The 128,029-nt window shown below is 36.0% G+C and overlaps 2 protein-coding genes and 1 long non-coding RNA gene across 13 annotated transcripts; 1 reads left to right on the forward strand and 2 right to left on the reverse strand.

Moving 5' to 3' along the window:
* Nucleotides 1-17,499: 17,499 nt before the first annotated feature.
* Nucleotides 17,500-21,139, reverse strand: LOC139076571 (uncharacterized). Its single transcript, XR_011528312.1, has 3 exons — nucleotides 20,968-21,139; nucleotides 19,885-20,011; nucleotides 17,500-19,777 (listed from the first exon to the last, which is right to left on the reverse strand). It is a non-coding gene; the product is annotated as an uncharacterized lncRNA (long non-coding RNA).
* Nucleotides 21,140-21,162: 23 nt separating this feature from the next.
* MNS1 (meiosis specific nuclear structural 1) lies at nucleotides 21,163-79,163 on the forward strand. Of its 3 annotated transcripts, none has more exons than XM_070579388.1 (11): nucleotides 21,163-21,328; nucleotides 22,098-22,319; nucleotides 38,053-38,180; nucleotides 45,984-46,086; nucleotides 48,597-48,826; nucleotides 49,626-49,842; nucleotides 49,958-50,065; nucleotides 59,608-59,865; nucleotides 61,687-61,812; nucleotides 63,339-63,446; nucleotides 79,017-79,163. In XM_070579388.1, the coding sequence occupies exons 1-10, from the start codon at nucleotides 21,164-21,166 to the stop codon at nucleotides 63,429-63,431; spliced, it is 1,650 nt and encodes a 549-aa protein (XP_070435489.1). In that variant the 5' UTR covers nucleotide 21,163; the 3' UTR covers nucleotides 63,432-63,446; nucleotides 79,017-79,163. The 3 variants fall into 3 exon arrangements, with proteins under 3 accessions (XP_070435489.1, XP_070435482.1, XP_008514498.2); XM_070579381.1 differs by lacking the exon at nucleotides 79,017-79,163 and adding an exon at nucleotides 65,166-65,323; XM_008516276.2 differs by lacking the exon at nucleotides 79,017-79,163 and having other exon boundaries at nucleotides 63,339-65,323.
* Nucleotides 64,109-114,825, reverse strand: TEX9 (testis expressed 9). Of its 9 annotated transcripts, none has more exons than XM_008516274.2 (12): nucleotides 114,664-114,825; nucleotides 114,482-114,573; nucleotides 108,155-108,218; nucleotides 106,211-106,290; nucleotides 99,120-99,168; nucleotides 98,271-98,353; nucleotides 96,432-96,610; nucleotides 93,447-93,529; nucleotides 92,850-93,023; nucleotides 78,960-79,094; nucleotides 65,088-65,222; nucleotides 64,109-64,383 (listed from the first exon to the last, which is right to left on the reverse strand). In XM_008516274.2, exons 1-12 carry the CDS (start codon nucleotides 114,688-114,690, stop codon nucleotides 64,306-64,308), a joined length of 1,179 nt encoding a protein of 392 aa, XP_008514496.1. In that variant the 5' UTR covers nucleotides 114,691-114,825; the 3' UTR covers nucleotides 64,109-64,305. The 9 variants fall into 9 exon arrangements, with proteins under 9 accessions (XP_008514496.1, XP_070435547.1, XP_070435537.1 ...); XM_070579446.1 differs by having other exon boundaries at nucleotides 106,211-106,941; nucleotides 114,664-114,720; XM_070579436.1 differs by lacking the exon at nucleotides 98,271-98,353 and having other exon boundaries at nucleotides 114,664-114,723.
* Between the last annotated feature and the right edge of the window lie 13,204 nt (nucleotides 114,826-128,029).

Here is a 128,029-nt window from a genome sequence, read left to right on the forward strand (position 1 = left end):
CGGAAGAACTAATTATTCAGGCTTCCCATTATAGTTTTGTCTAAGTAAGCATGGCAGACTGGGGCCCTGAGTGAGCATAATTGAAAATTAATGCGTTCTCTGGCTCGGAGGTGGGAAATAACTGACAGCCCACAGGAGGGGAAAAAAATGATTCTTATCGTGTAAGTGGGGCAATAAGGACCCATGATTGTGGGCTTTATTGCTCAGGCCGGCCAGTGGACAAAAACAAAAGGATCTTCTTTCTACTATGGTTTTTCATCCTGGCAAATTTAATCTCTGAAAAAAGTGACTCACGTATCACATTGCTTTTTCTAGTTGAACATGCTCCATATTTATTCATTCAACAAGTATTTATTGAATGCCCACTATGAATCAATTATTTAGTAGGTGGGTGTTCTGAGTAGAGGTAAAAGGAGGATGATAAAAAAAAAGATTAATAGGTAAATATCTTTTAAAAATCTATCAGATATATGTATTTTTTTTATACCTTGCTTTCATGAGTCTGAATGAACACAACTCTATGCTTCCTTAGAGTTGAGACCACATGTCTATGGTGTTTTGGCAAAATTTCCATTATCACTGACATGGTATCATGCATCTACTTGACACATTTGTGAATTGATGCTAAAAGATTATTGTAGTCAGTAGTGGACACAGTGACTCCAAGGGCAACGTGATTACCAGGAATATAGTTTCTCTTATTTGAAGAAAGTTAGTTACAGCTGTAAACTCAGCCTGAATAAATGATACAATTTGTGGATCTTTTTCCAGACCTCAAGCTTTAAGAAAGTTTGAGGAGTTGAGCTTTATTTCTTTAAAGTGAAACACAAAGTCAAGATTCAAAAAAAGGAAAGAAAATCAGATAAAAAGGAAAGGGGAATAGTCAGAAAGAAAAGGGAAGTCAACACAAAAATTATTACCTCTCTCTGAAGTTACAGCTGTGTTGATAAGTGCTTTGATATCTTGCCTACTGCAGGTGGGAATAATTTCTAAAATATAAAGGATTTTACTGAAGGCATCAGGAAAGATTAGCATCCAGTAGAAATTGAAAATAATCGAGGTTTAGTTAGGTATTTTATTTATTTACATTTCATCTCTATTGCTTCTTCCAGCCTACTTTCTCTTACTCAAGGGAATCTTGAATAATTTATTTTGGCTTTTACTGTGAAGCTGTGAAAAATGCCAGGGCTCTACCCTTGACGTCCTGAATCAGACTACCTAGTGAGTGGGGTTCATGCATCTTTTTTAAAATGTGGTAAAATAAACATAACATGAAACTTATCATCTTAACCGTTTTTAAGTGTACAGTTCAGTGACCTTAAGTATTTTAACATTATTGTACAGCCATCACCACCATCCATCTCCAGAACTCTTTTCATCATGTAAAACTGAAAGTCTGTGCCCGTAAACAATAACTCCCAACTCCCCTTGCTCCCCCTTGCCTCTGGCAACCACCATTCTACTTTCTGTTTGTATCAATTTGACTACTTTAGGTACCTTATATAAGTGGAATCATACAGTGTTTGTCTTTTTGTGACTTGCTTATTTCACTTAGCATAATGTCCTCAAGGTTCATCCATGTTGTAGCATGTGTCAAAATGTCCTTCCATTTTAAGTCTGAATAATACTCCGTTGTATGTATATACTACATTTTTAAAATTCATCCATCCATTGATGGATCCTTGGATTGCTTCCACCTTCTGGCTGTTGTGAATAGTACTGCTATGAATTTGGGTGTACAAGTATCTCTTCAAGACCTTGCTTTCAATTATTTGGGGTGTATACCCAGAAGTGGGATTGCCGGATCTTATGGTAATTCTATTTTTAATGTTTTAAGGAAGCACCAAACTGTTTCCCGTATCAGCTGCACCATTTTACATTCCCACCAGCAGTGCAGAAGGGTTCTGATTTCTGCATATCATTACTGACAATTGTTGTTTTCTATTGGTTTTTGTAAAAAAATAGTATCTATCCTAATGGGTATGAGGTGATATCTCATTGTGGTTTTGATTTGCATTTCCCTAATGATTAGTGATGTTGTCTTTTCATGTGCTCGTTGGGCATTTGTATCTCTTCTTGGAAAAAATATCTATTCAAATCCTTTGCCCATTTTTTAAATTGGTTGGATGTTTTGTTGATGAATTGTTGGAATTCTTTAGATATTCTGGATATTAACCCATTACCAGATATATGATTCACAAATATTTTCTCCCATTTTGTAAATTGCCTTTTCACTCTGTTGATTATATCCTTTTATGAACAGAAGTTTTGTTTTTTTTTTTTAAAGATTTTATTTTTTCCTTTTTCTCCCCAAAGCCCCCCGGTACATAGTTGTGTATTCTTCGTTGTGGGTTCTTCTAGTTGTGACATGTGGGACGCTGCCTCAGCGTGGTTTGATGAGCAGTGCCATGTCCGCGCCCAGGATTCGAACCAACGAAACACTGGGCCGCCTGCTGCGGAGCGCGCGAACTTAACCAGTCGGCCACGGGGCCAGCCCCTATGAACAGAAGTTTTTTCATTTTGATATAATCAAATTTATCTATTTTTTTCCTTTTGTTGCCTGGGCTTTTTGTTATCATATCCAGAAAAACCATTGTCAATCCAGTGTCATGAAATTTTCCACTATGTTTTCTTCTAAGAGTTTTACAGTTTTAGCTCTTAGGTTTAGTCTTTGACTCATTTTGGATTAATTTTCCTATATGGTGCAGGGTAAGAGTCCAACTTTATTCTTTTGCATGTGGCAGCTGCATTTTTACCTAAAATTCCACAGATGTTTCTGTTGTTTGCGAACCACTGTGTTATGCCAGTGATATCCAGCCAATCCTCCTGTCCTCCAGATATCAGATGACCTGTTTGTGGCAAGAATGGTAAAAGAGCCAAGCATAGAGACAAATATTTGTACAAAATTTTCATATGCTTACTATTTGATGGTAATTAAAAATGTGAAATAACTGTTACCCACGGTGATGATATTTCCATATTTTCTCTGCTTTTTTCACATCTACTAATTGTCCCAGATACCTCAAACCAAAAAAACAGATCAAGTCTAGAAATAAGTACTTAAAAAGTGGCTCAGGGTTAGTTACATAGCTGCATTCCTGGGACAAAAATAAACCCTCCTGTTGGCGGACATATCTGCGATGTAGGCCTCACAGTGTTCCCACAAATAAAGCTTCTCTAAAGACGAGCTCATGATCCAAAATTATAAATATCCAGCGAAATAATCACCAAGTGTGAGGGTCAGCAGAAAAATCTAACAGCAAAATTAGATCCCCAAGAACTTTATATAACAAAATTATCAAATCAATAAAATTTATTTAAACTTATTAAAGAAAGAAAAGATGAAATAAAAATCATAAGAAAAATAAGATGAAGGTATGTTCTACTTTAACACAGTATATTTTGGAATCAATGTACCCAAGGCTAACTGAACTAGAAATCTTTCCATCCAGATTACAAGCCCACCCCACACCTACTCCCACAAAAAAACCAATAAGAATATTATTAGAATTATTCTGCTGGACATTAACTGATTAAGGAGGAAACACTATCATTCTCTGAATGTGGAAATAAATCAATAAAATCGAATTCCCAGTCAGGAAGAAAGATCTTCACAAACAAAAGACTAAAATATCTACAATGTGAAGAGCAGTTTACAGTATGTAACCTTTATGCTACAGCATATACAGTTTAATCTCCTTCTGTTAAAATTCTATAAATATATATGTGAATAGTTCTCTAAGATATTAATAATCGTAATCTCTGGGTGACAGAAATATAGTTTTCTTACATTTACTTATCCCTATTTTTTTACTTTCTACAATGTACATATACTGCTTGTGCAATAATAAAAGCAAAAAGAAAAGTCTACAGCAAACGTCATACTTAGAGGTGAGATGTCACACATATAAATCAAGGATGCCCCTATTAGTTCCTCTATTTATCATTTTATTGTAGGTTCCAGCCAGTTCAATAAGGGAAAAATTTTTTTAAAGATATAAGGAAGGGAAAGAGAAGAAAAAAATATTTATGAGCCTAGAAAACTCAAAAGAATCCACACATAAATGATGTGAATTTAAAATGAAATTCAATAAGACTAGTGGACATAAAGTCAATATACAGAAATCATTTGCATTCCTATATAACAGCAACAAACAGAAATTAACTTTGAGAAAGGTACAGTGCTGGGCATCCATTTGCTGCCCCGCATTGACTCTTCACCCTTCTCCCACTGGTAGTGCCTCGGGCTACGGACCTGCGATAACAGGCTCCCCTGTTCTCTGGCTTCCCGTTAGGTTCAGCCAGTGGTAGCAGCAGCACGAGAGTGGAGGGAGGAGAAAAGAGGGTGGGACTATGTTACCTCACTTCCCTCCTTGTGGGGTTGTTCCTGGCTGGCTGTATCCCTTGACCAAAGATCATAGGTCCCATCAGAGGACTCTCTCCATACAGCTGTTTCTATCTTTCGATTCTGGAAAATTGCATCCCCTCCTTGCCCTTAGGTTGGAGTGGTAATGGTTCTCCAAAGTTACTGGCCCCTAGGTACTGTGCAATCCCTGATGATTTCCTTAAACTCTGCCTACATCTTTGTAATTGACTCTATATGATGGTGCTGTTTCCTACTTGGACCTTCAATGATATAGATACTATTTATGATATCAAAAAAAGAATTTAAAGTAACTAGGAATAAACCTAACAAAAAGAGGCAAGAGATATTTATAGAGAAAATTATAAAACTTAAAAGGCATTTTTAAAAAGACATTATAGAGATGTACCACGTACATGGATGGGAGGACATACTATCATAAAGACATCAGTTTTTCTCCAAACTGATGCATAGTTTCAATGAAAGTTCCAATCAAATTACCAAGAGTTTTTTTCTCACGGAACTTGGCAAGGAAATCTAAATTTATATAGAAGAACAGAGGGCAAAGAATAGCCAAGAAAAATTTGAAAAATGGTAAGTCAGATAAGGCCTTGCTCTACCAGATAGCAAGAATTATTAAAATGTATAGTAACTAAAACTGTGAAATTGGTGTATTGCAGATCAACAGGGAAAGATAATGGTGCTGAGACACTGGTTATCCATATGGACAAAAGAATAAAATTGTACACCTACCTCACATTATTTAAAAGTATATAAATCCCAGTGAATTATAGATGGAACATGAAAAGCTTTATGATCCCACATTATTAAAGGATTGTTTAAGGCAAAAAGATCCACACGAGACATAAAGGAAGTAATTGATAAATTTTACTCCATTGGATTTTAAATTTCTCTGCATTAAAAGGCATTATAGAGAAAATAAAAATATAAGCCATAGCTTGGAGAAAACAAAGTATATGTACATGTAATACCATGGAATAGTCTCATAATCATAATGTGGAACTGAAAACAATTTGTAGAAGGGTGACTCAGTCTTATCCTTAAAGCATGCAAAATAATATCACATTTTTTAGAGGTTGATTCATGGTATTTAAAGTGTAAAGACATGCATGGGAATGACAAATGCTATTAAATACAGAATAGTGTTATTTCTAGGGGAAAGAAATGAGAGGAAGATGTATACCAGTGCACAGAAACAGCTCCCACAGTTTTTCTCATGTCGGGTTATGGAGACACGGGTGTTCATATTATTCTCCAAACCTTTCTGTATGTCGGAAATATTACCAACACAAATGGACGCGACACAAAAGTAGAAACTAGATACCAGAAAGCAAAGTTCCACAAACTAAAAGTTGTGGGATTTAATTTTTAAACTCTAAACTAAATATGAACTATAATACTTAAAGAAAAAATAGGAAAATATCAGCATTGTTTAAATGAATAGGCATTAAAAGGAAGATAAACTACTTCCTTATTAACTAGAATCAAAAATGATTTTTTTTTTTTGCTAGAAAATTAACCAACATGTTTTTCTGTGAATAATTCAATGTTGACCCAAGGTAGAGCAAGGTAAGGAAATGCAGAAGCCAAGAAGAATAAGAAAAACCTAATGGAATAAATGCACTAGGTGTGGGCAGAACTGAAGTCCTTGATCACAGATATCCTTGAGCACTTCAGAAATTGGTGAAGAATTTCACAAAACTGCTGTTTTTATAAAACTCTGACGGAGTGCCTGCTGAGGTTCTGAATTCAGAAGAAAGGTCAGCACAATGACTATTTTTTAAACGGCAAAGAATGGCCTTTGTCTTATAATATGTCTGTCAGGCCCAATTCTTTGCCCAGAAAGCTGTTGAACCTTTTGTGAAAGCATTAATTTGCAAATCTTAAAAAATAATGTTGGACCTAAAATCAACATGAGTTGGTGAAGATTAAACTCTCAGTTGAATCTAATTTTCTTCTGTGATGGGTCTGTTAAAGGGCAGCGACAGTGTAATTAATTGCTCCAGGCTCAGAAACCCAATTAATCTCCAAGTTGACTTTTATTTCATAGAATGTTAGTGCTAGAAGAAGCCTCAGGATTATCTAGTCCACCCTCCTCATTTCATAGAGGAGGAAACAGATGTCAGAGAGGTTAAATGACTTGTTCAAGGTCAAAGATACTGTCTGTCTTCGCCACTGCATCCCGTAAATAGGTTCAGTACTGCATCCTTAAAGATTTTGAGTTTCTTTATATTTAACCATGAAACATCATTTGAAAACAAGTTTTTCTTATTTTACAACCTTTCATAAAATATCTGGGAATTCATCTCACGAATGTCTCATTGCAAGGGTTTCCAAGCCTCAGTTTTTAAAATTTGAAGCTTGTTCCATAATGTTTATGTAGCAAAGGGGGAGTGGGGAGGGACAGGGACACACTCAACAGGGGAACTCTGGAGACAGAAGCAGCCCTGTATGGACTTAGGGAAAAACAGGGGTCCCAGTTTGACAGTGTGAGTGACACCTGATCCTGGCGGTATCTTGCAGTCAAGTCATCCCTTAAGGACTCTATGTGCCTGATGCCAAGATGCAAGTAGAAAAAGCCGGCATGCAGAGTATTTTTAGAGAAGACATTGTGGGGCGACAAAGATGACATCTGAGACGATCAGAGGAAATGAGTCAGCCACTGTAATTGTGGGAACCATGGTGGCGTGCCACGTGTCGATGTGGCAGCCATGGAGATGCTCTGCTCAAATCTCTCTTTAAGGGAACCTGCTGCGAGGAAAGTGGTTGAGAACTTGCAGTTGCTGCACACTGGGATCTACTGCAGCGTTCATGCTGAGGCCACACTCTCTGGAAGCGGCTCCCAGCCGATGCTTGAGCACACCCAGGGTATTAGAGCCAGGTCTTTTTGGCCCAATGTGGGACATCTCTAATGGGAGCTCTTTGCTTGGGGACTTTCCATTGGCCTGGCAGAGACTTTCTCAGTTGTGCTGCAGTTTGAAGCTCCTCTTCTCTCTTTTCCTGTCTCCTTTTACAGGTGTCAGACCTGTATCAGTTCTGAAGGCTCTCTCTGCCCACCTCAACTTCCCCCTTCCCCCTTTGTCCTTTATAGGCCTTTCCCAAAATAAACCTCTTGACAGGCCAGTTCTGTCTTGGCATCTGCATCTCAGAAGACACTGGCTGATGCAGAGTATAGCAATTGCCCTGGTTGATGCCCAGGAGGGATGAAAAAATAACTTGAGAAAGAATTAGAATCCTACTCTGCTGGTGGGGGCTTCATAGTAATGGTTTCTGTTTGGTTGCTGTAGTTGCCATTATTACAATTCCTTAACTGTGCTCCTTCATGATGGCATGGCCTTAGGATATATATATTGTAGTAAAATTTACTTCTAGTGAAAAAAATCCATGTTTCATATATTTTTTGTGTGTGTTTTAACCTTTCTGAAATTGGGATGGGTCTTTTTGTTTTGTTTTTTTTTTTTTTGAGGAAGATTAGCCCTGAGCTAACATCTGCTGCCAATCCTCCTCTTTTCGCTGAGGAAGACTGGCCCTGAGCTAACATCCATGCCCATCTTCCTCTACTTTATATGTGGGACGCCTACCACAGCATGGCTTGATGAGCGGTGCCATGTCCGCAACCGGGATCCGAACTGGTGAACCTGGCCACTGAAGCAGAATATGTGAACTTAACCGCTGTGTCACCAGGCCAGGCCCTGGGATGGGTCTTAAAATAGGTGATGTGAGAATTTAATTGGCAGGAGATTTTCTTCTTTACTGATGAATAAAATAACGGTGCATCCTACCAGTGATGGTGTCATAGATTCCATAAAATACATTAACTCAATCCAGGTCACCAGATGTCAGGTGCTATAATAGATTCTAAAGAACTAAGGGGCTAGGGCCGCCTGGTGGCACAGTGGTTTAAGTGCGCATGTTCTGCTTTGGCAGCCTGGGGTTTGCCGGTTTGGATCCCGGGTGCGGACATAGCACCGCTCATCAAGCCACTCTGTGGTAGGCGTCCCACATATTAAAGTAGAGGAAGATGGGCACGGATGTTAGCTCAGGGCCAGTCTTCCTCAGCAAAAAGAGGATTGGCAGATGTTAGCTCAGGGCCGATCCTCCTCCTCCTCAAAAAGAAAAAAAGAACTAAGGGGCTAGATTAGACTTTGTGGGTTACAATTTGGCTGTTTCTTAGGTGTTTCTACTAGGAAAGGAAAGGAAAACTCTAAGGAGCAGAATTGTATGATGGAGAGGTGTACAATGGATAACTATTGCTATGGATATATTTGTATAGAAGTAACTGGAGATCTAACAAAGCACTGAAAAATCATGGGAAGCCAGAAAATATGCTCTTTCACTTCTGGCTCTGTTCACTCTTTTACTCTTCCCCTTTTTTGCTACTTTTATGACTGATGTTTCCTAATAGGCCATAGTCGCCTTGTTGTTCTGGTTAGCCTGTCATTCTTCCAGCAGTATCTTGTGTAACGAGACCTATGATAACAAAGGTTTTCACTCTGTGATGAACCCCATGTTGATATGTGGTCAGAAGTATGGTGTGGAGAACCAAGCAAATTCAGTAAGCTTACCAACGTTCTCCAAGGAGATGGGTTGGATGGAAGGACCTGTTGCCTGGATTCCCCATAAATGTATCTGCTTTTCTAAAACTGGATTCCTTGGCACTGACTGCTTCTAAAATTAGGATTGAAACCATTGTTTCCTTTCTCTCCAGACACAGCCTTTATGCCTGGATCGTATTTCCAAAACGGGGAAGTCTCTATCTCTGAAAAAACATAATTGTTATTCCTTATCTGGACACAAATCAACCAGTATTGGATACTCAATAAAGTTACTATTATTGTTCTATAAATACTATGTAGAACATACATTGTATAATGTATCTACCATTAGCATACTATATTGTGTAAAAATTGGAAGTGTGTCATATAATCTATGATACATTGTTAACATATAATACATTTTGTTATAGTCATTAATTATATTTTAACAAAACCGAAAGTTGGGTTTGCCTAGAAAAGAATAAATGGGGATCACTTTGATATAATACTCCATAATCATTGTAAGGATTGGTATCGTTTGTGGAAAATATTTCAAACATGTCTGATTCAGTGATTATCTGAAAGAAAATTATTTTGTGTGGAGCGATGCTTTAGACATTGTAGAAAACATTCCATAAAATGAGAAATTTGCTATAATTCAGAAGTTACTTATATATTTACCCAACCTAAATTTGCTATAATTCAGAAGTTAATTATATAATTACCCAACCTAAGATTGGGTAAGAGAGGCAATGTGCTCCAATTCAGTAGTTTTCAAACATTTTTGACTTTGACTTATAGTAGGAAACAATATTTCTTCCCCCTTCCTGCCTGCCTGCCTTCCTGCCTCCCTTCCTACCTACCTATCACTAAAAAGTTTCACAAAACAATAGCTAGCTTACTAGATTCGATGTATTCTAATATTTTCTGGGCTATTCTATTACTGTTTGTGAGCCACAGTTTCGAAAATACTGGACTCATGAAAAAAGCATGAACTGAGGAGACAGACTTGATACAAAACTCTGTCCCACTACTGGCACTTTCTGTGAACTTGGCGAATTCTTTTGAATTTTGTTTACATCATACGTAAAACGAACTGGGTTGTTCGGATGATTACAGACAATTATACATGGTGTGAGTGGCGTGTAGTAGGTGTTCAATAAATGACAAGTAGCAGGATAAGACTTTCTAATATTAACTGAATGTTTCCCACTGCATTTACTTGTACACATTGTGATCTATTACCTCAAGGTAAGGTTGTTACAGAATTTCTGGGCCCGTCTGTTAGCTCTATCAGTTAGTTAGCTCTATCAGTTAATTGATTCAACGTCTCTCGCTCTCTCTCTTCCTCCTCCCACCTCCTCCCTTCCTCCGTTCCCTTCACCCCTCCGTACAGCCTTGCTCCAAATACCTGCAGCCAACTTGTGCTCTTTGACTCTCCCTGCTTGGCAGCTGTGTCCTCCATCTGCTATTCTTATGTAGGGTTATTGTGTCCCTCTTTCTCCCCAGGACCTTAGAGTTGGGGCTCAGGTTCTGAGTGCCCAGTCACTCTCATTCAATGAGAGACCACCGTGGAGAAAAACTCTTGCTTGTAGCGCCCCACAAATCACCTCTCCCTGGCCCTTCAGACACACCCACATTTCTTGAGGTACATAGCTGATGTGCTATCATTTAACCATTCTCTTACCGTCGCATCTTTGGGTTGCCCTCGTTTTTTTTCTAAATTAGAAGATTCTACAATGAATAAAATAATGCATTTGGTGATTTAAAATTTTTAGCCTGGTTAATTTTTCATTAGAAAAAATTGCCTTAAATGTAACAAATTTGATCAAATTAGGCACTTTTTCTAAAGTTCAGAAATGAAAAATATAACACTTTTCTAAAGGTAGTTTCCATATATGTATGTGTATATTAATATGTATACATTTTTTTACATCAATAAGAGCTTAATAATTCAGAAGGGCACTCTGCTCTTCACAGTGAATTAAATGTGGTCATCTTTGCTTCACCACTAACCAAATTACAGCCTCTGTGCACCACATGACAAATCCCTAAGCAACTGTTCTCTGACAGCCCAAGTTCCGTATGGTGTCTACGTGTACATGACATATACATGCCAATCCCCTATTTTACTCCGAATTTACATTGCTTTTCATTCAATTCTGTGCCTATATCTGTTGTGTCTCCACTGTTTTTTTCCTATGCTTAGATTGAGACTCAAAGCACAAAAATGGACAACTGAGGCAGTTATCTGGGTGAAGGTAATTTTTTTTCAATTATATGGTATTTTGAATAAAAGGGGCTTTTCACAAAATTAGCCAGATAAAATTTTATTCATATATGCAATGAATAAGCATTCTTTCTATGTAGTGTTCCCCAACCCTGTAAATGAGTGTGTAACAATGCTGTAGTTATTTTCTGATTTTATTTTAGAGTTCATGAAGTCAGCAGTTTCCTATTTCCTACAGACTTGGTAAGGATACAAGAGCAAGAGTGAACGTGAGAGAGCAGGAAAGGAAGCAACCCACTACCCTAGGTTAACATGGGGTGACAAATAAGCCATTTAATAGTCTCCTTTTTCCCCCCACACAATTATTTAGCACTCGATCACATCATCACATAGTCAATGTGATTCCCAGGTTAGGGTGGCCAAAATATCAGAAACAGATTTTATTTTCTTAATGAAACAATCAGACTCAACACATGGAAGCTGGCCTATTCTGAATCCACCAGAAAGTAGTCACCTCGTAACTGCATATAACAGAGAGAAAAAGTAGCAAGTTATGTACAATGAAACCATTAAATGAAGATTTGCCACAAGGCAAGATGGTAATGCTTGAACATTATGAAGTGCAAAAACGGCACAAACACATTATATTTTAAACACTTCATCTATTTAACAAACTATGTACCCTCTTCAGCTAAATAAGATGAATTGAGATTCAAGAGGCAGCACCGTACTGGCAAATCTCATCCTAAAGGCATCCATTAATATAAATCAACAGTAGCAATTTGGTTTGATCATTTATTTGCAAGAATCATTAAGGCTTATTAGCATAATTATTCCCTGTGGGATTTCATGTCGAGGAAATGAAAAATGGCATTATCAATATTTAAAAGATAAGTATGTAATGTTCAGAGTACTTAAATAGGCATCTGCAGGTGGTGTCCAGCTGCAGCAAATTAGATTAGATTTGGGCATTTTTTTGAACAAAAGAAAAATTGTTTTGTTCTAATTGCTTCATTTTATAAAGCAATACAATTTTGTAAATAATTTCTCTTGTATAGTTAGGACTTACAGTGCGTACCTATTAGCATTCCTTATTTCAGATCAGCAACTAGGATACTCTGATATGTTCAACCCTGCTATGTTGTAACTATTGGGAAACATTAATCAGTATAATCCATCATTTGTTATTAGGGAAAGCTCTTTACCTTCAGTAATCTAGACCTTTAGACCTGTAAGTGAAAAGCTATATTCCAAAGGGAAATGAACCAGAAGATTTCTCCTTAATGCTGGGAGGGCATAAATCCTTCCTTAGCAATGAATATCATTTATGATAGTAGTCATATATCATGAGAAATGCTTTTAAATGTAATAATTGCTTTTTAAAAGCTATATAATAGAATATTATTCAGTGATAAAAATAAATGAGATATCAAGTCATGAAAAAACATGGAGGAACCTTAAATGCATATTGCTAAGCGAAAAGAGGTCAGTCTGAAAATGCTACATACTGTGAGATTCCAACTATATGACAGTCTAGAAAAGGGAAAACTAAAGAGACAGTAGAAGGATTAGTGGTTTCCAGGGGTTTGGGGGGAAGGAGGGAGGGATAAATAGGTGGACCACAGGAGATTTTTAGAGCAGTGAAACTTTTCTGTATGATACTGTAATAGTGGATACATGACATTAAGAATTTGTTGAAACCCATAGACTTATACAAAACAGAATGAACCCTAATGTAAACTATAGACTTCACTTAATAATGTATCAATATTGGTTCATCAATTGTAACAAACGTACCACACTACATATGATGCTAATGATAGTGGAAACTGTATGGGTGTGCAGGGGAAAAGGGACATTTGGGAACTCTCTATTTTATCAATTTTTCTGTAAACCTAAAACTGCACTAAAAAAGCAAAGTCTGTTAATTAAAAAAAAAATTTAGGCTAATTTTTTTTCAAGTAAAGTCAACTAATTGTTGCAATTGATTAAATTTGTCTTTGGTTTAGATGAACATTCAGGCCAAAAATCCTTTTCTCTGGCGGACCACCTATTAAATTACATAAATTATTGTAGAATCTGCAATACCCATGGATACACGGGAAACAAGGAGCTGTAAGTAAAATTCCCATTAGAACCAAAAATCCTCAGAGAAGCAAAAAATAATGAAAAGCATACGTTTGCTAAAATTCTTTGCAATGTTGCATCACATTTCGCTGTTAGGAATTAACAAGTTCTACTCTGTTGCACCTGTTATACGGTATTTTCCCCTGACCCCGTCCCCATCTCCTACCCGCCCCACAGGCAGCCTAGCCCTTTGGGCAGGTGGTTATACTGAGAAATCTGCATCAAGCTGACTGCTTTGCTTCATCTCAGGCCAGTTTACACAGAATACCAAGAGGGCAAGCGCGTGCCTTCTCTCTGTTCCTCTCGGACAGTATTGCCAATGAGTAAAGCAGTAGAGGTGATGTTGATATGCAACTGTGTGATCAGCGACCCAAGGACAGAGAGGAGAGCAAATGGTTTGCAGCTCCCCAAAACTCTTTCAAGGCTCAAGTTAAGCTTTTTGTTTGTGCGTCATATTCTTTTCCTCAGGGTCTCAGTCTTTGCCACCTATCTACCTTTCTCACACTCCTCACCAGAATTCCCTTCAACATGAATGTTGCATATTTAACTGGATTATGTATGACCCTACCTTTAATCACTGTTTTCTTCATTAGTACATATTGTTCTTATTATAATGCCATTACTGTAAGGTGGGGGTCTCTTTGCCAAGGACAACTCAGAGTGCAAGGTGAATACCTTTTGACCAAGAACTTGAATTCTCCTTGGTCAGAGTCGTTTTGGTTTTTCAGCTCCCCTCACTTTTGTGATTAAAACCATACCAGTCATTTCACAAAATTCTTCTTTTGTCTCTCTTGTCTCATAATTTCTGATGACTTACATGGTTTCCCCTTAGTTTATTTCTACTGACTAAATGCAATGCTTTTCCTTTCTCCTACACAATACCCATCTAAACTATCCTTTCGATCATCCTAAAACTAAAATTATTGCATTCTGAATATATTGTCAATCCTTCAGTGTGTGTTTATTAAGCTATACTATGTTCAGGGCTCTGTGCTAGGCACATTTTTGGTAAACTTAGACAATTACTAATGCATTCAAACTATTGCTTATTGTGTGTGGTGTTCTCAAATATTACTTGCGTTTTGTTTTTTTTTTTTTTGAGGAAGATTAGTCCTGAGCTAACTACTGCCAATCTCCCTCTTTTTGCTGAGGAGGACTGGCCCTGAGCTAACATCCATGCCCATCGTCCTCTACTTTAAATGTGGGATGCCTACCACAACATGGCTTTTGCCAAGTGGTGCCATGTCTGCACCCAGGATCCGAACTAGCTAACCCCGGGCTGCTGAGAAGCAGAACATGCGGACTTAACCACTGCGCCACTGGCCCGGCCCCCGACTTGCCTGTTTTAAGAAGCAAATGATAGTGATATATTTAACTGCCTGACTAAATGGATAATCTATATACTGATAAGTGAAATACTTTGCGTATTTGATTAATGAGAGGTAATCTCTAGATTACAAAGATTTCCTTGCAAAAACTAATATATTAGCATGATTTAGAAGTTTGTTGTACACGATAGAGTTTACCTTTATCAAGTAACTAAACATTCAATGATAAGACTTTTACTCCATTCATGTTTTAAAGACATTTACATTTATTGATCTGTGAGCATCTCAGATAAATAACGTTGACCTGAATCTATCTAAGCAACCAAAATATTTGTCATTTGGTTGCCAAGCAATCAATTGACTTGTGTTAGGCAGATAAGGAAATGAAGAAATCACAATGTATCTAGATCTTAGAGAAGCCTTTTTGGAGAATTCTCCCAGTCAATGCTTATAGAAAGGCATAGAAATATTGGTAGTATGTTAGCAAAGTTGGTGCATTGGTAACTAGTTGAATGATCAGACTCAGAGGTTGCTGATCTGGCTCCACTTGGATAGACATTCTAGTGATGTATGTCAGGGCTCTGTGTTCTCTCAGTCTTATTCTACATTTTCATCTATAAGTATTTGAAAATATAAAAGACATGCTTATCCAATTTGTAAATGACATGACTCTGGGAGTTATCAAATCACTAGACAAATGTTGCATGGATATTTTGGAAAATAAAATCAAGAAACAAAAGTTGTGATCAAGACTCCAAGAGCACAGGGATTAGGGAAGGGAACCAGCTAGTAGCTTCCAAAATATACAGAAGAGAGAGGAAAATGTGAGAAAGGAAATCAAAGGTTTTCTGCTATACCTACTAATAATCTGTAATATTAAACATTGATTTTAAAAGGCAATTAATCCTGCAAAAAGTTTTGTTTTTCTTAATCACTTTCATCCCTGAGATTGAACAGAGATAGTGGTTGTGTCAGTTAGGATTGCAGTTGGCTAACAGTAATAGAGTCCTGGGTGAAGAAGAGGACACAGAGGCTTAGATAAATTTATTTTTCTTTCATATAGCATGAGGTCATGAGTTAGGCAGCCCAGAGCTGGTGTTGTAGCTCTGTAGTCATAAAGAACCAAGGCTCCTTCTATTTTTCTGCTCTGCTATCCAGAGCATGTATTATTTCACCCACACGATGGCTGGTGAAATTTCAGTCATTGTACACTCTTACTAAGGGCAGAGACCCACACATACAAAGGCCCTCTGACAGGAAGGAGCTCAAAGAAGTCCATTTTGGCTAAAGTTTGAGGAAGAAACCTGAAGGGGTAGACACATAAACCTCTACAGGCCAGGTTAAGGGTTTTGGACTTTCTTTAAAGGAGATAAGAAAACAGTGAATACTTACCATTAAGGAAAGTTTCTGGTCTATGAGACCCCTATACCAGAGACCAGGTGTGCCAGGATCTGCCTAAAATGCTGAGACTGGACCAGGATAACTGAAAATTCCCCTCCTCCCACCACCTGGCCAGCAAGCATGAGCAACAAAGAACAGGGATCTACTGCTAGGGGGAGGAGCCAGAGTGTGGAGAGAGACACTCTCTGACACGCAGGAACACAGGGAGGGCCTAAAGCTAGGGGTGGGACAGGAACATTGAGAGAAGCCTTCTGGAAAACCTGCTCCCAACGTAATCAAAGATAACACTGGAGAAATTTGAAGATAGTGGTGAACCGAAGATAACCATAGTGACACAAAGTTCAAATGCAGCTCAACTCCTGACAATATAGACTCAACCTCTTACATTAATGTTCTAGCAGAAGAATAGGTGTGCTTATTTCCAGGCATACATATGATTTACCTCAGTCTTACACATGATGCCTGGCATTCAATCAGAAATTATGAGACCTGTAAAAAAAACAAGAAAAAACATTGTATAACCTGTATAAAGATGAAGAAATGAACAGAACAAAACTCATGTATGACCCAGATGGTGAAACTATCAGACAGAAAATTTTAAATACTATGATTAATATATTAAAGACTCTAATGGAAAAGGTAGACAAGATATGTGAAAAGATGGGTAATTTTAGCTGAGAAGATGGAAACTATAAAAAAAGTTAAATGGAAATGTTAGGTAAAAATCAACAGTAGTGAACACGAAGAATGCCTTTGACAGGCTCATCAAAAGACTTGACACAGCTGAGGCAAAGAGCCAGTGAATTTGAAGATATATCCCTAAAAACTACTTAAACTGAAACACAAAGAGAAAAAGATTGGAGAAGAAAAAAAACCAGAGCCTTTGAGAGCTTTGAGACAATATCAAACAATCTAACATATGTGGAAACCTATGTGTTGTGGATTTATATATGTAAAAGTAAAATGTATGATAACAGTAGCACAAAAGATGGGATGGAGGATTGTAATTATACTGTTGTAAGGTTTACACACAATAAATGAGGCAGAATTATAGTATTTGAATATTTAAATATATATATTATAAATCTTAGGACAATCACTAAAAACGACATAAATTATAAGCTGATAGTGAAAATAAAATGGAATAAAAAATAATCAAAAAGAAGACAGAAAAAGAAAAGGAGTAAAGAACAGATGCAATAAATATTTAAAAATTAGCAAAATTGTTGATTTTAATCCACACATATCAGTAATGATACGTAAATGTAAATGGCATAAACACACCAATTAAAGGTGGAGATTGCCAGATTGAATTAAAAAGCAACACCCAACTCTATGCTATCTACAGGAAAGCCATTTTAAATATAAAGACACAGATAAATTAAAAGCATGGAGAAAGATATATCATGTAAACATTAGTTAAAAGAAAGCTAGAGTGGCTACATTAGTATCAAATAGACTTCAGAACAAAGAATATTACCAGGGAAAAAGAAGGTCATTTCAAAATGTTAATGTATTGTCAGGACATAATAAGCCTAAAGGTGTATACACCTAACAAAAGAACTTTAAACACATGCAGCAAAATAAGAACTGAAAAGAGAAATAAGCAAATCCACAATTATACTTGATGACCTCAACACTCCTTTCAGCAATTGATAAAGCAAGTAGATAGAGATACTGTAAGGATATAGAATACCCGAACAGCCTTCTCAACCAGCTTGACCTTATTGATGTTTATAGAACACCTCACTCCAAACACTGGAATACATATTCTTTTCAAGTGCACATGAAACATTCACCAGGACAGACTATATTCTGTAGAATAAAACAAACCTCAAGGAATTTAAAAGATTTGAAGTCATACAGAGTATATTCTCTGATTATAACGGAATTAAACTAGAAATCAATAACAAAAAGAAAACTGGACAATCTGAAATATTTGGAAAGCTAACAAAACATTTCTAAATAATTCATGGATCAAAGAAGTCTTTAAATATTTTTAATTGAGTGAATGAAAAAGCACAACATATTAAAATCTGAGGGGCAGCTAAAGCAAGAGCATAGAGGAAAATTTGTATATATTTATACATTGTATACATTTATATTTGAAAAGAATGGTCTTCAATAAAGATTTAAGCTTCCACCTTATGAAACTATAAAAAGAAGAGCAAATTAAACCCACAGCAAGCAGAGAAGGAAATAATGATGGTAAGAGAAGGAAAAAATGGACTTGGAAATAGAGAAACAAAAGAAAAAAATTAACAAAGCCATAAGTTGGCTTTTTGAAAATATAAATAGATAAAACTCTGATGAAGAACCATATTTCTTCCAAGTTATTTCTGAGTAGAGCTTTCTCCTATGTTCATAACAGTAATATAGTTTCAATCATTTGTTCATTTCACAAATCTTTATCACCTATTGTATGCCAGGCACTATTCTAAATGCTTGGGATGCATCCGTGTTCAAAACAAAAATTTCTGGTGACGGCCCAGCCAACAAGGTTTAATTAGAGGCTACTTTATGAGAAGCTATACATAAGCCATGTTTTTTTGTAAAAAGTTCTTGTGGAAGTTGCTAGACTAATGGGATTAAATGAACATAACGGTTGCATCCTGCTTTCAAAATATTCTTGCAGTGTACACACCCTGTAGTCAGTTTTACTTTTGTGGTAATTGGGTTTATAATAAGACCCCCCAAAAACTGAAAACATTGACAATACCACCTGCCACCCCCCACCACCCACAAGTCCTCTTCTAATGTAGGAGAACAATTTGAGTCTAAGGTGAGGTCTGAAAATCCCGGTAGGGTTATCTATTTGCTGTTAACCTCTTTGCATTTCAGTTTGGGAAGTTTCTATTGACACATCTTCAGGCTCACTGGTTCTCTCCTCAGTGGTGTCCAGTCTACTGATGAGCCTATCAAAGGCATTCTTCATTTGTTAGTGTCTTTGATTTCTAGAATTTCCTTTGGATTCTTTCTTAGAGTCTCCATTTCTCTGCTCACGTAACCCATCTGTTCCTGTATGTTGTCCACATTTTCCATCAGATCCCTTAGTATATTAATCATAGTTATCTTCAATTCCTGTTTAATAATCCCCAAATCTGTGTCATAGCTGAGTCCAATTCTGATGCTGTTTTTACTTGCCTTTTATCAACTTGCCTTTAGCCTTGTAGTTTTTTGTTGAAAACTAGATGTGATATATTGGGTAACAGGAACTGAGGTAAATAGAGCTTTAGTGTGAGGTTTTTTATTATGTGGCCGGGACTTGGGTTGTATTTAATGTTTGCTGTAGCTGTAGGTTCCGGAGCTTCAAATTCCTCTAGCGTTTTTTTGATCTCCTGTTGTCTTTGGATTTCCCTAAAAGTTCCTTGTTAGACAGAGTGTTTTGCAGCACTTCCATCTGTAATCATCTGTTATTATACCAGAGTGCTGTTGACATGGTGGTAAAGTGTTGGAAAGGGAAAGCGTTCTACAATTTTATGATTAAATCTCTTTTAGTAGGGCTGTGTCCCTGGGCTGTGACCTATACAAGTGTTTCTTAGCTCCCCTTTCTGCGCTTAGGAGAGACAGGAAGGGTGGACGAGACTGTAGTCAGAGGAATGTCCTTGCCCCTGGTGGGATAAGGATCTGGTAAAATCTTTTCCTTTGGAAAGTAGGCCTTTATTATTGAGAAGGTTCTGGGCATATTGCACAATGATTATTCTTCTCATCCCTCTGCCAGAGCCACAGGAGATCTTTCTTGGTTCTTCTTTGTGAGAACCTGCTGGGCTTCCTGGAGGAAAAACCCACAGAAGTGTCAGGGATGCTCTAAATCTGCAGCCTCCAGTAGTTTCACTCATGCTATTCCACGCTCAGTCTCCAGCAATTCATCAAAATTACCATGTAAGTGTTCCTAGTTTATGGCTTCAGTGGCTTCTGCCCCAGGTAAGTAGGTCTTGGCCATGGCTCCCTGGATTTACCTCGATCTCCAGATTTCAGGGTGGTGAGTTGCCCTGTGACCTCGGTTCTAGGACAAGTCCAAGAAAAGTCATTAATTTTCAGTTTGTTCAGCTTTTTCTGGTAGTAAGGATGAAAGTGATAACTTCCAAGCTTTTTATATTTTGGAGCTGAAACTGGAAGTTCTATTCTTTATTAATCTTTAAGCAGAAATATTGCTACACAAGATGGACTTCAAATTAGATAACACAAACTAAGCCAAGTCCTCACACTACCTTAAATTTTTTAAAATTTTTGATGAGATTTTTTCTAAATATATATATATATATATTTTAAAGATTGGCACCTGGGCTAACAACTGTTGCCAATCTTCCTTTTTAAAAAAATTTTTTTTTTAAGGATTGGCACCTGGGCTAACAACTGTTGCCAATCTTTTTTTTTTTTTTTTTTCTCTGCTTTATCAACGTGGCCTGACGAGCAGTGCCATGTCCGCACCCAGGATCCGAACCCGGGGCCGCCGCAGCGGAGCACTCGAACTTAACCATTCGGCCACGGAGCCGGCCCCAAAATATGTGATCTTTAAAATCAACATATTTGACTAATTTCTCTGACCCATTCCTGTTCTTAAATTCTTCCTCATAAATGGACTTTAGTGTCTAATGTGCTGATAAACTAAAGCAGACCACATCCTGCCATCATCTAAGTGCTCTCTCATTTGTACCTGGGCCACGTATTACATAGCAGAATAAGATCCACGTGGCCCACACATTTTATTCCCAAAGTTTACCAACAGCTTCTGTGGGAGGTGAGGCAAAGGTTTCTGGAAGCCCGCGCTACCCACAGAGCCTCCCAGTCCCCCAGCGATGGGGACGGTGACCGTGCCTCCCACTGCTGAGGATGAAAGCCGTCATCAACCCTGACAGAACAGGCGTTGAGGGCGCACGATGTTCTGTGAGTGGAAAGTGCCTTTGGCCCCATGTTCTAGACAGGAGTTGGCGTATTTCTCTGTAAACAGTTTCTACAGACCTCAGCTTGGCTCCCAACCCCATGAAACCACAGAATTAGCCGCTTGAGGGAAATCTGGAGCTCCCTGACGGACCGCAAAGCGCTGGCGTCAGGACACAAGATCTGAACTTCCCGCCAGTCAGCTGTAGGCCTATAGGAGTAGCCGCCCTGCCAGCGTCTCAAGAAGCTCAATGCCGATTGGGTCTTGCTGCGTCCAATGGGCGGCCGCGCCCTGTGCGGGTGGGCCCTGCACGGCAGGAGGCGCCGCGGCGGCCGTTGCCCGGAAACCGCGCAAACACTAGGGAGCTCAGCCCGCCGCTGCAGTTGCGGCGGGAGGTGGTGGCCGCGGGAGCCGGAGCGAGGCTGTTCTTCTGCCAAGATGGTGAGCCGGTCGGGGGTCTGGAAACTACGTGTTTATCTATTGATATAAGTGTAGTTTAGAGCCAGCCTCCTTCTAGAAAACGGTTTCAAGTACCTAACCTGAGACTTAAGTGGGAAACTCGTATTTGCTTTCCGGGGCTGCAGGTGCTGTTGTTTAAGCAACGCTTGCGCTGGCTTCCAGGTTTTTTGCATTTTCCCTACACTGTATTACATCTGCCCGGTAAAAATCTTGTTTCCCGTATTTCTGGAAATTTGCGGAAAGATTAAGAACCGTTGGACAAATTAGGGGAAATAAAAGTCCAGGAGAGAGTGAATTTATGAATAAGTAGCAGCGGGTTATATAGGAGGAAAACCTGACCCGCTTCTGAACAGCGCTTATGGGGAAGGGGTTGGGGGAGGAATGCGGAGAGGAATTCCCTGCGGAGTGGTCAAGAGCTGCGTCTACGGGGCTCGAGCGCCTGTCTTTGCATCCGAGTGCTGCTGTTGATTAGCTGTGGAACCTTGGGTAAAGTTGCTTTTACTTTTCATACCCCATCTGTAGGATGGGGAATAGTAATAGTAGCTACTTCACTGATAGATCAATATATTAATCTACCACGTTTACTCTTTTATTATGGTATATTTCTCTGAATTTACGAAGGAAGCCAAAGGCCCTTCGTTTATCACTGTTAACTCTTTTTGTATCATTTGTTACTGGGGCTTACATCGATATATTTTTAAAAATTAGATTTTGGAATACCGAAGTATGCCTCTTTTTTTTTGCATTATAGGCTTCCAAAAGGAGAACTTTGAGCTGCAGTGAAGGGCATCAGAAATTAGTAGATATAAACTACTGCAAAAAATTACATGTTGAGGCACTAAAAAAGATAGAGAATCAAATCAGGGACCGAATGGTGCAGAATCAAATTGCTGACCGTGTCGAGCGCCAGAGATTCCTCAGATTACTACAGAATGAACAATTTGAGTTGGATATGGAAGAGGCCATTCAAAAAGTAAGTTTTACTGTTCATTCTTACATCATTTCTTTCTTCATTGTCTCCTTGGAGACAATGAAGACCAACTGCTAATACTAGAATTGAGTAGACAGACGACAGCATCAGGCAAAGGATGCCTCAACGTCGGTCAGTCCAGTGTAGTGGTCAAGAGCTGGGTTTTTGGAGCTAGACTGTATGTTTTTGAATCCTAGGACTGCTATACGTTAGCCGTGGAACCTTGGTTAAGTTGCTTTTATTTTTTGTGCCTCATCTATAAAATGGGAATAATAGTAGTACCCACTTCATAGGATTGTTTTAATAATTAATGAGTTCATGCATGCAAAGCCCTTGGAATAGTGCCTGGAACAGAGTAAGCACTCAGGTTTTTTTTTTTTTTTTTTTTTTTTACAAGTATGAAATCCATAGTTACTAACTTCCACATTTTGTTCATGTAGGTACAATTCTGTTGCTGTCCATAAAATTCTAACGACAAAAATTTAAGTATATCTTTTTTGAATTTACTGAGATTAAACATGTGTATTATTAAGTGGTAGAAAATGAACACATGTTATTAGGCATGAATTTATTAATGTTTTTGATTTTTGAAATACTGCTCTGAAGAATTCTGGCACACTATATGTGTATATAACTCCTAAAATATGTAGATAATTTTTCAATGGAAATTACTAAATATTTTAAGGGATGAGGGTGGTAGAAAAAGGGGAACCGACAGGAAATGAGTTCTCATAAATGTGAAAAAGGTGTTCTGATATTTCAGTATTTTTTGAGTGCCTCCTCTGTGTTCAACATTTTGTAGGATGTTGTGGGGAATGTCAAAGCAAGTTTTAAAAGTTGTATCCATCCCTCTGAGTTCCAAATTCCAGAAGTTTAGACATGATTTTTTAAGCCTGAGCAAGAAGATCCTAGGAATTAGAACTTTTTCCCTATGGGTTTTATTCTTATATTTTCTTTAATTTTAAAGAGAATCTCGGCTAGCATATCAACTCTCTCCTGCATACTTCAGTATGCATCCTACAAAATATGGCTATTTTCTTACATAGTAGTAGCGTAATGCCACTGTCTCACATAATAGAATTATCAATAAATTCTAGGTATCATTTAATATCATTCCATAATTAAATTTCTGTGATTGTGTCAAAAATCTTCTTTTACAATTGGTTTGTTTTAATCAGGATCCAAATGAGGTTTATATGGTGTATTTGGTTGTTAAGTCTGTTAGGTCCCTCTTAATCTAAAACAGCCCCTCCCTCATTCTTTATTTGTTTTAACTTCTTGTTTTTAACTTGTTAAGGAAACTAGGCCAGTTGTTTTATAGGATATCCCATGTTCTGAATTTATCTGTTTACTTTCTCATTCATTCTTTTAATTTGTTCCCCTTTTATACAGTTCCTCTAAGTGGAAGTTAACCCTACAGGCATGATTAGGTTTAGATGCAGCTTTTCTGGCGTAGATGATGCTGTTCTTCATATTGTATCGCATCGGCAGGCACATGATGTCTGGCTGTTCCACTTGTAGTGGTGCTAATTTTCATCAGCAGGCTTAGTGAGACAGCCTGGCTCCTCCATTAGAAAGATCCCCATCAAACGTTCATCTGTGGTTTCACCAATGAATTGTTTCTTTCATTAGGAGTTGCAAAACACTGATTTTCTAATTTTATTATTCCTTTCACATTTAATTAGCTGAAATTCCTCTGAAAAGAACTTTCCCTCATCAACTAGGGTTATTTGGTACCTTGTAATACAGTTCTTACTGGAAAGGGAGATAAATAGTTAATTTTCAGAGTAAAGAATTGGTGCCCTAGTCACTTCCATTGGTGTTTGCCTATGTTGTTTTCCTTAGTTTTTGACTTTTTAAAAAAGTATCTTTATTGACTCATGGGTCTTTATACACTTGAATTAATTGCATTTATTATTCTTCTTGATGCTCAGCTTGTTCCGTCTTTGGTCAGCGGATGCACTTTTATTGCTTCTGTGACCATTTGACAAGTCTCTCTTAATCTGTGGTAGCTTCCTTGCTTGCTTTCTGAAAAAAATGTTCCAGGCTAGTGATGGTTAATTTTATTTGTCAACTTGACTGGGCCATGAGGTGCTGGATATTTGGTCAAACATTATCCTGGGTGTTTTGGGATGAGATTAGCATTGAAATTGGTAGACTAAGTCGGATTGCCCTCCCTAATGTGAGTGGCCCACACCCAATTAGTTGAAGGCCTGAATAGAACAAAAAGGCTGAGTAAGAGGAAACTGCTCCTTCCTGACTGCCTTTCCAACTGAAACATCACCTCTTCCGGAGTCTCAAGCCTGCCAACCTTCCCTGAAAGGAGCTACACCATCAGTTCTCCTGGTTCTCAGGCCTTCAGACTTCGACTGGAACTAAACCGTTGGCTCTGCTGGGTCTCCTTCAGATCTTGGGACTTGCCTGCCTTCTTGATCGCTTAAGCCAATTCCTTATCCTACTGGTTCTGTTTCTCTGGAAAACCCTGACTAATACAAGGCTCATCTTGTAAATTTCTTGCTTCACACATGAATCAGCCATTGTACCAAGGAACTCTATTATCATTTAGTGGAAATAATATTTGAGACAATTTGGATCCTAGATGTGCTTTTTATTCTTGGGTTATCATTGATTCCAGGTCTTTTCAGTGTACAGAACTTGGAAATATGCATATTTTTAACTTTTTTTGAGATAAACTTAGATATATAGAAGAGTTGCAAAAATATTATAGAGAATCTGTATACCCTTCGTCTGACTTCTTTTTATATTAGCATCTTACATAATCGTAGAACAATGGTCAAAACAAAGAAATTAGCTTGATACAATATTGTTAATTAAACTACAGGATTTATTCAGATTTCATCAGTTTTTCCACTAACGTCTTTTACCTGTTCCATGATCACTTACTGGAAAGGGAGATAAATAGTTAATTTTCAGAGTAAAGAATTGGTGCCCTAGTCACTTCCATTGGTGTTTGCCTATGTTGTTTTCCTTAGTTTTTGACTTTTTAAAAAAGTATCTTTATTGACTCATGGGTCTTTATACACTTGAATTACTTGCATTTAGTTGTCCATGTCTCCTTAGTCTCCTCCAATCTTAGTCTCCCCCAGTCTGTGAGAGTTCCTCACTTTTTCCATCCTTCATGACCTAGACACTTGTAAAGACGATGGTTCATTTGTTCTATTAGTTTTCTGTTGCTGTGTAACAAATTGTCACAAATTTTGGGACTTAAAACAAGAGCCATTTATTACCTCACACTTTCTGTAGATCAGAAATCCAGGTGTGGTATAGCTGTCTTATCTGCTTGGGCTCACAGGCTGAAATCAAGGTGTTGTCTGAAATGTATTCTCATCTGGATCTTGGGGCCCTCTTCTAAGCTCATTTAAGTTGTTGGCAGAATTTATGTTCCTGTAGTTGTAAGACTGAGACCCCCATATCCCAGGGGTTGCTGACATTGCCTGCCCTGTGACCCTCTCCACAACTTGGCAGTTTGCTTCCCTAAAGTCCACAGGGAAGTGACTTTAGCTACTTCTTGTCATGTTTATGTCCCACTTGATTAGGTCAGGTCCACGCAGGAGAATCTCCCTTCTGATTAACTCAAAGCCAACTTATTGGGACCTTAATGCCCTTTTCATGTGTTTATTGGGGGTACATGATGTTGATATGTATTATTCTTGATAATTAACCTTGATCACTTGATTAAGGTGGTATCTACCAGGATTCTCCTCTGTAAAGTTTTACACTTTAGAATTATTTTGCACTTTGTAAATACTAAATATTTTGAGACTATGCAAATATCCTGTTTCTGTGTTAATGTTTGCCCACTAATGTTAGCCTTCATTGGTGAATCTTGCCTTCGGCAATTGTTACTTTCTGGTTCTAATGGTAATTTTCTATTTGCCTTATTCCTTCTTCATTTATTAATTGGAATTTTTCTATAAGAAAGAGTTGACCCTTCTCCTCATATATTTATTTAGTTACTATTTATTTATATCACTGTGGAGTCATTGGCATATTTTTTTTTTGTTATTTTTGTTATTTTGTTGTTCCAGTTCCAATTTTGGCTTTTGGAAACTATTCAGATTGTCTTCTGTGCCCTTCTGACATCTTGTGCCACTTTTTTTTTTAGCGTTTACTTGCTTTCTGGCACTGCAGGATGTTCCAGGCTTAGCTAACTTATACTTTTCTTGCCTTGGAATCAACCATTTCTCTAAGGAGGCTTGGTCCCTTTTATTGGAGAATGGTATTTAGAAACTAAGATCTGAATGATAATAGGTTCATTGTTACTGGGGTTTTATTGCTCTACTCCCTCTAGGTGGAAAGAACTAGAAAGTAAATATACCAATGCATACACACACATCTATGTTTATTTTTGTGTCTATCTGCATATATTTATTAATAAAAAACCATGAGTCTACATTGGTACTGCTAACTCCAGTCTGGCACCACAGGGGTCATTTTAGCCTTTTCCCCTTCCTTATTTGTAGCTGCTGTCTCCAACAAAAAGAAAGCTGCCTCTCATTATCTACCATATGTTTACTTATTCTTCCAACTCTAGCATACAAATAAAATAGTTCCAGAATTGCTAACCTGCGCCCCTGTGAACAACAAATTTACTTACTACAGTACAGAGTTGGGTACAGTTCTTTTTGTCTTTAGTCTTACAATATCTAGTCAAACACTATTTTCAGAGTTACTCATATCCACTCCTACTGGTCTCCTTCACTGTGGTTATCTGATTGATTTTAATATAGTTAATTTGTCTTTGTCTGCATTCCATTATCCCCGCCACATCTTTTTTCTTTTTTTTTTTTGAAGAAGATTAGCCCTGAGCTAACTACTGCTAATCTCCCTCTTTTTGCTGAGGAAGACTGGCCCTGAGCTAACATCCATGCCCATCTTCCTCTATTTTATACATGGGACGCCTACCACAGCATGGCTTTTGCCAAGCGGTGCCATGTCTGCACCCGGGATCCAAACCAGCGAACCCCAGGCCGCCAAGAAGCAGAATGTGCGTACTTAACCACTGTGCCACTGGGCCAGCCCCCCTCCACATATTTTTTAAAAAAATTTTTTATGTTGAAATAATTACAGGTACTTGGGAAGTTGCAAACGTAGTACAGAGAGGTCCACTGTGCCCTTGGCCAGTTTCCCCCAGTGGTCACATCTTACATAACTGTAGTACAGTATCAAACACTGAAAAATGATATTGATACAATATGCATATATACTTCTATGTCATTTTATCACGTGTAGATTTGTGTAACCACCACCTCATGCAAAATACAGAACTATTTCGTCACTGCCAAGACCTCATTCACGCCACCACATTATAGTCACACACTCCCTTCAACCTCCACTATGCCTGGCAACCATTAATTTGTTCTCCATCTCTGTAATTTTGTCATTTCAAAAATAGTATATAAATGTATTCATGTGTGTGATTCCATACATATCATATGTCTGTGACCTTTTGAGTAGACTTTTTAACTCAGCATAATGCTCTTGAGATTCATGTAAGTTGTTGGATGTATCAATAATTAATTCCTTTTATTATTGAGTAGTAGTCCATGGTAGAGATGTACTAGTTGGTTTCTTTTTTTTATCGAGCTCATAATAGTTTATAACATTGTGAAATTTCAGTTGTACATTATTATTTCTCAGTCACCATATATATGTACCCCTTTACTTCTTATGCCTTCCCCCAACCCTTTTCCTCTCTGGTAACCACTAATCTGTTCTCTTTGTCCATGTGTTTCTCTTCCACATATGAGTGAGATCATACGGTGTTTGTCTTTCTTTGTCTGGCTTATTTCACTTAACATAATACCCTCAAGGGCCATCCATGTTGTTGTAAATGGGATGATTTTGTGTTGTTATATGGCTGAGTAGTATTCCATTGTACATATATACTACATCTTCTTTATCCATTCATCAATTGATGGGCACTTGAGTTGCTTCCCCATCTTGGCTATTGTGAATAATGCTACAATGCACATAGGGGTATATAAGTCTCCTTGAATTGTTGATTTCAAGTTCTTTGGATAAATACCCAGTAGTGGGATAGCTGAGTCATATGGTATTTCTATTTTTAATTTTTTTAGAAATTTCCATACTCTTTTCTGTAGTGGCTGCACCAGTTTGCATTCCCACCAACAGTGTATGAGAGGTCTCTTTTTCTCCACATACTTTCCAACATTTGTTATTTTTAGACTTAGTGATTATAGCCATTCTAACAGGTGTAAGGTGATATCTCATTGTAGTTTTGATTTGCATTTCCTTGATGATTAGTGATGTTGAACATTTTTTCATGTGCCTGTTGGCCATCTGTATATTTTCTTTGGAAAAATGTCTGTTCATATCCTCTGCCCATTTTTTTGATTGGGTTGTTTGGGTTTTTTTTGTTGTTGAATTGTGTGTGTTCTTTATATATTTTGGAGATAATCCCTTGTTGGATATATGATTTGCAAATATTTTCTCCCAGTTAGTGGGTTGTCTTTTCATTTTGTTCATGGTTTCCTTTGCCTTGCAGAAGCTGTTTGGTCTGATGTAGTCCCATTTGTTTATATTTTCTTTTGTTTCCCTTGCCTGAATAGACATGCTATTTGAAAAGATCCTTCTAAGACTGTTATCTAAGAGTGTACTACCTATGTTTTCTTCTAGGAGTTTTGTGGTTTCACATCTTACCTTCAAGTCTGTAATCCATTTTGAGTTAATTTTTGTGCGTGGCAAAAGATAATGGTCTACTTTCATTCTTTTGCATGTGGCTGTCCAGTTTTCCCAACACCATTTATTGAAGAGGCTTTCCTTTCTCTGTTGTATATTCTTGGCTCCTTTGTTGAAGATTAGCTGTCCATTGGTGTGTGGTTTTATTTCTGGGCTTTCAATTCTGTTCCTTTGATCTGTGTGTGTGTTTTTGTATCAGTACCATGCTCTTTTGATTACTATAGCTTTGTAGTATATTTTGAAGTCAGGGATTGTGATACCTCCAGCTTTGTTCTTGTTTCTCAGGATTGCTTTGGCTATTCTGGGTCTTTTGTTGCCCCACATGAATTTTAGGATTCTTTGGTCTATTTCTGTGAAGAATGTCATTGTGATTCTGATTGGAATTACATTGAATCTTTTGATTGCTTTAGGTAGCATGGACATTTTAACTATGTTCATTATTTCAACCCATAAGCATGGAATATCTTTCCATATCTTTATGCCATCATCAATTTCTTTCAATAATGTCTTGTAGTTTTCATTGTATAGGTCTTTTGCCTCCTTGGTTAAATTTATTCTTAGATATTTTATTCTTTTTATTGCGATTGTAAATGGGATTGTATTCTTGAGTTCTCTTTCTGTTAGTTTTTTATTCGCATATAGAAATGCAACTGATTTTTGTAAGTTGCTTTTGCAACCTGCCACTTTACTGTAGTTGTTGATTATTTTTAATAGTTTTCTGATAGATTCTTTAGAGTTTTCCTATATAAAATCATGTCATTTGCAAACAGCGAGAGTTTCACATCTTCCTTGCCAATTTGGATCACTTTTATTTCTTTTTCTTGCCTAGTTGCTCTGTCCAAGTCCTCCAGTACTTTGTTGAATAAGAGTAGCAAGAATGGGCACCCTTTTCTTGTTCTTGTTCTCAGATGGATGGCTTTCAGTTTTTCCCCAGTGAGTATGTTGGCTGTGGGTTTGTCATATATGGCCTTTATTGCTGAGGTATTTCCTTCTATACCCATTGTATTGAGAGTTTTTATCATCAGTGATGTTGAATCTTGTCAGATGCTTTCTTAGTGTCTACTGAGATGATTGTGTGCTTTTTATTCCTCATTTTGTTAATGTGGTGTATCACATTGATTGATTTGTGGATGTTGAACCATCCCTTAGTCCCTGGTATAAATCCCACTTGATCATGGTGTATGATTCTTTCGATGTATTGCTGTTTTTGGTTTGCCAATATTTTGTTGAGGTTTTTTGCATCTATGTTCATCAGCGCTATTGGCCCGTAATTTTCCTTCTTTGTGTTGTCGTTGTCTGACTTTGAGATCAAGGTGATGTTGGCCTCATAAAATCTGTTAGAAAGAGTTCTGTCTTCAATTTTTTTGACTAGTTTGAGAAGGATAGGTATTAAATCTTCTTGAATGTTTGGTAGAATTCTCCTGAGAAGCCATCTGGTCCTGGACTTTTATTTTTTGGGAGGTTTTTGATTACTGTTTCAATCTCTTTTCTTGTGATTGGTCTGTTGAGATTGTCTGTTGCTTCTTGATTCAGTTTTGCTGTGTTGTGTGTGTCTAGGAATTTATGCATTTCTTCTAGATTGTCCAATTTGGCATATAGTTTTTCATAGTATTCTCTTTTAATCTTTTGTATGTCTGGGGTATCTGTTGTAATTTCTCCTCTTTCATTTCTAATTTTATTTATTTGAGGCTTCTCTCCTTTTTTCTTAGTGAGTCTGGCTAAGGTTTGTCAATTTTGTTTATCTTCTCAAAGAACTAGTTCTTAGTTTCATTGATCCTTTCATCTGTTTTTCTCATTTTAATTTCATTTACTTCTGCTCTGATTTTTATTATTTCCCTCCTTCTGCTGACTTTGGGCTTTGTTTGGTCTTCTTTTTCTAATTCTGTTAGGTGTAGTTTAAGATTTCTCATTTGAGATTTTTCTTGTTTGTTAAGGTGGGCATGTATTGCTATGAATTTCCCTCTTAGGACCACTTTTGCTGCATCCTATATGAGTTGGTATGGTGTATTTTCATTTTCATTTGTCTCCTGATACTTTTTTATTTCTCCTTTAATTTCTTCAGTATCTATTGGTTGTTCAGTAGCATGTTTCATCTCCACGTATTTGTTGCTTTCCCAGCTTTTTTCTTATAGTTTATTTCTAGTTTCTTAGCATTATGGTCAGAAAAGATACTGATATTATTTCAGTCTTCTTAAATTTAGTGAGGCTTGCCTTATTTCCCATCATATGGTCTGTCTTTGAGAATGTTCCAGGTGTATTTGAGAGGGATGTGTATTAAGTCCATCTGGTCTAGTTTTTTGTTTAATTCCATTAGTTTCTTGTGGACCTTCTGTCTGGATGATCTATCCACTGATGTAAGTACGGTGTTAATATCCCCTGCTATTACTGTGTTGCTGTTAATGTCTCCTTTTAGGTCTTTAATAGTTGCTGTATGTACTTTTCTGTTCCTATGTTGGGTGCATATATATTTATAAGTGTTATGTCCTCTTGATGGAGTGTCTCTTTTATCGTTATATACTGCTCTTCTTTGTCTCTCATTGCCTGTTTTATCTTGAAGTCTACCTTGTCTTCTGTAAGTATGGCAACATCTGGTTTCTTTTGTTTGCCATTAGTTTGGACTATGGTCTTCTATCCCTTCACCCTGAGCCTGTGTTTGTCTTTTGAACTGAGATCTGTTTTGTGGAGGCAGTATGTTGTTGGGTCCTGTTTTTTAATCTGTCCAGCCAGTCTGTGTCTTTTGATTAGAGAATTCAATCCATTTACATTTCAAGTGTTTATTGATATATGTGGGCCTAATGCTGCCATTTTATCGCTCGTTTTCTGATTGTTCTGTATTTTCCTTGTTTCTCGTCCTATGTATTTTGGACTGCCAGTTCAATTTGATGTTTCTCTATGATGGTTTTCTCAGTTTTCTCTTTATTTATCATTTGTGTCTCTGTTCTGATTTTTTGTTTAGTGGTTACTGTGAGGTTTGTATAAAAGATCTCGTAGATGAGATAGTTCATTTTCTGATAGCCTCTTATTTTCTTAATCTAAGGAGGTTCCATCCCAATCCTCTTCCCCATCTAAGTTATTGTTGTCACAACTTACTCCATTTTGTGTTGTGAGTTTGTGTTAAAATGAAGTGACTGTAGTTCTTTTTGATGTTTTCCTTCCCCTCTTTAATGTCGTAATTAAGTGTTTGCTAACCTGTTCTGATTGAGAGCTGCAATTTTCTGATTTTATCTATTTATCTGCTTGCTGGAAGCTTTGTAAACCCCCCTCCCCCTTTTTTTTTCCAGGTATGAGGGCCTTCTTGATCATTTCTTCTAGGGGGCATCTTGTGGCAGTGAACTCCCTCAGTTTTTGTTTATCTGGGAAAGTTTATTTCTCCATCATATCTGAAGGATATTTTCACTGGATAGAGTATTCTTGGCTGAAAGTTTTTGTCTTTCAAAATTTTGAATATATCATTCTACTCTCTCCTAGCCTGTAAGGTTTCTGCTGAGAAATCTGAAAGCCTGATAGGGCTTCCTTTGTATGTTATTTTCTTTTGCCTTACTGCCCTTAATGTTTTTCCTTTGTCATTGACTTTTGCCAGTTTTGCTAATATATGCCTTGGAGAAGGTCTTTTTACATTTATATAATTAGGAGTTATTTTAGCTTCTTTTACTTGTAGTTCCAGCTCCTTCCCCAGGTTTGGGAAGTTCTCAGCTATTATTTCTTTGAAAAAACTCTCTGCTCCCGTTTCTCTCTCTTCTCCCTCTGGAATACCTATAGTTCTTATGTTGCATTTCCTAATTGAGTCATATATTTCTTGGAGAATTCCCTCATTTCTTTTTAGTCTTAGTTCTCTCTCCTCCATCTGAATCATTTCTATATTTCTGTCCTCTAAATGGCTCATTCTCTCCTCTATGTTATCAGCTCTGTTACCTAAGGACTTCAGATTTTTCTTTATCTCGTTCATTGTGTTTTTCATCTCCAACATTTCTGATTGGTTTTTCTTTATGGTTTCAATCTCTTTTGTGAATAATTCCCTCTGTTCATTAATTTTATTCCTAATTTCATTGAACTGTCTTTCTGAGTTTTCTTATAACTTGTTGAGTTTTTTTATGAAAGCTAATTTGAATTCTCTGTCATTTAGTTTGTAAATTTCTGTGTCTTCGAGATTGATTTCTGGGTGACCGTCATTTCCCTTCTGGTCTGGAGTATTAATATACCTCTTCAGGGGATGGCCCGGTGGTGCAGCAGTTAAGTTCACACATTCCACAACAGCAGCCTGGGGTTCACTGGTTCGGACCCTGGGTGTGGACATGGCACCACTTGGCAAGCCATGCTGTGGCAGGCGTCCCACATATAAAGTAGAGGAAGATGGGCATGGATGTTAGCTCAGGGCCAGTCTTCCTCAGCAAAAAGAGGAAGATTGGCCGCAGATGTTAGCGCAGGGCTAATCTTCCTCAAAAAAAACCTCTTCATACTGTGTGATGGCATGGATTTGTGCCTTTGCATAGTGAGTACCTAGTCACCAATTCCACCTGCCACCGCTGCAGGGGGGGGGGGCAGGAGCTGTGTATTCTGAGCCCACTGTGACCCTGGCAGCTGTGCCTGTCCTTTGGAAGCTATGCTGACGGGGCTTGTGTGCGTTTGCATGCTCACCACTGCTTCTTTACACATGTATGCACTGGCTCTCTGGCGAGGTTCCCTTGCTTCGGCCAACTGGCTGAGCTGGTGCACCAGGTGAGGGTGGCACTTTCTTTCGTCTGTGTTCTCCCGGGGGCACTCCTGCTCTGCCCTCCTGGGCTGTTCTGCTTGGTGAGTAAGCCCCCATGATTACTTGGCCTCTTCCGTGTGGAGCTTTCCCACAGACTTGGAGGCAACTCAGAGAGCAAAGGTGTTCCTATGGAAGACTGCCCTCTCCCTCCCTCCTCTCAGAGCCGGGTGTTGTCCTGGGCCCTATGTTGCTGCCATTAGGGGAAGGTGAGGAGATCTCCTTGCCTCTTTCCACTGCCTCCGGGGAGTTTCAGCACCTCCACCTTCAGACTTATGGCTGCTTGGGTCTCTCAGATGTCTATTGTGTTTGTGAATATCCTCTGTTGGTTTATGAGTGTCCTTTTCATTGTATCTTAGGGGAGAGAGTCTAAGAGAAGATTTCACTCTGCAATGATGCTGACATCACTCTAGTTTATTTCTTTTTGAATTTGCATATTATAAAACTCATTCTTTGTGATGTACCGTTCTATGGATTTTGACAAATGCATAGATTTTTCTACCATCACAATGTCATGCAAAACAATTCCATCACACTGAAAGTCCCCTCATGTTGCCCCTTTGTAGTCAACCACTCACCCCTGAAAACCACTAATTTCTTTTTTGTCCCAATAGGTTCGTCTTTTCTATAATATCAGATAAATGGAATTATACAATATGTCATCTTTGAGGTCTGACTTCTTTCACTTAGCAAAACAAATTTAAGATTCCATGTTTTTGCATGAATCATTCCTTTAATTGCTAAATTTTATGTACCAGTTTGTTTTAGCCATTCACAGGTTGAAGGAAATCTTAATTGTTTCCCGTTTTTGACAATTGTGAGTAAAGCTGCTATAAACATTTGATTACAAACTTTTGTGTGAACATAAATTTTCGTTTCTCTTAGGTATCTATCTAGGAGTGGGATGGTTGGGTCATTAGGTATGTGTATGTTTCATTTTATAAGGAACTGCCAAACTGTTTTCCAGAGCTGCTGTACTATTTTGGATCTCCTCAAGTAATATCTAAGAATTCCAGTTGCTTTTTGCCCTCACCATTACTTACTGTTGCTTTTTGTTAATTGAAATTTTTATTAAGATAATTGTGGATTCCTATGCAGTTTTAAGAAATAATAGAGACAGATCCTGTATCCCCTGTACTTAATTTCTCCCAGTGGTACATTAGGCAAAATTATAGTACAATATCACAGACAAGATATCAACAATAATAACAGTCTACTAGACTTGTTCAGATTTACCCAGTTTTACTTGCTCTGTGTGTGTGTGTATTGTGTGTGTGTGTATTTAGTTCTATATAGTTTATCATGTGTGTAGGTTTGTATATCCAACACCACAGTCAAGATCCAGCAGAGTTCCATGATCGCAAGGATTGCTCAGTTGGTCCTTATAAGCATACTCTTCTCTTTCTTGTCTGCCCCTACCTCATCCCTACCTTTGGCAACCATTGGTATGTTCTCCATTTCTGTAATTTTGTCATTTCAAGAAAGTTGTATATACAACTCAACAATAAAAAGATAATTTTTTAATGGGCAAAGCATTTTAGTAGTCATTTCTCCAAAGAAGATATGCAAACGATCAGTTAGCACAAAAAATATGCTCAACATCATTAGTCGTTAGGGAGATGCAAATCAAAACCACAATGAGATACCACTCAGACCCATGAGGATTTTTTTTTTAATTAAAAAAAAAAAGGAAAGTAAGTGTTGGCAAAGATACAGACAACTTGGAACCCTTGTACATTGCTGGTGGAAATGTAAAGTGATGTAGTGGCTGTGGAAAACAGTTTGGTAGTTCCTCAAAAAGTTAAACATAGTTACTATATTACCCAGCAATTCCACTCCTAAGCGTATACCCAAGATAATGACAAACATATGTCTACACAAAAACTTGTATGTGAATGTTCACAGCAGCATTATTCATGATAGCCAAAAAGTGGAAACAACACAAATGTCCATCAGCTGAAAAATGCATAAACGAAATGTGTATCTATACAATGAAATATTATACAGCCATACAAAGGAATGAATTACTGATACATGCTGCACCATAAATGAACCTTGAAAATATGCTAAATGAAAGAAGCCAAGCACAAAAAGGCTACATATTGTATGATTTCATTTAAATAAAATATCTAGAATATGCTAACCCATAGAGATAGAAAGTAGATTAGTGATTGCCAGGGGCTGGGGGTAAGGGGCTGCTATAAGGTATGGGGTTTCTTTTTGGAATGATGAAAATGTTCTGTAATGTTGAAAACTTAAGTACACACAATATGTGCACATGGATGTTTATAGCAGCTTTATTCATAATTGCCAAAACTTGTAAGCAACCAAGATATCCTTCAATAGATGAATGGTAAATAATCCAGACAACAGAATGTTATTCATCACTAAAAGTAATGAGCTATCAAGGCATGAAGTGACATGGAGAAACCTTAAATGCATGTTACTAAGTGAAAGGCCAATCAGAAAAGGCTACATACTGTATGATTCCAACTACATGACATTTTGGAAAAGGCAAGACTATGGAGACAGTAAAAAGATCAGTGGTTGCCAGGGATTTGGGGAAGAGAGGGATGAATAGGTGGAACACAGAGGATTTTTAGGGCAGTGAAATAATGGTAGATATGTGTCATTATGCATTTGTCAAAGCGCACAGAATGTGCAATACCAAGAGTGAACTCTCAACAGTGGACTTTGGGTGATAATGACGTGTCAGTGTAGGTTTATTGATTGTTACAAATGTACCACTCTGGTGCGGGATGTTGGTAGTGAGAGAGGCCGTGCATGTGTATGGGCAGAGGGTATATGGGGACTCTGTTCTTTCTGCAAAATTTTGCTGTGAACCCAAAACTCCTTCAAAAGATAGTCTATTTTTTTTTTTTTTTAAAGTCCTGGAACTAGATAGCGGTAATGGTTGCACAACGTTGTGAATACTGTGCTAACAAACCACTGAGTTTGAGATTGGATTTTTTGACTTGGCATAATTCCTAGAGATTCACCCAGGTTGTTGCTTGTATCAGTACTTCATTCCTGTTTGTTGCTAAGTAGCAGTCCATGGTGTGGGAGTACTACAGTTTATTTGACCATTCATTTGCTGAAGGATGTCTGGGTATTTCCAGTATTGGCAATTTGAATAAATCTGCTGTGAAAAATGGGGTACAGATTTTTAAATAAACGTAAGTTTACATTTCTCTGGGTTAAATGCTTAAGAGTACGATTGTTGAGTTGTATGGTAATTGCATGTTAGCTTTATAACAAACTATCAAATTATTTTCCAGAGTGGCTGCATCATTTTACATTCCCACCCAGCAATGTGTGAATAATGTAGTTTCTCACCAGTGTTTGGTTTTGCTGTTATTTTTTGTTTTAGCCATTCTAATAGGTATTTAGTGATATATTATTGTAGTTTAACTTGCATTATCTCATGGCTGATGATATAGTTTTACCATGTGCATATTCTTTCCTAAATACAGAATTTAATCAAGCCTTTAGATTTTTCTACCATTTTATAGGAAATACAAAAGAGAAATTAAATGATATCCTGGGGAAGCACTTATTAAATTCAGAATGTGAGACATTTTATAGGACGTATGTCCTAATTTCTACAACAAATCAGTGGCTTGGGGGAAAAAAAAGTGTGCGTGTGAGGTGACCATTACACAATGAAGGAGACTTAAGAGAAATAATAACTAGATGCAATATGTGGACCTTGCTTGGATTTCAATTTGAACAAACCAAAAATGAAAAAAAGCGTCTTTGAGACAATTGGAGAAACCTGAATATGGACAAGGTATTGGATCTTACTAAGGAGTTGTTGATTTATTTAGACATGTTAACGGCGTGGTTGTTATCTACCTGATAAGAATTTCTACCTTATCAATATTGAATTATTTAGGTGGTTAATGAGATATCCAGGATTTGTTTTTAAAATACTCTAGCAAAAAAAAAAAAAAGAACAAAAAAGAGTGGAGTAGAAGACTAGAGGCAATGATTGGCAAAATATTGATAATTGTTGGAGGTGAGTGATGGCTGAGTGTGTATTTTAATATTATACTTCCTACTGTTGGTGATGTTTGAAATTTTCCATGATAAAATGTGCAGAAAAGTGTTTATTGAAATAGCATTTTGTATTTTAAAATAAAACAAATAGTTGATTGTTACTCTGAAGGCACTTGCAGTATTCTGTTATAAAACAGATTAAAACTTGATGGAAAAAAAATCTAATTCTGGAGGACAAATAACTGAAATTATTATTTTTTTATTCAGGCAGAAGAAAACAAAAGGTTGAGGGAACTCCAGCTTGAACAAGAAGAAAAATTGGCTGTAGAATTGGCAAAACTAAAAAATGAAAGTCTAAAAGATGAGAAGATGAGGCAACAAGTAAGAGAAAACAGGTATCTTGGTTTCTATAAATTTGATTTATTTAGTCTTTATCTTCAAATTTTTACCTGAGAGTGGAATTGCCTTATATCATTGCACTCAGTTAATATTTTGCCTGGAAATACTTAGTGCTTTAAATCCTACATGTATTTATTTGAGAAAATGAGTTGTATTCGTAGAAGTAAAGTATTAATATTTAAGGTGAAAATAAATGTCAATTCCCTCTACTCTTTCCTCCAAACATAATTTTTTAAATGACCTCTTATAAAAAATAGACTCATGAGTCCTAGTCCTAAGAGAAACATTAGGTGACATCTAATTTAATTTTATAACCCTATGTAAATTTCCTGCAGTATTTCTGGAGAGTGGCTGGTCAAGCTGTGGTTCAACACCTTTAGTGAATGCAATAGGAACTTTCTTTCTCATTCAGCCCTAACTTCGAATAATCTTTTTTCTCCTACTGTTTCAAAATTAATATCTCTGTGCCTTCCATAGATTTATCTCAGTTCTGCTATCTGATAATAAATACGTAAATAAATTTAGTGCTTCTTTAGGACATCTTTTCATATTTATGAATCCACTATATGTTTTTTTCTGTAAGTTAAATATCCCACATTTGTTCGTTTGTTCTTTATATAACCTGGTTTCAAGCTTCTTTTCCATCCTGGTTCCCTTTGTAGAGGTAATTTAGATTATTGGTGTTTCTTAACAAAATATTACCCCCACAAGTATGGATAATACTTCAGGGTACTACTTAGTACCCCTAATAGTGGGACTGTTAACCCCACTGTTCTAGAATATGTTTCTTATGTTCTTGGAAGATCAAGTTACTTTTTAGGGGCTGCTGTGTCACACCATTGATTAAAACTCAGGGCTAACTAAATGCCCACCCCATACTTATGTAGTTGAATATATTGGAAATTTACTTGGATAGTTATTACATTTTATCTTAACTGAGCAAGGCTTATGTAGAATATTATATAACTCATGGATGAGCTTTAGGGGTTTTGAGCCTCATTAAAGTATATTTATGGGTTTGGCAAATGTACCCATATGTATTTTTCGGGGCCCAGAACTTTTATCAAATTCTGTAAGGGATTTCTAATTTTTAGAAAAAGATTTAGAATTACTGCTAATATGTTCATATTGTTCTAGTCTTAAACTCTCTTTTGGACCTTAATTCTCCAATCATTGTTAGCTATCAGTCATAGTTTTATATTATTATCATGTTTTTGTCTAATTCACTGATACAAGAATTAAATAGAAAAGCTTTCCACTTCTAGCAATTGCAGACTAGGTGATTCAGATAAACGCTCCCTTTGAGAACAGAATATCTGAGAAAGTATAAAAATAAGATCAGGGAGAGGAAGGAAACCACAATGATGAGCCTGGCATTTGTATCTGCATTTCTTCTGGAAGTTTCTGCTGATTCCAAGAGTACGGCTTAGAATTGAGAACTGAAGCAGAGCTTGGCCGATAAGCGTATGGCAAGGTGTTCAACATCATTCTATGAACTGTACACTTAAGATTAGTGCACTTCAGTGTATGTTTTACTTCAATAATACAGAGTTTAATTAGATTTTATTGGATAGAAACAGATGAAGAGGTAATGTGTGAGCAGGTTAATGGAAAACATCTAGAATAAAGCACAGAGAAACACAAGGAGGGATAAATATAGAAGAGAACTTAAAAGAGGCATGGGCTATGGTGTAAAGTTCTAACAGATGCATAATTTTAGTCTTGGTAGTGGAAATGAAAGAGGATGATGCAGAAGCAGTGGTTGAAGAGATATTGGCCAAGAATTTCCAAAAATGATAAAAGACATAAAGCCACAGGTTAAAACACAATGAAGAATGAAAAGCACCCCTATGCTCAACCTAGTCAAACTTTTGAAATCCAATAATAGAGAAAATCATAAAAACCACAAAAGTATCCACACACAAAGGACTATTACCTTCAAAGGAACAACAATAAGAAATACGACTGAATTTTGAGCAGCGACAGTGGAGACTAGAAGACAGTGGATTTAAAGGGCTGAAAGAAAGTAATAGCCCATCTAGAATTCTATACCTTGGGAAAATTTTCTTCAAACTTAAGGCAGAAGTCATTCAGTTGAGTACTCTTTCAAACAGAGTATGTTCCCTCTCAGCAGTGTCAAAACTGCTAAGAGTTTTTTTTATTTTGTGCATCAGCTGTAGTAAAATTTTAACTAACATGCAGAAATGGACCATTTTTTGGTCAGTGTATTTGTCTGCAAATTGGCAGGTCTAAATTCAAGGAAATGTTTGCTGTGGTACTTAATATGTATCCTAAGTAATTCAAAATCACCTATGTTAAGATTAGGCTCTTTAAATGTAAAAGAAATTCATTTTAAAACCCAGGGTAAATTTTTAACAATCATTTAAATTTATTTTGAAAATAATTGTTTGAGTTCAGAAGTCATGAGACTCTTTTGTTATTTGATTTTGAACATGTGATTTTTTTTTAACCCAAGAACATTTTTAAAAGGCAATTTAATTTTATCACTGCTTTTAACTAGAGATGGGAAACTCACTGCCTATTTTTAGAAATCCTATCTTAATTATTAGCACTAATCAATTAATAATTATAATTAATTGTATAACTAATTATTTATAATTAATTGTAAATTATACAATTTGTAATTATTACATAATTAGCAACTATATATTTATTACATAGTTAATACATATCTTTATGAAAGCAAGAACAAGCACTTATTATATAATTTGTATTTAACTTCAGCACAAACTAGCTCAAAGAAGAGACAGAGAGATTTCTTCCCTTATTAGATATATAACCAGTTCCTTGCTGATGCCAGTACACTTATATTCCAGACTGATAATCAAGATGTTAATTATTAAAATAAAGTAGATGAAATGAATTAAAAAATAACGTTTTCAGACAAACAAAAACAGATTGATCACCAATAACCCTGCATTAAAGGAAATACTGGCAGTTATTCTTCAGGTAGAAGAATGAAAATGATCCTAACATGAATTTCAGAACTTCAGGAAGGTAAATGTGTAGTAAATCTAGGTGAAATTTGAATGTGTGAATCATTTATTGTAATGTCTTTTGGGATTTAAAATATATAAAGGGTTAGAAATAGAAACTATAACAAAAGTGAGATAGGAATTAATTGGAGTAAAGTGGTCAAGAATCTTTAGTAAAAAAATGGTCAAATTTTATTAGACTCGAAACAAACATGTTGTAATCTCTGTAACAAAAAGTTTGGAAAAGAATATACAATTAACAAATAGAGGAGAAAATGTGATAATAAGAAATGATGAATCTAAAAAGGGGCTGTGCAGAAAAGAGTTAACATAGCAGGCCTGAGACTGATATCCTTAGAAAGTCCTGCTGGCAAGTTTGGTCCTTGGCTGGCATCTGGAAACTTGGATTTTGAGAAAGTTCCCATTTCTCTATGATAACAGTGCCTAAACTATTTGGAAAAACAGTTTCTTTTCTGCTGAACTCCTGTTTTCCTTCTGGGAGTCTGGACTTCTGGTATGCACTAGGCAGAGGGTACCCTCATGACCAGCCCCTAGTAAAAACCCTGGGCCCTAAGTCTCTAGTGAGCTTTCCTGGTAGACATTTCACACATGTGGTCACAAGTCATTGCTGGGGAGTTAAGTGTGTCCTGTGTGCCCCCACTGGGAGAGGACTTTTGGAAACTTGCAACTGATTTCTTCAGGACTTCGCCCCAGGTGCCTTTTTTCTGTTGCCCATTTTGGTCTGCATTTTACTGTAGTAAATCATAGCCGTGAGTGTGACTATATGCTGAGTCTTGTGAGTCCTCCCGCTGAATGACTGAATCTGAGGAGGTGGTTTTGGAGACTCCCAACATAGAGGCAAAAGAAGAGAAAAGAGAACATAGGGTAGGTAGGACAAATAGAAAGAAAATACTAAGATTATAAATTTAAACTCAACTATATTAATAGTTACAGTAAACATATTTGAACCATTTACTGAACAAATGGTTATGCCAGAACAAATCAGCTTTTCAAAGCATTTAATTCATACATAGTATGTTCTCTGACCGCAGTGGAATTAAAGTAGATATGGTAACGAGATAACTAGGCAATCTTTGTATGTTTAGATATTTTGAAATGTACTTCTGAATAACCCCTAGGCCAAAGAAGTAACCAAAATTGAAGTTAGAAAGTATTTTTAACTGAGTGACAATGAAAATACCACATAGTAAAAGTTGTAAGAGTGGAGTGACATAAGCAAAATGGTGGGGTAGGCAGCCCTACGCTCCTGCCCCTGTCAATCAAAACACAAGTAGAAACGGTTAGAACCAAGTCTGTAAGAACTCTGAACAACAGTCAAAGGTTTACAGCAACCCACTGACTGCTGAAACAAGAAAAAGACAACTTAGAAACAGTAGCAAAATCTGTGGTGTTTTTACTTGTCCTTCCCTCACCCCTTCCAGCTCTGAGGCACAAAAAAAAAAAGGATAAATGCTTCTGCTTATATGAAATATTTAGAACAGGCAAATTTATAGAGACAGAAAGTAAATTAGAGGTTACCAGGGGCTAGGGAAAGGGGAGAATAGTGAGTTATTGCTTAGGTGGGTACAACATTTCTGTTTGGAGGATTCCATCTGGAATTGTTAGAAAACAAACAGAAAATTTCCATCTGGAATGTAAACAATGTAGGAGGAGGGCAGTAATAAAGATAAGAACAGAAATGAGTGAAGTAGAATGTAAACATAAAGTAGAATCAGCAACGCCAAGAATTTTACCTTTAAAAAGGTAAAATTGATAACCCCTGGCAAGAATGATAAAATGCACAAATAGAATACACAAATACGATTTTAGGAATGGATAATGGGATATCACTGTAGATGGTACATATATTTACTAGCTCATAGGATATTGTGAACAGTTTTATGTAAATAAATTTGAAAATTTAGATAAATTACTAAATAGCACATTTTACCAAACTGACGCTAGTAGAAATAGAAACCTGAATGTTCCTATAACTTTTAAAGATATTGCATCTATAATTAACCTTGTCCACAAAGAAACCTACATGGCTAGGTGGTTGATTAGTGAATTTTACCAAACATTCAAGGAAGAAGTAACACGAATTTTACATAGTTTTGCAGAGTGGCAAAAGAGGGAACTTTTCCCGATTTATTTTAATCAGATCAGTACCTGAATGGGACAAGAAAATTATAGACTAATCTTTCTCATGAATTTAGCTGCTGTAATCTGAAATATATTAGTCAATATCAAATCCAGTGGTATGTAAGAAAGATAATACATCTGACCAAATTTAATTTATTCCAAGGGTGCAAAGTTGGTTTAACATTAGAAAATCAATAAATATAATTCATCCTACTGACCGAATATAATAGAAAAACCATGTGAGCAGGAAAAGCCAGTTGATATAAATCAATATCAATCTATGATTAAAAAAAGATTATCAAACTAGGAATAAAAGGGAATTTATAGTAACATCATACTTAATGGCCAGTGTTAAACACTTTCTCTCTGACGTTAAGAAGAAGACCAGCTCCATGACATAGTGGTTAAGTTTGGTGCACTCTGCTTTGGCGGCCCGGGTTTCCACCCCAGGAGCAAACCTACACCACTTGTCAGCCATGCTGTGGCGGTGACCCACATATATAAAATGGAAGAAGATTGGCATGGATGTTAGCTCAGGGCTAATCTTCCTCAGCAAAAAAAAAAGAAAGAAAAACAGGGATGCCTGCTATAACAGCTTCTATTGGTCATTGTATTGGACACACTAACCAGTGCAATGAGGTGAGAAGAGTAAATGAAAGATGTTAGGATTGGCAGTAAAGAAATAAAGCTTTCATTATTCACAGATCATATGATTATGTATGTAGACAATCCAAAAGAATTTACATATAAATTATAAAAATAAGTTTAGCAGTGTTGTTGAATATGAAGTCAATATATAAACATTAATTGTATTTCTGTAAATCAACAATTAGAGAATGAAATTTTTTTAATGATTTGTATAAGAGCATAAAAAATATCTAATGAAAGAGGTATAAAACTTCAATAACAAAACAGAAACAAAAATAAACCATTATTGATAGACTTTTTAGAAACCTAAATAATTGGAAGGATCTACCAAGTTTGTTGACTTGAAGACTCAGTATTGCAAACCTGTCAATAACTCTCCAAATTGATTTATAAATTCAGTACAGTCCTAATCAGAATCCCAGCCAGTTTTGTTTCTTGTGAAGTTTGGCAAGCTGACTCAAAAATGTGTATGGAAATGCAAAGTACCAAGAATGGCTAGGACAGTCTTTAAGAAGACAAAAATTTGAGACGACTTCTCCAGGATATGAATATTTGTTATAAAGCCACAGTAATTAAGGTAGTGTGGTTTTAGCACAAGATAAACAAATGGATCAATGGAGTAGAAGAGAGCAGTTCTTCTCAACCAGAAATTTAAGCCGTAATGCTTTAAGGCATTCATTGTATGTAATGAATTAGTTTACCTCCTATAGGTCTAACATAATACCAGCTATATACCATCTTTGAGAAAATTAAAAATATAGTCACTTAATTTTCTACGAGGCTTAATTCTCTTATGGAATGCCGGTTGAGGAAGGATGGGATAGAAAATCTAAAAACAGGCTCATGGATATATGCACACTTTATGACAAAACTGGCACTGCTGAGCATCAGAAATGGGCTTTTTTTAAATGGTACCAGATCAATTAGATATGCATATGGAAGAGAATGAACTTGATTTCTACCTCACACCACACACAAAATCAATTCCTGAAGGACTGTAGTCTAAAAGTGAATGGTAAAACAACAAAACTTTGAGAGAGTAATGTAAGAAAAAATCTTTATGTGTGTGGGGGGGGCAACATGTCTTAAAACATGACACAAAAGTCATTGACAATGAAGAAAAAGATTGGTGAATTAGAATACATCACTTCATCTAAAGAAATCACTTTGAGAGTAACCACAGACTGGAAGGAGATAATTGCAATGCACGTAACCAACAAAAGACTTGTATCCAGAATATATAAAGAATATTTATGCAATAATAATAAGTAGATAGTCCAGTATAAAAATAGGCAAAAAAGTATATTGAACAAGAACTTCACAAAAGATGTATAAATGACTCAAACATATGAAAAAGTCTCAATTCTATTAGTAATAGGGAAATGTAAATTAAAACCCCAATGATATATTACAGAGATTATCTGAGGCCAGCCCCCATTTTTTAACAGATAAGTAAAAAGCCCAAGGAGTGAAGCAGACTTGCCCATGGTCACTCCCTCTTCAGCAGCATCGTCATGAAATAGTTACCATTTGTAGAATGTTTACTGTGTAACAGGTACTTTTCCAAGCTCTTTATACACGTTCGTTTGATTCCCACAACTCCCCCTTTCACAGGTAGCAAAACTGAGGTACAAAATTTAAGTAACTTGCTTAGGTTTAAACACCTCCACTATAGCTCTTTTCACTTGATAGTGTTAGTAGCTGGACAGAAATTTTAACCAAATTGGTAAAGCACCTTTTCTGAGCCAGGCACTGACAGAAAGATTTTTAGTGATGATTATTGAAAATAAAAGAGTTACTTTGTCTAAAAATGTGATTACAGTGTTCCCTTTCATATGCATTCTGATTTTTCTTTGGATGAAAGAGAAAAGGATATTTTTTTTTCAAAATATTTAAATAATAAATATCTTTTACACATTTCGAAAAAAATTCTTTAAATTTCAGATATGTATTATTTTTAAAATAGAGAAATACAGTCTTCAAATTTAAATTTGTCTTTTTTTTTTTAAACAGTATTGAGCTCAGAGAATTGGAGAAGAAATTAAAAGCAGCTTACATGAATAAAGAAAGGGCAGCTCAGATTGCTGAAAAGGATGCCATTAAATACGAGCAAATGGTAATCATGTTGTGTTCATTATGTTTTTCTATTTTTAGCTTCATTTAGAAAATCAAAAATAGACCAATGTTTTGAAAATTGTTACATACTATAAAGAATTTACACTGCTAGATTTCTCAAATACTTTTATGCTTTTCAGATCCTTAAGGTATAGGAATCATGGCTTATTTAATATTTAGTCTTGTTTAATTTAATATTTGAGCCTTTCCGATACAAAGAATTAGGTTGCTGCTGAGAATGAACAGCTGTATTCAGTAACTCCCAGCATTCTTTATGGTCTCTAACTGATTATTCTTTGACAAACCAATTCAGTACAAATTGTTAGCATGATCAATATATTTTAGAATGTTATTAATTTTTTTATTTTTAGTTATTTAAAAACATAAACAATTTTTAATTTTAGGTGGGAAACTTTCCTGTTTTATAAACAGCAGTCTCTTCTTGTGATGTTTCCCTCTATTTTTATCGCTTTTTCTAACTTGTTACATACTGCCAAGGTTAGGGCAAGAGTTACTCTTGGGCAAAGGAGTTTCAGAGACACTCACCAGTAGTGTTATACAGTGTAATATAAAAGAGAGTTTATTGAGTTAACACTTAAAAGCAGGGTGCACATCATCACTTGAGCTCTCATTGTCACGCAGAAAGACTAGACATGGATGAACAGATCTGAGTGCAACCGTACACAGTCTTTTAAGTTCCGTCTCCCATTTCTCCGTTATTGCGTAGAGCATTTTGGTGGTAGAGTTCTCTGTCTCCTGGATCCCTTTCAAAGATAGTATACAGCCATGAAAGAGAAAGAGGTAGAGGTAAATGTTCTGGTCTTTAAAGTTGGCCAGGATATATTATAAGTTAGGAAAAAAGCAAGTTGAGGAAAAATCAAGTTGGAGAATAATACATATCACAGACCATTTTTATTTTTTAAAACTTGTGCATATATGTCTGTATATCAACATATAACATATATGTTATATATAACAACTCACACACATATTAACACACACACAGTTAGAGGGGTGATATCAAAATACTCAACGAGTGCCGTGCAATGTTGGCATCAACTAGGAATAGATGCTGTCTACAGTGACACGTGTGTGTGTGTGCTTGTGTGTTAGAACAGAGACAGGCTAGAGGGCTATACCGCATGCTGTTAACTGTGACAGCCTTTGCTGTGGCAGGTGGTAGGAGAGGGTGAGGAGACTTCATTTCCTAAGCCGTATAGGTCTCTTCTACCTTTCAAAAATGAAGTAGAACATAAACAATGTACTATTTGACCAGTAGTTTGCAGTTTTAATTATCCTGATAATTGAGGTTATTCAAGGCAATTGAAGACATTTTAATCTGACTCCTGAAAGAATTGCTGCTATTTTCTAAATAAAATTGATCCACAAAAATTGAAGTCAAATACTCCTAGGACTTGACTAGGTGTCAGGATATCTAGGTGCTAGTTTCTCTCTGTCTCTCCAGCTTTAGTTTTCTTACCTGTGAAAGGAGAACACTGTACTTCTTTAAGTGTACGGTAATCTGTATATATGTGGTTTTCTCATTTCATATTTTTTCTAAAGAACCTAGCACAATATGTACTAAGAAAACAAAAGCAAAGAAAGAATTTTGGTCAAGTCATATTAACAGTTTGGTCAAGTATATGTTAAAGGCATCACCTTTAAGACCAGGGATGGCATTTAGCACTCCTATTTAATCTGCTGCTCCTTTTATGCTTGATGCTGCTAATTGTTCTAGCATTTGGGATGTGATTATAATGGTAAGGGGAAATTTTTTAAATTGCCCCAATATATTTATTTTACAACTCATTTTGTTAAATGATTTCAAAATGGTCAAAATAAATAAGGGGTTTAACCCATTCAAGAAGCAAGACTGTAACTCAGAAGGCATGGGCTTGAATGAGTGAATTAAAAGCTGTAGAAGACTTTGGCACAGTGACATATGTGACCCTTTTAAGTTACAGTGATTACAAAGGGCCTTTAGTAAATGAGGAACGGGAGACTTCAAAGGCCAGTGGCAGGAAGGAAAGTTTAGACTGGAAGAAACTTAAAGAGTTGCTCAGAGCTGTTTAACAGCAGACTGTGTGGAAAAGATGCACCATCCTTACTCTAAGTAGCAGCTGATACACAATGGAGCTAAAAATTGTGAAAATTGCCTATGTCAACTTTTAAATAGAAGATGAAGATGACTACTGCTTTGGCAGTTAACGTCGTTAGGTTATTAATAAAGTACTTCTAACTTTACTCACTGTTTTTCAAATGTGGAGTTATTAATTATCCTTTCATGTATTGCCCTGGGAGAGCTATTTGAAGGCATAAAAAAGCCTCTTTAGGGTCTGGCTCATCATCCACACCCTTCAGTTGATAGCGACCTACCTTTTCTTTTTACCTAGAGAGATGAAAATATTTTATGTAACAGGCTTTATAATATTCAGTTGCATCTGTTTAAAATGTTCTATCATACTATGTTCAAATTTGAAAACGGAAAGATGAATTTTCTTTCAATAACAGAAACGTGATGCTGAAATAGCCAAAACCATGATGGAAGAACATGAGAGAGTAAAAAAGGAAGAGAATGCTGCAGAGGACAAACGAAATAAAGTAAAAGCACAGTACTATCTTGACTTAGAGAAACAGCTTGAAGAACAAGAAAAAAAGAAGCAGGAAGCTTATGAGCAGTTGCTAAAAGAGAAACTCATGGTTGATGAAATTGTTAGGAAAATCTATGAAGAAGATCAATTGTAAGTTTATCCCAACTTTCTTACGTGCCTAAACGTTTGCATTAGGTTGATCCCGGGCTTGTTGTGAAAAGCTAGAGCACCTAGATGGCGCCCCTCCTACAGAGTAAGTCCTCAGTAAGTGTTGTGGTCACATACGCTGAGACCAGATCTTACTGTCTCTGTTAGTGTGACAGTTAATTATCTGATAACTGATAAATGCTTATTAAATGACAATGACTAAACCTTTGTTTTTCTTAAATGTGCCCATAACACATGACAGAGGACTTGTTTTCCAACGAATTTCCTTGGTAGACAGCTGAAGTATAGAGTGCTGTGAGGCTTGTGTAAACAGGTTGTGGCCTTTCTGAAATGAGATGCATACAACTTCATTAATAGGTTAGAGAAGAGGCGTAGTGGTATTTTACTCAGAAAATTCATACCTGTCATATTTAGTCCCACGTAGTAGACACTCAGAGGTTTGTTACATGAATGAATGAACAAACTGTAAATAGGAAAGCCATTTTTATCCACATTATTAACTGAAGGAACTGACAGTTATATTTTTTGATATCATTTCTATTGCTATAAAGCTGCATGGGGGCCAGCCCCGGGGCCGAGTGGTTGAGTTCGTGCACTCCACTGTGGCAGCCCAGGGTTCAGATCCTGGGTGCAGACATGGCACCGCTCATTAGGCCATGTTGAGGCAGCGTCCCACATCCCACAACTAGAGGGACCCACAATAGAATATACAACTATGTACTGGGGGGATTTGGGGAGAAAAAAGCAGGAAAAAAAAACTGCACTTACTATTGCTTTTTAGAGAAAGACAACAAAAGTTAGAAAAAATGAATGCAACTCGAAGGTATATAGAAGAGTTTCAGAAAGAGCAGGCTCTCTGGAGAAAAAAGAAGCGTGAGGAGATGGAAGAAGAAAATAGAAAAATCACAGAGTTTGCCAACATGCAGCAACAAAGAGAAGAAGATCGGATGGCAAAAGTTCAAGAAAGTGAAGAAAAAAGGCTACAGCTTCAGAATATGGTATTAAATAATCAGTTTAACATTGGAGAAATTCTGAAATATTTTTTTCCTGAAATATTTATTACAGAATTTGATTCCTAAAAATGTTTGTGTGTTTTTTTAAAAACTTTAATAGCTGACTCAGAAACTGGAAGAAATGCTGAGGCAACGTGAAGATTTGGAACAAGTGCGACAAGAATTATACCAGGAAGAACAAGCTGAAATGCATAAGAGGAAACTAAAAGTAAGTTTTGGAAATTGACAGAATGATTAACATAGAGAATAATATCACTTTTAAGATGAAGCAGTAGAAAGATAATAGATTTAAACCCAACCATATTGATAATTACATTATATGTAAATGGTATAAACACTACAGTTAAAAGAGAAATTGTCAGGCTGTGTTAAAAAAGCTAGACCCGGGCAGCAGTTCACAAACTGCATAAAAAGCAGGATACAATTAAGTTTTCTTCAAGAAACACGATTTAAATATGAAGACACATACAGTTTAAAAGCAAAAGGATGGAGAAAGATATGTACCATACAAACACTAATCAAAAGCAAGTTGGAGTAGAAATCATGATGTTAATAGAGTAAATTCATGTGGAGGATTAATGGTCCTAAAGGTATATGAACCTAAAAAATCTTCAAAATACATGAAGCAAAACTGAAAGGAGAAATAGACAAACCCATAATTATAGTTGAAGATTTCATTGCTCTTTCTCATTAATATGTAGAATAGTCAGAAAACCACAGGATATGGCATTAAACAGCTATATCAACAAGTTTGAGCTCAAGTCAGGATGATTTGCTGGTTTTCTAATTGGGTTGCTTCTTCACTTATTGTAAAATTTTGAGAGTTCTTTATGTATTCTAGATACTTGTGCTTTGTCAGGTGTGTGGTTTACGAATATTTTCTCCTAGTCTGTAGCTTGTCTTTTCATCCTCTTAACAGGGTCTTTTTCCAAGCAAATGTTTTCAATTTCTATGCAGTCCAGTTTATCAATTTCTGTTTTTATGGATCATACTTTTGGTGTCACCTCTAGGAAGTCTTTGCCTAGATCGTGAAGAATTTCTCCTTTATTTTTCTAAAAGTTTTTCACTTTTAAATCTGTGATCCATTTTCAGTTAATTTTTTGTATAAGATATGAGACTTAGATCAAAGTTCAGTTTTTGCTTTTGGATGTCCAGTTGCTCCACACCATTTGTTGGAAAGGTTCTCTCTCCTACACTGAATTGCTTTTGCACCTGTGTTAAAACACAGTAGAGCGTATTTGTATGGGTCTGTTCCTGGGATCTCTATTTTGTCTGTTGATCTATCTGTCCATCCTTCCATCAGTACCACACAGTCTTGATTACTGTAGCTGTATAATAAGTCTTCAGAACTGTTTTAGCTATTCTAGTTCCTTTGCCTTTCCATATGAATTTTAGAATAATTTTGTCTCTAGAAGTAGTCTTTTGGGATTTTGATAGGAATTGCATTAAATCTGAATATCAATTTGGGGAGAGTTGACATGTTCACTATGTTGAGTCTTCCAGTCCATGAACATAGTATGACTCTCCATTTATTTAGATCATCTTTGAATTTTTCCATCACTGTTTTTTAGTTTTCAGCATGCAAATCTTGTATATGTTCTGTTAGATTTACATCTAAGTATTTCTCTCTTTTTTTGGCAATTGTAAATGGGATTTTAGTTTTAATTTCAGTGTCCATGTACTCATTGCTAGTGAATTGACTTTTTTATATTTATCTTGTATCTCATGACCTTGCTGAATTACTTAGTAGCTCTAAGAGTTGTTTTCTTTTTTGCTACGTAGTATATGGTATCTTCTGTATATAGGAACAGTTTTATTCCTTGCTCTTCTCTGTATACTTTTTATTTCCTTTTTTTGCGTTATTGCACTGGGTAAAACTTCTAGCGTTGGCTACCACTATCCCGAGTGAAAATGATGAGAGTGGACATCAACTTTCTTTGTTACATTCCTTAGGGGGAAAGCATTCTGTTAGTTGTAGGTTTTTTGTTCATGCTGTTTATTAAGTTGAGGGAGTTCTCTTCTATCCCTATTTTTCAGAAGGTTTTTATCATGAAGGGGTGTTAAATTTCCTCAAATGCTTTTGCTGTGTCTGTTGGTATGATCATGTGCTTTTTCTTCCTTAGCCTGGTGGATTACTTTGGTTGATTTTTTGAGTACCGTACTGAACCACCTTGCGTCACAAGAATAAACCCTACTTGGTCATGATTTCTTTTAATATATGGGGCTGGATTCTATTTTCTAGTATTGTGTTAAGGATTTTTGCATCCATATTTATGAGGAATATCAGTTTTTAGTTTCCTTTTTTAATGCTGGTGTCAGGGTAATACTATCTTCCTAAAATGAATGGGGAAGTGTTCCCTCCTCTTCTATTTTCTGGAAGAGATTGTGTAAAATTGGTGTTAATTCTTCTTTAAACGTTTGGTGGAATTTTCCAGTGAAGCCATCTGGGCTTAGAGTTTTATTTTTTGAGAGTTTTAAATTATTAATTCAATACCCTTAATAGTTATAGAGCTATTCAAATCATCTTATTTCATATTCAATGAGTTTTGGTGTCTTGTGTTTCCCAAGGAAGTGATCCATTTTGTCTAAGTGGTCAAACCTATGCATGTAGAATTGTTTATTCTCCTGTTATCCTTTTGATGTCTCTGGAATCTCTAGGGCTATCCCATGTTTCATTCCTAGTATTGGTAATTGGTTTCTTCATTTATTTGGTCCACTCTTGCTTTGGGTTTTTCAATTTTACTGATTTTTTTCAATTTCAGCTTTCTTGAAATATAAATGACATATAAAATTGTAAGATATTTAAAGTGTACATCCTGGTGATTTACTATATGTTTACCTTGTGAAAGAATTCCCCCGTCTGGTTAATTAACACATCTGTCACCTCACATATTTATCTTTTTTTTTTTCCTTTGGTGAGAACATTTAAGTTCTACTCTTAGCAAATTTCAATTATACAATTCAGTGTTATTGACTAGTCACCATGTTTTACATTAGATCCTCAGACCTTGTTCATCTTATAGCTGAAATTATTTTCCCTTTTACCAACCTCTCCCTGTTTCCTCCACACCTCCCTGCTCCCTACCCCAACGCCGTGCTCCCAGCTCAGCCTCTGGCAACCGCTTTTCTACTCTGTTTCTATGAGTTTGACATTTTTTTTTTATATTCCACATATAAGTGTTACCATGTAATATTTGTCTTTCTCTGTCTGGCTTATTTCACTTAGCATCCATGTTGTTGCAGATGGCAGGATTTCCTTCTTTTTATGGCTGAATAATATCCATTTTATGTATATATCACATTTTCTTTATCCCTTGACAGACACTTAGGTTGTTTCCATGTCTTGGCTATTGTGAATAATGCTGCAGTGAACATGGGAGTGCAGATATCTCTTTGATATCCTGTTTTCATTTCCTTTGGATAGATACCCAGAAGTGAGACTGCCGAATCATATGGTAGTTCTATTTTTAATTTTTTGAGGAACCTCCGTACTGTTTTTCATAGTGGCTGCACCAATTTACCTTCCTACCGACAGTGCACAAGGGTCTTCTTTTTTCCACATCCTTACCAACACTTGTGATCTCTTGTCTTTTTTATTTATTTATTTTTTAGACCTGAATCTTTTTAAAAACATTATTTTAGTGAGGTCATATTGGTTTATAACATTGTGTAATTTGTAACAGATGTGAGGTGATATCTCATTGTGGTTTTGATTTGCATTTCCCTGATGATTAATGTCAAGCACATTTTCATGTACCTGCTGGCTAATTGTATAGCTTCTTTGGTAAAATGTCTATTCAGATCCTCTGCCCATTTTTTAAATCAGATTTCTTGTTCTTTTTTATTGAGTTGTATGAGTTTTTATATATTTTGGATATTAACCCCTTATCAGATATATGATTTGCAAATATTTTCTCCCATTCCGTAGATTGCCTTTTCATTTTGTTGATGGTTTCCTTTGCTGTGCAGAAGCTTGTTAATTTGATGTAGTCCTACCTGTTTGTTTTTGCTTTTGTTGCCTTTGCTTTTGGCATCTAATCCAAAAAATCATTACTGAGACTGGTTTTGAAGAGTTTACCCTGTATGTTTTCTTCTAGGAGTTTTGTAGTTTCAGTTTCACTGATTTCTTTTTAAAGAATCAGTCTTTTGTTTCATTGATATTGTCTATTGGTTTTCTGTGATCAATTCCATTGGTATCTGCTCTATTATTTCCTTCCTTCTGCTTGTTTTGAGTTTACTTCTCTTTTTATAGGTTTTGGGGTAGGCACTTAGATCATTGATTTGAGACATTTCCTAGGCATGCACTTAGTGCTATACATGCATTTTCCGAAACATATGCATTTAGTGCTGTAAATTTCCCTCAAAATTGTTTTAGTTGCATCTCACAAGTTTTGATATGTCTTATTTTCATTAACTCCATTGTACTTATTTTCCCTGAGACTTCCTCTTTGATCCATGAATTATTTAAAAGTGTGTTGCAGGTGTCCCCAGATGTCCAGAAATGTTCATTTTTTTTTATTATTTTTAGTTTGATTCCATTGTGGTCAGAGAATACATTCAGTATGATTTCATTTCCTTTAAATTTCTTCTGTGGGCACTTGAAAAGAAAAATGCTCTATAAATGTCCATTAGATCCTACTGGTTGATGATATTGTTGGGTTCTTCTAAATCCTTGCCGATTTTCTGTCTAATTGTTCTATCAGTTGTTGAGAGAAGGTTATTGAAGTCTGTAACTATAATTGTGGATGTGAATATTTCTCCTTTTACAAAGTGTTTTCTAATTGAGGTAAAATTTACATTGCATAAAATTAACTACTTTGTTTTAAAATATACAGTTCAGGAGCATTTAGTACATTCATAGTGTTGTGCAGCCATCATCTCTGTCTAGTTGCAAGACATTTTTGTTACCCCGAAAGGATACCTTGCACCACTTAAGCTGTCACTCTACATTCCGTATTTCCCTAGCTGCTGGCAACTACTAAGTGGCTTTCTGTCTTTATGGATTTTGCTATTCTGGATATTTCATATAAATGGGGTCGTACAATATGTGACCTTTTGTGTTTGGCGTTTTTCCCTTAGGATAATGTTTTTGAGGATTATCTATTTTATAGCTTGTGTTAGTAATTCATTTCTTCTTTTGGCTGAATAACATTCCATTGTATGGCTATACCACATTTTGTTTATCCATTCAACAGTTTATGGATATTTGATTTGTTTCCACCTTTTGACTATTGTGACTGTTGCTGCTATGAACATTTGTTTTTGTTTGAATATCTTTTAAAAATTATTTTGGGTATATACCTAAGAGTGGAATTGCTGGGTCATATGGTAATTTTGTGTTTAACTTTTTGAGGAACTGCCCAACTGTTTTCCACAAAGGCTGCACCATTTTACATTCCTACTGTCAGTGTATGAAGGTTCCATTTTCTCTACATCCTTTCCAACACTTGTTATTTTCTGTCATATTATACACAAAAACGATCTCAAAATGAGTAAGATATAAACAAAAAGAAGCTGAAACTACAAAACTTCTGGAAGAAAACATAGGAGAAATTCTTTATAAACTTGAGAATGGCTAAAGGATAAAAATAAGATAAAAAAGTCATGAACTATAAAAGAAAAAGTGTATAAATTGGGTTTCATCAAAATTAATAATTTCCTGAGCCAGTCCTGATTGCCTAGTGGTTAAAGTTCCACACGCCCTGCATTGGTGGCCCAGGTTCCGTTCCCAGGTGTGGAACCATACCACTCATCTGTCAGGAGCCATGCTGTGGCAGCGGCTCACATAGAAGAACCAGAAGGACTTAGAACAAGAATATACAACTATGTAGTGGGGCAGGGGAAAAAAAGAGAGGAAGACTGGCAACAAATGTTAGCTCAGGCCAAATATTTCCTAGCCAAAAAAGAAAAGGGAGATTACTAAGTATTGGTATAAAAGGCATGTTAGCACCAAAGAAAGAAGTTAATAATTTCTTAACATTGTTAGGAAAATGAAAATGCAAGCCACAGTCTGGGAGAGAATATTCCCCATACATGTATGTTACAAAGAACTTTTATCCAGAATATATAAAGCATACTTATAACTTCATAATAGAATATAAAGAACTCAGCTTTTTTTTAAGGAGCAAAAAGTTTGAACAGATACTTCATAGAACAATATATATGAATAGCCAAGTACACAATAAATTGTAGCTATTGTTATTATATTTAATATTTTTCAGCTATCTCAAAGTAGAACATTATTTTAGATACACTGTTTCCTCAGCGAGGAGGAAATAGATACCAGGTATTGATGTCAAAATCTATTGATGTATATTCTTAATAATGAACTTCATTTAAGAATGTAAAATGTGTACAGTTCTTTTAAAAACATCTTAATGTAATTCACTTATATACATCTAAGATCAAATTACTCAGAAAAGTTAAGAATTAAATGGTGGATGAAGGCATCACAGACATATATGAACAAATGGGAAGCAGACAGGCAGAGTTATCACCAGATAAGTAAAACACCAAATGGATACCCGATATCACAGATAAAAGGTATAATCGATAATGAAGGTACAGCAGAATGAACATTTAATCTTCCATCTAATGTTGCCTTGAAGTACGTAACTTCTTTTTTTTTTTAAGATTTTGTTTTTCCTTTTTCTCCCCAAAGTCCCCCAGTACATAGTTGTGCACCTTTAGTTGTGGCGCCGCCCCAGCATGGCCTGGTGAGCGGTGCCATGTCCGCGCCCAGGACTCGAACTGGTGAAACCCTGGGCCGCCACAGCATAGCGGGTGAACTTAACCAGTCGGCCACAGGGCTGGCCCCAGAAGTGCATAACTTTTTAAAGGCTGTGAGATCTCCAAAGAAAATTTACCAGAATAATGCAGGAGGAAAGGGTGTTTAACATCACTAGAAATTAATAACAGATATTTTAACCTACTAACTGAAAATCTAAAAACATTCTTTTCAATTATTATTGGTTGAAGAGGATATTTGGAGACAGTTTAAAGAATGAGATTACTGCATATCAGAATCTATCAGATTTTGTAAAACTGCTCTCTGGGGCAATTAATTATTAAATGAGAAATACTGGAAAAAATTACCTAGGCAATCAACTCAGTAACTTAGAAGAACAATACAAATTCAAGTATGCGGCAAGAATATGGAAGGAAATAATAAAGATACAAGTGGAAATAAACTAAAATCAGGAGAACACATTAGTATTAATCCAGTTGCTTAATGTTAATGAGAAAAAGCTTTTACTCTGGAAAAACATTGAAAAATAAAAAAAAATTGAAGGAATAAAAGGTCTGTAAAGAAAGGAGATTAGAAAAATAGTGAAAGATTATTCAATTGTATCCTAATAAAATGTAAAAATCTCAATGGCGCAATTTTCTGAGTTAAAAATATAGTGATTTAAAAACATGTAGAAAAATCAGACAAAATAAGATTATTAAGAATATTTGCTATATTAAAAGTGCCCTGCCTCACCTCCTCTCAGCCTCGCCTCTGGTTTCAGTGACAGCTGTGGAGACAGTTGTGAGGGCTTAGTCTGACTGTACTGACAGCTTCCTTAAGTGTGGGGGTGTGGGGGTGTGGGTGGGGTCAGGGAGTCAGTGTCCTCTGGGGCATCCCTCAGCAACAGTGGACAGAAATTAAGGGGTAAATGCTTCTTCCTTTCAGCCTTCAGGAAGGTCCTGAAAGGCACTCCATGCCTTCCTCACAAGGCCCTGGCAGGATTAAGCCTCAGTGCCCATGGTGGTAACCAGCTCAGTGGAGCACCCTTGTGTTGGCTTTTCTTGCTTCCCTGCTTCGCTCTGCTTGTCCTTGACTGCTGCTTCCTAAGATTACCTCCCTGGTAAAATCTCTATTACAAGTCCTTGTTTAAGGCTCTGCTTTCAGAGGAGAACCCAGACTAAGAAACCTCTAAAAGTTTGCAGGCTCAGAGTAGTTTTACAGCAAATTATTTCAAACCTTCAGTGAACAGCTATTTCTCAAACCACATAATGGGTTTTAGAACATAGAAAAGGATAGAAAACTATGCATTTCAGATTATATAACTATATAATCCTGATCCAGGCATGTCAAAGAGTACATGAACACTTTTAGTTGAAAAGAGATAGTTTTGTTTAATATATATTTATTTTGCCAAACTCTTCCCTGTTTTTAGCCAGCTGTCTTCACCATTGGATTAAACTAAAATTTGTGTGGGAGATGGGTGCCAGGAAATGTGAGCAGTTCATTTGTTTCATTCAGTATGTACTAAATTTCTGTGTGCAAAGCATTATAAGCTCTTGAGGAATTCAAAGCTAACTGACAGCATCTCTGCCTTCAGTGAGCCTTTTGACTTGTATATAATACATGGCAAATGAACACCAACTGCGTATTATAAAAACACTATGTGCCCAGCATCCCAAAGAAAAATAAGATATGCACTCTAGGAATTTATTTTTAGTGAGGAATAGGCATGTACATATGAAATAAAGTTAAATGATGGAAAAATTAAATGGGATAAGTGGCCAAAAAGAGAGGTAATTATCGGTTAGAGTGATTAGAGAAGACTAAGGAGGAGGTAGGATTGTGAAGCTATTAGATGGGGATAAGTGAAGAGACAGAGGTCGGATGTGGCGCACAAAGTTGCTCGCGCTGATACTGCAGATTGGCTCACTTAAAGCCCACTCCTACCCCCTTTTAAAAACATTTGTCTTCCATAAAGACTATAAAGTTTAAACTACATTTCTCTTCTCTGAGCTGGAATTCTTCATGTGACCTAGGTTATCTCCAACAGTTGTCTTCCCACCCCCCCCACCCCACCCCCCATCAAGGGGTGAAGATGGAAGTGAGCAGATGAGTTAACAGCCACGCCAGATCAGGTCATTGCGGGTAGCTTTGGTAGAGTCCCCATCACAGAATTTGAGCAGTTCCCTGGCCTTCCTGGAAGTTCTGTATGCTCCCTGATGGCCTCTGTTATAGTTTGTGTTATTGATAAGTAAGAACCCTGACCATAGAGCTGTTGTTGTTAAGGCAATATTTTGGATGCCTGAAAGATACTGGCTTACCTGGAGCTTGTGTTAGAATTGGGCAAGGTTGATTAGATTAGAGAAGGATTTAAAATTTACATCCGTCCTAACTGAGTAGACTAGATGATAAAACAAACATGGTAAAATGCTATTGGTAGAATCTAGGTGTTCAGAAATCACTGTGAAATTCTTTATATTTTCAGTTATGTTTGAAATTTTTCATAATAAGATTTTGGGAAAATTAAAGTTTGTAGTAAAGGACTTTGCTCCAAGTAAATTTGAATTTCCCTGAAAAACTTCTGATTATCATTGCTAGATTATTGTTCTGAAAAATGTTTGTCAATGATTTGAACAACAGTTTCAGGCAAGATTCTAGAATGACTCATGGTTGATACAAATTATGCAGACCACAGATTTAATAAACTCACATGTAGAAAAACATTTTATATCAGCTCTTTCAAAGTAGTTATGTGTTAATTCTGAGTACAGAAACAAGATGATAAATACCTACAAATTAAAATTGAAAATAAGTAATGGAGGCAATCCAAAAGTAACATGTACTTTATCCAACTAGTTTTAACAGGATGGGGCAACATGTTACCTTGAAAATGCTTAATTTTTTCACTTTCATTTCATATTGTAACATTAAGCTTAAGCAAACTATATCCTACCCTTTCTTTATAAATCTGCTGTAAAGAAACCGTAACTGAATTAACTTTCATATGTATTGTTCTTTAGGAAGAAGCAGAAGAGAAATTGAGAAAGCAAAAGGAGTTGAAGCAAAATTTTATAGAACAAATGGCCTTGAAGGAACTAGTACTACAGGCTGCAAAAGAGGAAGAGGAGATCTTCAGAAAAGCTATGCTAGCTAAACTTGCTGAGGATGATCGAATAGAATTAATGAACGCTCAGAAACAAAGAATGAAGCAGCTCGAACACAGGAGGGCTGTGGAAAGACTTATTGAGGAACGTCGCAACCAATTCCTTGCAGACAAAGTAAGAAGTGTTTTGGGGTTTTTTTGGTCATTATCATTGAACAGCAATCAGCTCATCTACTCATCCACAAAACATTTAACTCAGAAACTTTTATGTGCCAGATGATGTCAGATGTCTGTTTACTAATCATATGATCTATAAATTTTCTGACCAATCGTTAGTGTATCTAGAAAATATTTATTGATGTTTTCTGTGTGCTGGTTGGTGTTAAGAACATAAAGATAAATATGACTAAGTCCATGTCATCTATGAGTTTGTGGTCTTGGTTAAGAAAAAAATATATAAAAACAGTGATTATATAATAAGATATGTCAAGTGCAAGTGATTATAATTATACAGGGATGGTGGATGTCTTGGTATAGCAGAGAGGAGACAGATCATGAATGCCTGGATGCTATTTTAAGGAAGGTAGACTTTATCCAACAGGACCCACTGAAGAATTAAGAAAGCTACATGATAAGATCTGCACTTGGAAACATGACTCAAGTAGCAGTAGTGTGGATAGATGTGAGGGGAGTAAGACTGGAGAGAGGGAGACCTGCAAGGAAGTTATTACAGTAGTCCCAGTGATAGTTGGTGAAAGCCCATGCAAATGGAGAAGGGATCCATCTGAGAGATGGTAAGAAGACAGAACTGAGAGCCAGGCCTGATGGCCTAGTGTTAAAGGTTGGTGTGCTCTGCTTTGGTGGCCTGGGTTTGATTCCCAGGTGTGGAACCACACCCTTCACCTGTCACTAGCCAGGCTGTAGCAGCGCCTCACATAGAAGAACTAGAAGGACTTACAACTAGAATATACGACTATGGGCTGGGGCTTTGAGAGGGGGGAAAAAAAGAGGAAGATTGGCAACAGATGTTAGCTCAGGGAAAATCTTTCCCAGCCCAAAAAAAAAAAAAAGAACTGATAAGACTTGGTGACCAGTTAGATCTAGAGAGGTGAGAGAAGAATTAAGGCTACTACTGATAAATAATACTGTTACCTCCATCTTGAGTAAGTGAGTGAGTGATGTCCTAAAGAAAGTGTATGCATATCATTCAGTAACTTTGAAGAGTTATTAGGTTATATGGAAGCTTGCCTCTCGTTGTACCAAAAAAGAGACATCCTGCTTTAGCATTAATACTACGTTAAAGTAATTCTTGGCAGGAATTCATCACTATTTCAGTGGTCTTCTCTTAGCAACCTTCCCTACCCAATAGGATTATTTGGATACAATTCCATAAGAGTTCTTTTAAGCCCGAAATTTTTTAAGCTAGTCATTTTTTCCACATTATATGGCACAGACTTGGTGTCATTATCTAAGAGTATTCAGAACTCTTTCCTGAGAAATACTAGTTCTGCTGGAACTCGTGCTGCTACTCTTGTGCTTAATACAGGCTTTTGAAAATTTAATACATATGGAAATACTTCTCTCTTAGATATGCCTATTCTGTTTTATCTACCTTTTTTTATCTTATACTATAAGCTGCCTTCAGCACCTGGCATATGGTAAGCATTCCATAAATATTTGTTGAATTAATTAGAAAATTACTTCTTTGAACATTTTTTCCTTGGTGATGAAGACATTGTCCTGAAAATGTGTACTGGCCTCCCTAAAAGCCCAGTCAATCATGACTACTGTTCTTGCAACTTTAAAGGCATAGTAACTATAAAAGATAAGATAGATACAATATACATAAAAGATATATACACTATCTAGCATCCTTTGAAGTTAGTGTCAAATAATCAATTTTATCTAATTCACTGCAAGAGTAGTTTTATTCAACAGCTTCTCATAAGATTAATGTATTTTGTGACAACTAATGAAATTTTATTTACATTTCCAGCAACAGGAACTGGAAGAATGGCAGTTGCAGCAAAGACGACAAGGATGTATTAATGCAATTATTGAAGAAGAAAGACTAAAACTTCTCAAAGAACATGCTTCAAAATTACTAGGATATCTCCCTAAAGTAAGTGAGATTTAACTTAAAGTGTAATCCTCATGACCTCTAACAGTGGGGGAAAAACATGGCATTAGGATTTCAGAAGGCCTGGGTTTCACTCACTCCTTGCTGTTACGAAGCAGCAGTGTGATTTTTGCCAGTCATTAAACATCTCCAAAACGAGAGTGTTGGTTTTGGCACATTCTTAGAAGTATGAGCTAAATTTATGGAATGTAAATCTTAGAGGTGGTTTTCTCTGCTCTCAGTGTAGGAGGTCTAAAACTAAACTACTTGAAACCAGTTGTGATATTTTGTACACCAAATCTGATTCTATACAGCAAAATCTTGTAGTTGTTAACACCAATAACAGACACTTGCTTGAATTGAGTCTGAGACAGATCTGCTCTGTAATAGTAGGTTATAACTAGGTGGTACTAGGTAACCTGGGGTTTTGAAAGTACTTCCAGAAGACAGCAAATTTTCATGTGTATCTCAGATACATTGTAACAATAAATAAAATAACCAAGTTTCACAGGCCACATAAACATCTGGACTCATGTAAATAAAATTTCTATCCTTCAAATAAAGAAATTATGCCATTTGATGTTTTATTCAATTAGAAGAATTGAGTGCATATTTTATGTTTAGTCCAGTGCTAAGGAAGGAAGAAGAAAGAGAACTATATAAGTAATTATTGCCTGTCCACAGGACCTTATAGTCTAATTGGTTAGACAGGATTAATGAGTACAAAATTATGTGTTAATCACAAAAACCATATGGAATTGATAAATTTCATAAAATAGACTATAAATTCTGGGAGAGTCTTGGGGTTTAGATGTTTTTGTAGGGAAATAATTTTGGAGATAGGGAGAGCCTAATAAACCTAATATCCTAAAATGATTTTTATCCTTTAGGTCCTAATGGCCCCAAATGGCCTAAATTATTCTTTAGATCCTTTAGATTATAAGTAAATATTTAAGTTGAATTTTGTTTCAAAGAGCCTTTTACTGTATACTATGAAAAATAAGTAAATAAGAATGAAGAATTTCAAAGGGCTTGCTTAAATGACTTAACTCCAAACCTGAGTCTTCCATCTGCAAGACTAGAATGTCTGCTGATGAGCCGTAGAACTGAGGGAAGGGCCAATCCCATGAGGAGTCTGGCTGAGCTCAGTCTCTTTACCCTGACCTCCCTCATATTACATTGTAGGGCTGTTTCAAGACAAGGGTAGGGTGTGGGATAGATTAAATTCCTTCCCGTTCAGCCAGTCCAAGCAGTGGTGCTTGTAGTAGTAAAGTAGAAGAGCCCAGATTCCTATGATAAGTTCCAACAGTGGAGCTGATAAATCAGGAAATCGAGTCAGTCTAAAAGTATTCAGTATATATATCAAGTTATAATTTGCAGAAAATAATGTTTTTCTTCATAAATCTATTAAATAGAATTTATTGTCTTGGAGATAACTACGAATTTCATGTCTACATATTTGTGAGTCTTACAGCATTTAGTGAAATATTCTGGCATTCAAAGTAACCCACAAAATTTTTTTCTTGTAGGGAGTATTTAAAAAAGAGGATGATATTGATATGCTTGGTGAAGAGTTTAGGAAAGCATATCAGGAAAGGAGTGCAATTTGTGAAGAGAAGTGATATCACCAAGATTTGGTAAAAAACCTGGATTCTTTTGTATGTTACCACTAGATGTCAGCGTAACTTTTGTTTTACAGATCAGTGATAGTAAGAATCCATTGTCTATTTGGATTTTCTAAAACATCTGTATTTCATCATTTGTAAACAATTAATCTATAAGGAAACATTTGACAAAAACTAAACAAATTACTAAGCATTTTTTAACTGCAAAATTAATCGCTTTTAGTCAAACTGTTGTTTTTGTACTGATGATTTGAAGATCTGAGTTCTATACAACACTCCATATATAAAAACATATTATAGGCCAAAAGCAGAGGACTAACTTCTCTGTACCACTCCTGCTGTTCAGAGATTCTTCAGTATCCCCATTCAGGCTACAGTCTGTCTATGTTTAGGGAATTTACTTCCCTGATTTGGCTAGGGAAATAATAAGTATTTAGAATTAATTTGGGTTTGGAGCATCTTTTTCTGTCCATTATAAGGGAGGAGAAAAGCAAAGAGTGAGGAATTTTAAAGTGCTTTATTACCTAATGGGCTTAATTGTCAATTAGAAATTAAAAACAGCATTTCTCTCAGAAACTATCGTTTATTAACTAGAGTTAAATCTCCAGAACATATATTCTATTCAAGTACTGTTGAAAAGGGCTAGCAGATCATAAAGATAGCCGAGTCAAAAGTTATTTCATATTGCTTTATTTTACAAAATATTTCCTTTTCCCAATAACACTATCAATTTTGTATTCCCCAAATTTAAACAGGGAATTCTTTAGAAGTATTTTGATTTCATTATCAAATAATTCAAACTATTACAACTTAAATAAAACATATACCCATCACGCACAGTTGGCTATACAGACTAATTAGAGTAGATCACTTATGAATTTCCCCATTCAAGTGCCTTCATAAATTCCTCTTCAGTGAAAGACAGCATCTTGGCAGCTTCAATATGCATCTGGTTTTAAAAAAATCAATATTGTCTAATTTAATATTAAGACTAGACCACAGAACAACAGGAAATTTGAGAAGTATGTGTATATTAATATGCTATCAAATATTCCAATAAACATATTTGAAATTGTAATTACATTCAAGGGCCAGCCTATAAAAGCCTACTTGTCGAACAGTGGTATTGTACCAACCTACTCTTGAGAGAATAATACTAATACCTAACCTTTGCAAAAATGGAGAGTGGCAGAACCATGAATTAATATTACTAATACCTAACCTTTGCAAAAATGGAGAGTGGCAGAACCATGAATTCATATCTTCTCACCACCAGATAACTCATGTGTAGAGACTGGAACAATAGGGGTTTGGAAAATCAGTTTTCACTCTTAAGGTTTCAAGAAGCAAACCAATCACCTAAGATAATAGTTATTCTTGTATATGGTACTTTATTTAGTTAAGGAGTACCCATACTGTACTTACTAGTCCCATTTTTCACATTACTAGTTTACTTGCCTGAAAATATCCATTTGCTTGGATAACACATTAAATACATTTTGTATGCTTAATGCATTTTATGTTGATAAAATTTTCTGCCTAATCATGTCAAAATAAGAAACATACTAAAGTAGGAATATTAAATATTTTAGTAGAGAGCTCTAAATAATATCTATGATTTATTTTAACTTTGTTTTTTTAGGATAGACTCACCTTCTGCCTTTTTAAAACATCAATTAATTTTAATTGTTTCTTGAATCCTATCATTAATTCTCCTTTTTGTTTTTCTAGCTTCTTGTTTTCTGATTTTAATGCTTCAATTTTTTTTTGTTCTTCATTCACTACATCCTGCAAAAGGAAAAAAAAATCCCATATATTCTTTGCAGTTTTTTAATGGAAAAAATTATCATCGCATCAGTAATAAAAACTATTTTATAACAAATATAAAATTCTTTGTAGATAGTTTTCTTCACATTACCAAATTACTGTAACTTTGATCACTTTTAATGATACTCACATCTCTTGCATTTTAAAAAACATTTTTAAAATAACAACTCAGGTCTAATCCCAATAATAGCAAAGTTGCTTGTATTGGACTAGCTCTCCTGACAGTAACAAATATAAACTCTGGACACAATTTTAAAAATATACTTGAAGGCAATAGGTGAGTAATCAATAGTAAACAGGAACTGGATTTGATATGATCCTTGAAAAAGTGGAAGCTTACTGGTTGAGATCCACATTCAGCTGGATTCTGAGAGCACTTTCCAGTTCAGGGTTCACAGGGGATATACCTCAAGCAAAAAGTAGCAGTCTTATTGGGCTGAGGAATGAGACAGCAGGGCTGCCAGGGTGGTAGAATTTCCAGGTGGGAAATCCTAGAAATGAGTCCTCAAAATCTGCATACATATTTCCCTCAAATCCTTGGCAGACACCTAAATACATGTGCAAGGTGAGATGCCTAGGAACCCATGATAGGCAGCAGCTGTGGTGTAAAGAGCTGAGCAGAGAATTCAGTCACTGCCCATGACAAGGGAGAACAAGTTTGTAATCTCAGTAAAAATTAACTGGATGAGCTCTCCAGTAATGTGGACAATGCAGAAAAAGAATCATTGAACTTTAAGACAGATCACTAGAAGTTATTAAGTACAAAATATACATTAAGTATATTTTTCAAGTATACTTGAAAAAATGTTGAAGTCTTTCATGCAAAAGGAAAATGATACTAGAAGGAAATCTGAATCTACATACACGTAAAAAGGAAAGAAAAAAAAGCGTACCAGATAGTAACATGTGGTAAATATTAGTACACTTTTTCTTTTTAAAAAATCTAAAAGATAATTGAGAGTGACATCAGCAAGATGGCAGATTAGAAAGCTCCAGGCCCTTGTTCTGCCAAGGAACACCCATGGAAACACTGAATACACAATACACAGGCTAATGTAGCATTGTGAGAACTCTAGAAGCCAATTAAACAGCAGCAGCAACCAAGTAAACGCCAAACAAGAAAAAAACCACATTCAAAATGGTAGGAAATTTCATGGCATTTATGCGCAATCTTTCCCCTCACCCTTCCAGGCATAGTGGAAGGAAGCCTCTCAATTCCTGGCTTCTCCCTCAGGATGGAAAGAAAGTGAAATTTGCTTATGACATTCTGACTTGTCTGGGGGCTGCCTGAAGGACTAGTTTCTGTCTTGCCTGACTCAAGAGTACTGATGGAATGGTGGCATAGTTTGGATGTCAGGCTGGAGGCTGCTGAAAGCATTAGTGGGCACCACTGCACATGAGAATTGCAGAAGGTCTGCAGAACCACAGGCACCTAGGGGCAAGAGATTTTGGGCAGAGGAATAAAATACAACATCTAAAGCCCTGAGAAGAAGCAGGGCTGAAACGTTTAGGAAATTAAGACATTTAAATAAGAGACAAAAAAGCTTTAACATATATAGAAAAGAACAAAATGGAATAAGAAGTTCTTATCAGTAATAACTTGAAATGTTAATGGATTAAACTCTCCCATAGTTTGGAAGAATGGATTAGAAAAGCAGGATCCAACTATATGCTGTCTACAAGAGACTCACTTTAGATCTAAGGACATACATAGATTGAAAATCAAAGTTTGGAAAAAGATATTCCACCAAAAGAGAAAAGGGGTGGCTGTAATAAATACCAGACAAAATAGAAACAATTACAGGAGACAAAGAAAGGCATTATATAATGATAAAAGGGTCAATTCACCATGGAGCTATAACAATTATATATGCACCAAATATCAGAGCTCCTAAATATATGAAGCAAACATTGATAGAATTGGTGGGAGAAACAGACAGCTCTACAATAAGGAGACTTCAATACCCCACTTTTAATAATGGATAGAACAACCAGATAGAAGATCACTAAGGCAACAGTACTTGAACAACACTGGTTGAACAACAACTACAGACCAACTGGACCCAACATATACAAAACATTCCACCCAACAATAGCAGAATACACATTTTTCTCATGTGCACATGGAACATTCTCCAGAATAGATCGTATGTTAGACCACAAAACAAGTCTTAGTAGATTTTAAAAGACTGAAATGATACAAAATATCTTTCCTGTTCACAGTGGAATGAAACTAGAAATCAATAGCAGAAGGAAACCTGGAAAATCCACACATATGTGGGAATTAAACAGCATACTCTTAAATAACCAAAGAAGAAATCACAAGAGAAATTAGAAAGTAGAAATTTCAGATAATGAAAACAACATACCAAAACTTATGAGATGCAGTGAAAACAGTGCAAAGAGGGAAATTTACATCTGTAAATGCTTACATTAAGAAAGAAGGTCTCAAGTCAACAAGTTAACTTTATAGTTAAGAACTAAGCCCAAAGCTAGTTGAAGATAGAGAACAGAAAAACAGTAGAGAAAAATTAATGAGACCAAGAGTTGATTCTTTGAAAAGATCAACAAATTGACTAACCTTTACATAGACTAAGAAAAAAAGAAGACTCAAATAATATCAGAGATGAAAGAGGGGACATTACAACTGATTTTACAGAAATAAAATTATAAATGGAAGAGGAGACATTATAACTGATACCACAGAAATACAAAGGATCATAAGAGAATACTATGACAGTTGTATACAGCAAATTGGATACCCTCGATGAAATGGATAAATTCCTAGAAACTCACAAGCTATCAAAAGTGATGAAGAAACAGGAAATCTGAACAGAGCTGTAACTAGTAAGGACATTGAAGGAATAATCAAAAATCTCCCAACAAAGAAAAGCCAGTACCAGATGGCTTCACTGGTGAATTCTACCAAACATTTAAAGAAGAATTAACACCAATCATCCTCAAATTCTTCCAAAAAATTAAAGAGGACAGAACACTTCCAAACTCATTCTATGAGGCCAGCTAACGTTAACCAGATACCAAAGCCAGACAAAGACACTACAATAAAACTACAGACCAAAATCCCTGACAAATATTAATGCAAAAATCCTCAACAAAATAATAGCAAACTGAATTCCACAGCACATGAAAAGGATTATATGCAATGACCAAGTGGGATTTATTCCTGGAACGCAAAGATGGTTCAACATACAAAAATCAATCAGTCAATGTAACACTCCACATTAATGAAGGAAAAAACCACATGATCATCTCAATTAATACAGAAAAGGCATTTGACAAGATTGAACACACTTTCAAGATAAAAACACTCAACAAACAAGGGATAGAAGGATACTTTTCAACATAATAAAAGCCATATATGAAAAGCCCACAGCTAACATCATACTCCATAGTAAAAGTCTGAAAGCCTTCCCTCTATGATTAGGAACAAGACAAAGATGCCTGCTTTTGCCACTTTTATTCAACATAGCATTGGAAATTCTGGTCAAAGCAGCAAGGGAAGAAAAAGAAATAAAGGGCACCCAAATAAAAAAGAAGTAAGATTATTTCTGTTCACAGATCATGTGATCACATATGTAGAAAACCCTAAAGATTCCCAAAACAGAACTTACAAATTAATTTGGCAAAGTTGCAGGATACAGATTCAACACACAAAAATCAGATGTGTTGCTATATACTAACAATGAACATTCCTAAAAAGAAATTAAGAAAACAGTTCCATTTGTAATATCATAAAAAAGAATAAAATACTTAGTACTAAATGTAACCAAGGAGGTGAAAGACTTTTACATTGAAAACTTCAAAACATTACTGAAAGTATTTAAAGACAAATGGAAAGATAGTCTGAGGTCATGGATTGGAAGACTTATTATTAAGGTGTCAATACTACTCAAAGAGATCTACAGATTCAGTGCAATCCCTATCAAAATCCCCATGGTATTTTTTACAGAAATAGATCCATCTTAATATTCATATGAAATCTCAAGGGACCACAAATAGCCGAAAATGCATAACAAAGTTGAGGTCTCACACTTCCTGATTTCAAAACTTATTACAAAGCTATAGTAATCAAAACAATGTGGTACTGGCATAAGGAAAGGCATATAGACCAATGGACTAGAAAGAAAGAAATCCTTGCATATAAGGCCAAATGATTTTTGACAAGGATGCCAAGACCATTCACTGGAAAAAGACAGCCTCTTTAACAAATTGTGCTATGAAACTGGATATCTCCATGCAAAAGAATGAAGCTGTACCCCTATCTCATACCATGTACAAAAATTAACTCAAATTTGGTCAAAGACCTAAATGTATACCCTAAAACCTAGTACTAGAAGAAAACAGAGGGGAAATGGTTCATGACATTAGATTTGGTTGTGATTTCTTGGGTATGACACCAAAAACACAGGTGACAAAAGAAAAAATAGATAAATTGGACTACATCAAAGGACACAATCAACAGTGAAAAGGCAATCTTCAGAATGGGAGAAAATATTTGCAAATGATATCTGATGAGTTAATATCCAGAATATATTTAAAAAACTTGCAAATCAATAACCAAAACACAACCAATTAAAAAATGGGCAAAGGGTTGGATATACATTTCTCCAAAGAAGATACACAAATGGCTAATAAACACATGAAAATATAGTCAACATCACTAATCATTAGGGAAATGCAAATCAAAACCACAATGAGATATCATCTAATAAACATTAGGATAACTACTATCAAAAAAACTAACAAGTGTTAGCAAGGATATGGAGAAATTGGAACCCTTGTGCATTGTTAGTGGGGATGTAAAATGGTGCAACTGCAACCGAAAAACAGTATGGTGGTTCCTCAAAAAATTATAAAAGATTTATCATATGATCCAGCAATTCCACATCTGGGCATATACCCAAAATGATAACACAGGGTCTCAAAGAGATACTTGTACTCCCAAGTTCATAGCAGCCATTATTCACAGTAGCTAAAAGGTAGAAGCAACCGAGTGTCCATCAACCAATGAATGGATAAACAAAATGAGGTATATACATACAATGGAATATTACTGAGCCTTAAAAAGGAATGACAGTCTGACATGCTACAACCTGGATGAACCTTGGGGACATTATGCTAAGTGAAATAAGCCAGCTGCAAAAAGACAAATTCTGTATGATTCCACTTATGCGAGGTACCTATGGTAGTCAAAATCATAAAGATTGAAAGTAGGCTGGTGTTTGCCAGGGGTGGGGGAGAGGGAGATGGGGACTGTTTAGTGGACACAGGTAAGAGTTTGGTTGCACAACAGTGTTAATGTATATAACACTACTGAACTGTACACTTAACAAACGAGAGGCTAAGTTCTATGTGTAGTATACCACAAGTAAATTTTTTTTTTAATTTAAAAAGTTAATTCTTTAAATTGCAAAAAAGTCCCAATGTAGTGTGGGGTTTGTGTATAAGTAAAATGTGTGGCAACAATAGCAAAAGGGGCAGAAGAGAGTAAATAGGAGTATTACTGCTAAAAGTTTCTTAAACATTATTCATGAAATAATACTTGAAGGTACACAATGATAAGTTGAAGATGTATATGATAAATGCTAAAACATGTACAAAAAAAGTGAAGATAATGAGCCAATAAAGGAGACAAAATGGAATCATTAAAAATATTCAAAAGAAGGAGAAAAAGAAATGGACAAAAAAAGAACATATGGAAACAAAAAACAAATAGCAAGTTAATAGAATTAAACCCTACCATATTAATAATCACATTAAATGTAATGGCCTAAACATCCAATTAAAAAGTCAGATTGTCCGATTGGATGAAACTTTAAAGACAAGGAAAACTCAACTATGTGCCGCCTACAGAAGATATAAAGGAGTTACAAGAAAAAGGATGGAAAAAGGTAAGCTAATGCTAGCTAGTTAAAAGAAAGCTAAAGTTACTTAAAATCTAACAAAGTACATATCAGAACAAAGACTATTACCAGAATATAGTTATGTCACAATAATAAAGGGTTAAATTCTTCAAGAGGATATAACAATCTTAAATATTTAATATACCTAATAACAGAGCTCCAAAGTACATGATGCAAAAATTGACAAAACTGAAAGGGGAAGTAGACAAATCCACACTTCTATTCAGAGATCAGTACCCCTCTTTTAGTCATTGAGAGAACAAGGAGACACAAAATATGTAAAGATACAGAAGACTTGAACAACACTATCAAGCAACGTGACATAACTGACATTTATAGAATACTGCACCCAATAAATGCAAACTATACATTCTTTTCACTGGGACATGGAATATTTACCAATTTAAACTGTATTCTGGGCCATAAAACAAGTCTGTATAAATTCACAATGATTCAGATAAGACCAAATACATTATCTGTCCATGATGGAATTAAATTAGAAATCGGTAAGAAAGGTATCTGGAAAAATCCCCAAATATTTGTAAATGAAATGACAAGCTTCTAAATAACTCATGAGTTAAAAAAAAAATCAAAAGGAAAATTAGAAAGTATTCTGAATGGAATGAAAATGAAAACATGACAAATCATCAAACTTGGTGGGATGTAGCTAAAGGAATACATAGAGGAAATTTTAACAATGTTAAATGCTTATATTATAAAGAAGAAAGGTTTCAAATCAACAGTCTCTGCTTCCATTTTTAAAAATGAGAAAAAGAGAACAAATTGAACCCAAAGTAAAGAGTGAGAAGGAAATAATAAAGAGCAGAAATCAATATAAAAGGAAAATAAAAAGTATTACAGGAAAATCAACAAAACCAGATTTAGTAAGGCTCTAGTGTAAGACTGATCAGGAAAAGAAGACACAAATCACCAATATCAAGAACGAGGTAAGGAAAAATCCCACAAAAATGTGGGAGGAACATCACCATAGGTTCTATTCTATTCTATGTCTTATTCAAAGGACAATAAGGGAATAACATAAAAACACTACATGCCAATAAATTTGACAACATAGGTAAAATGGACAGATTCCTTGAAAGACACACCCAAATCACACAATAAAATACAGAGAGCCTCTATACAGGCATACCCCAGAGATACGCAGGTTCAGTTCCAGACCACCACAATAAAGCAAATATCACTATAAAGCAAATATCACACAAATTTTTTTGTTTCCCAGTGCATATAAAAGTTATGTTTGCACTATACTGTGGTCTGTTAAATGTGCAATAGCATTATGTCTAAAAAAACAATGTCATATCTTAATTTTAAAATATTGCTAAGAAATGCAAATGCTGTTGGAAAAATGGCACCAATAGACCTGCTTGACACAGGGTTGCCACAAACCTTCAATTTGTAAAAAACGCAGTATCTGCGAAGCACAGTATGCCTGTATAGAATACTTCTGTATTGGTCAAAGAAACTGAATTTGAAGTTTAAAATCTTTCCATGTGAACTAAGAATGATCTTTTTTTTAATCTTGAAAGGGTTAAACAAATTTCTTAGAAAAGAAAACCAGCCAAGAATATGCACAGGGACCATATGGAGCCCACAAAACCTGAAACAGTTATTAGTTGGCCCTTTACAGAAAAAGCCTGCCTACCCTTGGTCTGTGTAGAATCCTAAATATTCTAGAACAAGTAACTTCAGCGAAATTTCAAGATACAAGTTCAACATACAAAAGTAAATTGTATTTCTCTATTCTAGCAACAAACAATTGGAAATCTGGATTTAAAAAATCACAATAATATGAAAAAGATGAAATAGGGATAAGTTAGGTAAGTGTTCACCAATAGATGAATGCATGAAGAAGTTGTGGCATATACATGCAATGGATTATTCAGCCATAAAAAAGGAAGAAATCCTGCCATTTGCAACAACATGGATTGCTTATATGTTTATATGCAATATGCATATCACTTATATATGGAATCTAAAAAAAAAAAAGCCAAACTCATAGAAAAAGAGATCCAGATTTATGGTTACCAGGAGTGGGGGGTGGCAGGAAGGGGGACTGGATGAAGGTGGTCAAAAGGTACAAACAATTTCCAGCTATAAAAAAATCCTGGGTATGTTATGTACAACATGATGACTGTAGTTAACACTGCTGCATGGTATATTTTAAAATTGTGCAGAGAGTAGATCCTAAGAGTTCTAATCACCAAGAAGAAAAACTTTTTTCCTTTTCCTTTTTTTTCTTTGTTATTTATATGAGATGATGGATATTAACTAAACTTATCGTGATAATCATTTCACAATATATGTAAGTCAAATCACTATGCTGGACACCTTAAACTTATACAGTGCTGTATGTCAGTTATATCTCAATAAAACTGGAGAAAAAAGATACCAAGATGGTAAATAAACACATGAAAATGCTCAACATCATTAGTCATTAGGGAAATGCAAATGAAAACCACAATGAGATACAATTAGGTGCCCATTAGAACAATTAAAATATAAAAGACTGACTATATCAAGTGCTGGTGAGGACACAGAACAGCTGAAGCTTTCGTATACTGCTGGTGAGAGTGTAGATTGGTACAATCATTTTGGAAAACAGTTTGACAGTTGAAGATACATCTATAATACAACCCAGACATTTGACTCCTAGGTATTTACCCAAGAGAAATGAAAACATATGTCCACACAAAGAGTTGCATGTGAATGTTGATGGTAGCTTTATGTGTAATAGCCCCAAACTGGAAACAACCCTAATGTCCATCAAAAGGTGGTATAGGTTGGTATTTATATCATGTATAAAGTTATTAAAAGTGAACTATTGTCATATGCAACAATGTGGATGAATCTCAAAATTACTGTACTGAGTAAAAACTCACATTTTTAAAAAGAATATAAAATTCTAGAAAATGCAAATGAGTTGCCTGGAGATGGGGGTTAGGAGAAGAGCATAAATATAAAGGAGCACAAGGAAACTTCTGGGGGTGATGGATATATTCATTATCTTTATTGTGGTGATTGTTTCACGGTATACACAGTCAAAACTCATCAAATTTTACACTTTAAATATGTGCAGGTTTATTGTGTGTCAATCATATCCCAAAAATGTGAAAAAATAAAAATAGAAATATATATACCTAAAGACAGGCAAATGAGAAAATTGTGGGACACAGCTCAAGTATAACTTTGAGGACAATTTTAGCTTTGAATGCTGTGTTAGAAAAGAAGAAGGGATGAAAATCAATGATGTAAGCCTTCAATTTAAGATGATGGAAGAGCAAATTAAAAACTAAAGCAAGTAGACAAAAGGATACAATAAGGAGAATTCAGTGAAAATAGAAAACAGACAATACAGAAAATAAAACCAAAAGTTGGTTCTTTAAAAGGATTAATTGATAACTCATTAACAAGATTGATCAAGGATTAAAAAAACACAACATGGATGAATTTCAACACTATGCCTAGTGAAAGAAGCCAGTAGAATGTACTCTCTATGCAATTCCATTTACATGACATTCAAGAACAGAAATATCAGAACAGTGGTATCTCTGAGAGAAGGATGTAGTGCCTGGAAAGGGATGCAAGGGAACTTTCTAGAGGTGATGAAAATATTTTATATGTTGATTGAAGTGCTTATTACACAGATGTACAAGAGCCCAAACTCAATGAATTATAATGGAAAATCTGTGCATTTTATTGTATGTAAATTCAATTAAAAAATTCACTCAACTCTTTTATGTCCCTCTAGCTCTACCCTTTAGCTAAGCTTCTTGAAAGAATTACATACATCCACTGTCTCCATTTCCTCACCTGCATTCATTCTTCATCTCCCTTGAATTTAGCTTCTTTCCTATCATACTCCACTAAGACATTTCTAACTAAGATCACTTGTGTTAAATCCAGCAGATTTTTTCAGTTCTCATAGAACTTGACCTCTCAGTAGTATTCAACATTGTTGACTGCTTCTTTTGAAATACTGAATTCTTCAAGGCTCAGCCCTAAGCCGTTCTTTCTTCCTCTCACTCTATCCTGTCTTCCTAGGGAACACTAATGGCTTCTGCTACTATCTCTGTGCAGACTTCTCCCCTAAATCTTGACATCTCCCCTTGTATTTCTCAGAATATCTTCAAACTTAACATGTTCTAAAACAACTCAATCATCTTCCCCAAACCTATACCAGTGTTTCTTATTTCAGTGAATGGCACTATATATCTAGTTCTGAAAACCACAAGTCAAAACATCCTTAAGCTTCCCTTTCCCACAATCCCACATCCAGTCCATCACCACATCCTAGCAATTTTCTCTCCTAGATGTATTTTTGATACTTGGTTTCTCTCCATCTCTACCAGTATTAGTTTAGTCCAAGCTACATCATCATCTCTCACTTACGCTACTACTCTTAACCAGTCTATCTGCATCCATTCTGGCCCACTTCCAGTCAATTCTCTACACTACAAACAGAGAAATACTTTCCAGGTGCATATCTGATCATGGCATAGTCTCCCTTCACCTTTTTCAAAATAATCATGTAGTGGCTTTGCACTGCTCTTTGGATAAAATCCAAAATATATAACGTGGCCTAAAGGACCAAGCTCGTTTGGCCTCTGCCTATGTTTGAAATCTCACTTTGCAACACTCCCTTCACATTCATCCTGGCTTTCATTACCTTTCTTCTTTCCTGTCATAGAGCCATTTTTTACATATTATTCCTTCTATCCATAATGTCTCCCCTGGCACATAACTCCTACATATTATTCAGATCTCAGCTTAGAATTACATTTTTCAAAAAGCATTCACTGACCTGGTTACCTGCTTAAAGCACTGTGTACCCCCCTTCATGGCATGTATCACAGTTGCATCTTAGTTTTGTTTGATGAATTGTCTAAATAACATCCAACTTCTCCACTACAAGATGCATGGCTATAAGCACTACATTTATTTTTTTATCACCTTTGTATATCCAGCCTCTAGTAAAGATCTGGCAGGTACCTAGCAGGCCCTTATAAATATTTCTAAATGAATTAATGAAGAATTAAAAATTATCTGTTCCTAAATGAAGTAACATGGACCTGGTGACATATTTTAAATGGACTTCAAGCAACCATCTAATCAAATGCCCTGTTTTTAAGTAGAATTCCAGTCAAACTATCACATAGTTGTCTTTCATCATTCCTTTCTTCAGTGTGTTTCAGAAGTAATTACTATGTTCCAGGCACTGAGGCAAAGAAGTGACAGAGACAGTCAAGGTTCCTGCACTCATTCATGCAGCATCCGGTTTAAGTTGACTGACCTTTCATTTCAAAAGTTCTTACTCTAAAGCCAGATTACTTGTTTCCTAACCTCTGTGGAGAATAAGTTTATCATTATTTTTTAAATAAATCTTTAACTTTCTGATGACTGTGAGGCAATCTTGTTCTATTTTATGGAAACCTTACTATTTCTCAAACATATAGACCTGAATAATTTTAATTGCCTACATAACTATATGTCTAATCATAATGAGAAGCAAGGTACAAAGAATTAAAATGGAAAAAAGTATACCTGCTCACAAAAGATAAACATATATAGATTAGACTCCAAGGAAAAACCTATTGCATATCCTGAAAACATCCCTCAAAGATAAAAGTCAGAAATAAGGCAAATAATTGACAAATCAAAAACTTAAGACACATACACATTGTTTTTCAGAAATCTGAAAGAAGTTGCATTTAAAAACTCTTTTCTCAAAATACCTACTTGATAGTAAATAGTGAGTGATATATACACAAAATGTTATCCCACTGTGTCTAAATCGATTACCCATAATGCAGACCTGGGGTCGGAAGTTGTCTTGACTACATCTACATTGTTTTTATAGTGGTGTTGGTTTTAAACTGAGCTGTTCACACACCAAGTCCTCATTACTTGAATTTGCAAAATGGCTGGCTAGAATTAGGAGAGTCATCTGTTGTCATGGAAACAAGTTTCTCTTTCTGTTTCTCTAATGTGTGTGCTAAAATAGAGATAAAAATCTATAACCACAGTTATCAAACCCTGACATATACATGGTTATTCCATTTTATTTTCTTCAAAATCCTTTTAGAATGCACCAAATTGGAAATAATACTCTAATAACCTGCTAACTATTGGCAAGTTTGTAAGGATGACCTCCTACTTGTTCATTTAATAACTTCTATTAATAAATCCCAGTCATCATGCCCTCACTGATGGCTCTCGAACATGAAAGTCTGATCATAGAGCATAAACTATCTCACAGAAGATATCTTAAAACTCTGTAGTCACTGTAACATATTTGCCGCTGTTAAACATGTTGGAGGACTTAAGACCAATTTAGTTCTATGTCCTATTAATTGTTACTAATTTAATCCAGAATGTATCATCTGTGTATGTAATTGCAATGGCTCTTAATTTCATCATCCAACCCATTGTTAAATTATTAAATATTGTCCTAAAGGAGAGATTCCAATGGAACAGTACTTTCAGGCTGACACAAAATCAACAATGAATAGTCAACATTTATAGCGTGTACAAAAGGCTTTCACACACATTGATATTTGATCCTTCATTTATTCAACAGATATTTCAGGAACTGAGTGCTAATTCTATGCCAGTCATTGGCTAGATGGTGGGGATACAATGGCAGTCCTTACAATAACTCTGTAATAGTGGTTATCAAAATGTTGTCTCAGAACGAGTAGCATCCGCATCACCTGGGAACTTGTTGAAACTCCACATTCTCAGGCCTCACCCCAGACCTACAGAATCAGAATCTGGGGGTAGGGCTGAGCAATTCAGGAATCTCTAACAAGCCCTCCAGGTGATTCTGATACATGATCTAGTTTGAGAACCACTGCCCTGTAAAATAGCTCCTTACATTATACAGTAGTTCCTGATCATCTACGGTTTCGCTTTCCATGGTTTCAGTTATCCACAGTCAACTGTGGTCCAAAAATATTAAATTCAAAATTCCAGAAATAAACAATCCATAAGTTTTAAATTGCATGCCATTCTAAGTAGTGTGATGAAATCTCATGCTGTCCTGCGCTGTCCCACCTGGGACATGAATCATCCCTTTGTACAGTGGATGGATGCTGTATACACTACCCACCTGTTAGTCCCTTGGTAGCCATCTTGGTTATCAGATCTGCTGTTGCAGTATCACAGTGCCTGTGGTCAAGTAACCCTTATTTTACTTAATAATGGCCCCAAAGTGCAAGAGTAGTGATGCTGGCAATTTGGATATGCCAAAGAGAAGCCATAAAGTGCTTCCTTTAAGTGAAGAGAACATAGCATATAGAGGGTTTGGTACTATCCAGAGTTTCAGGCATCCACTAAGGGCATTAAAACATATCTCCCCTGCGGATAAGGGGGGGCTACTGTATATTAGAAAATTGAGACTCTGACAAGGATATCACAGACTTGAGATACAAAAGAGACTTTTTGCCACCACTTATCCCCAGAGATTAGAAAAGTGTCTGGCATATAATATGGGCACACAATAAAGATTTGTTGGATGAAAAAAATGAATGAATCCTCCAAAGAGTTGTGTTTTCACTCAATTATGGCAATAGCCCAAGCAATATAGTCCTAACTTACTGAAAATGTACATATTGATAACGAATGCATTTCCTCTGAAAAGAGAAATGTTCACCATGACATCAAGAATTATAATTTAAAAACTACTATTTTTGACTCTCACATAAAAGAAGTTACCAAAGGTTATCAGTACCAACACTACTCAATTTTTCCATACCTTGTTATTTTGCCTTAATTTACTTAACTCTAATTTATATTTTTCTGCTTCTTCTAGAGCTCTATTCAAACGGACTTCTGTGGCACTTTGACTAGTGGCAGCCTGTTTTTGTAGTCTTCTTTTATTTTCTAATTCCTGTAGAGTAAAAGAGAATAATATGGAACATTTATAAATATATCATAAATTCTCTTTATTATTTTGCAACATTTTCCATTTCCATATTCCTTGCTTTCTCCCAAATTTTACACACACACAGACACACACACACACAGCCAGAGACCGAGCACTGAGTGACAGTCTTAAGGAATTCTTACCCTGACTTGGTATTAGGAAAACATGTCCTTAAAGATGTAGTCACGAAATAGGCTTTCAGATTACTTTTTATTTGGAATTTTCTGCCTCTTTTTATTGACCCCAAGTACACTATACATGTCCTCTATATTTATTTTATACACAACTCTTTATAATTATAGTTCTTCCTTTGGGAACCTCCCAAAACACCAATGTAAGACACACGCTCTCTCATAAATACTGTGTGTGTGTAAACCTGACAAAGTATACCATATAAAAAAATATTTGTTAAATACAGAGCATTCCACATTAGCCTTAGAGGAAAATCCAAGTTCTGAGTAAAAGCAACAGATCCTATGGATTATTTTCCACCTCTTAGGGTGGGTCTAGACCTGCATTTCTGCAAATATTCTGAGAGGTGCTGTCGTACACAGTCTTCACGCCACACGTGAAGAAACGCGAACATACAGGATAAGCTCCAAACTGCGCCATAATCTCATCTCCAGCACAGGTGATACCCTTGGATCTGTCAACAGCCATGTTTGCCTCTCTCCCAAACAGCCATGATGTTTCTTGCCTCTGAACCCTTGCTCATTTTCTTCTTTCTGCCCTGATTCCTCCCTACTCTCATTGTTACCTGGCTAGCACCTACTCATCCTTTAAGACTCAGCCAGGGCGGTACACTAGGTTTTCCCTCCTCACAGAAGCCGTCTCTCACTATCACCTCCCTGTTCTCCCAAGTTGGATTAGGTATCCTTTCTTCAGAGCTTCTACAGCACCCTGATCTACATATAATCATAGTACCTGCTGTGTGGAGCTGAAACTATCCATTCACTTCATTTCCCCACTATAGTGTAAGCTCCTGAGGGTAGGAACTGTCTTAATGTCTATATTCCCAGCACTTTAGTGGCATATAAGAGGCACTAATGACATGTTCATTGAACTAAATTTATTTTGTAATTCTTAACTCACTCTTCCTTGCATCCCCATACAATGCCTAGTCCAAAGCCTTATACAAAGCAGACACTCAATAATTACCATGGAATTGAAATGATGCAGTTAAAAATACAGTTGTCTGTTTTCTTCTTTTATAATTTTTTCTCCTGGCTCTATCACTACATTTTATTTGAAACTGATCTCCCTGGCTCTGAGCAATTAAGGGGAAAACAAAACATAACACATGCTGCTCTTTATGTAGGTTTCTAAACAAATCAAACTGTGTACGGATGCCATCTGCTATCACCAGCCTTCTGCGCAGCTTTGTGGGTAGCAGCTACACTAAGAGCAAGCCTGATTTGTCTCACTGTTCACATGAGAAAGCAGAGATTCTCATTAGCTGCAAAGTCCACAATTCTTGCTGCCTCATTTCAGCCTCCTCACATAAGAATATGGAAATGAATCTTTGCTCTTCTCTTTCCGACTGATGACTTTGTAACCTACTTCACAGAAAAATGAAAAACATGATCTCTTCACCACATGATCTCCCCTTACCATTGAATCAATACTGTCTCTGCTTCTTGGGAGAAGTGAAAAAGAATAGTCAGAAGAGTAGTAAAGTAGGAAATAAAGTTTTCCTATATGAGTAAATCCACTAAAGAAAGGGAAATCCTTAACAAAAACTTGAAAACAGTTCTGTTTTCAAGCATACTCAAGTACTTTTTACAAAGTGAAGACAAGATACCAATACTGTTATGAAAGAGCTTGCATCCTGAAAATAATAAAGAAAATCTATTGTTACCAAAAAAAATTAAGCAGTTTATGTGTTGCTAAAGTTTTATGAAAAATATCAAGCCCTAAATTTTACATTAGTTTTTAAGAGAAAAAGCTGGATAGCTTAGAGAAAATCAAGTCTAAATTTAAAAGTAAAATACTATGAGATCCAACAAGAAATAATGTGCCATTCTCTAATAACTTTTTAAAGCATTCATAAGATACTGGGGAGGGGCAAGAAGAGAAAGAGGTATGTATCAGTAGCCAGGGCACAAGACAAAATGTAGTATATGCTTTAAGAGTAACACAAATTGCTATAGTAATTCAGATGAGGAATAATCAGATGAGGACAAATAAATGATCAGATAAGGTTCTAGAAACAAGTGGCCAAGGTACAAAAAGCAATAAGCTTGGAGTCAGAAAACCTGCCAGCTGTGGTAGACTCAGTTTCCACATTTGAAATTGAGAGTAATAATGTCTATACTTAATAGGTTTTACTTATTCAACACTTTTATCAAGCACTTACTATTATGCCAGGTACTATTCTACATCATGGGCACACGATAATTAACCAAAGTTCCTCCTCTCATAAAGCTTTCTAGAGGAAGAGATAGATGATAAACACATGCATACATACATATTCACTCATATGTAATACCGGGTAGTGATAAGGGCTATGAAGAAAAATAAAGGGACAAGCAATGGCGGAGGAGCATAATTATTTAAGATAAAGTGGTTATGGGAAGGCTTCCAAATGAGGGAATGATCCATGTAAAGATCTGAAGGAATGAATTACAGACTGGAGGAACAATGAAGACAAAGACTCTGAGGCAAGAATCCACTTAGTATATTCAAAGATCACCTAGGTGGTCAGTGTGGCTTCAGCTGAGTGACACAGCCACAGTGTCAGGTCTTGAGACAGGAGAAACAGGCAGGGCGAGCTTAGGCAGACCTTGTAAACCCTGCTCAGGAGTTTGGATTTTATTCTGAATGACATGGGAAGCCTTTGGAGGGTTTTTAGTAGTGGGTGTGTATGTGCGTCATGACCTAAGTTTTTTTAAGGATTATTCTAGCTACTGTGGTAACTGTGGTACTGAGCGTAGGAATACCAATCTGGAAGGTCACTGGAATAGTATAAGTGAAAGATAGTAGCTTAAACTTGAGTAATGAGTTTTTGACAACGGGTCACTTCTATATATTTTGAAGACAGAATAGGCAGGACTTGATGGATTGGATGTAGGTGTGGGAAAGAGAAGGATCAAGATGATTTTTGGATTTTGGCCTGAACAACCTGATGTCTTTTACTGAGAGGGAGGAAGGGAGAAGTAGGTTTGCAGAGGACAGGGAAGCAAGAGTTCCCTTTAGGACATATGAAGTTTAACATACCAAGTAGAGATATCAAGTGGGCAGCAAGATGTAAGAGTCTGGAGCTCAAGGATGTAAGAGCAAGAAATAGAAATGTGGAAGTGATTGATATATCGATGGTATATAAAGCCATGGAAATGAATGAAGGCATCTCAGAATTGGATGTAGACAGAAAAGAGAAAAGAGCCAAGGACTGAGCCTTGGACACTCCAACACGTAAAGGTCAGGAAAATGAGGAATAAAATCATCAGTGTGGTGCTCTATAAGCCAAATTAATAGTGTTTCAAGGATGGAGTAATCAACCATGTCAAATATTGCTAAGATATAAATCACTATGAGGAATAATAACTGACTAGAACTGGCAATGTGAATTACTGGTGACCTTGTTAAGAATGGTTTCAGAAGCAGAGTAGAGATGGAAGCCTAACTGGAGGAGCTTTAGGAGAGAATGGCAAATGAGGAATAGAGACACTGAGTATAGACAACTATTTTAAGAAGCTTCACTTTAAAGGGGAGCAATGATATAGGGCTGGAGGTAGATGTGAGACCTACGGAGGTTTGTAAAAATACATATTGGAGAGTCCATGGCATGTTTGTATGCTAATGTGAATAATCCAAAAGATAGAGTAAATTTGATTTTTGCAAGAGAAAGAAAGACAGGAAAATTGTAGGAGCAAAGCCCTTGAATAGGAGAAAGGGCATGGAATCCAGTGCACAGTGATCAGCTTTAGACAGAAGAGATAGTAATCCATCATAATGAAGGAGAAAAAAGAATAGATGGTTATAGAGGCAGAGAAGTTGACAGATTTAGTAATAGGATCAGGAAGAGTTATCTTTTGATTCTGTTTTCTTAGTAAAATAGGGAGCAAAGTCATGCACTGAGAATGAGAAGGTTGGAAGAGGTAATGGAAAACTGAGGAAGAAAGATCACCGTTTAAAATCACCTCTGAAAGTGGAAGAGGGAACTGGCTTCTCAGAAAGTGGGAGAGGAAAATGGCATCATTACACTTGATATGTGTAAATAAATTTAAAGTAGGACCAATCCGCTTGCCTGTGTATTTTTGTCCAGCCATAAGTTACTGCTCATGAGTAGGCATGCAGTAGGGGGTAAATTAGGTTTAACTAGGTTGAGTTTTGCCCACATACTAGACTGGCAGGAAATTAAGAATATATGCAATGGATAATTAAGTTGTGTACCATGGAACCTAAACTGAGGAAGAAGGGAATAAAGAACATGGGAGAAGTGGTAGGCCTATATAAAAAAAGTATATATGAGAGTATCCAACTATTATATGTATATGATAGCAATTTGTAAACTATACAATATTAAACAAAGATAAAGTACCAATAACATCATAGCTTTGCAGGATACATATAGGCAAAAATGAAAAAAGTTTTCTTTGAAAAATAAGGAAATGACTTGAAGAAGTTGAGAAAATGCTTTTTCAGAGTTTCACTATGAAAGCAGAAAAGAACAAAGCACCTTTAGGAAATGACACAGAGCTCAATTTTAGCTGAAGCAAGATAATGACAGCAGACATATATTTTTTAAAGTTACTAATGATAAGAGTGACATGATCCATGATCAGAGAAACTTGCAGAGTGCACCTACTGGCTTTAATTTGACCAAAACCCCAAACAAAACAGAGATTAAGTCTTCCACCCATGATGAAAGACTAAGGATCTAACATAAAATGTATTGTAAACAACTAGAAAAAAATGGTCAAAATATGTTAAAAACTGTATTAATACTGGGAAATAGTAGGATTATGATCCCTGAGAGAAAGAAAACAAATGAGGTAGTCCTACAAGCATCCCAGCATTCTGCCTGGAGGCCATATCTACACTGTAGGCAATAGGTAGGAGAAAATACAGAGTCCAGAGGTCCGTTGAATTGAGGAGGCAGAGATCAGAGTTGGAGGAGACTGAGGCAGCTGGAATTTGTGTGGTGGGTTCAAGTAAGGAGGAGCTACCTTAGGAGGGAGCTTCAGGAATCTACATGGGAAATCCCTTGATTCTACTGAGGACTAGGCCACACCTGCATACCAGGCAACTCAACAAGGCCAGGCAGAGAACAACCAAGGAGTTGTAAACAGAACAATTCCCATAGCTCACACAGGGCAGGAAGACATCTGAGCTCTAACCAGTCTGAAAGGACAGCCTCAGTGATCTCTGGGGCATTTGATGGAGACCCTGGAAAGTCTCTTTAGGGGAAGCCTTAGTGGTAGAGCTGAACTATTACTAGAGGCTACTCTAGACACACCCTAGCAAAACTTAAAAATAGGCCTCAAAGGAATTAAACTGGCAAATAACTACTTGTCAAAACCCAATGCCATCTTGGACCTTGAAGGTATTATGTTAAGTGAAATAAGCCAGACAGAGAAAGACGAACTCTGTATGACTCCACTCATAGGTGGAAGTTAAACACGGAGACAAAGAGAATTGATTGGTGGTTACCAGGGGAAAGGGGGGTTGCGGGGAGGGCACAAAGGGTGAAGTGGTTCACCTACAACATGACTAACAATAATGTACAACTGAAATTTCACAAGGTTGTAAACTATCATAATCTTAATAAAAAGTTAAAAAAAAAAAACAAAACCCAATGCCATCTTCACAAAGCACCCTAAATACAGGCACTCAACAATATAATAGTCACAATGTCTAGCATCTAGTATAAAATCACTGACTAAGCCAAGTAGCAGGAAAATGTAACTGATATCCAGGAGAAAAATCAGTCAATAGAAACAAACCCACAAATGAGAAATACAATGGATCTAGCCAACAAGGCTGTCAAAACAGCTATTTTAATTATATACAAGTATTTAAAGCAAAACATTAATATGAGAAGATAAACTGAACATACAAAAGAAAGTCAAATGGAATTTCTATAGATGAATAATATATCAAAATGAAGATTTCACTGGTTAGGAATAAGAGCATATTAGACACTACAAAAAACAGATCAGTGAACTACTGAAGACACAGCAATAGAGTCTATTCAAATAAAGAATATAAAGAAAAAACAGCTAAAACCAGCTCCTCAGTGACCTAATATTACTGATATTATCAGTGCAATAATATCAGGTGGTTTAACAGAAGTATAATTGGAGTCTTAGGAAAGGGTGTTGGAATACAGGAAAAATATCTGAAGAAATAATAGCCAAAATTTTCCAAATTTGATGAAAACTAAAACCCACAAATTCAAAAAGCTCAACAACTTCAAGCAGAATAAACACTCTCCCCACACAAAACTGAGAAAGCGCATCATTATGAAATTGCTAAAAACTAATGACAGAAAATGTCTTAAGGGCAGAGATAGAAAGAAAGGAATTACTGTGGACATTTTGTCAGAAACTACACAACCCAGAAGACAATAGGATGACATTTTTAAACTACTAAAAGAAAACAAAAATGGTCAACTCACAATTATACCTAGTGGAAAATACCGTTCAAAAATTAAAGGGCCCCAGAACACACATGAGTGCAGACAAAACTGATGGAATCTGAATAATGGCTGTGGATTGTACCAATATCAGTTTGCTGGTTTTGATATCGTACTAATTATGTTAGACGTTACCATTGAGGGAAACAGTGAATTGTACAAAGGACCTCTGTGAGCTATTTTTGAAACTTCCTGTGAATCTATGATCATTTCAAAATAAAAAGGTTTTTTTAAGTATGGAAAAATACAGTCTTTTTCAGAGAAACAAAAACAGAATTAGTGAACTTGCAAACTGACACCACAAAAATTGATAGGGTAGTTATTTCAAGCAGAAGTATGGAAAAACAGATCTAAAGAATGAAGAATACCAGAAAAAGTAAATATAAAAGACATTTCCATATCTTAATCTCTTCAAAATATAACTGACTATTTAAAGAAAAAAATATTGTGGGATGATAACATTTAAAAGTAAATGTATGACAACAAAAGCATAAAAGAAAGGAGGCAGAAATGGCATATATTGTGGTGACAGTCTTAAATTGAAATAGTATAACATGATTTAAAGGTAGACTGTGATATGTTAAATACGTATATTGTAAACCTTAAATCTAAAACTAAAAATATAAGACAGAGATATAGCTAATAGTGGAGAAAAAAATGCAATACTAAAAAGTATCCAATTCAAAAGAGGAGAAAGGTGACAAAGAACAGTTGGGAAAAATAGAAAACAAATAGTAAGATCATAGATTTAAATCCAAACATGAAAAATTGCATTAATGTAAATGGTCTGAGCATTCCAACAAGAGACAGAGACTGTCAGAGTGGATAGGGAAGCAAAACCCAATTCCATGCTGTCTGTAACAATCCCACTTTCAGTAGAAAGACAGATTAAAAGTAAAAGATGAAAAAAGATATACTGTGCAAACATTAAGCATAATAAAGCTGGAATTACACTAATATCAGACAAAGTGGACTTTGGAACAAAGAATATTAACAGAAATTTAAAGAACAGTATTTCATAATTATAAAGGGGGCACTAATCAAAACTCTATTATAATCCTAAATGTGCAGGCATCCAAAACAGAGACTGAAAATACAGGAAGTCCAAACAGATATAACTGAAAGGAGAAATAGACAAATCCACAATTCCATCCAGAGAATTCAGCACCAGCACTCCTATCTCAATAATTGATAGAACAAGCAGAAAATCAATAAAGATATAGAACACTTGAACAACACTACCAACAAATTTAGCCTAATTGGTATTTATCGAAGACTCCACTCAACACAGCATAATACATATTCTTTTCAAGTGCACATGAAGTATTCACCAAGAGAGGCCAAATACTGGTCCATAAAACTAGTTGAAACAAATTTTAAAAGAATAAAATCATACAGAGTAGGTTCTTACACCACAGAATTAAATTAGAAATCAATTAACAGAAAGAAATGAAAAATCCCCAATTATTTAGAAATTAAACAATACACTTCTAAACAATCAATGATCAAGGAAAAACAGGAAGGAAATTAGAAATTGCTTTGAACCTAATGAAAATATCAAGACAGTATCAAAATTTGTGGATGCAGATAAAGCAGCACTTAAGAGGAAAATTTGTAACTTCAAATGTTTATGTTAGAAAAGAAGAGAAATAGAAAATCAATTATCTAAGATTTTACCTTAAGAATTCTGAAAAATGAGAGTAAATTAAACCCTATTAAGAATGAGGGTAATGCTAAAGATAAGGGTACAAATCAATGAAATAGAAAACTAACAAACAGTAGAGAAAAATCATTGAAGCCAAATGCTCAATGAAATTGATACGTTTCTAGCTAGACTGATTAAGAATAAACCAGAGAAGACACAAATTATTAATATCAAAAATGAAATGCGGTCATTATTACATATCATACAGGCATTATAAATATGATAAAGGAATATTATGGACAAATTTAAGCCAATAAATTTGACTACTTAGATGAATTGGAACAATTACTTGAAAAACACAAATTACCAGAACTGACTCAAAAAGTAACAGAAAATCAAAATAGACTTATGTGCACTAAATAAATGGAATTGGTAATTAAAATCCTTCCAAAAAGAAAACTCCAGCCCACAAAGTTTTACCAATGAAGTATATCAAACATACAGATCAATGTAACAGGCGACTCCAGAAATAGACCTGCACATATAGTCAATTCATTTTCTACACAGGTGCTATACTAATTAAATGGAGAAAGAAGAGTATTTTCAATAAATGCTGTTGATTATCTGTATGAAAAAAATGAACCTTGACCCTTAACCTCACACCATACACAAAATTAACTTGAAATAGATTATAGATCTATTTATATACAACACATATATACATAAAGGCTAAAACCATACAATTTCTATAAGAAAACATAGGAGAAAATCCTCATGACCTTGGGATAGGCAAAGATTTCTCAAATAGGATAAAAAAAAAGCACAAACCACAAAAAAATACATTGGCATTCATCAAAATTTAAAACTACTGCCTTTTGAAAGACACCGTTAAGAAAATAAAAAAGCCAAGTCAGACTGGGAGAAACTATTCACAGTACAAATTCTTCTAGCAAAGGAATTAGACAAGGAAACATAAAGAACTCTTACTATAACCCAATATTTTTTAAATGGGCAAAAGGTTTGAACAGACACATCACAAAAGAAGATATACAAATGACCAATACTTCTGCCTTTCTAGAACAGCTAAAATTAAAAGACTGACAATACCAAGTTTGGGGGAGGATACAGACTAACTGGAACTCTCACATATTGCTAGTCAGAATGAGAAATGGTACACTGTGGAACACAGTTTGACAGTTTCTTAAAAAGTTAAAGATACACTTTCCATAAATCCCAGAAATTCTACTCCTAGGTATTTATCCAACATCATGAATGATATTGGATCCTTTTACACAAAAACATGTGTCTACACAAAACATTTGTACATGAAAATTCATAGTGGCTTTATTTCTAATAGCCCAATGCTGGAAACAACCCAAATGCCCATCAACTGGTGAAGAGATAAACAAAATGTGGTAAATCCATAAATAAATACTACTCAGCAATACAAGGGAATAAACCACAAAACACACAATAACATTGATGAATCTCAAAAACATTATGCTGAACAAAAGAAGCCAGACCCAAAAAAGTACGTATTTATGATTCCATCTATCTGAAATTTTAGAATAAGAACAACCAATCTGTAGTAAAAGAGTGCAGCTCAGTGATTGCCTGGGGCCATGCTTAGAGACGGGATTTACAGGGAAGGGACACAAAAGAAATCTGCAGGGGGGTGATAGAAATTTTCTTTATCTTGATTGTGACGGTGGTTATAAGGATGTATTAATTTGTCAAAACTCAATGAATTCTACAATTAAAGCAAGTATATTTTATTAAGTTATTCCTCAATATTAAGTTGATTTTTACATAGAGATCATCAAAAGAAAAACAAAATCCAATGCTGAAATAAAATGCTTTCTGTTTTTATATTTTAGAAATGACTCCATCTGTTAGTATTAGCAGCTAAAATAAGTTAATACACATAATCATTTTTTAAATAGTTGGCTTTTGCAAGTTTATAGAAGCAGCTTCATCAAACCCAAGCTTTGTTTCGCATTTCTGCAAACTGTACATTGAGATTTGTTTCTAGAGATAGAGAAAATGAATGGAATTAGCAAAGAAAGATTCAGTCTTGAGTTCCACATAACCCGTAAGAGTTGTTACACCTCTCTGGCTGGTAGGTAGACAGGGATTCAAGTTGGAAGTTCAGAGCCAATGAAAGTTAACATAAAAAGCTTCAGATAGCCAATGCATCATAATTGCTTAGTTCATTCATTGTGAACCCAAAGTTTCAGATATTCAACTCTATACAGCAATGAGATTTTGGAACAGCTGTGTGTTTAAGTCCATTTAATTGGAGGAGGCGGGAGGGGAGTAGAGAAAGAGCCTACATGATTTGTAGAAAGAACAGACTCTGGAGTCCATCTGACAAACACGGTTTGAATCCTGCTCTGCCACTCCTGTATGACCTTGGGCAATTTGCTTAAACTCTCAGATTCAGTTTTTCCCTTGCTGTAAAATGTGTTTTGCCCGGCACATAGCACTCAAAAAATGTTAGTTCCCTTTCTGCCTATACATAGAGTTATAATCATGTAGTCCTTTGAGAATATTAATCTATTGTCAGAGTACAGGATACAATGGATAAGGAAAAGAAAAAGGATATAAAATAATCAGGGAGGAGAATTCAGAAATAACATAATAATAGCTTGAACCAAGTAGTGGCAATGGAAATTGAAAAAAAGAGATGAATGAAAAACAATTGGAAGAAAGAATGCACAGGACTGGGTATGAGGGTCAAGAACAAGAAAAGAATTAAAGACTTGGCAAGGTTTCAAGATTATGTGAGATTAGAGCAGTGATGTGCCAGAGCTTGCTTGCACGATGACAAATGGTAAAGTGTCATGACAAACTAAAACAGTTGTTTCCAGATACAACACTTTTTTTTCAGACCATTTGTCTATGTTTCTTAGATCAATAGAAATATAATACAAACCACAGACGTAATTTTAAATTTTCTAGTAGTCACTTTAAGAAGAGGTAAAATTAATTTTAATACTGTATTTCACTTATCTCAAATCCAAAATATTATCATTTCAACATGTAACCAATATACAAAATATTTATAAGATTTTACATTCTTTATTCTTTTTTGTATTTAGTCTTCAAAATCCGATGTTTATTTTACACTTACAGCATGTCACAATTTGGACTAGCCACATATGGTGAGAGACTGCCAATCAGACATCCATTCAATGTCACACTCCTCAGCAATAAAAAGAAACCAATGACAACATGGGTGAATCTCACATGCTCTATGCTAGGGAAAAGGCCAAAATATAAGAACCAAACACAGATCAGTGGCTGCCTGGGACTGGGAGCAGGGGAGGACTTGACTAAATTCACAAGAGACGTTTTGGGATGATGGAACTGTTCTATATCTTAATTATGGGTATGGTTAAGTGACTATGCATTTGTCAAAACTCAAAGAAATGTATACTAAAAAGGATGATTTACAGTACATAAATTATATCTCAATAAATCTAATGCTAAAAATTTTATTACCAAAGATAATGCTATTTATACAAGACCAAAATGTTTAAAAATAGGCTCTTTTATATGAAAATATGACATAGTAATGAAGATGGCATATTTTCTTACTACTTAAATCTCAATACATGCTATATTACGTAATTTTTATGGCTGTCTTGCAAAGTAATACTGTACAGTATGTTTCATTTTTATTAACACAATGTTACATTAATATAAAAATTTTTAAATAGGATAGCTTATCTGAAATATATCCTCCCCTTAGATATCACACCAAAAGCACAGGCAACTAAAGAAAAATTAGATAAATTGGACTTTAAAATTAAAAACGTTTGTGCTTTGAAGGACACTATAAAGAAAATGAAAAGATAACCCAATGAGTGGTTTCATGGAGAAATATTTGCAAATCATATATCTGATAAGGGACTTGTATCTAGAACATATAAGGAACTCTTACTACTCAATAATTTAAAAATTCCAATTTAAAAAAATGGGCAAGGGGCTGGCCCAGTGATGTAGTAGTTAAGTTCACATGATCCACTTTGGCGGCCCAGGGTTTGCTAGTTCAGATCCCAGGAGCAGACCTACACATGGCTCATCAAGCCATGCTGTGGCAGTGTCCCACATACAAAATAGAGGAAGACTGGCACAGGTGTCAGCTCAGCAGCAATCCTCCTCAAGCAAAAAGAGGAAGATTAGCAACAGATGTTAGCTCAGGGCCAGTCTTCCTCACCAAAAAACAAACAAATAAATAAAAATGGGCACAGGATCTCAGCAGACATTTCTCCAAAGAAGATATACAAATGGCCAATAAGCATATGAAAAGATCTTCAACATCATTAGCTATCAGGGAAATGCAAATCAAAACCACAATGAGATAACTACTTCACACCATTAGGATGGCTATAATCAAAAAGATAATCTGGGGGCCAGCCCTGTGGCCTAACAGTTAAGTTCGGTGCACTCCACTTTGGCGGCCCAGGTTTGGTTCCCGAGTGTGGACCTACACCACTCATTGGCGGCTATGCTGTGGGGGCGACCCACATACAAAAAAGAGGAAGATTGGCACAGATGTTAGCTCAGGGTGAATCTTCCCCAGGAAAAAAAAAAAGATAAAAATAATCTCACATGAATTGGTGAGGATGTGGAGAAATTGGAGTGTGGAAATGTGAAAATGGTGCAGGTGGTTTGGAAAATAGTCAGCAGTTCTGCAAAATGTTAAACATAGGGTTATCATATGATCCAGCAATTTAACTCCTAGATATATACCCAAGAGAAATGAAAACATATGTCCACACAAAAACTTGCACATGAATGTTCATAGCAGCATTATTCAAAATAGCCAAAAAGTGGAAACGATTCAAACGTCCATCAACTGATAAACAAATAAAATGTGTTATATCCTTTTACCCCTTAAAAAGGAATATTACTCTATAAAAAGGAATGAAGTACTGATACGTGTTACAATGCAGATGAACCTTGAAAACATTATGTTAAACAAAAGATCTCAGTCACCAAATACCACATACTATATGATTCTATGTATATGGAATGCCCAGAACAGGCAAATATATCAGGACAGAAAATTGATTAGAATTGCCTAGGGCTGGAGGGGACTGGGGGAAGAGGGTTGGGGTATTGTGTGGCTAAATGGTATGGGGTTTCTCTTTGGGGTGATGAAAATGTTCTAAAATTGATAGTGGTGATAGTTGCACAACTCTGTGAATATAGTAAAAGTCACTGAATTGTATACTTTAAAATGGTGAGATGTATGTGAATTATATCTCAATAAAGCTGTCAAAAATACTCTCCTAGACATGGGGGAAGAATTTTTAGTAAATAGTAACAAAATAACTGAACAACCAAAAGTGGCGTCTATACAAACATGCAACTTGAATGTTTCAGAGCATCTTTGGCATTAAGTTAGGAAAAATAGCAAAATTATTACCCTTTCTACTGAAGACAGCTGTTGCTGTAATCCAACACATTTTTTGTTTGCTTCTTCGAAAAGAGTTTTATATTTTTCTGTTTGAGACTGTTGCAAATTAATTGTTCGCTGCTGTCTCACACAATCTTCTTCAAAGTTTTTTACTTGAGACTTTAAATCCTGAATTTCATCCTCCTGTAGTTATGAAATTATAGATTATGTGAAAAAATGCACAAGATTTGGTATCAAAACACAAAGCAGAAAACAAGAGGAGCTTCATATGATCTTTGATGAGATATTTATACCCATTTCATGAAGAAAAACAAATTATATTCTATTTTCATCTTCAAAAATGGAAGTCAGATGTCTTACTTAATAGCTTACACTTGTAAGTCTAATATAGAGAATTCTAATTGCTAACAAGTATTTAAAATTCTTTAGGCTCTGTGAAACTTCACCATCTGCAGAACAAAGTTCAGTATTTACATACAATTTTTGAATTCAAAATTTAACTCTGAATTATATTTCAATGAAGCTATTTTTAAAATATAACTGAAATTGCTCCTAAAATGTCTTTGAATATTAGAGCATTTATTTTGAGAGGTTTTAAAAACTTACCTTTTTATTGCATTCACACACAACATTATCCAATTCCTCCTGCATGACACGGAGTTTGGCCTTTAAAAATCTGATCTGTGCCTCTGTGGATGTAAATAATTATATTTATTATCTTTTGCTGAATCTAAGATACCATCAATTATAAGACAGACCATTATTTTATGAGGGAAAAAAATAAATGCTCAAGATGGGGATTCCAACAGGAGATCCCTGTTTAGGAACACCAAAGACACTAGCTCCCCCGAATGTAAAGGTAAATGAAAAACAAATCCGCCTAGGAGAAAGGAAGTGTTCACACCCACATTGGAACCAAGTGAGAAAAAGGGAAAAAACCCAAAAACCTCTCCTGAGACTCTGAACCACAAGCCAGTACTCATACACGTTTGCAGACTGAATTCATACTCACCATGGTGGTCCAAAGCACCTCAAACAGAATTAAAGTGGTCTCAGGTCGGTACTGTCCGCAAGTGTTTGGCAGAAACAAATACAAACCCTCTATAGCAAAACTCAGCTTCAATCCTAGCCATTGTGATTACAAAATGCCACTGACTGTAATATGCAGCCCGATTTCACAGAAGTTAAAATATAGTGTGTGTGTCTTAGGAGCAAAGACACACACTAACACCTTACTGCAGGAGCTTTCTCCCACAAACCCTCATGAAGATCCGCCTTGGGTATTTCATTGCTAGCAAAAGTTTTTTATTCAATAATATCAGCAGTAAATCTTTGAGGTTTATAGGCCTATAAAAGTAAGTAAAGTGAAAACTGAACTTAGAACTCACTCATAATTCATTCAATCATTCAGTCAAAAAATAAACACTAAGTCTCTACAATGTTCCAGGCACAGTACGGATATTATAAGACAAGCCTTGCCCTCACGGAGCTTATTTTGAGTAAACACTCTGAACTGTCTCTGAGAAGTCAGTAGGATGTATCTGGCAGAGTACAGAATGTCTCCATACATAACTTTCTGTTCCAAAACTCTTCTTACGAAGCGTCCCCAGTGTTACCACGGAGCTGATGAACCATGGTTGGCTCTAACCCCACCCAGATCTCTAGCCTCAACTCTCCTTCTAGCCTCTCATGTAACCCCAGGTTAGCAAGGGATAGAAGGAAAATGATAAATTTAAAAGTGTAAAGTTTGCAGTAGTTGGTCTCTAGGGGGAAAGAAGGAAGAAAGAATGGCAGAACATGACTTTTTCCCAACTCTTTCTCTCCCCAACTCTAACCTCAGTAGTATCATCAAGGAGCTGAGTGCTCTGGTCTCTCTGGAGGTCCACAGCACTAACCTCCCCTCCCCATCCCACGCCAACTTTAGGCTTACAAAGCAGTCTGTGCCACTAAACTGCTCTTTGATCTTTTCCTACCCCAAGTAATCCAGCCATTCTAGGCAATCATATGGAATAAGAGAAAGCTCCCCTTAAAGGGGGACACCTAGGCCAAGGACTCTGAAAAGGGAAGACAGAGAGGCAAAGTGGCAGAGAGGTGATTCAGCAATAAGAAAAAAGCAGCAATCTAAGGTAGTCTGTCTGTGCAGGTTTCCTGTATCTAGGAGAAGGAACACTGTAATAGGGCCCTCGGTACCTGTGTACGGAGGAACAGCAAACATCTGACCACTGTGTCTTTGAAGGCATCTTAACAGAGACATAACGGCAACTTCCTGCTTCACGTACCTTCCCTCCTGACAACTATCCCCAGAAAGCTTGGATAGGTCAGTAAACGTAATAAATGCAGATGAATTGCTCCTCATTTATGACTAACTAGCAAGCAACACAATAATCATTACACATAAATTGTTATGATTTTCACAGAATCAGAGAATTTTAAAGATAAACTTTATGATCAGCTAATTCCAAGTGCTAAATTTTCAAAAGAAGAAACTGCTATTTCAGAGGAGCTACACGGCTTGCCTGAACTCATAATTAATTATAGTTTAGCATTAACTATATTCATATGCACTCAATTGTCTTATTTTTTGCTTACAACAGCAAAGAAGTTGCTCTTCTTCCCAGGGTAGGATATCGTTTTTTATTTCTCTCCCTGCTGGGGGTGGGTAGCAGGGAGCAATTCCAGACATCTCCACCTGCCTAGCTCCACTACAAGGCTCTTACCCAGAAGGCCATTGATTCAACGTGAGATGCGCCAACCACCATTTATTTCTATTCTGATTACCTGTCCAGGGAGTAGGGAAGGCCTGCTGGGAGGGGACAGGGGTCCCAATGAGAGTTTGCTTTAGGCCTGGAGCCCCATGATTCCTTGGCCCCCATGTGTCCCACATGGAAGAGGAACCAGGATGATGCTTTGCCTGTCAAGATAGTGACCTGGGCCCTGAGTCCAACACTCCAGAATATGTCTAAAATTCAACAATTTTAGAGGCATTCCTGGTAACTAATGTAATGTTTTCACATGACCGAAACTTAGTATTTTTCTAGTGGTACATAAAGAATGAGTTTATAAGAAAAAAATAATATTCATTAGAAAACTCATTTGATTATTTTACCTGATGTTACATCAATAATTCATTTATCCTTTTGCATCTGTTGATTTAACATTCAATAAATAGAATACAGTAACATTAAATAAAAGGACTTCAAAGAAACATGGTTTTTAAAATTATTTTAATGTTTCAATGACAAGCTATGGGGCATTTTAACCTTAATTGAACAGTGGTCAATGAAAGCAATACTATGTAGTCTTTTTCATTTTTACTTTTTATAATGGAAAATATCAAACATACAAAAGTAGAGAGACTAGTTCAATGACACTCTACTTACCCATCATTCATTTCAACAATTATTCACTCATAACCAATTTTATTTCATCTATAATCCCACTCATTCCTTCCACCACCATGTCCCACTAGATGATTTTGAAATAAATGCAAGACATCACAATACGTTTTTTAAATGCAAGGAAAATAGTTCCCAAATACCCTTTTCTAAGCAATTGTGATATAAGGACAAAAATAAACAAAAGGAAACCTACCTGTTCCGATGTCTTTACTAGCACCACAAAAAATATCATCATCTATATAATCAGGTAAGCCTTCTTCCTCCAGTTGCCCTTCAATTTTGCTAATTGTTTTTGCAAGAGAAAAGTCTGAGAAATCCTCTGGAATGGCAACATCATTGGCAGTTTGTACATCAGGGTATTTCAGTTTTATACTAAAAAAAATGCATATTATATATATTATAAAAAGGAGATATGACTCCTAGATACGGCTTTTATCCAAATAACAAAGCAGATAAAAATTATTATGAATTTTAAATTTACGATGAAATCTACGATTGCTACTTTCAAGGATTCTAAGAGACTTAGCAGACTTTCAGTCCTTTTGAATCACACAACCACAGAGCTAGGGAAGGCTTTATGGGGCCCGTTAGTCTAGACATTGCCTCTGAACAAGTGAACAGCAAAACCAAGAGTACTGAGTTTGACCTAGTCAAATCCGGCCTGTGTCTTTTAATTTTACATGCCGCTGGAGAAGAACTGTAAAAACTGATATTGCTCTAGCCATAATTCTGCAGACACTGAAGAATAATACCTCTTGAGAAAGCATTACAGAATGAACAGTTATTAGCGCAAACTCAACATTTTTTTCCACCTGAAGAAACACATTCTAACCAGGATCAAAGTTGACCAAAAAGTTGGATTTGACTTTTTTAATGAGGTAAAGGAATAAATACGAAACAGAAGTCACTTCTAAAGGCATTTAGGACTGGGCCAGACCTAACTCATCAAGGTTCTAAAGCCGTAATTATAAATTTTTACTTATTTTAAAGCCAAAATTACTTTTCACACATAAGCAAAGGCTTCAAATTTATTTTGGAAAAACAATCTTTTCTTTAAAAGGTAAACTTGAAGTCTGAAAATAAGATAATCCTTTCCAGTTATGTATATATGTAGTATATGTTTTCTTTTCCTTTATCAATCTATTTTAAAGGTTTTATTTTTCCTTTTTCTCCCCAAAGCCCCCCGGTACATAGTTGTATATTCTTGTCAATCTATTTTAGATTTTCTCTTCCTCATCCCTTCACTCTATTTTTTTCTCTCTTTTATTAAGAAAAAAATTACTTAGCCAATTAAAAGACAAGAACTAATAAAGATTTTCCCAGAACTATAATGTAATTATCAGTTTGGGGAAGTAGTAGACATGTAAATTTAATGACTTCCTGTGAATAAGAAGCTGGCTGATGCAACCCACAGCAGGCGTGGCCCTCCTGTTCTAGGCCTCCTGTTCTAGAGAGCTCCTGGGTCCCCTTTTTATGCTTAAAATACTAAGAATAGTCTCGAATTCTTTCTCACCAAAAACAATAAAATGTAAATTATAATTGTACTATAGTCTTATTTAGAGCATGCCAAGTCATTCTGTATCTCAATATACACAAAAATGTAATGGTGCTCTGTTAAATGCTCAAAAAGCGTAAAACTATTTAGTCCATTTGAGAGAACTAGGTAGAGAAAGACACCTAGGTTCTAGTTTCAGTTCTAAGAAAATCTCTCACGAAAAATAACACAAAAAATTTTAAATGTAGCGATTTTGTTTAAGAAAACAATACAAAATGTTCATTAACTGCTGCAAGACACATCTGAGTAGAAAACGTTTCAAATTATTGAATATGACTAAGATATATACAGTGTAATTTTGTATATTTTGGGTATAAAAAGATCTGGAGAAACAGAAAGAGCTTAATAATTAAGAATGATGATACTGTGAATTATAAAACTAAACAAAAAACTAGAAAGAGCTTAATAATTAAGAATGATGATACTGTGAATTATAAAACTAAACAAAAAACTAATACTTTTTAAACTGTACTATACCTCGAGTTTGTTTTCCTTCCTTTATTTGCAGAGTGTAGTTTGTTTTGAACCTTATTTAGTGGATCAATGTTTTTGGTCTTTGGCTACATGAAAAGAATTTAAACCACTGATTAATTAGATTCTATTTATTTGCCAAGGAAAGCAATTTTTTAATACACAGAATTGCTAGTTTACTATATAGAAGCATTACTATTTTCATGGAATTAATCTAATTGTATTGTAAAGAATCCTGGAATTGTATAGCTGGAAAATACCTAGATTTCATCAGGACCAAGAGATTCAAAGATAAGGAAAATGAGTCCCAAAGATTCAAGGATATTCAGCTAGCTAGTGGAATGTTAGACTGGATGTCCTGACTCAGAATTTAGTCCTCCTCACTGATCATTCCCCAGACAGGCCTTCACGTACACTTGTCCTAGATCCCCATGGCTGGGGACCTTGCAGACCCCAGTGTACACAGCACCTGCAATAGTGATCTCTACGCTGCAAATATTTAAACGAATGAATAAACCTTTAAATCACCGTCTTTGTATATGAATACTTTCTTTTTCAGGCCTTCTAGCTAGTAAATTTGGGCTTCAGAGAGAAAACTAAAAATCCTTGGTTACAGATTCATTTCGTTTTGAATTTTTTCCAATGTTTCTCCAAATTGTTCTGTGAAAGTATGAGACAAAAAAGAACTCAATTTATTATGTGAGCAACAATTCATGAAGGCATCTCTTCTGAGTATCAAGGCTTCTATTCTATTTCTATAAAGCCATACCCCTTCTCTGTTTTGCCTAAGAAAAGCCTGAAAAGTAACCTAAATTCTACAGAATGTAATTATGTTCACAAAGTTTGATTTCATACCTTAGTTTCCGAATGTACATGAACTGTCCCTTCAGATGACAATAGACCTCTACAGACCAAAAATAAGCATTATGAATTAAGAATAGGTGATACTAAGGCTGAGACACGATAAAATTCAACAGCAATTACATTTGAAAGGGAAAATAAACAACTATCAAGTAGACTTTGCTATAATTCTATTACGCACATGTTAATTGATTTTGAATGAGTGTCACAAACAAGAAAAGTGCTTTGGTTAAATAATTCACCTTTGAGAAGATGTACCATGATGTCAATATTGTTGTAAGAAAGTACAGCACAAATTTTAACAAATGGAAATCATAAGGAGTGATTATTGGCTACACACAAAGATTACCTATTTTACAAACAGGGCTTTTTATTGTGAGCTCACCCATTGTTATTCTTTGTCTAATGCATTTAAATACTTGGTCAATGTCTGTTTTCTCCATTACATTGTGGACTCCACGAGAGTACGAATCATGTCTGCCTTGTTCACTGCTCTATGCCTAGTACTTGCCACAGTAACTGGCATATAAACTCTTAAATTGGCACTAAATATTTGCTAACTGTATTAACAAATTCATCTAAAATACAATTCATTTTTATGGACAAAATATGTTTGTAGTTTAAAATGAAGAGTGATTATGGGAGTCTGCAAACTATGGCCCACACGCTGAATCCACCACATCCATTCCTTTACTCATTGTCTAGAGCTGTTTTCACACTAAAACCAGAAAGTTGAGTGGTTGTGACAAAGACTGCATAGCCCACAAATCCAAAAATATTTACTCTCTGGCTCTTTACAGGAAAAGTTTGCCTACCCCTCATCAATTTTCTAGATCCTCGCCAACACATGTGTTAATATTTCTGAAAACCTACCAAGTTAGTATCTATTGTTGCTACGAAAAAAAAACTAAGAAATTACATCAAACCCCTGAGAACTCCTACCCATAGTAGAGGACAGAAAAACAACATTTCTGTCCATCAGATGCCACCTCTCGAACTAGTCATATATAGGTTTTTTCAATATTAAACACAAAGATATACTTAGATGGATATTATTAAATATGACTATGACCTCTTAAAGAACTAGAAATAGCTCTGGGGAAAAGACAAGGCTTTCAAAATATCTTAAAATTACAGAGATTAAAGAATCACTCTCACATATGACATGAAAGGTTTTCAAATTTTATACAAATTTTAAGTGTCCTCTTTAATCACCCTCATTTTAAATAATATTTGCCATTTCCTTACATTTTCTACACCTTCCATATGCCTCCCCCACCACATACACATACCTATCAGCTAAAAGACATTTAATGGTTATGTTCCTCCTTCAGGTTGAACAGAGCGCTATTACTTGCTAGTGTATTTCCATGAAAAATCAACTAAACAGTACAATCATGTGCTGCTTAATGACTGGGACACATTCTGAGAAGTGTGTTGTTAGGCAATTTTGTCATTGTGTGAACATCACAGGGCGTACTTACACAAATCTACATGGGATAGACTACTACACATCTAGGCTATATGGTACTAATCTTATGGGACCACTGTCACACATGTGGTCTGTCATTGACTGAAACATCGTCATGCAGTGCATCAGTGTATTCTGATTATTTATGTAAAACTTCTCCATGAAAGGTTTTGCGTGTTTTATGATTTAAATGATTTGTGTGGTGAACCTTGCTTCCAGCAGACTGAGGGATATGTATGCTATACTATTAGGGAACTAAATTCTTATTTCCCTACCATATTACTTGACAGAGGAACCCTGGATGTTGAAGACCTATTCTAATATAGACTGCCTGACTATAATCATTTAGGTGAATTATCATTGATCCAAGCTAACATGGATTGTCTCTTTATAGAATTACCTCCCATCCTTAGCAATTCCCAATAGTCAAGCGCCATGTTTCACATGGTACAAGCCATCTGTTCAAACAGTAGCATTAAAAAAAAAGAGCCGCCTGATCTAAACAGAGGTGTCACCACCACTTTGCACTTAAAAAAATTTAGTAAAAGAAAACCAACAGATTTATTTTCATGCTTGTGAAATCAGTCTCTCACCTGCTTCAACAGACACTAGGGATTAGCTGTCGTTACCATCATTTCAATCTTTTCATTTACTGGATAAAAGCTGTGCCAAATTTTATTTGTAATCCAAATTTTGGAATTTTGATAACTGTTAAACATGATTTTCCATAAAATATTGGACAGCGTTACATATAATAAGGATGAATAGTTTCACATTATACGTACACATATATATGTATATATCAAATGATGATGTAAAAAAAGTATTTTTTATGAAAAATTTGTTTAAATTTCAAAAACCATTAAAAAGCAACATACTAGGCATTAAGTCCTCGGGAGCAGGACCTGGTCTATTTATCCACCATTGTACCACCAATAGCTGAACCTGGCACCAATGGTGTTTAAAGATTATTTTTGTAGGTTTACTGAGATATAATTTGCATATGGTAAAATACACCCTTTTTAGATGTACAGTTCTATAAATTTTAACAAACTTATATGGTCATGAAACCACCACAACAACCAAGATAGAGAATATTTCTGTCATCCCAAAAAGTTCCCGCGTGTCCCTTTGCAGTTAATCCCCTTCTCTCCCACTGAGCCCCACACAACCACAGATCTGATTTCTGTCCCTACAGTTTTTACCTTTTCTGAAATGTCAAATAAATAAAATCATACAGTATATACACTTTTTAGTCTGGCTTCTTTCACTTAGCATCGTGTTATTGCCCTATCAGTAGTTCATTGCTTTTTATTGCCAGGAGTATTCCACTGCATTAACATATAATTTGTTTATCCATTCACCACTTGATAGATATGAGTTGTCCCTAGTTTTTGGCAATTATGAATAAAACTGTAATAAACATTTGCATACAGGTTTTTGCTAGGACACAGGTCTTCGTTTCTAGAGAGGAATTGCTGGATCGTATGCAATAAAACTTTTGACCTAATGACTGATGTTCCAATATTTCAAGTATGAGACGAATATACTGGCACTTAAGTTACACATTTCTTTGTTGTTTCTACGCCCTCTAGGTGTTTAAACGTTATACCCTTTAACAGCTGTGCAATTCTCACAGCCTGCTTCTTTATCTTAGAAGACCGAGAGGACCCATAGCTCTTTCAAGATTTAAGTAGTCACAAACAGTTTTAGTCCATCACTCAAAGTTTCTTCGCTAGTACAACTCTCAAAAACTCATTTCTTACTATTTGATTCCAGTCAGTTCCCTGTGTCATTACCACACCCACGGTTCTTTCCAAGACTATTTCTTTACTTTACCTTGAACACCTCTCTCTCCCCTTCCATCCTTCTGTCCATCCTCCACTTTTCTCTCCCCCCACCAATTTAAAAATGGGTTACTTTGAAGTTGTCAGGCTTCTATGGAGAGAATACGCCTTTAGTTAGATTTTTGCCTTGAGCCATTTTATCCAACTGGAAAGTTTCACTAGGTGCTATTTAATATGATCCTTGCCCTGAAGAACCTTAATCCATTGGAAAGTTTTACCAATAGTTGTGAAGAGCATACCTTTACTCTGATCTTTGCCTCAAAGTTGAGCTTTAACAGGCTTTTGCTACTCAAAGATTTGTCTCAATTTTCTCTCATAATTTTGAGGTCTAAAAGCAGCTAACTCTACACAGCAAGAGTGATCAAGACAGTGTAGTGCTGGTATACAAATAGATACACACATCTATGACACAGAATTGACAGTCCTAAAATAAAACTGTGTCTCTGGTCAGCTTATTGACAAGGGTGCCAAGACCATTCAATGGGGGAAAGAATACTCTTTTCAACAAATGGTGCTAAGACAACTGGACATCCACATGCTAAAGAATGAAGGTTAACCCTTATCTCATGCCATACACAAAAATTAATTCAAAATGGATCAAAGACCTAAAGGTAAGAGCTAAAACTATACTACTTTCCTATAAAGAAATAGAGGAGTGAATCTTAATGACCTTGGATTTAGCAATGGATTTCTAGAGTAACTCCAAAAGCACAGGCATCCAAAAAGCAGATAAATTGGACCTCATCAAAATTAGAAGCAGGCAACTTTTCCAATATTACAAGGCCTATAATTCCTAGAATCTCCATATTTCCTTTCATGTCTGTTTGCAAAAAGGCAATTCTTTCCCAATTTGTCTTTCTTATAACGCTGCACCAAATACAGCTAATAGTAACAGTGCTTACTAATACTGTTTTCCCATCTCTTTCCCTAGAGCACAAGTTCATTAGAAATCTGTTCTGCCTCCCAGTTTACCAAAGGTGACAGTTTTACTAAATTCATTGCCACTACATACCAGCATTCCTCTATCTTTCCAGCCTCCAATGTCAGTTTCCTTGCCACTACCACCTGACTACAAAGCTAAACCCGCACTTACAGCACCCTACTCTCAACGCCAACTGCTGCATTCCTTAGGACGGGCTAAGATATTAACCCCAAATCTCAGGGGCTTAACAAACCCAAAGTAGCAGCAGAAAGAGAGGGGAGGCCCTTTTTTCCTTATATTCCACATGGTCACCCAGAGACCAGGCTGGGAGGTTTTGCCAAACAAATTTTCACTGATCATGGCAAAGAAAGTTAGCTGAAAGTTCAGACACCAACTCCTGTCTCTTCAGGCTTGGAAGAGAATGATTTGACTTCTGCTCATAGCAAGAGACTTGGAAGATCTGGTGATCACCATTGCCCCTACTACAAGATCTTATAGGTTTATTCACACAGATCCTCTACTTTTCCTGTTAAATTTATTCCTAAATATTTTTTTGGTTCCCTAATTTCTTGACATATCTGAAGTTCATGTAAAATTCAAGGAAAGAAAAGATCTAATATATTTTATTTTTGCTAATTTGTTTATTTTTACCTAATCTTCATACACAATTTTAAAAGAAAGGCAGAATCTGTGAGAACAGGTTTAGAAATCTTATCAACTGTGGCTTGGATTTCAGTGAAATCACATACTATCTCTACGTCCTTGGGTAAGCTACTGAACTCCTCAAAGCTGCAATTTCCTCATGTTTAAAATGAGGACAATAACATTTATTTCAAAATACTTTGAGAATTAAATGAGATAAAGTAGGTGAAGGGTTTACATTTTGTCTGACTGGTAGAACTCCCCAGCTATTAGTATTTTATATATTACGTATTCTTCAAGTTACAGATTTCAAATACTTACCTGCAAAAAAGTTTTATATAATAAAAGATCCACATACATCATCAAAAAAAAGGGTGTTTTCCCTGACTTAAAACTATATTACAAAGCTTTAGTAATCAAAACAGTATGATATTGGCATAAAAACAGACACAGAGATCAATGGAACAGAATAGAGAGCCCACAAATAAAGCCACACATATATGGTCAATTAATTTATGACAAAGGAGTCAAGAATATACAGTGGAGGAAGGACAGTCTCTTCAATAAATGGTGCTGGGAAAACGGGACAGTAACATGTAAAAGAATGAAAGTGGACCACTATCTTACACCATATACAACAATAAACTCAAAATGGACTAAAGGCTTGAATGTATGACCTGAAACCATAAAACTCTTAGAAGAAAACATAGGCAGTAAGCTCCTTATATCAGTCTTGGCGGTAATTTTTTGGATTTGACACCAAAAGCAAAAATAAACAAGTGGGACTACATCAAACTAAAAAGCTTCTGCACAGCGAAGGAAACCATCAACAAAATGAAAAGGCAACTTACTGAATGGGAGAAATTATTTGCAAACCAAATATCTGATAAAGGGTCAATATCCTAAATATATAAAGAACTCATAAACTCAATAACAAAAAAATATCTAATTTAAAAAATGGGCAGATGATCTAAATAGACATTTTTCCAAAGAAGATATACAGATGGCCAACATCTACATGAAAAGAAGCTCAACATCCCTAACCAACAGGGAAATGCAAATCAAAACTACAATGAGATAGCACCTCACACCTGTTAGAATGGCTATTATCAAAAAGACATGAGATGACACTGGTCCCATGGCCAAATAGTTAAAGTTCTGCACACTCTGCTTCAGCGGCCTGAGTTCATGGATTTGTATCCTGGGTGAGGACCTACTCCACTCATCAGCCATGCTGTAGACACATCCTACATAAAAAATAGAGGAAGACTGGCACAGATGTTAGCTCAGGGCAAATCTTCCTCACCAAAGGAAAAAAAAAAAAGATGAGATAAGATGAGGACATGGAGAAAAGGGTCCCCTTGTGCATCATTCATGGGAATGTAAACTGGTGCAGCTACCATGGAAAACAGTATGGAGACTCACAAAAAATTAAAAATAGAACTACCATATGATCTAGCAATTCCACTCCTAGGTATTTATCCAAAGAAAATGAAAACACTAACTCGAAAAGACATATGCACCCCAACATTCATTACAGCATTATTTACAATAGCCAAGATATAGAAACAACCTAAATGTCCACTGACAGATGAATGGATAAAGAAAATGTGGTGTATATACATACAATGGAATATTATTCAGCCATAAAAAAAGAATGAAATCCTGCCACTTGCGACAACATGGATGGACCTTAAGGGCATTATGCTAAGTGAAATAAGCCAGCAGAGAAAGACAAATACCATATGATCTCACTTGTATGTGGAATCTAAAAAAAAGAAACCAAGCTCTTAGAGAACAGACTGGTGATCGCCAGAGGCTAGGGGTTGGGGTCTGGGCAAAATGGGTGACGGGAATCAAAAGGTACAAACTTCCAGTTATAAAATAAATAAGTTATGGAGATTTAATGTACAGCATGGCAACTATTATTAATACTGTATTGCATACTTGAAAGCTGCTAAGAGAGTAGATCTTAAAAGTTCTCATCACAAGAAAAAAAGTTCTGTAACTATGTACAGTGACGGACATTAACTAGACTTACTGTAATGATCATTTCTCAATACATACAAATATCAAATCATTATGCTGTACATGTGAAACTAAAATGTTGTACATCGGTTATACCTCAATTTAAAAAAAGAAAAATATCTTACAGCATTTACCCAGTTAAAAAAAAAGAGGTGTTCAAGAATTTGTCACTTACCTTAAACTGTAATCATCTTCTTCTTCATATGATTTAATTTGTGTTGAAGTAGGCCTAGATCGTACTTCTTGCTGATCTCTCTAGTTAAATGAGTAAAGACAAGCCATATAGGAAGGAAAAACACAAAACTAGGATGCATTCAAGTGCCTTTCTCATAATTAATCATTTCAGAGTTGTCCACAGTTTCTATGAAATCAAGGCACAGGATTATAAATGCTATAGTATAAAAATAAGGTCTGGAATCATGTAGTTTCACCTTTCATTCAATCTGGGTTAAGAAAGTCAATTATAAGGGGAAAATGTGAGAGTGTCAATGCCTTTATATGATCTTATCTGACTCCTGCTTCTCCATTACATTAAAGTCTTTCATCTTATGTAACACGCAAAGGAAATTAAATTCACAAGAAATAAAAACAGAAATGTTTAATGGGTAGAAAGACTTGTCTCAAATCACGCAAAGCTTCAACGTTAAGAAAAGCTCACAGATGCTAAAAATGAAGCACTAAGAGTAAAAGCTTTTGGAAAAGATATATCAAGAAATGAAAGTGAGGGGCTGGCCCCGTGGCCGAGTGGTTAAGTTCACGTGCTCCGCTGCAGGTGGCCCAGTGTTTCCTTGGTTCGAATCCTGGGTGTGGACATGGCACTGCTCATCAAACCACGCTGAGGCAGCGTCCTACATGCCACAACTAGAAGGACCCACGACGAAGAATATACAACTATGTACCGGGGGGCTTTGGGGAGAAAAAGGAAAAAAATAAAAAAATAAAAAATTTCAGAGATTCTTAAAAAAAAAAAAAAGAAATGAAAGTGAGTAAACAAAAGTTCATCAATGTGGCAAAAGTTATATCCATTACTTCTGTGGGGGCGAGAATGCCCTCTGCCCTTTCCCAGCCCTTCCCAGTTTCCTGGTCTACTCTTTTTTGGAAAAAAAAAAAAAGGCCCTTATTAGAAGACTGTTTGAACAGAATACATAATAAATCCCTCCTTCCACTGTAACACTGGGTTTCTTTAAGTATTTTCCTGCTCTTCAGACACTGGCAAAAACTAAAAGATGTAAGAAAATATTTATTTTTAATAAAATATTTAATTACAAATGCACCTAGCAAACCTGTAACTATCATTATCTGAATATACTACCTGAAATATTATATATATTTATTCCTAAACTAATAATAATGGCTCTGTATAAGGCATTAAAATAAAATACTGCCTATACTTCCTTGCCCCCAACGACTCCACGGTGGGGGGAGGGGATTTAAAAGAAAAAAATATAATTAAATGAGAATAAGAACTGAAAAAAGGTTTGAAAGCAGCCACCCTATTCCTCTAAGGATGCTACTACATCCTATCAATTAACAATGGGAATGTTGATGCCTGAGGAAAAATGCTAACGTAGGAATAACCAGCGTGGTACCCAGAATGGGGCAATATATACTTACATTGTCTAGTGATAGAACCTCTACATTTTTCCTGTGATGACGGTCTAGCCCTAAGAATTTGAGTTACCCAGCTGCAGAGTCTAAGAAACAAATTACCATCTGAATATTAGTAATAATTGTTATCCTTTATTCAGCTTCTGTCCACAGACTATTTTATGTCTATCCTTACTGAATTCCCAGTGTTAATTCTACATAGCCAATCTCACATATTAATCTTAAAATAGCGGGAAAGATTATTAAATATTAATGTTCTTATTAATTAGATGATAGGAACACCTAAATAGAAAAGACTTTTTCAGTGGCTCTTAGAAAATGTGTGCTTATCAAAAACATACACATGCATCTATACACAAACCTATACAGATATTCATGTTCAATTTGTGATAATTCATTGAGCTGAAAATTTATGCTTTGGGTACTTTTTCATATGTATGTTATACATCAAGTTAAAAAGGTAAAAAACTAGCACTTACGTGGAATTACTAATAATTGCGCATTTACTTACTATTACTTCCTCAGCTTGTCGAACCAGATCAGCCGTTTTTGCCTCCAATTCTGCATTTAAACGCCTAAAAGCAGAAAATAATTTAATAATTTGGATATACTGAAGATTCTAACAAAAATAAAAGTAACTAAATTTCAGTAACTACACCTTAGCTAACCAACAAATGCCAAAACATACACATGACATTTTTATTCTAAAATTAACATACCTATTAGAACACTTATCTCCAACTCCCCATGCTTCCTCCTCCTTCATGGTAGAAATCAAAATAGTGAATTCCTGGCCTCTCTCTGGCCCTCACTTCAGGTGAAATGACTTATTTAGGAAGAATAAACTGGCAGATTCAACTCAGTTCCACTCTTCATCTTCTTGGGATCAACTCCAACTGGCGACAGGAGCGGGGCAGGGTGAGGGAGAGGCCTGCATTGGTCTGGGGTGTGGCTGTGACTGGGAAGGCGAATCTGGGGTTTAGTGAGCACATCTAATGAGGCTAGCACCTCAGCTGGGTACTTCAATATCAGCTTCATCAGAAATAAAGGTAATTATTTTGACCTCCCCCTGCCACTCCTTTTTAAAAAAAAAAATTTCAAACTATTTGGCCCCATTTAGACTGCAAGAATGGCAATACCATTGAAGGAAACTGCTTTTAAAGGGAAAATTGCTCATAATCCTACCACCATCATCCAATCATTTTTATTTTTAATATTCCCTTCTAAATTTCATCTATAGTATATATACAATTTTGTACATTTTCCCATAACAATATAGAGGAATATGTTTATCTCTACATAATCTTTATAATTAGTGCCTTAAATGGTTACAAAATATTCTGAGTTGAAGCTAACATAACGTACTAAACTGTTCCTACTGTTGGTTCAAGTCCCTTTTTCACTTTTAAAGGTTAACACTATAATAAGCATCTTCCAAAGCATATAACTTTTTTATTCTATTCATAGGTCACATTTCTAGGCCATCTAGCCTCTTTTAAAGTGATATGAAAGAAATATGTTGCGCAACTTTAAAAACGAGATATCTTATTTGTCTGTTTTAGATATGTGATTCAGAAGTATCACAAACGACTGATGACCCCCACTCCCAGAGGGGAAAAAAAAAGCAGTACCATTTTCTTCTTAAAGCAGTCTGATGTTTTAAGAAATATTTTTACATCTTAGGATGAGTTAGTCAAAACAAAAATATCTAATAAAGACTTAAAGTTGCACCTAAATGCCATCACCTGATTTTTCACATTTCCCTAACAAGAGCCATTAGAAGCTTCTGGTCAATACAGTAGACCAGGATGACTCAGAAGGTTATTCTTCTGCTCCAAACCCATGGAAATGCAGGATAAAACGTAATGAAGTAAATACCGCTAAAGCTCAAACTCAGGCAAGGGAAATACCCTGGCACTAAAAATAAAGCAGCAACTCAAAGTGAGAGCAGTAAACAGGAACAGAAGCCAAAACAGCTTAACAGCTAGAAACCGACGGACGTGTGGGAGTCAGAGGCTAACATCCACTGAAGACAGAGGGTACCGCAAAGACAGATTTATATCACCCTAACAGAGGTGCAGAAGGAAATCCCAGAGAAGGAGGGAATGTCAATATTTGAATAGATAATGCTGAGAATTTGTCAGAAATGCAGAAAGGTATGGATCTCAAGCAGAATTAAGAAAACAAATCCACACCTACACACATCATAGCGAAACTGCAGAACTTCAAAGACAAAGAGAATATTCTTTAAATTACCAAAGCAACTATTTAAAAAGAACAGAGGAAAATAGTCTCCCAGCATGATTATCTAAAAAGCTGACAGCAGGTGGCTCATCAACAAGTCTAGATTCCAATGGGCAAGGAAATGATATCTTTAATGGACTGTGGGGCTGAAAAACTGGCCATCTGGAAATCTGTGTTCAGCTAAACTGTCTTTGAAGAACAAGCACGAAGTAACTAAATTTTCAGAAAAGACTGGAGAATTGAAGACTCAGGTTTTCACAGAGAGAAGTAATGAAGGTTCTACACTTGAGGAAGGAGTAAATTGAATCATGAAGAGCAAAGAAATTATAAAACATCATGATAAGTCTAAGTTGGTAGAGACTATAACAATAACAAGTAGGGGTATTCAAAACAAAGAGGAAGTATTATCTAACTTGACAGACGGGGGAAACCAAGTTAAAGCATTTCTAACGTCTTTATGAAAGAAAAATAAAGACATAATGAAAACTCATTCAACCCAACAGAAGACAGAAAAGAACCAAACAAAGAAAAGGCACAGTTAATAGAAAACAAGCGAACAAAAAGATGGCCCAAACAACTTCAAATTAATAAACAAAATAATATAAATTCACATATTAGAAGGCAGAAATTATGAGATAGATATAAAAGAAACGCTCTTTAAGCTAAATGACACAAAAAGTTTGAATATAAAGGAATGAAAAAAGGAATGAAAATAAAGGAATGAAATGAAGGAAAAAGATGTAACAGACACTATGTAATAAGGAAAGGAATAATTCATCTCAAGTATTTAAATAAATTAAACAATACAACCCCCAAACAAAACTGGACACAATTATAAAGAGAATTTTTTAAAATTACAGTTATAGTTGATTTTAGTATACCTCTAACAGAAACCAATACAGCTAGTAGGAAAAAAAAGGTGAGGACACTAATATTACGGACAGCAAAATTAATTAGCTTGATCTAACAGATTAGTCAACAAATAGTAAATATATTTTCTATCAAAGAACACACAGAATATTTTCAAAATTGGAACATGGTACCTCGTCACAACCAAGCTGCAATACATTTTTGAAAATCAAAATTATACACATTCTCTGACCACAGTGCAATTAAAAGTAAATTCAAAAATAACAAAAATAAAACAAACATAAGCTTTGGAGCTAAAAAACATATTCCTAAATAATCACTATGGAAATCATAAAATATTTAAAACTAAATAACCACAAAAGATATACATATCAAAACAGTTCCTTACAGATAATCTGTAGCTGGAGAGAAATTTACAGAAATTAAATGTATTTATTAAAAAATAAGAAAAGCCAAAAAAGGAAAAAATAAATCCACCACAATTAGAAGAGATAGAAATAATAAAGATAAGACTAATGAAATTTAAAGAAAAATTGATTAGCAATAAAATCAAAAGCTAATTCTCTGAAAAGACCAATAAAATATATAAACCTCCCAGAAAGCCTGATAGAAAAAAAGAGAGAAGATAAAAATAAACAGTGTTGGAAAGTCCCCAAAAGAAGGTGTATATAAGATTACAGATACAGTAAAGATTTAAAACATAGAGCATAGTTAGAAAAACTTTATGCTAATACGTTTAAAAATATACATGAAGTGGACACTTTTCTAAAAAACTACCAAATAACTAAAATTTATTCTGAAAACAATAATTATTAAAGAAACTGAATTGATAGGCAAAAAAAAAAAAAACCCACACCAGATTCGGTTTCACAATTTTTATCAAAGGGCAGATGATCTCTAATTACAAAAAGCTTCCAAGAACAGAATAAAACAAAAAAGGAAAACTACTCAACTTATTTCATGTGGCTAGGATAACACTGATATCAAAATCAGAAAGGAAAAGAACTAGAAAAAAGTGTAAGACCGATTTCACTTCTGTTCATAGATGAAAAAAACTTACATAAAATTAAAGCATTCAAATCCAGAATTTTTTTAAGGAAAACAAGAAAAATACCTTTGTAGTTCAGTATGTTAAAACATTAAACAAGGGAGTGAAAAAAAATTTCATCACCTAAATTAATTTGGGGGAGAAAAATTTGATAAGATTTAACATTCATTCAAAACAGGAAATAAGGGAAACAGTGTCCTTAAGCCTGAGAAATCTACCAAAACTACAGCAAACCTCAAATGTAGTGATAAATTATTAAAAGTGGGCTCCTTAAAATCATAACCAAGATAAGGATGCTCACCATCACTTTTTGTATTTCATATTGCACTCGAGGTTCTAACCAGATCAAGAAAAAAAGAAGATGCATGAGAAATTGTAAAGGGACAAAACTATCATAATTTACATATAACTATATCAAAAATCCAAGGGACTCTACAGAATGAACAGGAGAGTTAAGCAGAGCTGACAATCTATATCTATATAAATGTGTTTAGGATCAACATACAAAAATCAATAATGGTCCTACACATCTAAGCAATTAGAAAATAGCAACAAAAACTATAAGGTACCTTGAAAAAAATTACATATGCAAGATATTTATGTAGTAATATGACAAAACATTATTAAAGGACACCAAAAACCCCCCTGTGTAAATGGAGATGTACCATATTCATGGAGGGGAAGATTCAATAGCATAAAGATGTCAGTTCTCTGCAAATTAATCTACAAATCCAATGTAACTGACATGGACAGCAGGTTGCCAGAGGGAAGCTCACCCTACAAGTTATTAAGACCAACTAAAACAGATGTCACATAGTCTCATTGCTTAGCTCTCTGGTTTATGATGTAGGCATGAAGCTTGGCAAATTTTTCAACTTGGTTGATTGGCATATTCCTTAGTCTGTCCTCTCAGATAGTGATTACTTCCTCCAACTATTTGATTATAGAAGATTCTGGATTGGGAATCCTGGGAAGAGCTGTGTTCCACCTACTGAAAAGACATCCCAATATGGTTAGTGAGAAGACAACATGTGGCAAAATACTCTGTCATGAACTCATATTCTTGTCTATAAGAATCCCCAGCCAGACATTTTACTCCTCTGAATGGAGCAGAAGTGATCTACAAGCTCAGGTAGAGCCTGGGAGCTACTCTGTTCAATTGCCTCAGATTTGCACACTTCAGAGTACAGATAACAGAACAAGTAACAACTGGGTGCCTTCACCACAAAATAACTTTTGCTAAAATACAATCGCTCCTATAGATGTCTGACTTTTAGCAGGACCATATCCCTAACACCATACCAGAGGCAGGTGCAAAATATACCCTTAAATAACCAGAGAAATTAACCTAATCAATGCAGCTATTCAGTGCTATCTGGTGTATGATAATAAAAATAACCGTTTGGGGTTTGAGCACAGCTGATTCAGAACTGTATCTGGACAACAGATCCATCGCTTAAGTACACTCTTGAATTGGAATAGTAGGCCCATTTCATCAAATAGAGGAGGGTGATTATGTTCCTACATGCTATGACAAGTTGCATGTGTCCAGTTCATCTAAAGACAGTATATGTCAGTTTTAACTTTAAATATGTTTTAATTTTAAGTACAGATCATATGGTAATACTATGTTTAACCATTTGAGGAACTGTCAGGATGTTCTCCAAATTTTTAAGTAAATTAGTTACTTTAAAAAGAAAGTGAACTGTTAAAATATAATTTTTTGTAAGGGTATATACGATGGCAAACAAAAGACATAGTCTCCAACCTTGTGGAACTTATGGTCCAGTGGAGGAAGACAACAAAAAATAAACAAGTAAGTTTATTGTAACAAGCCATGCTAATTGCAAAGAAAAATTAATAAGACAATTTAAAAAGAGTTGCAAGGGAGTCTACTTAGCATAGGCAAGGAAGGCTACTCTGAGAATTACAGGTAGAAGGTATGTGTGATTGCCGTCAAGGAAAGAGAAGGAAAAAACTTTAGGAACTAAGGGCCAGTGAGGCTGGAGAGTGGTAGGCCAAAGAAGAAAGCACAAGATCAAACAAGAGGCAGGAGCCAGATCTGACAGCCCTTTTGAAGTGCAACAGGAACCCATTGCAAAGTTTTAGGCAAGGGAGTGACACAATCAAATTAAAAGATTACTCTTGCATCTGTGTGAAAACTGGGGGATGAAGAGGGAAGTGGTCCAAGAATGAAAGCACGTATTGTCAGGACAGTTGTAATTACACTGAGCGCAGATACGGAAACTCCCAACACCACCAAACGTGGATGAGAACGGTAATTCCAACTGCCCTGAGAAACATGCTTTCAATTTAGAAACCAAGCTAACAGAAATGTACATACGTAAACTCTAGGAAATCGAAATTAAGTAGAATTCCTTAAACTAGAAATTGAACTATTCGTGGCAATTCCTATTATGCAAACCACTTCTAGCATTATCATCTTGCTGACGAACATGTTTCTTGCGTTAAATGTTTGCCCACTTCAAAGACCTTCTAGGACGCAGGGGAACTCAAGTCAAAGAGAAAAGATGAAGAAGGGCAAGCGAATGGGACCATGAGAAGAGAATGCTAGACAGCGAGTGGTCCCCAAATCCAGTCAGTCACAGGAAAAGTACTTGTTAAGTGGCCTCATTTAGGTGAAAGAAAGGAAAGCTGAACCGCCGAATTTCTTACTTATATTCTTCCTCCTTGGCGAGGAGGTCCCGTCGAGGTGTAGCAGGCTGCTGAACGCGTGGCGGGAGCGGAGTCCCGGAAACACTCCGTCTCTGGAAAAGAGAGACTTTCAGACCCGATCTTAAATGAGGCTGGGCCTCCTCTAGCCCGCCTGCTACCTAGGAGTCTGGGGCTGAACTGACCCTGAGGCCGAGACTTCGCCCCGCCATCTTTCGCGACCGCGACGCCGTTGCCGAGGCAACGATGCATCTTCCCGCGAGAATTACCACATCCCGGGCAGCCTCCCTCCGGGGCGCCGACTTGGTCCAGTCCCGCGCTCTCGCTCTGGGGCAGAGAGCAGAGAGCGGCATACGGCTGGGGCGGGGCCTGATCCCTGGGGGGTCGGTGCAGTCGCCCCTATGTGCCTCCAGCAAGCCCTAAAAGGACTCTGCACTCCGTCAGGAACCCAGTAAGCCAGAGTAGTGCGTGGACTCACAAATTAAGTTAGCTTTCAAGGGGTTTCAACCACAGAAGACAGGTCCATTTCTTTTCTTTCTTTTAATAATCCTTCAGCATTTTGTAAAAATCTTTTTTTAAATATTTTATTGAGGTCATAATGGTTTATAACATTGTGAAATTTCAGGTGTACATTATTGTTTATCAGTTTCTGTGTAGACTGCATCATATTCACCACCAGTGGTCTAATTTTTATCTATCACCATATATGTACACGTTTACCCCTGTCGCCCACCATGCCCCTCCAACCCTCTTTCCCTCTGGTAACCACTAATCTGTTCTCTTTGTCCATGTGTTTGTTTATTTTCCACATATGAGTGAAATCATCAGGTGTTTGTCTTTTTCTGTCTGGCTTATTTCGCTTAACATCATACCCTCAAGATCCATCCATGTTGTTGCAAATGGGACAATTTTGTCTTTTTTTATGGCTGAGTAGTATTCCATTGTATATATATACCATTTCTTTATCCATTCATTGGTTGAAGGGCACTTAGGTTGCTTCCATGTCTTGGCTATTGTGAATAATGCTGTGATGAACATAAGGGTGCGTAAGTCTCTTTGAATTGTTGATTTCAAGTTCTTTGGGATAGCTGAATCGTATAGTATTTCTATTTTTAATTTTTTGGATAAATTTTTATGGAGAAATCTCCATAGTGGCTGCACCAGTTTAAATTCCCACCAGCACTGTATAAGGGTTCTCTTTTCTCTACATCGTCTCCAACGTTTGTTGTTTTTTGTCTTGGTAGTTTTAGCCATTCTGACAGGTGTAAGGTGATATCTCATTGTAGTTTTGATTTGTATTTCCCTAATGATTAGTGATGTTGAACATCTTTTCATGTGCCTATTGGCCATCTGTATATCTCCTTTGGAAAACTGTCTGTTCATATCCTCTGCCCAGTTTTGAATCAGGTTGTTTTTGTTGTTGAATTGTATGAGTTCTTTATATATTTTGAAAATTAACTCCTTGTTGGATATGTGATTTGGAAATATTTTCTCCCAGTTGGTGGGTTGTCTTTTCATTTTGTTCGTGGTTTCATTGGCCTTGCAGAAGATCCTTAGTCTGATGTAGTCTCATTTGTTTATTTTTTCTTTTGTTTCCCGTGGCTGAGTAGACATGGTACTTGAAAAGATGCTACCAAGACCGATGTCAAAGAGTGTAGTCCCTATATTTTCTTCTAGGAGTTTTATGGTTTCAGGTCTTCTAGTCAAGTCTTTAATCCATTTTGACTTAATTTTTGTGTATGGTGTAAGATAATGGTCTACTTTCATTCTTTTGCACGTGGCTGTCTACTGTTCCCAACACCATTTATTGAAGAGACTTTCCTTTCTCCATTGTATGTTCTTGGCTCTTTTGTCAAAGATTAGCTGTCCATTAATGTGTGGTTTTATTTCCAGGCTTTCAATTCTGCTCTATTGATTTGTGTGGCCATTTTTGTGTCAGTACCATGCTGTTTTGATTACTATAGATTTGTATTATATTTTGAAGTCAGGGATTGTGATACCTGCAGCTTTGTTCTTGTTTCTCAGGATTCCTTTGGCTATTCCGGGTCTTTTGTTGCTCCATATAAATTTTAGGATTCTTTGTTTTATTTCCATGAAGAATGTCATTGAGATTCTGATTCAGGTTGCACTGAATCTGTAGATTGCTTTAAGAAGTATGGTCATTTTAACTATGTTCTTTCTTCTAATCCATGAGCATGGAATATCTTTCCATTTCTTTATGTCATCCTTGATTTCTTTTAATAAGTGTTATAGTTTTCAGTGTATAGGTCTTTTACCTCCTTGGTTTAATTTGTTCCTTGATATTTTATTCTTTTTGTTGCAATTGTAAATGGGATTGTATTCTTGAGTTCTCTTTCTGTTAGTTTGTTATTAGAGTATAGAAATGCAACTGATTTTTGTAAGTCGATTTTATACCCTGGAACTTTGCTGTAGTTGTTGATTATTTCTAATAGTTTTCCAATGGATTCTTTAGGGTTTTCTATATATGGAATCATGTCATCTGCAAACAGTGACAGTTTCACTTCTTTCTTTCCAATTTGGATTCCTCTTATTTCTTTTTCTTGCCTAATTGCTCTCGCCCAAACCTCCAGTACTATGTTGAGTAAGAGTGGCGAGAGTGGGCACCCTTGTCTTCTTCCTGTTCTCAGAGGGATGGTTTTGAGTTTTTCAGGCAAGTCCATTACTAATACTCAATAGGAAGCAAGCTAGTAAAACCCCACTCTGTTGTGCTTTTCCAGACGTAGCAGCCAATCTGACCTCTACCTGTGTTTTTAAAAATGAACTCTTTAGTGGAATTCTAAGTTCTCTTTTCTCACATTTATTTACAGCATGGTTAAGAGGTCAGGCTTTCAAGTCAGTCGGCCTAAATTCATGTCCTGGCTCTGTCACTTGTTACTTACTAGCTGTTTGGTCTTAGGCAAATCACTGTGTATCTTGACAACTTCATCTGTAAAATGGGAGTAAGAATAGTGCCCATCTCAGTTACTAGGAGGAATAAATGAATTGGTGCTTAGGATTGTGCCTGGAACACAGTAAGCAGTCAAAAATTTCCATTTGGGGGGGAATAAACTCCAGAGTTCAGAAATAAACCTTCACATCTAGGGTCAACTGATCTTCAGGGAGGGTGCCAAGACCATTCCATGAAGAAAGAAGAGGCTTTTCAACAAATGGTACTCAGATAGGTGGATGTCCACATATAAAAGAATGAAGTTGGACCCTTATCTCACACCATACACAAAAATTAACTCAAAATGGATCAAAGCCCTAGCATTAAGAGTTAAAATTATAAAATCTCCTGGAAGAAAACATAGGTGTAAATCTTCACCACCTTGAATTAGGTAATTATTTCTTAGATATGACACGAAAAACACAAGCAACAAAAGAAAAATCAATATGCTAGACATTATCAAGATTTAAAATGTTTTGCTTCAAAGGATACCATAAATAAAGTGGAAAGACAAACCACAGAAAGGGAGGAAAATTTTGCAAATCTTATATTTGGTAGAAGACTTGTGTCTAGAATATATAAAGTGCTGTTAAAACTCAAAAATAAAAAGGCAAATAACCCAAGTGAAAAATGGACAAGGATCCTAACTAGGCATTTCTCCAAAGAAGGGATACACACAACCAAAAGGCATATGAAAAGGTGCTCAATATCATTACTCTTTGGGGAAATGCAAATCGAAACCATGGTGAACTACCACTTCACACCAACTAGGATGACTATAATCAAAAAGACAGGCAGTGACAAGTGTTGGGGAGGATGTGGAGAAATTCAAACCTTCATACACTGTTGATGGGAATATAAAATTGCACAGCCACTTTGGGAAACAGTTTGGCAGCTCCTCAAACGTTTACATAATAGAGTTATCACATGATCCAGCAACCCACTCCTAGGTATATACCCAAGAGAAATGAAAATATCTACCCACACAAAAAGTTGTACACAGTGGCCCGGCCCCGGGGCTGAGTGGTTAAGTTTGTGCGCTCCGCTGCGGCAGCCCAGAGTTTCACCAGTTCAGATCCTGAGTGCGGACATGGCACCGCTCGTCAGGCCACGTTGAGGTGGCATCCCACATGCCACAACTAAAAGGACCTGTAACTAAGATATACAACTGTGTCTCGGGGGGGATTTGGGGAGATAAAGCAGAGAAAAAAAAAAACAGAAGGAGGAAATGCCCATAGTTCTAACCACTGAAGGGGCCAAGCAAGGTCTAGTGGACAGTGACAGTAGCCTTCCCAATGTCCATTATCTCCTTCTTCAAAAAGAAAAAAAAAACAGTTGTACATAAATGTTTATAGCAGCATTATTCAGAATAGCCAAAAAGTGAAAATAACCCATATGATCATAAGCTGATTAATGGGTAAAGCTAATTAATTGGTAAATAAAAAGTGGTATATTCATGTGATGGAATATTATTCAGCACCAAAAAGGAATCAAGTACTGCTACATACTACAATATGGATGAACCTTGAAAACATGCTATGGAAAGGAGAAATTCACAAAAGACCACATATTATATGACTTCATTCCAATATGACCACATATTATGTGAAATATCTAGAATAGGCAAATCTATAGAGACAGAAAGTAGATTAGTGGTTGCCTAGCTCTGGCAGATGGTGGGGGATCGCCTAAGGGGTTGCAAGGGTTTTTTGCAGGGGTAATGAAAATGTTCTCAAATTGATTGTGAAGATGGTTGCACAACTCCCTGAATATGCTAAAAGCCAATGAATAGTACGCCTTATATGGGTGAATGGTAGGTATGTGAAATACATCAAAATCAAGTTGTTAAAACATTAAAAATAAATACTTAAAATGAAAAAGTCAAGGGGGCTGGCCCCATGGCATAGTGGTTAAGTTTGGCTCACTCTGCTTCAGCAGCCTGAGTTCATGGGTTTAGATCCTGGGCATGAACCTACACCAGTCATCAGCCATGCTGTGGCAGCATCCCACCTATAAAGTGGAGGAAGATTGGCATAAATGCTAGCTCAGGGCTAATCTTCCTCAAGCAAAAAAAGAGGAATATTGGCAACAAATTTTAGCTCAGGACAATCTTCCTCAGAAAAAAAAGAAAAGAAAAACTGAAACAGTCAAGAGATGGAGAAGGGTACACCAAAGTAACACTAATCAAAAGAAAGATGGAGTAACTATATTAATTTCAAACAAAGCTGACTTCAGAACAAGGAAATTATCAAGGACAAAGAGAGGCATTATGTAATGATAAAGGGGTCAATTCTCCAAGGAGACATACCAGTCTTTAACGTGTATGCACCTAACAGTTGAGTGTCCAAATGCATAAAGCAAAAACTAATAGGACTGCAAAGAGATATAGATAAATCCACAAATATATTTGGAGACTTCAACACCCCTCTTTCAGTAATTGATAGTTTAGCTGCAGAAAATCAGTAAGGATATAATTGCCCTGAACAGCATTATCAATCAACTTGGTTTAATTGACATTTAGAGAATACTCCATCCAACAACGGCAGAATACACATTCTTCTCAAGGTCATGTGGGGCATTCACTGAGATAGAGCACACTCTGGGCACACTCTATTAAATATATTAAAAAATTAATATATTTAAAAGAATAGAAATTATAATTGTTCCCTAGGGCTGCTGTAACAAAGTACAACAAACTGGGTGTCTTAAAACAAAAGGAATTTATTGTCTCAGCGCTGGAGGCTAGAAGTCTGAAATCAAGGTGTCAGCAGGGCCATGCTCCCTTTGAAACCTGTAGGGGAGAATCCTTCCTTGCATCTTCCTAGCTTCTGGTGGTGGCTGTCCCTCCTTGGCTTGCAGCTGCATCACTCCCATCTCTGCCATCACTCTCTCTGCTGCCACACGTAGCATTCTCCCTGTGTGTCCCTGTCTTCACATGGCATTTCCTCTTCTCACAAAGACTCCAGTCATATTGGATTAGGACTCACCCTAATGACCTCATCCTAACTTGCTTATATCTGTACAGACCCTATTTCTAAATATGGTCATATTCACAGATTTGGGGGCTTGGGGGAGGTTAGGACTTCAACATATTTTTTGGGAGGGACACAATTCAACTTACAACAGAAATCGTACAAACTGTCTTCTCAGGCCCAGATGGAATTAAACTAGAAATAAATAACAGAAAAATCCTAAAATATTTGGAGGTTTAACACACACTTCTAAATAATACATAGGTCAAATAAGAAGTCTCAAGAGAAATTAAAAAACATTTTGAACTAAATGAAAATGAAAATACAACTTGTCAAAATTTGTGGGATGAAAGCAGTTCTTAGAGTGCTTAGCATTAAATGCATATATTAGAAAAGAAGAAAAATCTAAAATAAAAAATCTAAGGTTCCACCTTAGACAATTAGAGAAAGAAAAGCAATTTAAGCTTAAAAAAGAGCAAAAGAAAAGAAATAATTTTTTAAAATCAATGGACTTGAAGACAGGAAAACAATAGAGAAAATCACAGAAAACAATATCTGGTTCTTTGAAAAGACCAATAAAATCAATAAACCTCTAGCCATGCTAACCAAGAAAAAAAGAGAGAAGACACAAAATTACCTGTTCTGTGTTCTTTTATGTGATGGTCAGTCGGGTGCAACCACAAGAGAAAACACAGGAGAGGCGCAAGAAAACCAAGTTTATTATACTCACAGGTCCTAGAAATAGGAGGCACAGCACACTTCACACAGGACTACATCAGAAAGCCTCAGGGTGATCAGGAGGCAGAAAACCTGAGCAAAGGGAAGACATAGGCTAGAGCCTTTATTGGGGTTCCTGCAGAAAAGGCAAGGCAGGGCTGAGTGAACAGTTTAGAATTGGCTAGTTTGAATAATTTCAGCAGACTCTACACTATAGGGTCTGTCCCTAGTTGCCTGGTAGTTGGCCCTGGGATGATTAAAGCAGAGGAATATTGCCTCCTGGGGTTTACAGGCCAGATATAGGAGGTATGACTCTGAATTGGTTAGTTTGGGTATCAAAAAGGCATGCCCTTTGCTATCCCTGAGAATTGGCTAGCCACAGGAGTAACCGTTTCTCCCCAGCCAGAGAGACTTTTTAAGATGGCAAAACATAATACTATACAGAAAAATTTAAAAATAAACAAGATAATACCAGAATCAGAAATGGAATAGGAATCATCATTCATTATCCCATGAGCATTAAAAGGAAAATAAAGGAATACTATAAACAACTCTATGACCACAAATATGATTAACTAGATGGAACAGACCAATTCCTGGAAATGTGCAAATTACCAAAACTCGCACAAGAAGAAATAGATAATCTGAGTAGTCAAGGAGCGAGTTAATAACCTTCTGAGAAACAAAGCACCAGTCCCAGACGGTTTCACTGGTGAATTCTACTGAACACTGAAGGAAGAAATGATACCAATTCTCCACAATCTCTTCTAGAAAATGGAAGTAGAGGGAACACTTCCTAACTCATTCTAGGAGTCCAGCATTACCCTAATACCAAAAGCAGTTAAGGACATTATAAGAAGAAAAAACCATAGACTGATATCTCTCATGAATATAGATACAAAAATCTTCAACAAATATTAGCAAATTGAATCCAACAATGTACAAAAAGAATTATACAACACAGCCAAGTGGGATTTATTCCAGTTATGCAAGGATAGTTCAACATTCTAAAATCAATCAGTGTGATTCAGCACATAAAGAGAATCAAGAAGAAACATCATATGATCATATAAATTAATCTAGCAAAAGCTTTTGCGGAAATTCAACAACCTTCATGGTAAAGATTCCCAGACAACTGGGAACAGAGAGGAATTTCTTCAACTTGAAAGAACATCTACAAAAAACCTGCGGCTAACATCATACTTAATAGTGAAAAATTGGATGCTTTCCTCCAAAGATCAGGAACAAGGCAAGATGTCCTCTCTCGCCATTCTTATTTAATATCATACCTAAAGTCCTAGTTTATAATAAGACAAGAAAAGGAAATAAAAGGTATCCAGACTGTAAAAGAAGAAATAAAATATCTTTGTTCACAGGTGACATGAGTTTCTAAGGAAAAAGTCCCAAAGAATTACTGAAAATCTCCTGGAACTAATAAAAAAATTGATAAACAAAATGTAGTATATACAAACAATAAAATTTGGATACATGCTATAACACAGATGAACCTTGAAAACATGTGAAGCGAAATAACCCAGACACAAAAAGAGAGATATTGTATAATTCTCCTTATATAAGGTACCTAAAATAGGCAAGTCAGAGACAGAAAATAAAATAGAGGTTACCAGGGAATGGAGAGAGACGGGACTGTAGTGTTATTTTTTAATTCATACAGAGTTTCTCTTTGGGATGATGAACAAGTCCTGGAAATGGATAATAGCGATCGTTAAACAACATTGTGAATATACTTACCACCAGATTACATACTTAAATATAGTTAAATGGTTAATTTTATGTCATGTATATTTTGCTACAATAAAAAATTCCTAGGGCTGACTTTGTAGCATAGTGGTTAAGTCCAGCACTCTGCTTTGGCAGCCCAGGTTTGCAGGTTCAGATCCTGGGTGCAGACCTACACCACTCATCAAGCCATGCTGTGGTAGTGACCCACATACAAAATAGAGGAAGATTGGCACAGATATTAGTTCAGGGCTAATCTTCCTCAAGCAAAAAGAGAAAGATTGGCAAAAGATGTTAGCTCAGGGCTAATCTTCCTCACACACACAAAAAATTTCCAGTAGAGCTGCATCCCACAAAATACCCAATCAGTACTTCTCAAAACTATCAAGGTCATTCAAAGCAAGGAAAGTTTGAGAAACTGTCACAACCAAGAGGAGCCTAAGGAGACATGACAACTAAATGTAAAGTAGTATCCTGGATAGAATCCTGGAACAGAAAAGCACACTGGGTTAAAAACCAAAGACATCTGAATAAACTATGGGCTTAGTTACTGATAATGTATCCATAATGGTTTATTACTTCTAACAAATGTAGTATACTAAGGTAAGATGTTAATAATAAAGGAAACTGATGCAGGGTATACGGGAACTCTCTGTACTGTATCCTCAATTTTTCTGTAAATCTAAATCTTTTCTAAAAAATAAAGTCTGTTTTTTAAAAATAATCTAAAGAGACTTTTGCTCCAATGGAATTGCAAGCTAAATCATCTGGGACACCCTCATTCTGTAAAACAACTAGACTGTGTTAAAACAAGCATAATTACATTGCTGAACTTGAAGGAAGTAGGGAAAATTTCGATGTGTCCTCCTGACGTCTTCCACTCCAGCTCTCTGCCCCCTCAAATAAACAAAACTGGCTCTGCAAACAGGCATTTAAGAATATACGGACTTGGGCTGGCCCTGTGGCCAAGTGGTTAAGTTCATGCACTCTGCTTCCATGGCCGGGGGTTTCACCAGTTCGAATCCTGGGTGCAGACATGACTGCTCATCAGGCCATGCTGAGGCGGTGTCCCACATGCCACAACTAGAAGGACCCACAACTAAAATATACAACTATGTATCAGGGGGCTTTGGGGAGAAAAAGGAAAACTAAAATCTTTGGAAAAAAAAAAAAAGAATATATGGACTAACTGAGAAAATGCCCGTCAAAGAACTGTGTTCAGAAAACAAGGCTTAGGTCAACAGTAACATGGAGGAGCCAAACCTGAGACCCTTGCTTGGAGCTACTAAGCTACCTGAAAAAGGATAAGATAGTTCCAGATTGGCAGTGCCCCCAGGCTCCTAGCAGAATCAAACACAGATCCTCATCAGAGGCAAATATCCCTAATTAAGCCCACCAGATTCCTGGATTAAGATAAAAAAAAGGTGAGTTCAACATCAAAAATCACTAGGCATAAAGGAAGCAAGTCACCATGAGTGAAAAATCAGAAGAAATAATAAATATTTAGAATCCCCAAGGAAGTCAGGTATTAAATTTTTATCAGCTGTGAAATATAGAATATCTATTTAGAAAATATTTCAAGAAATAAGGGATAGAATCATAATGATGAACAAGCAACAAGAAACTACCAGGAATGACCAAGCAGATGTGACAATCAAATGAAGCTTTTAGACGTTGACCATGTATTTGTTGAAATGAAAACACCCAGTGCGTGGGTTGAATGGCAGATTAGATACAGATCATTTATAAACCATAAAATATCTAAGAAAATTGTCCGGAATGAACAAAGAATGATAAGGATATGGGAAATATGAAAGAAATATTAAACAATTATAGAAGTTAGACTGAGAATATCTGACCATCAGATTCCAAGAAGGACAGATTTTAAGAATTGAGAAGCATGTTACAAAAGTTCATCGCTTAGAATTTTACCGAATTGGGAAAGACCTGAATGCACAGATTCAAGAAGCACACAGTATCACAGGGAAAATAAACTTAAAAATTTATTCTTAGACCTGTCGTAAAATCCAAAACACCAAGGAATAAGAGAAGATCTTTAAAGCAGCTAGAGAGAGAAAGACAACCTACAAAGAAGTAATTAGATTGAAAGCAGATGTTTTTATAGCAACAATGAAAGCCAGAAGACAGTAAAATAATGAGTGAAATCCCATGACAGCCTCATTATAGTGAGAATTTGGATTAAGTATGATTGGTGATTAATCACTAATTAATCATTAATGATTGGCTGCCTTCTCTCTAGCCCTCTTTTTCAAATTGGGTAGGATAAACTTTTATCTTCTGAGTGGATGGGGTAGAGGACATGGAGGAAAGCGCAAGGCTGGTGAGAAAAAGGAAGCTCCTCTCTCAGGTAACAGGGAGGCAGAGGGTGAGTCCTCTATTGCCAGAATTCTTTTAGCCAATCTCCTTTGATTAGACTGACTAAATGGGCCATAGCTAAACAGGAGGTTACTATAAATGCTGCCACTGTCCTGGAGGTTCTAGCCAGTGAGACAGAATCTAGAATTGGCACCATTGGTGTTTATTTTGAAGCAGACAGCCACCACCAAGTGGTGCCAAACCACAAGCAGGATGAGCAAAGCTTTTAATTATAGTGCCAGACCACCAGAACTTCTAGCCAATCAGCTAGACAAGGGTCAGATGACTCATTTCTTTAATTTTCACATTAAGCCCACTCTTCTTTGTACACAATTGAAAATTTTCATCTTTACTAATCTTATTATGAGGGGATTTTATTATATCTTCAAAGTGATCAAAGAAAATAGTTCCAGTCTAGAACTGTGCACTCACTCACTAATACTCTAGTGCAAGAGAGTGAAAGAAGGACATCTTCAGATAAACACAATCTAATATTTACCACCCACATACTCGTACTAGAGGAATTCCTACAAGATGTACGTCAGCAAGAAAGGAAATAATACCAGAGGGACACTTTGAGATGCCAGAAGAATGGTAAGCAAATAAAATGGTAAACATATATGTAAGTATAAATGAATAATTTCTCTAAAATTCCTACTAATAATAATGCCTAATTTGTGGAGTTAAAAAAGAAGACTAAAACATTGAATTCTCATCACACTGGGACTAGAAGAGAACTTCTTCAACCTGATAGAGTGTCTCAAAACACCCTATATCTAACATCACATTTAATGATAAAAACCAACTACTTCCCCCCTAATATAAGGAACAAGACAGGGATTTCCACTCTCACCACTTCTATTCATAATCATACTGGAGAACTGAAGGTTCCATCCTGTGCAATAAGGTAAATTAATCAATTGATCAATCTTGGAAAGGTGGAAATAAAACTGTCTCTATTCACAGATGACATGATTGTCTATTTGGAAAATTCCAAAGAATCTACCAAAAAGATCCATGGAACTACTTAGTGAGTTTAGCAAAGTTGTAAAATACAAGGTCAATATAAAAATACTAATTGTAGTTCTATATACTAGCAATGAACAATTGGAAATTAAATTTTAAAATGCAATCCTATTTACAGTAGCACCAAAAGAACATGAAATCCTGAGGTATAAATCTACTAAAATATGTGCAAAATCTATATGCTAAAAATTGCAAAACACTGATGAAAAATATCAAAAAAGACCAAATAAATGAAATATATTCCATGTTCCTGGATTAGGAGACTCAATATTGTGACGATGTCAATTTTCTCCAGTCAACATCCCAGCAGGATTTGTGTAGAAATCAGCAAGATGATTCTAAAATTTACATGGAATGACAAAGGAACTAGACTAGCTAAAAAATTTTGAGAAAGAAGAGCAATGTTGGAGGATTCACAATCCCTGATTTAAGACTACAGTTATCAAGACAGTGTAGTACTGACAAAAAATGTAGACACGTGGATCAATGGAACAGAAGAGAGTCCAGAAGTGGACTCACACACTTTAATAAAGGTACAAAGGCATTCAGGGAAGCCAAAGAATAGGGTTTTAAACAAATATTGCTGGAACAATTATAAATCCACATGAAAAACGTAACGTTGACCCATACTTCACACCATATAAAAAACAATTTGATAGTGTCTTAAAAAGTTAGACATGTGGTTACCATACAACACAGCAATCTAGGTAATTACCCAAGAGAAATGAAAACATATGTCAAACACAAAAGACTTTATACTATATGATTCCATTGATATTAACATCTGGAAAAGGCAAACTGTAGTGACTTAAAGCAGATCAATGGCTCCCTGAAATTGGAGGAGGGAGGAAGTCATTGGCTGGAAAGGGCCATGAGGAAATTTTAGTTGTTGGAAATGTTGTCTACCTTGATTGCGGTCGTGGATACATGACTGCGTATAAATGCCAAAACTCATTAAACTATACACTTAAAATGGGTGAATTTCATTGTGTATAAGTTATTCCTCAATAAAGCTGGGGAAAAATAGATTGGGTAAGACATACCCCATAATTCTGAATATTCAGTTTGGCTTGTTTGAATTATTTTTCCACTAAGAGCCAAGATATCCATCCTCTTCCATACAGTATTTTCTTCCGTATCATCAAGTGTTGGTTGTGCAACATTTATTGTGAGCTCTACTGTTTTCTACAGAAATTTCTGCCACACCTGACACCTATTCTGCAAGTTCTGATGTGAATGTTCAGGCAATGATAATCGCGTTGCTTATGCCACTTATGTGACTGTGACTATAAGACGCCTTCTGACAACAGATATACTAAAATGTGAAGGGGAAGAAACCCATCTTGGCACTGAAATGCGGTAGAAGCAAATAAGGCTTAAATCCTGGCGAAATCAACCTTTTAGTGTTATGTAATAATCTTTCTATCTCCAATAATGCTTTTTTGATCGGTCAATTTTATCTGATTAAATATAACTAACTTGGCATACTTTTGATTAGTCATTTTCCTCGTCTGTCTTTTACCCATCTTTTTGCTTTTGGAGATCAGCCCTACTTTGACAATTTAAGGGCATTAGAGAGCCAATGCTGGTGTCCAGCAGAGTCCACGAAGCCTGATGCGAGCGAGGTAGATACCTCACAGAGCAGTTAGCGCTACCTTTAAGGTAAGACTTGTTTGTGAGTACAAGAGAGACGCCCCTAGGGACCCCCAGAATTACTTGAAGGATACTGCAGAAGTGGGTAATGTCCTCTGTAAGCAGGTATGGCAAAAGCCA

The sequence above is a fragment of the Equus przewalskii genome, chromosome 1 (genome assembly GCF_037783145.1).
Source record: "Equus przewalskii isolate Varuska chromosome 1, EquPr2, whole genome shotgun sequence".
Classification (NCBI taxonomy): domain Eukaryota; kingdom Metazoa; phylum Chordata; class Mammalia; order Perissodactyla; family Equidae; genus Equus; species Equus przewalskii.

Coding starts and splice junctions, on each gene's coding strand:
- MNS1 (XM_070579388.1), top strand. CDS start 21,164: ATGGGCGGCCGCGCCCTGTGCGGGTGGGCCCTGCACGGCAGGAGGCGC. Junction 22,320..38,052: donor TGGAAGAGGCCATTCAAAAA/GTAAGTTTTACT, acceptor TTTTTTATTCAG/GCAGAAGAAAACAAAAGGTT. Junction 59,866..61,686: donor ACCAATTCCTTGCAGACAAA/GTAAGAAGTGTT, acceptor TTACATTTCCAG/CAACAGGAACTGGAAGAATG.
- TEX9 (XM_008516274.2), bottom strand. CDS start 114,690: ATGGCGGGGCGAAGTCTCGGCCTCAGG. Junction 99,169..106,210: donor GAAGATGATTACAGTTTAAG/GTAAGTGACAAA, acceptor TTTGGTCTGTAG/AGGTCTATTGTCATCTGAAG. Junction 93,024..93,446: donor TGTGTGAATGCAATAAAAAG/GTAAGTTTTTAA, acceptor TCATAACTACAG/GAGGATGAAATTCAGGATTT.